Below are 143,131 nucleotides of genomic sequence, written 5' to 3'. Positions count from 1 at the left end.
TGCAAACAATAGCTATACAAGCTAATTAGCCCTGCCTGTCACTGAAAATAATACAGTGGATGGGCTGACAATCTAAAGCCTTGCTTGAACTTTCAAGGCAGGAAGTTAGTATGGGGAGATCCTGAAATAAAGCGTTCCTGTAGCCTGAGATGATTTTAGGGGTCTGTAATCCATTACCTACTTAATGGTCACACCATAAATTCCCCTTTAGAACTACAATACTCTGTTACGTATTTCATAACACCACAGATATCTACGGTTTCTAAGAACTGGTGCAACTTCTCTAATAAAGTATGTGTCATGTATTGCGCAGGGCTATAACTACGGTATAATTTACAGTTTGGTGCCAGACTACTGAAATGACCACCTACGCAGTGATGTGTTGGAACATTTCAGAGCGAAGCTGCAAGCCCTGAAACTCTGCAAATCCTCTTTCTTGGAGCTTTCATTTTTCTCTCCTTTAAATAGGACAATTTCTCCTTAATCACAGAGCCTAATTCTGCCTTTGAAAAGGACAGTGTCTACTGAATTTAGTGGGAGGACTGAAGAGCAACTCAATAAATCAATAGAGAATAAACCTAGCAAAAGCCATTCTGTACACTATCAGTTCTTAGCTCAGGGGGTCCCTGGGATGAAGATTGGTGGAGGAGTATTCTGGGAGGCAACTGCTCTGAAATGGCCTGGTTTCTAGCCCCATCCTGGGCATCAGCTGTTGGCCACTGCTGGAGGTCAAGCATGAGGGTGGCTGGACCGGTGGTCTCATTTGGTCTAGGCTTTCTCAGAAATGCATTTATGCACTTGCAGAGTAACGTGAAAAAGCCCCTGTGGCAGGTGGCGCTGTGTGGCTTCCAGCCCTGGTGACCACTGACCCCGGAGGAGGAGCAAGTGGGACCTCACCCAGTCTTGGAGGCTGCTCTGAGGGCACAGCGGGTAGAGCCGTCTCCTGGGGGCCTGAAAACAACCACATGTGTAACTTCTTCCTGGTGCTTTGGTCTTTACACCCCTAAAGTGTGTGAGTTCGGTTTTCTGGTAAATTAAAGTCAGGCCAGCAGCCTGTTTCAGATTTACGTACGTGTATCTGAGATACAGCTAGCCTAGGGAATCAAGCAGGGATGAGAAACCCATCATGTCTTGGCAGTGGCAACAGACACATGGCCTCAGGCACTCTCAAGCTCCCCGGCTCTGCTTTCCCATCAGGTTTTGTCTTTTGTTGTTGTTGTTGCTCTGAATGTTGTTGATGATTTTTTCTAGCAGGTTGCTAGCCACAGAGCCCCGCACCGGGGCGCGGGCAGATGTCCCGCAGCTGTGCAGCCGGCCAGGAATTCCCACTTTGCTTTGAAGCAAATGAGCTTGTTCCACCCAGTGGTTTTAATCCCCCACCAGACAGAGCGCAGACCCCCTGCTCTGGTTCAGGGCTGCGGCCACCATCTATTTCTGCCTCTTCATGTGCTATAGATCATACTCGGAGGTTTTGGTCATTCCCAGGAGGGGGTTTTGCCATGTCTGTCCCTAAGTATCATCGGGTCCCTGTAAGGAGGCACTTAAGCCCTTACCTTTAGGGTCCTGCAGTGTTTGGCGATGCGTTGGTGTTAGAGCAGTATAATTATTTCCAAGCTGGTGCACTGTTTGCTTTGCAGTAGGGTAGGTTGGTGTTTTTTCAGCATCTGGGGTGTGAGCGCAGTTAAAAAGCGCGTTGGGTGCTGCCTTTGCCCAGCAGCACCCCGATGGAAAGGCAGTGCATGGCATGCACCCACGCTGGGGGCGTGCCACTGTCACACAGGCAGCACCCTGCTGTCCCTCCCAACCCACAGCCCGGGGAACCCCCGAACTTACTGAAAATAAGCAGGTTTTGGGGCTGGAGGGGAGCCAAAGCTTGGCCCCTGTGGGAGGAGGAGGAGGATGATAGGGCACCCAGACCCACTGTGGCAGGCAAGGGCTCCCATCCTGGCTGGCTGTGCCGGGCGGGCACTGCACCGTGCCAAACCCCACGGGGCCCTTTTCCCCTTGGAGTCCACGCTGCTCAATGGCTACTGCAGATCTGCCTTCAGGTGGAGAGATTTTTAATAGTGACTCTTTTTAATCCTATATCATCAAATGCAGACAAGCTATCCTGAGCCTGGAAATGCAGAGCTCCACCAGCATCCCCCAGCTGGGTGATGGGGTGGCACCCTTGTGTGCCCTGCTGGCACGGGTGTCCTGTCGACCTTGCCGAGCATCATCCCAGCCTACCCCAAATGCCATGACCCCCATAGATGCCCATCTCACCACGGCTTTTAAACCTTCTGTCTCCAACCCCACCTTTGCGCACCGAGAGGCAACTCCCCCAAAGTGCTGCATCCTCAGCAGCGCAGCAAACCCCACGCTGCAGGATGGGGGTGGCAGCTGCACGGCTGGCTTTGTAGGCTCGCTTTTTGGGGTGCGTTCGTCCTGTTGCTCAGCTGTTGGGACCGAGCACCCAGCGAGCAGCCCTGCACGGTGCTGGGGCCCGCAGGGAGGCCGCCGTGCACGCACCAGGCAGGAGGGTCGTGGGGAAGAGGGTGCTTTGGCACCTGCAAACCAAATGACTGTGGGAAATTAATGCCTAGCATTTTGGCATCCGATCCAAAATGCTAGGCATTAATTGCGGTTCAAAGGACCAGACTGAAAAACAGTGTCTCTAAGAGGCACTGAGAGCAGCTAGTGGGAAGCTCTATTTCCTGTGAAGTGCTGCATGAGCTGGCAAATCTCTGTCATCAGAGAAGTTTTAATCGTCCATCCTTCTGAAGTCTCAGGGGAAAAAAAATCAGAAGGATATTTTGGAGTACTTTTTCCTTTCTAGTGGCTACCAAATGTTTGAAGCCCTTTGCAGCTTGGCTTTGCTACAGGGAGAGATTTCTATGAGTTCAGATAGCTGGTGCTGGGGTGTCTGCCTGTGTAGATGGAAGTGGACTCTGTTGAACACGTATATTAAAAGCAAAAAAAAACAAAAAACAACAACCAACCACACAACAGAAAAGACTTTCTGCCAAAGCTGTGATTGCTGTGAGTAGTAACTAGGGAGTTGCAAGAACTTCTATTCAACAGACATTTGAGCTGCAGTGATAAAACTCGGCCTCTTCTCCTTGCATGGCGGGCATGCTGATCCGTCTTTGTGGGCCAGCTTGGTCTACAGGGCAGCAAACCTGGTATTACTCCTTAATAGGGCTATTCTAGCCATAAGGAGTGTACCTGGAAGAAGAGTTTGGGCCAGCGACAGCCTTTGGGTTGGGAAGTGTAACAGGATTTGACTAACTATTAATGTGATTAGGAAAAGTGTTTCTTACAACTGCTATCACCATACTTCTGACCAGTTTTCTCCAAACAAAAGTTTTCTCCTTTTAAGATAAGCAATATATGATGCCAAAACACATTTTTAGTTTTGAAAAACGTATTTATGAAGACCTCAGCACGTCAGTGGACGCAAAACTCTATCCTTTCCGTAAATAGGTTTTCCAAAATATCTGTTCATTGATGTTAAAATATCTACAATATAAATATTTTGTAATATAAATATAACTCTGAATTAAATAACTAAACAAAACCCATGACAGGTTGTGTGAGTCACTAGTGCAGATATATGCTGTATTGATTGCCGATGCAAAGGTCTACTTTGTAGGCTGATTTTATTTATCAGAATACACGCACTGCTCCAAAACTGGAAATACTCCTACCCACAGAGTATTTAAAGGATGTTCAAAATAAAATCCCCCTCTGCAAGTATAAAACTCTGTCAAAGACTTCAGACTCCTCAAGTACACTTCAGGCTTGAAATGACAGAAAATATGGGCTCCAGACTTTTTTTTTTTTTTTTTGGCCTGGCAAACAAATGTTGTGACATCTCCCGGTGAGGTCCCTGGATCCAGCCCTCCCCTGCACAGAGCCAGGCATGCACCACAAAACAGCTTTTGCGCTTGGGATTTGGACGAGTCCAGCTCAGCTGGGATCCAGTGCTTCCTGCGCTCGCTTCCTGCAGACGCTCGGCTTTAATCCAGGCTGGGTCTATTGAGATGGGGGCACATGAGGGTCCGAGCATCTGACTGTCGTGAGCCTAGATAATTTGGGACTAGGAAAAATACCAGGACCTGGTATTTGTCCAAAAATCCCCGTCGATAATTAACTAGCGCTACTTTGTGATCACACCACCGTTGGTCTCATCCCCTCAGTCCTGCTTCCCTCCTGCTGTTTCTCTAACTCCTCGCTTTGAGGAAAGCCCAGGCTGAGGGTAGGCTGGCCCCAGGGCCGGGGTCACTGCACAAACCTGGCACCAGGGATGGGCCACCTTGTGGCAAAGCTGCTCTCCCTCCACGAGAGACCTCTGGAGAGCCCATCGCTACGGATGAAGCAGCTGTGGGACAGTTTGCAGGACATTTGGGGGGTTGGTGGTGGCTCTGTAGGTCTGTGTTTCACCAGGGGGGTAAGACCTGTTAACAGCTCCCTGGGAATGAAAAAAAAAACAAAAAACAAACAACAAACAAACAGGACAAAGCCATTTCTGGCAGACAGGATTTGTCCCAAGAAGGAGCAGCCTGGGAAGTGAACGGGAAGTCACCTTCCTGGCTTCTCGTGGCCTTGGGGAGAAGAGGCTGAGATGTGGCGTGTGGAGGCAACTAGCAGAGCAACTGGAAAGAAAAGTCAGAGAAACTAAACCCAGGGGAAGATACTGGTAGCTGGGCGGGTGTGTTTGCAGGAAGGAGAAGAATAAATGGGTGCAATGCAGCTGGCCAGAGGGGGGGTGGAAAATCCACCTTGAAATACCCCACTGAGCTGCAGGCCGGGGGATGCTGCTGAGAGCAGCAGGTTAGTGAGAGGCTGGAGGGGCCGGTGCAGATGCACGCAGAGGCCACGAGCTCGACGTGGGGATTTAGACGTGAGCAGCCTCCGCTCAGGGCTTGTTCATGCTTGCGTGCTCTCAGTGTCTGAAGCGGAGCAGCTTCGCTAATGAGCAGATGTTTTCTCTGTGTGGCTGTTACGACATCCTTCAGGGTTCCTGCTAGAGATGTGTAACCAGTCCCTCCCCACCCACGCTCCGGCTTTGAATGCAAGCCGTAGTACACAGTTGTGCAACAGCATTTGCTTCGTGCTTCTCCTGACAGTCCAAGGTTCATATAGAAACTGGAGCTTTAAAAATAATCCTGCTACTGCTATAAATGACTTGACACTTCTGATCTTCAGACATTCGGCAATCTGCCTTACCCAGAAAGCCAGGATCCCAATGTGCCAGCCACCAGCGTTGCCAGCTTTGCAGTTTCTTTGTACCTGGCTCTGGAGCTGCTTAGTAAGGTCACCCCAGTCCGTACCCGGATTGAGAACAGGGTGTATGGGGAACCAGAGCTGCAGTCCCATCTGTCTCCTCTAAACTGGCCGGCCGTTCAGCATCACACAGCAGCCAGCCCAGCTATGGTCATGCTAAGGGTGTAAGAAACCATCCAGGTAGCGTAGAGTAACAACTGAAATCCTACTCACATAACCCATGAGCGCTTGCTGCTTTGGTGAGCGCTATAATGAGATATCAAAAACTTTTCAGAGGAACCCCCCAGCCATCTGCATGCACCTAATCAGTGCAGCAATCAGTTAAAAACACTGGCAGAGATGTTGTACAAAGGACACTGTTTATGCTGCATCCAGCTGTAAAACAAAAAAGCCAGCCCCCTGGGTTTTAGGTAGTGCATACTGTAATTGATTGATTAATTATAGTCTACCTGAGGCATAAGTCTGACCTTTTCCATTTTTCTGGAAAAGTCTCATTTGGTTTCTCATTTATCACCTGAGAATTAAAATCTCCTGCAGACACTGCAGAAGGTGGAAGAATAAGTATCTCTTCAGCGCTAAAAACATTTTCACGAAAATGGAACAAATCATAACAATAAGTGCTTGTTTGTTTTTCCTAAATGATTAGCTGGCCTTTTAAAAGAGCTTCCTTTTCTTTACTAACTTTATCTCCTTTAAATATGCAGTTGTGTGCTTCTCATCTTTCCTCTCTGTGTTTGAACGGTATTTCTGAACCTCCCTAATTGCTGCTGCCATTATTTATGCCTGAGCAGGAATGGGGTGAGGAGTAAAATTCTGCTTTGATTTAAGCAGATGTGTTTGCATATCGCCTAGGTTACCATTTGCATGGAAGGGAAAAAGATCACAACCATGGCATCCTCTGTCTTTCCTGGCTGAACCGTGGTCTGTGGAAAATGCTAAATGGTGAAGAAATCATCAATAAATTGTAATGTTCTTCCCTGTTTGAGCAGTTTACCCTGGATAATCTTAAATTGCAGTTATTCTCAGAATACCGCTGTGAGGTCCGCGGCTGCTTTATGGTTGGGTAAGCTCAGCACAGAGTATTCAAAGGATTCACTCAAGATCTTGCAGCACAGTAATGGCAGAATCACCATGTCCCCTTTCTTTTCCAAATTGGCCCATCATCTTTCATTTGAAAGAAAATGAGAAAACCCTCACGTCTCCCTTCCCCATGTTGCAATGAGGAAACACAGCGTTTTCGAGGGAAGGGCCTGGTTTGGGTGCAGAGATGCTCGGCGCTGTGGTCAGGAGAGGCGAAGGCCGTGCAGGCAGCCTGACCAGCATAGGCTGAGGCTGAGCCCCCTGGGACCACCGCCACAGAGGACAGGGCAAGGGTGGCACTGCCCAGGGACCTGCCAGTACCCCAGGGGCTATCAGCAGCCATCCACCCTCTTTTCTTCTAGTCCAGCACTGCAAGGGCACACGGAATCTGGCCCTTGTTGCACCCTTGGGTCTGCAACCCCTCCGTCTCTGCCTACAGGGCAGCTGGAGCACGGTAACCTCAATTTTCTGACCCTCCTGGCATGCCAGCTGGATTTGCTCCCCTTGTGTTTGCCCCATTGGAAGTCCCCAGAGCTGAGGGGAGCGGGAGGCTTTGGGGTGCAAGAGGCACTGGGAAGGACCAGCAGGTAGTGGCAGGGCCGATGCTGGGGCAGCCTTACTCCACGGTGTAACTTCCTCGCCGCACAGGACCGTGTGTTTGTAACTCATACCGCGAGTGTGCGTACGCTCTGCCGCCTGGGATGCTTCTGTAGTCATCTCCCTCCTGACGCCAAATTAAGGTTCCCACGCAAAATGTTCAACAAGGATTATCTTTTATGCAAAGCAACAGGACCCTGTTTGCAAAGCTTGCTTCCGCCGTGGTTGCTGTTGACATTATCTTTCAAGCAGCTAAAGTTCAAATGAGAAACAAACTGTCTTGGGAGTGGGGTGGGGGAGGACCAGGGCTCAGCCAGACGGTGATGAACGGTGGTGATGGGGGTGAGGAGGGAAGCCAGCATCTTCTAGCAAGGTTACAGCCTTGCCTGACACATTGGGATTAAAAGGCTATCAGATGCCCAAATAAGACTATTGCAGTTATATTAATCACCAGTGCTTCTGAATGGCGTTAAAGCCTGGATATTTAATGATACCCAGGTTCGGGCAGGGATCCCAAATCGTGGCTGCTCAGATAAAGGGGGGATGACCGGACTATTTTTCCCCACTCTGTGTATAGTAGTGTGTTTTCCCACACAGCTATGCCATCTGTAACACTTGTGGTTATAGATGCCCACAGTGTAGAGCTGAAGCTCTGTTATTAAGGGTTTTTAACAGCAGATGCTCAGGTACCTCTCATTTGCTTTAGGAGCCTTTGGAAATGGCATTTTCTCTGTGGCTATCAGGGCTGGAAACCTTTATTCCCCTAGTAAAAGCTGAGATTTTCACATAACAACATGATTTCTGGTAACTAGAGCTTTAAGAAAAAGGTCAGATAATGTGACACTTGCAATAAAAGCTCAAGATGCGACAAAGCCATATTTAGTGCAGTTCCCAGCTGAATGGGGAATTTCCATTATGCATTCAGTTTAAAGTACACTTACATTTATTCCAGGAAAGCTCTAATGCAACCTTTTGCTATTAGCTAAATAAAAGATTAAGTTAATTTCTGTCACTTATTTTAAAATTTACTGAAAGTATCAGGGGAAAAAAAAGGCAAAGTCTTTTGTATAGTTGCTATAGAAATACGAAATGTTGGCACAACTTTGCTCAGCATCATTCATTAATATTCATAGTAGATTTCACTAATTATAGTCTGAAGCAACACTTCCACTTCCTCGTTTTATTTTTTGCCTTTTTGGTCATTTCACAGAATTTCTGATGTCATTTTATTAGTCAGCATGCATGGGTCTCTCTCCTTGAAAGCAGGGGCAGGAGAAAGAGTTTTATTAGGGCACGTACTGCTCAGAGGCAGTGAAAAGGGCGAAGGTTTTGAATGGGAACGCCTGCAAGCAGGTGCTCTTGGTCTTTATCCTACTGGGGAGTTAATATTGGGACAGGGCTCTTGTGGAAATTAAGCATCCTCCCTCCTTTCATGTGGAACAATTGCTTTATGTGGGACACCTGGCATCAGGTTTTATCCTTCCAGCACTTCCAGAACAAGCATGTGAAAAGCATGACGAAAAAGAACATGAATACAAATTTGGGCAAGGAACTTTACTTTCCAGCGTAGCCCAGCTCAGACTAGGAGATTTATTTTTTTTTTCCATACTTCCTAATGGAAGGCAGGCTTTTGTATCCACAGCACAGAGCATGCAGGGGACATAAGGGTTAAAATGGCCGAGAAATTTATTTATTTATTTAGCTAAACCATGTCCTTTGCCCCAAAAGACTTTTCAAGGGTACCTATGACTCTTTCTTTAACGAAAAGGATTCTGCTGCATGCTTTTTTTTTTTTTTTTTTGAGAAAAGCAGAGAAATATGTCAAAATTGGTCAAAAATAAGTTGTGCAAATAACATTCAATATTGTAAATGGGAACACGAAATTATTTGTGGTCAAGTTTGTATGTTTATATTCATAAATATTGTTTCAGAAAGGATGTTTTATTCCATTTTCTGTTACGTTATTACTGAACAACAAGATTTTATTGCTTCTCATACACCCATGCTTGCTTTTTACCAGCACTGCTGATGTATAACGTGATTTCACATATTCTTGCCTCTGTTTACCAAATGTCTTTAAATTATTGAATCCAGTCCTGTACTAGCCTTTCACCATGGCCTTCGTTGGGTAGGCATTGCATGCACAGGGTCTGGTTTGTAGCCCTGCTACTTCCTTTTCGCTTGTTAATGAATCTGTTTCATACCATTGATCAACTTTTGATGGCTAAAGACTGTTTTCTTGTATTCTGAAAATGCACAAAGAAATGTTGCTGTAAAGGTCTGGCATTCAGCGAAGGAGCGATTACTGGCTCCAGCGAGCATCTAGAGTAGAGTAGCATCTACTGGAAATTAAACGAAATGACAGCTCAGAAATGAAAAGTACAACAAAACCTTGGCAATACAGAGGAGGTGGCTGTTTCCACTCCTCAGACGCAAACTTTCCGCAGCTCGTGGGACGATGTGATCAGGGGAAGACCAACCTGGATAAATCCACGTAGCCAGGCTGGTTGGTGTATTCCTCAGTTAGGTTTTATCAAGGAGAAGCCCTTAAGGGGGACAAGTCAGTGCCTGGTCCCAGCTGCATACTGGTCCCATCCTCTCTCCACAGGTTTGCAGGGACCAATGTCCCAAGAGCATCTGTGGGAAGGGAAGGGATGCTGGGCATAGCTGCCCCTGCTCCCCAACTTCTGCTGGCCGGTCCGTACGTTGTACTACCCCTGGGGACTGGCAACCTCCTCTCCCAGAGCAAGGCTTTGACCAAAGACGATCTATGGGAAAGGAGGAGGAGGTTTGTCAGAGCTGAAAGCGAAATCCTTCAGGATTTTGGCCTGGGATTTCTGTACGGGGCTTACCCCCCAAAGAAGTAATGCGCAGCCAGCTCCTCTGTTAGCATCATCTCACGTAGGTAGCTTAAAGCATGTATCTAGAGTGAAAGAGGGAAGGTACTTTCACTAAGTGGGCTGCCATTGATTTTCATATGTTCATAGGTATTAGAGAGGAAAAAGATCTATTAAATCATCTAGCCAGTATAATCAGTGCAGAACTATTCCCTGCTGGACATTTACTGGTGGTTTGTCAACTCTAGTTCAGGAAATTGAGTTGTAGTGTTCAATATAATGGATTCTAAATTTCCATTTAATATCAGTTTTCTTTGGTTTCTGCTTTTACATTAATGCATTGATGTGCTTTATATTGATTGACTTTTCTTAGTGTAATGAGAACAAAATGCCACTTATCATTTAAGTAATTTAACTCAAACTAGCAAGCTATCAAGCTAGCTCCTCCCAGGGGAAAATCGTAATGGCTATAGCAGAGAGCCATGTCAATACAGAAGTGTCGGTAAGACAGATAATTCTACAAATGTTTTAATTTATTTCAAAACAATGGTAGAGAGTTATACAGCAGAACATACCATCAAAAACTACTCAAACAATGAATTAAATCCTCCGCACTAATCTTGCCAGTCCTACTCATCTGCTAGCTTCTTAGCAGTTTCATACATCTTATGTGGTCAGCTGCCTTTGCAAAAATAAAGGAAATTCTTCAAAATCATGTGAAACAGAACAAACGGAGTATTAACCTTTAAGCCAAATCCCTACTTGGTTATGACCACTATACCAAGGAGATCTGCTTGAGAAGGACTGAAAGAGGAAGAGTAGACCCATTGATTTCCCTCCCCTCCGCTAATAAAACCTGATGCTGCTAATAGCAGTTTATTCATAGACTTTAATGTAGCAGCAGACCTAGCGTGAGAATAGGTGACAGAAGAAGGTTTTGATCCTTATAAATAGGTTGCTGAAAAGATGCTGCGATTACTGTCATATATATCGTTACTTAGGATCAAAAAAAATCATACTCCTCTAGTACCAGGCTCTTACATAAACATGTTCTGAGTTTTAACACCCCAACTCTTTCGCAAATGCTGCCAAACTGTTAGTTGCTGGAAGAGAGCTCTGGGCTTTAACATCTGTAGAGCGCAGATGCGGTGCAGTGTGAAGTGTAATCTAAAACTGCTGGAAAGCAATTAAAACCTTACTGTTCTTAGTAACACATCACTGGAATTATTTATGGCATTAATTTTGAATATCCTGTAATAGCCTACCCTATATGTTGGTTAAGAAATGATCAAGCTGAAGATGTTGTACTCCTGTGATACATTCCTTGTGCCAGATTTTGATGAACTTTTAAGTTTGGGGTAAAGAAATGAGGCAGATGACACAAATTTTCCTCTTTGCAGAATGATGCATTCTTAATTATGAATTCATGTGAAGGTATGAGGAAGAAAAAACATCCTTTCTTCTCCTTTTGTTGTCTGCTATTATATTTACTGTACTGTGGTGGCCTACATCTTGCCTAGAGCATGCAATTACTGTCAGGAGTTCAGTTTTTACCAGGTATTTCTCTAAGGTTTTCCAATCCAGCCTGAGAATATAAAAGCCTTACGACCACTTCTGACTGTCAACAGATCTGTTCTCATTCCCTGCCAAAAACAGTTAATTACAAATAAACTATTTCAAGAGAATCTGAAGTGCACTTAGACCAAGCAGACTGCTGTCAGCAATTCTCTGCAGAAGGTTAAGAATCGGAAAATTTCCCATGACTTCAGGCTGTTTCCCTGGAAAGGTGTCAAAGACTAAACTGAGGAGAAGGTGGTTGGGAGCATAGCTAAGACACACTCCTCATTTCCAGAACTAATTATACTATTTACGTATGGCTGCTTTCCAAGGAAAACAAATATATCCATGCTTTCTTCATCCATCTTGCTTCACTCCAGAAGCTGCTTTCGATTCATCCTTCACAATCTTATAAACAGAGTTGGAAAGGAACATGAGGGCAGGCAGGCTGAAGGTCCCTGCAGCCCAGTAGCTCGCCTCCAGCAATGGCATGAACAAGCTATGGAGAAATAAGAACACAGCAAGTAAATATCCTCCTTCCCCTAATGGTTTCCCTGAAAATGACTTTTTGCAGATGAGGGAACTTCTTGAGCTGATACCCGCTGAGCCTCCTGTTGGCCCCACAGATGTTGCAGCCTTGGGCAGGGAGTGCCGGGGGCATTCTGCAAAGGACCATGTCTGCCTGTCTTTTTCAGCCCTGGCTCCTTCTGGATCTGTCCAATGCTTCCCAGTGCTTTGTAGTGCAAAAAACGTTGCAAACGCTTGGCCCTGCTCTGCTCCCATGACCTGGAGCCTCTGGCTTATCTCCTCAGTTACCCTCTCTCCAGGCAGAAGAGTCCTAGCCTACCAACTTGTTCCTCATAGGGAAGTTTTTGATACGTGGTCATGCTTGTTGCCCCTTTCTGACTATTCTTTCACCAGTTCTGCTATAGCTGTTTGAGACCAGAGCTGCAGACATACTGAAAACATCCAATCCATACTGACAGAATAAGCTTATAGTAGCAACATTGACCTCAGAACTGAGATAAAGCATGATTTTTCACCTCCTGTTCTTTGTAAAGTGGAGACACCAGTCACAAAATCAGAAGCAGCAGCCAGAGCTGTGTACAGCCCCCAGTGCCAAGACGCAATCACAACATGTAGTCTTGCCCGTCCATCCGCTGGGCTCCTTCTTAAAATAAAAAGGATATTCTGCTCCCGTTCTCCTGCTCTTCATCTCCATTCCTGTTGAGAAACTTGCTCACATCTTTGTTCCTCTTTTTGGGTTAGAAACCTCTTTTTTTTTTTTTTTTTTCCCCTTCATTTTTGGTCTAACTTAATTCAAACTCAGATTATGTCTCTCATTCTTGTTGTTATGGGATTTTCTTTGGCTTACAGATATTTTTTGTGTCCCCTCTCAGCTATAATTTGGCTAAGGCAAGTGAAATGGGCTCTCCTAACTGCTGCTTAGGATGAGCAAATCCTTCTGGGACACTTCAAGATAAATCATTAAAGCCAAGGGTCTCTCCATTAATCACAATACCTTTGGTTCAAGCAATTGTCCTATAGGTACAGTTTACCCTCCTTTTAATCAAAGAGAAACAGTAATAACATTTAGTATTCAACACATAAATGATACAAAATTTCAAACACATATAAGAAGAACTTGAACTAAACTTATCAAGTCCCTTAGCCCCTTTGTGTCAGGCGGGTCTGGAAGTCTTTCCCAAAGCACCTAGTTTCACTTTGTGCGATGGTGGTGAATCCTTCAGCTGTGCTTGTGGGATGGATTTGATTCAAGTGACTTCCCCTGTCATATTTATTACCACCCGTGGACCCTACTCTGTGACGATGAGGGTGGTGAGACCCTGGAACAGGTTGCTCAGGGAAGCTGTGGATGCCCCATCCCTGGAAGTGTTCAAGGTCACGCTGGATGAGGCTTTGGGCGACATGATCTAGTGAAAGACGTCCCTGCTTATTGCAGCAGTGTTGGACTAGATGACTTTTAAAGGTCCCTTCCAACCCAAAGCACTCTGTGATTCTATGACATTATTAGATGAGCAATGCAGTAGCTCTGATACACACGATCATTTGTTTATGTATTATATCCACTGGTGAGGCTACCTTAGGGGAATGAGGATCTCTCTTGGAAAATTCATTGTGAAGAAATATATTCCTATTTTGTTCCAGAGACCAATTTTTTCCTCTTCTGATATGAATTTTCATGTTTGACTTGTCCTACATCATAGCCACATATATGATGTCTCGGTAATGTTTCTCACTCTGCCAAAACTTCTTAATCCGTTGCCTTTAGTCAGGCTGGTATTTTGAACACAGCTCGGGATTTTGTTCTGCTAGCTCATCAAATCCTTACAAAGCGTCTGCAGTCATGAAAGTGTTTATAATTTGTGTACAATTTCCATATGGCTATATCTTTGTTTCTGGGGATTTTTCCTTGTAGATATGTCAAGCGCTATTTTTCTAATGTCAGTAACATCAGTTTCAGCTACGGTGCTCTTCCAAAAAGGTATTAAACTTTTTACACCCACAAGCAAATCCCAAAGTTGCCTCCTCTGAACATACTTGGATTTAATATTTTCAGTATAGAAGAATCTGCTGCCCTGTGATTTAGAAGCTGCTGTTTTTACCCCAGGAATCCTCTTTAACCCATCTGTGAGGAAACTGAATTCTACCTCTGATCAGAGATGGTCAGAGGGTGTCAGGAGTGGGGCCTCATCAGTTAATTTAATAGAAAATAATTCACTTAAGATTTGCATCACAGGAGAAATAGCCATTGTTTCGTAGTTGCCTATGGTTTGCTACCTAAAGTCCACTTTTACCGTAGCAAGGAAGGTTTGTACTGTGCCCTTGTCCTGTGGAGCAAGCCGTTCACCACCACCATCTACTCTGCTAGCTCAGTGCTTCCTCCAGGCCAGTCGCCTTCCTATAGATTTTCAAGTTCAAGTGTTTACTGCCGCTCCGTGCTCAGAGACAACGGTGTCCACACGCGTGGTCTGCTCCCGGTGCTGGGACCTGCCGGGGCTGAGGCAGGCATGCTGTGACCCCCGGCCATGCAGGAGGTATGTCGCCCTGCTTACGGACTCATTTTCATAGGTGATTCTCCCTTTTCCGGCCACTGGCACGGCATGTTCAGTACTGGAAGAAGTTTGTTGCTTCTGATGGCTGCTTGGTTAAACAGCATTTATCACACTGTATCGATGCTTTCCATGAAGCAACCCTTGAGGTGCAAATCCTACAGCTGTGCCTTGCATAAAACACAGGTGAAGCCCTTGGCGGGTGGAACATAACAGGAAAAATAAACGGAGATGACTTCCAAGCTAAAAACTTTAACCACCTCAGAAAAATCCAGTAAGTGTTTATGCTCTTTCCTTTTAAGCAATTCAATCTGCTTATTTTAAACCCAGAGTTAGTACGGACATGTCCTGTAGAGCCATAAATCAGAGCTGTCTGTCCCTTTGCCAGTACAAGATGGATGCCTGCTTCATGTTAATGACTATTCAAACTGTACTCCGGCTCTGAAAAGCAGCATGGAAGCACAGGGCTGTCAAGGCACGGTGCTGAGGGTCTATCATCTGGTTCTCTTCATCTCATGGAGCAGGAACATACCAGCAGCTGCCCCGGCCGTCTGGCCCCAGAGAGGGTCCCAGGCCGCTCCAGTGTGGATCCATAGCTTGTTTAGTGCTTCTCATCAAGCATCTGCTCGTTACTTGCCCAGTAACTATTCCTCAGTGCTTTCCATCCAATTATCTCGATTTCCTGGATCCTGTATGATTGCTCACATAAACGTTACTCTCATTACGTATATAGCCAGGGCCGTTTCTGCAGCTCCCCCGTGGAACTGGTGTGCCCCCGCTCCGCCGGCGACAGTTTCTGGTGGGTTTTTGTTGCTGTGAAGCTGGTGCACAGCTGCTGGAGGACAGAGAGAGCCTAGGCAAATGGAGAGCAGGAATGCAACCTTTTTTTTTTTTTTCCCAAAACTGAGCCTTTACTGAAACACCAGGAATGAGAGCTCAACTTTTCCTGCGGCTGTGAGAGTTCCCTGATAAGATCCTGCCCAACAACGTGGGGCAGGCTCGTCCCTCACCCCGCGAAAGGGAATTGGTGGAGGTTTCACAATGTATAAAATAACAGAGGGAACATGCCGATGGGTGGCAGTTTAGTCACTGGTTATTAAGCAACGCAGGGCAAGACAAACAAGGACTACTGACTCTTTGGGGATGCCACACCAGGTAACCATTTGGAGGCAGTGGGAGCCGTTGCCCAACATGCAGGCATCGTCACCACAGTGCTCTGGCTCAGGGCAGGGAGGCAAGAAAGGAGAGCTCCTCAAAGCCAAAATGGCTACATGCATCTCAGCAGGGTCTTGTTATTCACCTGGGGAAGGTAACAGGAAAAGACTAGAAAAGTTTATCTTAAAACAGAGCTAGAAATGCAGCTGTTTATTCCAACAAATCCTGATATTTTTTTTTTTAAATAATTTTTTACTGCACTTTCTTTAATAAAGACATATGTCTTTTATTCAGTAAAAATTAATATTGCCCTGACTTCCATCAATGTGGAAATTGTTTGGGTTTTTTAAACCTGATATTGGATACTTTACTGGAAAATTTCATTTCAGGTATTTAAAGACAATCTTTAGTATACCTTCAGCCACATTTTTTTTTTTATATTCCCTTCTGAAATACTAATATATTCAGGCATGAACAGTGGATGGCCTCAGATGTCCTCATCAGAAAACATTAAAAATTAACTTGTGCTTCGAGAACTTCCTATGAAGCTGTTGCATAAATCCAAAATTAGAGCAGCCGGAACTACTTCAGAGTTTATTTCATCACATAAATATACATCACCTATCCCGACTTTTTACTCCTGTGGACAGAAATAGTCAGAGTTTTAGCTAATATTTCTCACCTGTGGTTTTGGAATAGCATAAAGATATAGATGCTGGAAACAAACAAACAAAAAAAGAGTCCTTAGTTGCCACAGAAGCCAGGTAGCAAAAAGTCTTGCAGGGGGTGGGGGGGAAGCATATTCTGAGAATTTGCAAGTGTTGAACTTGTTAACTGTCAGGCTTCTGTGGAGAAAAGCACCAAAAAGGCTTCTAAAAATAAGCTAGAGACAATTTTAGTACAGTTTTCTTCAACCTCACACAGCCAGGCTCTGGGCTGAGTAAGAAACCGCACCTGGCTGCACTCAGTGCAAAATGGCATGTGCAGAGAAAACAGTCATGAAACGGCCATTTGAATACACAAAGGTTTACTGAGGCATCCGAGGGGCTTTAGCTGTTACTCTAAATTTAAATGCAATTAGATCACGAAAACCCGCTCTGGAAACAAAACACAGTCTTGCGACATTAGCGGCGTTTCCAGGCTCTTAAAACCTTATGGATCAAGTTAAAAAGTGCCCTCGCTTTGCAGCTCTGGAGTTTGGGGCACCCTGTACCTGGGGAACATCCACGTGTGAGTTCACATCATGCCTCCCCTGAACCCATGAGCAGTTCAACTCCACATGTACCACTCCCAGCCTTCAAAGATTTGGGAAAGCACGCCCTTAAAGTAACGTTGTCAACAGAAACACAGAGAATACAATTATGCTGCTGCCCCCCGAATGCACCACTGCATCATCAGCAATGAGAAGTGATAGCAAAATATGCATCGGGTCACCACCTCCCCTGCCCAAGCACCTGGTGTGTGGCAGGAGGGAAGAGGGCTCTTCTTGCTGAGCTTTCTCAGCAGCCTCAGCATACCATTCCTTCCTTACCTGTAAGAAACCACTTTTTTAAGCCCATAGCAATGAACACCTGCTGCTTTCTTAGAATGGCTTGGTCTCTTTGTGACAATTTGACCCATCAGCTTTTTACCAGTACCCCACACAGAGCTGAACTCCTTCCTCTGCTTCCACCTATCTGTTTCGGTTTTGTACCTTCACATGCAGCTGGTCTATTTTAACTCACTGGCTTACTGAATGCATTTTTCCTTTAAAAGAGAAATAGTTTGGAAAACACTTTGTAGGTGTGCATCTGGGGTCTAGCCAGGAATGGTAGATCAACCTTTTCATGTAAATAAGAATAAGTGCATTACTGTCCACATTTGGAGAAGGCTCCTTAGAAATATGTTTACCACTAAGTTGCTGGGCTCAAGCAAGAATTTCTAGTCGAAACAAGAGGTATAAGAAAGAGGGGAAATGATGGACCAATTCCAGAACAGGCGATAACCTCACAATTACTTTATTCACCTGGAAAGAAGTAGCTTAGAATCCTAATTTGGAATTAGGTGGGGGCTACAGATATTTGTATGACTTCTGTAAGTGGTGATACATTTACCCCTTTCTTTGTATGGAGCTATTTAATTTTGCATACATGTATCAATATACGTTGGGGCAAAGACTGCAAATTACCCCATTGTTTTCACCAAAAGAATGAAGAAATCTGTGATTATTCTCATAGTCAGTTTTGATCTGCACTGCAACAAAAGCAAGATTTAAAGTGGTAGGGGCAAATTACACAAAGGCAGTGGATGGTAGAAAATACACTAGCCCCATGACTAGTGATGTGGGACACGTGGGTTTGACTCCCTGCTTTGTACCCCATCTCCTAGGGAGCTTCCTAGCCACAAAATTCCTAGATATTCTGGAGCCTCTTTCTCTCATTCTGGCTCATCATTAAAAATTTTAAGGATCTTGGTTTCATCTTGATAGAAATGAAATTAAGTGCCAAGCCTTTTGTTTGTTTGTTTGTTTTTAAATCAAATACCAATTTTTGAGACCAAGCCTGCTCCTTTGCATTCAATTCTAAACACACCAGACTCTTGCTGGAATGCCAGGGACAGGATCTGGTTTTTCTAGTTTTTCCTCTTCTAGAAAATCCTTTACACTTGAAGCACCACAAACATTTTAATCCTTCTCTTGATGTTTGAAATGTCTTATGTAACGTTTAATAAAAGTATGGCTACAGAAATCTGCATAATACTGCCTGGACTTGTGGGTGGTAGCTTGGACTAGGACTTCTTGTTGTTCTCAGCTACCAGCACATTTTGTAAGTGAGGAGGAGTATCTCGGACTTTGGGCTCTGGTAGGATGTTCTTCACAGTTCTCTGAGCAGAAGGGATTTGCCCCAGTTGTCTTGGGAACAAGAGGACACAAAACAAGATGAAGTCTATCACGGAGTATTTGGAGCCGAGTCAGGCTCCATACTGCCTTACGGCATGCCAGAAGGTTGGTAAACCCAGCCACTGATGGGCACTTATTCCTCTCAGATTTATCCATCATCCACCCCGTAACATACTTGTGCTGTTAATGCATATGAATACTCTTTCACCCCAAGGACATCATAGAATAACATAGGGATAAAAGTATCTGTTCACTTTAAAAAGTGTGGATTCTCACTATGAGAACAAATACAAAACAATAAGTCTCACCATTATGGTTATGCTTAATATTAAAATTTCTTTCCTCTTCCAGCTAACGCATCTTTCCTGTTTTTTTTAAGCTAGAATCTCTGTAGCATCAAGACCTCTAAGCCATAATGCAAAGCACAATGCCACTGAACATTATTGAAATCTTCTTAATTAAACTTGTCCTTCTGACGAGTTCTCCTCAGGAGGAGAAACGCTTTTGAAAGAGGTCTCTTTAGGCCCTGCAAGCAACCGGCAGAAAAGGAGGACTTCTCACATCCACGCCACTGGAGTCCCTGTGAGCTTCCTAAGCACTTTCAGAGAAGCATAACATAAATAGGAAGCGAGTTTTTGTCTTTATGAGATTCCCCCATGGAAAACAGAGGAAAACTCAGTGGATAAATAAAAGGTGTCTGAATTCAAATATTCTTGCCAATTTGGCGAGATGGTTCATTGGTCAGGTTGTGACTGGGTTGTATTATAAAATAAGAAAAACTGAGTGAGTCTAGATATATATTGTCTCCAGCTGAATGTTGTAACTTAAAACCCCCTTTGCTCTAAAACCTATGCTGTCCTTTAATAGCAGGCGTTATCTTTAATGATGCAGTCCTTTTAGCTGTGGAGGGCGAGCTTAGAGCTGGCCTCAGATTTTAGCGTTCTCTATTTTTCTCATGTGGCTCAGTGTAAAATCCTTTTCTATTTCTTGCTAACCAGAAATGGCAGGGTGTGGAGAAGAGGCGGTGCGTTTGCACTCCAGAGGACAGGAGCCGGCTGTACTCCTTTTGAACCACCATAAATTACTAGGAGCACAGGAAAGAGATGAAAGCCACTCACAGTCCTCCCTGCATAGTTGAGAGATGGTTTTGTTTTATTTTATTTTATTTTATTTTATTTTATTTTGGGGCCCAAATTTGTCATCATAAAATTCACAGCACCTAAGTAGAGGGGATAAAGCCTGGATCTCATCAAGGTTTCTATATGTAAATTCAGGGTTTCTGTATGTGTACCTGCTAACACAATCTTAGGGATGTCTTCAGGTCTGAGATCCATTCAGGGTTCCAGATCTGCTGATTTTTTTTTCATTTTTATTTTCCTTTGTATTTGTAAGCGTTTTACTATTAATTGCCTCCTGATTTTAGGTATATTTACTCATATACAATGACTTTTTAGACATTTTCATAAAGTTTACTTTCTAACTGTGTGAGCCAAAACCAGACAACATGACAAGTTTGAAAGATAAATCCATTTATATTGTTCTGAAGAATAAAAAAATATTAATTTCAATGTACTCTTATATTTCAAGATCACCTGAAAAATAAGAGACATTAAAGACTACTTTAAAAAAGGGTATTTATATCATATTGGCTCACACTGATGAGACTACATGGAGAAATAAGAATTGTCAGACCATGTAAATAGCCATATAATTTGCCATAGATGGTTGCATTGTACTCTGTAGAGTGTTATAGCTAGGATTAGGTAAATGTACAACAAGCAAAGAGTAAATTCTTGGCTATTTGATGAAAAGGGTAAGACTGAATGACCCTGTATCCATTCCCTTGGAGATGTTTCTGCCTTGATGGGTGTTTCCATTCCTGTTCTGTCGTATTTTTTAATGTAGTAAAGCCGAAGTAGTTGCGGAGGAAGGTAATTCTGGGTTGTTGGAAAGCTGCTAGAACAGCTTCTCAGAGCAAGTGATGGAAACTTGCTTGAGGACACTGGGACTGAATGTTGTCATGGCAGCATAAGAGGCTCTAAAATCATAAAAAGTAGAGTTAAAATGCAGACACCAGTCCTGAGGATCTACCTGCTGGAGGCTTATGTAGCTTAAAAAGCAGATGTGTTCAACTGAAGATAAACAGTACAAGGCAGAACATGGACTTAGGTCTTCCTAAGGAGGAGAACCACTATTTTATCTACTGTCCTGCAAGGAGAAAGGGAAACTATAGTAAAAGCAAGGCTGTCGCTTATGAGCCTTGGAAGTACAATCTCTGAGGCTTTTTGTCAGAAGGGTAAGTTGCCAAAGGGTCAGCTTGCAGCAAGCTTTCTTTCCGAAGTTTGATGGGTTAAGGAAAGTGCTTACACTGAGCTGCAAGCACACGCCTGCTTTGCCATGGGAGAGGTTTCTCTCCTGTCACATCTGGCACATGGGGGAGACGGGCACAAAAGAATTCATCCTATAGAAAAAATGGATAGTGTGCTAGGTCAAGTTTGTTTTGCCAGAATTGCACTTAAGATGAAGGAAGGAAAGCACGGGATTTTGCCAGATAGGCAGGGGAAGCACTGCCACTTGCGAGTGACAGTGACATTGGGATCGCTGCTTTGGAGAGCCCAGCTGTCCTACTGTGCTACGTGCAGGGTCTAAAGCGAGGGAAAGAAATGATGCAGAACTCAGATCCCTTCAAAGGGAGGTCTTGCACCTGGGCCAGGAAATCCAGTCTCTCCGTATTTCAGAACCATGTCATGCATAACCCCCTTCAGAAATGAATTAATCTTCCTTCCAAAGGCATGGTTTGGGTTTTTTTGCCTGTTTCAGTTGCAAAGCTTCTTCAGAATCAGATTGCATTAATGGCAGCTTGTTCATAATTCCTAACTTTACTACCAGCTAACCTTATCTATTTGTTGTCATCTGTCTCTGTTGCCCGCCCTTGATCCCCAGCATATATTCCCCAGTATACTCCAAGAAAGCCATCCTCTCCTCTTCTCACCCTTCCTTGTAAGTTAGGCTCTCCCTTCATCTAATCATCTGAGCAGTCTTTCTTCCCAACTGTTATGAATCACTGGTTTCAACATGTTTAATGGGAGCAAGAGACAGTAGAGGTCGTTTTTTTTTTTTTTTTACAAAGGTTGGAGGAATCTATTTTACTTGCAGTTACAGGAACTCACATCTCAACTTCTGGTATTAGAATCTGATTTTGAAGCTTTTTCATGCTAGGACTCTTCAAATGGGTGTGCCTCAGCAGGCCAGGGATGTCATGCAGAAATATTTTTACTGAACGGCAAGGTTAAAACCTATGGGGTGTGCATCACCGAAACCACAGGACAAACAGGACCTAGGGAACACAGGCCCAGTCTGTAAACACTAATGCACCACTCTGATTAAAGTATTTATGTTGAGAGGTGCATAAACTCATACTAAAACGTTAGTAGAATAGAAGTGCCTAAGTTGCAAAATCTCACTGTTTTGCAGCTGGACTTAGGTTTTTCCGTCATTTATTTGCTTTTGGTATTACCTGAAGTTCTAAATTTCATGAATTTACAAGCTGGCATGGAGATTCACTTTGTCATAGGCTGAAAATAAGTAGCAGTTGCATGTACTCATAAACCCCTTTTATTGCCTTCCTACACAAATTTAATTCCAGTTCTTTGACTTAAATGTAAAACACAAGGAAGCGCACTTTAAGAAAACTAAAACCCCATGTTTCTGGAACGTGCAAATACAAACGAATGTGTTTCAAATTTCATACTATACTGATCACTAAAATATAGCCCAACAAATCACATTATGAATTGAATTGCTTCTTCCACTTTTTAGCAAAAAAAAAAATAAATTAAAATGTCAAATCAGTTGCAGTCCTTTATTCTTTGAGCACAGAGAACACTCTTATCATCAAACTGCCAAACATTTTCCTATGTGCATCATGCTCCCCATATGTGTAACTACAAAACACATCAGAAGGAAACAAGAAAAGATAAAATCAGACAAATGAGATGTATTTCTCCCTTCAAAATACAATCCTAAATGCAGAATCTGGAATAATTAGCAGCCTTTTACACTCAGAAACAATTTTAATATAAATGATATTGTAACCTGGGGCCCAAGCCTGCAAACATTAAAGAATATGAGGTTATTTTATGCATGTGAGTAATTCCTCTTGAGAATATTTGCAAGATTAGAAACCAGAGTAATGTGATGAAATAGTATGGAAGGAGATTGTATTACATCAGTACAGGCTGTACCAGTTAGGTACCACTAACACAGCCTATTTAATATTAGTCAAACTCACTGGTTTCATAAAGATGACAAGATCAGATGTTTTAACAAAACAAAATTAATCTGTCTCTAGCACCATCAGGTTGACGAGGAGAGGAAAGTCTAGCTAAAGACTTCGTTTTGGGAAACAATCACTATATACCCTTTGATATACAGAAAGTAAGCTCTGAAAATCCTTATTGATGTGGAGAAAATATATCAATGGTCTATACTGCACCATACACACGAAGAGGTAGCATACCTACTTGTTACCTGTTCAGTTTGCAGCTAACAGCAAAACTCCTGGGACTGTAGGAACCAAACCCTGCCTATATTGTCATTGCAGCTATGAGATGCCAGTGACTTAGAGGCGGCAGGGTGGCTTGCATCTGCATCAGCAAGTGATCTGACTCTACGCAAGTCCACAGGAAGATAATGTTAATTTTTTATTATTCAAATATTTTAAAAGGAAATTTTACACATACACTTTAAACGCTTTTCCACGAGTTTTAAACGAGCAGTGATGTGCGACAGAACAATTCCGGAGCTCCTGAGACTTCAGTGATATCACTAAAACCACAGTCAATGTCTTTGAAACTTACATTCCTTCCTGTACGAGAGGATCTTATTATGCGGAGATGAAGAATCTGTTGGGGACCCTAAATGGTGGGTGCATTCTTGTACGCAGAGACAGTTTGACAGTAATTTCATGTTAATGTTACGTTAGCAGTTTGTATCTGTTCTGTTACAATTAGACCTTTGAGAAATGGTATTTACAAATCATTTTTGGCCAAAAACACTGGAGAAAAAAAAAAAAGTCTCTTTACAGAGCCAGAAATGTGTTACCCATCACACAGCTAAGTCCATCTGCTCTTCAGTCCTAAATGCTAAATACATATCTTAATCGTATTCAAATTTTCTCACTTGCACCAGAGGAGAGCAAGAACCACCTTACTGAACTTGAATGGCCTTCTGGGGTTTAGTCCAACCCCCGCTTAGGTCAATGGCATACATTTAACGACTTAAGCAGAGCTTAAACAGAACAATTTCAGATCTTAGGAGTCAAACCAGTGTTTTGGAGACTTTTCTGATCCCAGTGAGCTTTCTTCTGAGATAGCTCATCTAAAGGTACACAGAGAAATGGTTCATTGCAGAAGGACTGGCCAAGGAACACTGGAGTCAGTGAAAGACTCAAATGCAGCCTGAGACAGCAGAGAAATTACCACAATGCAGGGAAATAAGCCAAAAGGTGAAATTATATTCCAGTCGAAACACTCACAAGGTCCTGAACAGCACAGATGCTTATTCTGTACTGTGACTCTTGCTGATCATAACAGCTCATCTGCTCAGGGTAGCTATTCTCAAAAGATGTGAAATAGCAAACTTTGCCTTGCCTGATGAAGACATACAATGTAAGATTTCGTATAACTCTGATGAGTTTTGGTTCCTGCTCAGTTGGTTTCTCCTGTAAAGAGGAAAATCTCTCACATGTGCTGTAGAAAGACTATATTAAGTCTGGCTAACATAAAGTCTACTCTGTGTTATAAAACACTGAAATCATTACATGTAGCCAGTGGTTGTCTAATATGCAGTAAAACTATTTTTCCTGCAATTTTTTTTTGTAAGTGTGATTTTTTGTGTGTGTGTGGTAGTCAAGATCTTGAAAGCTTTCCATAAATCTGTTTATGGGGATATTTGCATTATATTTTAGGGGGAAACATTCTCTCCTTATGAACCACTCACAATGCAGTCTAAATTCAATAACAGCTCATCTTTGGAATTCACTGCTAACTGGCACCTGTATTGGTGCAGGACACGCACTGAATTTGCAGCTTCCACCCCTTTCCTACTCAGAACGCTCTGCCAAGTTAAAGTGTGAAGAAGGGCAAACTGCAGAAGCCGAGTTTCTTCTTTTGACCACCCCTCCCAGAGGCTGAGGCCACACGTTGCTTCCAGTGATGAAATCAGATGGAGACTCAGCACGTTTATGCTCTTCTACCAAAAGGCTGTTCTGCCAAATCTGTTTTGGGTAGCTTCAGTTCAACGCTAGTTCTTTTTCAAACCTTTAAGAGTTCAAATTACTTTTCATAAAAAGTAAAATGAGATTTTTCTTTAATTGTTGTCATTTGTTTGCCCACTGCTTTATCTTGTAAGCTACTTTAACGGGACACTAAGCAAAGCACTTAAAGGCAGGCAAAGGCTGATAATGCAATCTTAACTTATCTCTGTGACTGTACAGAAAGACCCAACTTAACAGCAGTCTTTTAAAAAACATTCCTGTCCCATTCAAGGTGAATTTAAACATCCTGTGTTTCTTCTGCAATTCACCAATTAACACAATTTCATGCCCCGAATTATTTCAATTGTGTACCAAGGAAAATGTGCTTATAGGTGAGAACGGTGCCAGCTTAATGATTGTATTATGGCCACTTGCATACGGGAAGTGGCAAATTCTGTCAAATTAGTGTTGGAAAGGAGGTTTGGGTTCTGTATAGAATACTATACTATATAATAATTCTATTAATATATAATAATATATTAATATAATACTATTAATATACTATAGTACTATTCTGTTTTGCAAACAGAATTTTCCTGTCCTTCAAAACTTAATGTTGAAGGGGTTCCTGTGAAGCTGTGCTACAGAGTGTATGCTCACTACATCTTACAGTAAGGTGAGTCTGTCTCATCACTATGAGGCCTGTCATAGTGTACCTTTTATTAAAAAAGAGCATTTGCAAGATGAAGTATTTTACTCTGAAAAAACCAAACAGATGCATTCCATTATTTCTGAGTATTAATTGTAATTGGCATTTAGATGCATCGCTGACTTTCCGGTTTGACTTGGCTTCCTCTGTCAGCCTTGTCACCAGTAAACAGCATTTTCATCTCTAGCAAAGGCCGGGGAGCACGGGATGATAACGACAAGATTTCCAGAAAAACCTGAGTAACAGGCAGGTCTTTCTAGATATCTGCTACGCGCTCCCACATTTGTCGGAGTGACTAGAAAAATTCAGGGACAACTCACATAGTCCAATTTTATGTGGAAAAAATAATTAGGTGGCACATACCAAAATGCTGGACTCTTTCTACATGTGAATCAAAGAGTGTGTGAGAGATTAATCAAAATGCATATTCTGTAACACATAGCAAAGTGAAAATCTCTTCTGTCGTATGAAGACAGAAAAAATTGCTAGTATGTGCATGACCAAAAAGGTACCAAGTTCTTCAATAGGTATAAAGCCTGAACTTTGACAGGGGCAATAGCAATTAATCACAGTGTGTGGCAGACCATGAAACTCGCTCTGGACTAGCCCAATGAATCAAAGTATTGCTGAAATTGCAAATACTAATGGAACTGTCAAACACTTAAAGTGATTAAATTCAGAAGTATTAAAGCAATAAAATTCTACCAACATGGTAGTCCTGAGGCAAAGGGATGTCTTAATAACCTAAAAATTGAATTTGCACTCTCTTCTCTGCCCTGAATCATAAATAAAAGTCCTATCATGGTTAATTTGGCCTTTCAGGTTTCCCAGACAGGTACTGTTCTTTGTGGACAGCAGAGATTCCTCTGCAATTTTTATAAGCATATATTGTGTCCTGATACCCATACTAGCCAAATTTTTTTTTCCCCACTTTGGTGTACCGTGTTACACAATCACCATTTCCTCCTTAAAGGCAACCGGATGCATACATACATTCTACAGCAATTAGCTACGTAATTATTTAGTAAAATTCCTTTTCCTTTGGAATTAACATTTGCCTAATAATGTTAAAAGCACTTTGAGATCATTCTTGAGCATATGCATGTGAAAACACGTACACAAATATATGCTGTGGGTGTGTGATTTGTACTATCTGTGCATTAAAACAATGGACTAATTAGCACTGTTACACTTCTAAAGATGTTACGGGGACAATGACATTTTAGAAAACTGTGTTCCAATGTTTTCTGTAGCATCTACAGAATCTTATAGACCCTCCTTGTGACTAAATTCATGTTAGCTGGATGTGAAGGAAAATGGTCCTGTTAGCACAAGAACATGTATAGGTCCACATGCAGGGAAAGTCATTTTCCAATAGGACTAAGACATAAGTTTACACACTGATGGAGTTGTACAGAGACAAAGCTAGCCACAGTCCATGTGCATTTTGTTATTCTTCTGATGGCTTTTTGGGTTTAGCATGTCCAGTAATGAAGTATTTAAGCCAAACCAAATCAAGCTATTCTTGTGAAGAAAAAAAAACCCAAAAAGCCCAGGTGAGAGAGGTCCATGAGAAGCCCTGCTTGTACAGTTGTAAACAGCGTCTCTTTCTCATGAGAAGCTTGAGCCCAAACCTTGCACCCGAGCAGAAGCCTGAACGAAAGTGAACAAAGTTCCTTGAACCCCTCTTCTTGCTGCATTTTGCCTAGCTAACCCTATATCCAGGCATATTTGCATTCCCTCCACCTGTGCCTAACGTCTAGAATTGAAGGGCCCCATGTTTGGCTGCCTGTTAAGAAACTATCACAACAATATTAAGACCTTACTAATTTATAAAGAAAGCTCATCCTCTTCCTCAGTTGCAGATAAACTTCTTACACACTAAGACCTGTCACCTAAAACCAACCGTGCTTTCATTTTAAGTCAGCTTGCACTAGAGAGAGGTTTCCGTTTTCTCTTGGACTGGTAACGCAATTATTTTCCAATGAAGACACAGAGTGCATCACTTGATTATTGAAAATCCTTCAAAAATACCTCTAGAGTGTCGCTGCACACACAAAAGCCTGCAGGATGTGCTTGCTCCCAGAAGTCCTGCTGCCATACAGTACAGCATAAAGCACCAATACATGTGGCATTGAAGTGCAGCTGGTAACACCCAGGCTAGTTCATCCATGAAGATATAAGTAAAGTAACTCTGGTAAAAATGTCACAAGTTTGTGTGACACAGACAGTGGGTCTGAATTAATAATTTCATTCTAGTTAGCAAAACACATCAATTGAAGTTTAATGCTTAGACCTTTCATGCTTCTCAGCCACTGCTGTATAAATACATATACCTAGGCATTCAGGAGGAGCACCCCCCGCTCTTTGGAGTCGCTTCTGGGACATGTTTTTCCTCCAAACGCTTACCAGGATAGGGATTTCCTGACTATGATGGCACAGTCTCTCATCCTAATACTGAATCTGTCAGTATCCACCTATGCTTTGACTTTTTCTTGAGAAAAATATAGCTCGGCAGTTCATTCCCTTCTAGTGGGATTAGACTTCTGACTTACACAGTGGCTATTTCTTTCATTCAAATACATTTCTTGGTTTTGAAGACAAAAAGCGTACTAAAATACCTCTGCCGTAGCAATGCTTGGCTTTGTAACTTAAGACACCACTGCAAAAATCTGGCTGTCCTGAAAAAATACAGCAGCGCGCTTCCATGTCACCTCAGAAAGGAAAACGCAAATGGGTGTCAGAGAATCACAGAATGGCAGGGGTTGGAAGGGACCTCTGGAGATCATCTACTCCAGCCCCCCGCTAAAGCAGCTTCCCCTACAGCAGGTCACACAGGAAACCTGCGTGCTTTTTCTTCTTCTATATAACCTGTAGTCTTATTTTCCTTCCCTCTATTGTGGTCCTGGACTGGCATTCCACTTCTTCCCCTGGAATATCAAGCCTGTCATTCTTTGGATCTTCTGGAGGACGCAGAAAAGGCGTGCAGGCCAACTTTCAGGTTTTTTATTAAAATGGACAGCAATGTCAAATTTTATACCAAAGTCTTCTCTCTCTCAGATAGTTGGTTGAGTTCCATAGGTGCTACAAAAAAGCAAACCCCAGAGTAAGTGGTCGCTTTGCTGCTTCTTTTCCATTCTTTTCTAAGATTATAACCCCACTAGTGTTTCTGCTACCCACAGAACTTCTGGTGTAAAAAACCCTAGCTTTCTCAAATAAAAGATAATCAGAGAAAGTAAGTTCCCTTTTGGAAACAAAGAACAAACAGAACCGAATAACTATTACGTTATCACCACTCTTCACAGATCACAAATTAGAAACCCAAATTCTGTTGTTGCGCTTTTTTCTGCAGTTACAAATCAGTGCAAATACTTGGAGCAATACGGTTTAAATTGGACAGTGCTATGAAGTAGACAGTGGAAGCACTACATAAAAATTGGTTTTCAGATTTTCTTATTTTCATAATGTCACTGTCCAATTCACTGGGTCTACAGGAAAGTTAAAGCAGCTGCTTTAACTTCTGAATCTTGAGGCTTTACTGAAGTCAGAATAATGCTACTCTAAAGGTATGTTTAAACACGTATTTTTATTACACATCTTTTGGAAAAATCTTAAGATTTATTAAATATTGCTGAACACTCATTTTTCTCCATAGGCTCATCTGTCCAAAGTCAGAGGAGGCTATTTAAAGTTTCAATCACTTGTAAGTGAATGGTAGTTCCTGCACCACTATGATAGAAACATCTGGATTTTATTCCAGAAACATTCTACAGTTCCAGCTGCTAAAACACTTTTTCTTGCTGGAAACTAGTCTGTGAGGATTTAATTTGGTTCACCTGCAAAATTCCATTCATATGACCTTTTCGTTGCAGCGCACACGCAGCATCCTTCAAACTGAGAGGAACTGGCATTCAAATGAATCACAGAAAGGAGGGAGTACATCACTGTCACGTTAGGCGACACTATGAGACCTGCGGAGAACTATTCTCTTTCAAGGCAAAACATACCCATCGCAGACAAAATCAAAGCTGAACATGGCGGGTTATACCCTCAGAATAAATTCAGAATGTAGAAATACATGCCCTGAAGTAGTCTCCTTTTCCAGAAAAAGCCTCCCAGGGCACGTCATACCTACACCGATTTGATACGGTAGCCAAGTGCAGTACGTTCACACCACACAGATTAAATTTATACCAAACAAGAAATGTAAAGCACATGCTTCACATTTCAGACAGGCAGAACAACAACATTGATGCATACATTCCATCTCCAGGGGCACTCAGGGTGAACGGAAAGTTACCCGCTCCCTGTGTTGTGTTTTTACCGTGTGAAGAGCCCTCGGTAATGTTGAGGGGGGGGGGAGGGAACACAAAAAAAAAAGAAAAAAAGTAGAGTGCATCTTCCAGCGAACCTGCCATCATTTTGGCCGGGAGCTGGGGGGGCACGGAGCCGACAGGAACCACGTCCCGGGACACCGAGGGGCGGGAACCACGTCCCGGGACACCGAGGGGCGGGAGGCGGATGGCGCCTCCGCACGGGCCCGCTGCGGCTCCGCGCCGCCCGCGCTCCTTCGCACGCCCGAGGGCGCACTGCAACGGCCCCCGCGCCACCCACGCGGGAGCCGCACGCCGTGACTGCGCCCGCAACCCCGCGCCCCACCGGCGCCGCCATGTCGCCCCCGCGGGCACGGCCCCCGCCGTCGGCACCGGCACCGGCACCGCCCCCCCCCCCCCCCCCCCCCCCCGCGGCTTTTCCGGTAGCGCGCGTCACTTCCCGTCCGGGCCGCAGCGAGGAGAAGATGGCGGCGCTGGGCGAGCCGGTGCGGCTGGAGCGAGGTGAGCGCGACTGCGGCCGAGGGACGGGCGCTGCCGCCCGGGCCGGGCCGGGCTGGGCCCCGGAGCGCGTTGCCGCGGGTCTGGCCCGAGCCCCTGGGGCGGCCTTCGCCGTCCCGGCGGCCTGAGGCCTCGGGGAGCGCCGTGCCGCGGCGGCGGAGGAGGCGAGAGCGGGCAGCGGCGGCGGTACCGCCCTCTCCGGGCCGCCGCAGGGCACCGAGCGGCTCCTCTCCCCCCGGGGACAGCCGGAGGGCAGCCGTGCGGTACCTGCTGAGAAAATGTTTTCCTTCGCTTCTGGTGCTTTCCGTGTGCCGGTGGCCTTGCTTCTTCGGCTGGTCCTTGTGCAGCCCGCGGCGGTTTGCCTCGCGTTTCAGCCCGTGGCTGGGTTTCCGTGGGTGCGCTCGCCCCGGACCTTCTGTAGACGTGTCTGCTGGGCCTTCACTCGGGTCAGCGCTTCTGCCAGCTCTTTATTCGATCTGCGAACTCCTTATTTCTGTTTCTTTCCTGGGAAGACGTAACTCTTGAACGCAACTGAATTCTTAGCTTTCCGTTCAATCTGTTAGGCTGTTTCTTAGCAGTAATAATTTAGTGGGTTTTTATAGAAGGCAACCGACACGTGCAGGGGTCCCTCTACACTTGTTCATGGCTCTGCTCAACTCTGTCACCCTTTTACATCTATGTTTTCATACCGATTTTCCAGTTGATAGGCTTAATTTGTATCGTTAATACTGTACAGTGCATTTCTAGAATTAGTAGAGAAACAGATAAAATACAAAACCCAGTCGGGTATTTTTTCCTTAGTACGTTTGTGTCTTTTATCCAGGGCTTTTGAGAAAGCTTCGTGATAAACTTCTTTCAGGGTGGTTCTTCAGAGCAGTGAAAGGTCCACAATAGCTCGCTGAACACTTACTTCTATAACAATATATATTGTTGGTTTATTAGTGTGTATTTGGGAAAATGGGGATTGGAAAATGCAATTTGAATGGGAAAATAATACTGAGAATGAGACATCCTGGTTTGAAAAGGAAAACAATTCGGTGGAGTGTTGGTGGTTGGAGGAGCTGACTGGTTTCCTGCTGCCATTCCCATGGGACCGCCACCTTTGCTCATAGTGCTAGGTGCTTTTTTGTAGATGCATAAGACACTGTCTGTACCCCCTTTATTGTGGTCGGTGCTACCGCGTGTTACCTCCCACAGAATTCATTTTTTCAATTGGCCTTACTCCTTCCCATTCCACAAGTGAACCACTTGTAATGGGTGAGAGAAGGCCTGTAAATAGTGACTTACGTAAGGATTTCACTTCCCACTCCTCAGCTCATCTACTCTCCCTACTCCAAAGCTTGTTAACTAGGGCAGCTGCTTTGGCAGTGGATTAGTTGCTCTCGGTAGGTCTGTGGAGTTAAACCTCAGTCGGCGTCCTTCTCCACCTCATTACCCTGCCACTATGCTCTAACCATTAAACAAACAAATCTGCAGGGTTATTTAGGGATCAGTGGGACAAAGGAGCTATTTAGTCTTCCCACATATTGGTCTTTTTAAGAAAAGACGAAAAAGGGAGCACAGTATAATGGACCTACAAAAGCAAGATCTTTATTTACAGAAATAAATAACCTTTGTTGATTGAATGGGGTTGACTGCAGATAACCTGATGGTGAATCATCAGCTTGAAAGTGAACATCATTAATGTTGGCATATAGCATAAGAAAAGAGAGAATAGTGTAGAAAAGGGGCTGATTTGAAATGGTTACCATATGCTTACCATCAGGGCAACTGAAACTTCTCCCCGTCTGTTCTCTCCTCCAAGCTGCATTGCAAACACCACCACCCAGATTCACTGGATGGCAGGGATTTAACGTTTTGAAGTTATTCATATGGTTTGGTGGTGGTGTGTGATGAGTCTACATACACCTTGGGAATCCAGGCTGTTTGAACATAAGCAGCAGAGGTGGTTAATGAGGAGTATCTATGAGGATGCTGCATTTTTCCTCTTTCTGTGATTTGTTCACACATATGCTTGGAGTGGTGGCATCTTGCTGGCTTTTTTTCCACATTCTTTTAGTTTCAGTGTATCTTTCTGGACTTCAATCTAGTATGTTATGGTCACAAAAGGTGACTTTTGAAGAACAGGCAACTGATATACAAAGGATGAAAAGGTTTAAAGAAAATCCATATTAGTTATGTGTGGATTCCATTTTACAATGGGTTTTATGGGTTTTTTTAATCACCTACCTCTGGAGTTTTTCTACATTGATCCTTGTTGAAATACATCACTGAAACAGTTCTGTTATTTCAGTCTCTGGTGCTGACCAGTTGGCTAAACCGTAGTGTTAATATTGTGAGGAAGACAGCTTTCAGCTGAGCATATCCCGAGCAGTAGTTCAGGAGGAAGCGAACTACATCAGCAGAGCAGCTGACAATCTTTTCTTGCAAATGAAAGGTGCATGTTTTGGCACTTATTCCCAGCCAAACTGGTTCCTTTCCAGAGCAGTATTGCCGGGGAGACATTGAATCTTCAGCTTTTGACTAATTGTGCCTAATGCGGTTCAGCAGGGGAAAGTTACGCTTAGTTCCTTTCTGGACTGGTATAACAGGGTCCTGTCAGCAGGGTAAAACAAAACCCTGTTGGGGAAAAAGTGCCCTGGTAGTGGGGTCTATAGCTGGTATCTACGTGAGCAAGGGGCGCAGTGCGGTAAAAGGAGATCTGTAGAGCGCTGAGGACCCAGCTTTCACGTTGTGTTGGTCTGCTTTGGGTTTTTACCTTGCAGCAGCAGCTTGGTCCTTTGATCCGAAAGCCCTTTTTTATTAAAGGGCATCTTCTGCTTTAGTTTCATCTAAAAGGAATCCAGTTCAGTGTATCCCAGTCACTTTTTGACAAGCTGATTCTGTGCTCTAAACCTGTGCTTTATGAAAGACGCAGCTGGTTCTCGAACTAGCCAGTTTTACCTTAGGGTATAAAATGCGACGTGGTTGAACAACTTGTCTGTTAGGAGATCCGGGTAGGGAATATATCTAGTTTACTGATGAAACACGGAGGTCAAAAAAGAGGAGAAATGGATTTCTGGAGTCTTCATTTTTGCAGCTACTCTTTGGATCGGTAGATGGCTGTCACCCTTTAAAATTTCCTGCGGTGTCCTCCTCAGACTGTTAGATAACAGGGTCGTGCGCCCTACGGCTTAACACGGTTCATGGACCACAGGCTTGAGAACGGCCGTGTAGAACTGTACCCTTCATGTGCGTGACAGTCGTTGTCTGCAAACATCTGCAAGTGTTTACATGATAGCTGTATTGTAGTTTACGTACTTATTAGGCTTTTAATGAATATATGGAGTGTTGGAGGATTGGAAGTGCTGCTATTGCCGTCTGCTGATCATTGTACTTCGAGCTGTGCAGTGCAAGACTTCATGAAATTAGGATAATTTGTACTGCTGTTGCTGAACCCAAGGATTACTAAGAATGCTGGTGATTTTGCTTCATAAAAAGATTGAAAGATTAATAAACAATCACATCTAGAATCTCTTTAATTTACCAGCTATTTCGTATGTTAAATGAAGTACAAAATGTGTGTTAGGAAATTAAAAGCTGTAGAAGCATTTTTTCATTTTCTAACTGTACAAATAGCAAATATGCATGCCTGTGTGAAATGAGTTCTCTGTAGGCTTGGGATTAGTAATAGCTAAAATTTAGGTTTTGATATTTCTTTCCTTTAGATAAGTGGTGCTTGTAAAGCTTGGAAATGCTTGCCAAAACCCACCAAGTTCTCATGGCATGTAGAAACCTTAACTCTCATCTGAAATAATTCATGTCTTGTGGCTGTAGTCATAATACCTGGATGATGCTCTGTGAAGGATTTGTTTCCACTCCATGGATGACCAGTCTGTGAGGTTAAGTTGTACCTTGTTTAGTTGACTGCACCACCTGATCTCAGTGGAGTAGTCGGTAAGATGTGTGTGTCTGATAATTCGCAGAAGTGGACAGAACATCACTGTGAGTTGTCTCTCTTGTCAGTGCACTTCACCTTAATGTCAGAACATACACCCCACTGTGTTTTCATCTTGTTACGTAAATTCTCTCTTCTTACACTTGGCCTTTAGGAGAAGTTTGTGGCTATTGCACATCTTCTGTGCTGACATGATGCCATTGAGTAGATGTGCCTTGACATGAAAAACGATTGCCTAAAGGTTAATTACAGAAAAAAGGAAGTAATGTATCTGGGATGTAGCAGTGTCCCAGACTTCATCCTTTTCTAAAATAATCTGTGCCTTATTTATGTAGAAGATTAATCACTGCTTCTTTGCCTTTGTGGTAATGAAGGTAATCCTTTCTATCTGCTTTTCTGAGAGACTGTTCTGTTCAAGGACTTGCGTGATTCAGAATCATCACTAATGTAACACTCTTAAAATACAAATGAGGGCTATGAACGTGTTCTGCTCTTGTAGAGCTGCCAGGAGCATGTCACGCAGCGTTTGATGTCATGTTTGCTGCCTGTCTTGGGTCATACTGGTCTGGAATCAAATCCTTCACAGGGAGTTCAGTTTCACAAAGTAGCATCTGCGTTTCTGAGAACATGGACAACTTGAATTCTTAGGAACACATTTCTATGAGCTTGGAGCAAAGAGGTTTGGGGTTCAGGATTCTAGACTGCAGAGATGTTCTTTCTCAGTTGAGAATATCAAAAGGTGTTTGGTTGTTTTTCTAAGCAGTTGGGGGGGGGAGGCCAGTTCTCAGCCCTGTTGTAGGGAAAGTACTGAGCATAATCTCGCTGAACTAATTTTTTGAACGTGAAAGGAATGTTAGCGTATTTGATGATATTCTAGCTGGTTTTAGCAAAATGTTATCCATGCAGTAGATAAATTACGAAGCATAAGTATGAGATGTTGACAGTGTATGTATCAGTGAAATATTTCAGTCCGACTTAAGCTTTAAGGAAAAATCAGATTGTCTTTGTACTATCCGTATGGCAGTGATACCTCCAGATATTTTACAGGGTTGAGTCACCCTAAAAATAGTCTGCAAGTACACTGTTTTATTGTCATGTTTTCTAGATACCTAGTTTTATGGGGGAAATTAAACTAATACATAATTTTAAGGTGTATAAAGTGCACACACATGCACACAGACTACTCCCTTAATTTAAAAAAAAAAAAAAAAAACCAAACCAAACTTGAGTTTCCTCAGGCATTCTTTATTACTAATGCTTTATTTTTCTATAGACATCTGCAGAGCAATTGAATTGCTGGAAAAATTACAGAGAAGTGGAGAAGTGCCACCACAAAAGCTACAGGCTTTGCAAAGGGTCCTTCAAAGTGAATTCTGTAATGCTGTAAGGGAGGTAAGTTAATGTGACGTAAGCAGTTGCCTTGAGTTAAAAACCAGTATGCTTTACTCCTTTGTTTTTGTGTTCGGTGCAAAACTCTGAGGTTTTTTTTCTTTCTAAAAGCTGGATTTGACTTACAGAGCTTAATAGGACAGGACTTATTTTTTAAAGTACAAAAGAAAATATTTGGGATAGCATAGGTGTATCGAATAATGGCTCAGGAGCAAATCACCTTTTAGAGGTTGTTTACTGGCAGCTAGCAGGCTGTTATCCTCTTGAAATGTGAGAATGGACAGAGTACTAATTACCTCTGTTTCTTTTAAGCCAAATCCACAGCACCTTGAGGTGGAGCCTTGCACCACCTCATCTTCATTCCAGATACTGCTTTGGAGATTTTGGGGTGATTGAATGTGCCCTGCTATTGCTGTTGGTGCTACTACTAACAATAACACCTGGAGTGAGTTAAAAGATCTGTTTGTAGCTCTTAATGACGTCTTTGTCTCTAAATTGGAGAGACATGGATTTGACGGATGGACCACTCGGTAGATAAGGAAGTGGCTGGATGGTCACACTCAAAGAGTCACAGTCAACGGCTCCATGTCCAAGTGGAGACCAGTGACAAGTGGTGTTCCCCAGGGTATCAGGACCAGCACTGTTTGACGTCTTTGTCAGAGACATGGACAGTGGGACTGAGTGCGCCCTCAGCAAGTTTGGCAATGACACCAAGCTGGGTGGTGCGGCTGACACGCTGGAGGGGAGGGAGGCCATCCAGAGGGACCCTGACAGGCTGGAGAGGTGGGTCCGTGCAAACCTCATGCAGTTCAGCAAGGCCCAGTGTGAGGTCCTGCACCTGGGTTGGGGCAATCCCAAGCACAGATACAGGCTGGGGGATGAGTGGATGGAGAGCAGCCCTGGGGAGAAGGACTTGGGGGTGTTGGTTGACAAGAAGCTCAACATGACCCAGCAATGTGTGCTTGCAGCTCAGAAAGCCAACTGCATCCTGGGCTGCATCCAAAGCAGCGTGGCCAGCAGGTTGAGGGAGGGGATTCTTCCCCTGTGCTCTGCTCTGGTGAGGCCCCCCCTGCAGGGCTGCGTCCAGCTTTGGGGCCCCCAGCACAAGACAGACACAGACCTGCTCAGGTGAGTCCAGAGGAGGCCACAAAGATGTTCAGGGGGCTGGAGCACCTCCCCTGGGAGAACAGGCTGAGAGAATTGGGGTTGTACTTTTTAATTTACACATTTTTGAGTCGTACCTGATATTTTGTTATATTATCTACGCAGAAAAATATCATTTTTCCCCATACTTAAACTGTTTTGTCTCTAAAGGTGTATGAACATGTATACGAAACTGTGGATATCAGCAGTAGCCCAGAAGTTAGAGCTAATGCAACAGCAAAGGTAAAAGCCAAACTGTAACTTGTGTAAAGTACGGTAGTTTGTTGCTCTAGAAGCAGAAGATTATTTAAAATGCAGAAGGATATTATCTAGATGTCTGATAAAATGGATATGCTTAATAGGTTATTAAAATGTGTAACAAAAGACTTGTTATTTTTAAGTTTCTTCCGTTTTATTCATGGAGTTCTAAATTGTTCATGCTAGTGTTCGTATCTAGGGAATTAATCTCATTTCTCTTAATATTTAAGTACTTTGAGATAAAAATACTTTTTCAGGCTGCTCACTTTGTCTAGCTAAGGGGTCTATATTTAATTTCTTATAAATAGGAAAATCTTGTTTCTTACAGGCCACCGTAGCTGCCTTTGCTGCTAGTGAAGGTCATTCCCATCCCAGAGTGGTTGAACTTCCCAAAACGGAAGAAGGTCTTGGATTCAACATTATGGGAGGCAAAGAACAAAATTCTCCAATCTATATCTCTCGAATTATCCCTGGCGGTATAGCTGATAGACATGGAGGCCTGAAACGTGGAGACCAGCTGCTTTCTGTAAACGGAGTGGTAGGAATTCTTTTCACTTGATGTAGCAGTAACTGCTTGTTTCCACTTGGGGGCATACGGAGAATATACATGGCACAAGCTCGGTGTTGTGTTTTAATCTTGGCAAAAAAGTTTCTTTTTGTCTGTGCAAGAACAACTTGGAACCACTTGCCTAGGTTTCTACAGAGTTGTGTGCGTTGAGAGCTCTAGGGTTATGCTTTGGTTATCTGTCTCAGCTGGGAACTGTACTATTTATGTCAGCATTTCAGATTCTGAGGGGTTGTATAAAGCTAGTCAAAGTGTTATTTTGTGAAGTAATAAATGCCATTACGGCTTCCTTCTTCATCCAAGTTTCATGGTGCAGATTTTAACTTCTATAGTCTTCTGCACCTTCTAAGGTAAGTAGTAAATTATGGTATGGTGCGTTAGACTGACCTGATTCTCCTTATCCGAACAAAAATGCTACTGCATAATGGAAGTTATGATAAGATGGAACTACAAGGTGGTGTTATCTTCAGTTGTATGGTATTTTTTTTGCTTCCACTTACGTGTACTGAGCTTCAAAAACAGAGGCCTTTTAGCGTATTTTAAGGAGTGTATGTATAAAGTGCTGTTGTGGATATTTATTTTTAATAAGTATCTTCTTCTGAAGAGTTACAACACAAAAAGCAAAACACAGGGTGACTGAAAAGAGGGGGCTACGGACGGGCTTTGACTTAAGGCAGCTGCTAGTCAAATGCATGTAAATGCTCTATAACCCTTGCTTTTGTTTATGGAGAAGCTGTACGCTAGCTTAAAAATAATGTTGTCATCATTAGATCTGCAAATCCAATTTTATTTTAAGTCCGAGGGTCAAACTGAATCCTGTGCTCTTTAACCTGAGTGGGTTTTTTTGACACATGAAAGGAAGAGAGACCTACTCGGTGTCTGTACTCTGGGAAGTCCCTGCTAGCACAGGTCTCTGACATATTTGGCTCCTAACTATTACGTGGCAGTCCAGCTGTCCTTTTCAGGAGATGTAGGAGGAATCATGGCCGTAGTGACACAACTGTCCTTGGCCTAGCCTTCCTGTTATTTTGAAGCATTGAAGGACAATTGTGGGACTGTCTTCAGATGAGGCCTTCCTCACCCACAGACCCTCTTAAAGAAAACAAAACCACCACTCCACCCAAAGCTGCACCTGATCATCAGGCGGTTGGTGCAACTAACGCTGACTGGGGGTGTGCGCGTGCACACGTGTGACTAGAGCGAGCCGTTAAGGGTACAGTTGAGAATGCCAGCGTGGCCTCAGAGTCATCACCTTCTCTGCAGATGGAATCCTGTCATCAATATATATGACAGGCATTTTCTTGTAGTTGTAATTTCTAACTTAATAATTAAAATAAAAAATGGCCACTGCCAAGACTGCAGTGAACGTGCCTTAAAATGAGTTTGTTTTTTTTTTTTTCCAGCTGGGAGATTTTGAGTGTGCTCCAGAATTTTGATAGAGTTAAACATACAACTTTACAAACCTTTTATTACCAGTTTTAAACAGAACAGCCTACACATCCACTTGAATAACACAGATGAAAACATTCAAATGTATGTGTTGTCTTAAGTCTGATAGAAGAGAAATAACTTGGGTTTTTTTAACTGTTGTCTTTCTTTCTGTAAGTAACTTTATAGTAACGGGGAAACCCTCCAATCAACAGGTACATCACCTGCCTTCTAGCTTCTAATAGCACCAGTGGGAGGTAGGCTTGGGGTAGTCCCATTGTTGTGTTTGATAAGTTTGGGAGAAATAAGTTTTGCTGATAAAATGTATGCTGTCCAGGAATGTATATTTGGATGCAGTTGTTGAGAATTGTTGCTTAAAATCTGTAATTAGATGAATCCAATATAACCCTGATAAATTCTGAGAGCTGTTTTAAAGGGAAGTGTTTTTATTCTGTTCTTACTGAGTTGGATTAGGCTGTTCTTAATCGGTTTAGAGGAAATGAACTTGAATACTTTGCATTTCCTGAGACGTGTGGAGCCCGAAGAAGCGGCACGCTGCATGTTAGCTGCTGTATTGCAGGTGCCCCGTGTGCACTGCTTTGCCTTGTCATCGCACAGGGTCACAGCAAGGCGGCAGCTATCTTGCAGTTGTCTGTGGCAACTTCTTAGGCAAATTGAGGGTGACTACTGAATTTAAAATGCATGCTGAAAGAAGAAAAACAATCTTGAATTTTAAATAAGCATCCTCCTGAAGGTGTTGATTTTTAAGTGTAGTTTCATAATTGCCCAATGTTATCCTTGTTTTACTTACTGTATGTAAATACAGAATTTAATTGTTCAGCATAAACCTAACCAAAAGTTTTGCTCTACTCTTGTTAATGCTAATTAGTATGTTTATCATCACCTCTTATTGATTTGCTGAAGAATAAATCCTGAACTTGGGTGATGTCCTTGTGCAGTCTTCAAACTAGAATACTTCAATATTTTATTACATAGAATTTGTACAAAAAATGGAAAAAAAAATGTTTTCAGTGTGTAGCTTTACTAATACTATACTTAATGCTTTATGCTTTGCAGAGTGTCGAAGGTGAACACCATGAAAAAGCAGTAGAACTGCTGAAGGCAGCTCAAGGAAAGGTTAAATTAGTTGTGCGATACACACCAAAGGTCCTGGAAGAAATGGAGTCGAGATTTGAAAAAATGAGATCGGCAAAACGCAGGCAGCAAAATTAACGTTGTATGCAATAACTTAAAGAGAAAATATATTCCATTTGCGTTTTATAGTTTGCTTTGTGACTCAGTTGATCCAATGCCTGGGCTACAAAAGACCCTGTCCTTTTCATAGAATCACAGAATGACTGACGTTGGAGGGACTCCTGGAGACCATCTAACCCAAGACCATCTAAACCCTGCTTAGAGGAGGGTTAGCTAGAGCAGGTTGCTCAGGACTGACAGGCTGGGTCTTTGAGCATCTCCAAGGATGGAGACTCCAGAAGATCTCTGGGCAACCTGTTCTAGTGTTTCGATCTCCCTCACACTACAAAGGTCCATTCTTATGTTTAAACAGAACTTTCTGTATTTCCATTTGTGCCCGTTGCCTCTTGTCCGGTCACTGGATGCTCCTGAGAAGAGTCTGGCTCTTTTTGTACTCCTCCCTATCAGGCATTTACAGGTGTTGGTAGGATCACCCCTGAGGCTTCTCTTCTCCAGGCTAGACAATCCCAGTTCTCTCAGCTTCTTGTCTGTCTGTCATGCTCCAATCACTTAATCACCTTTGTGGCCCTTCACTGGACTCGCTCTTGTACGTCCGTGTCTGTATTGAACTGGGGAGCCCAAAACTGGACCCAGCACTTGAGCTGTGTCTCACCGGGGCTGAGCAGAGGGGAAGAATCATCTCCCTCAACTTGCTGGCAGTTCCCTCCTAATGCAGCCCAGGAGGCTGCTGGGGCACGTGGTGGCTTGTGGTCAGCTCGGTGTCGCTCCCAGCAAGGCTGCCTTGCAGCTGGTTGGCCCCCAGCCTGTACTGGTGCAGGGGCTTATTCCTCCCCAGGTGTAGGGCTTTGCACTTCCCTTTGCTGAACTTGATGAGATTCTTCTTTGCCCATTTCTCCTGCCTCCCGGGGTCCCTTTGAATGGGTCGCTGAGGGTGCTCTGGCCCGTCACCCGTGTTAAGGAAAACGTTGAACAGTTGGGACCCCAGCGCAGACCCCTGGGGTGCATCAGTAGTGACTGGCACCCAGCAGGACTTTGTGCCACTGATCACAACAGCCCTCGGCGGTCCAGCCATTTTTAGAATGTTTTCGTCTCCCTGTGGCTCACAGTTTGAGGAATGTGTACTTTTAAAATGGCCTAAGATACCCTGAAAAAGTGTATATGTTGATATTTCTATTGATTATTTTTTTAAATAAGTCTCGTGTCAGACATTTAAGCATGAAAGTGAATTTACAAATTTTTCAAAAGCATTTAATAAGACATACTTGTACCATTGGTGTCCCTTTTTTCCTGGTGATTTTTTTTTTTGTCATTGTTTAACTTAGAATCAACAGGGTTTTTTGCTGAATTTTGGAAAAAAAGATTCTTATGTAGCAGTATTTTGGCACTTTTCTTAAGAATATGTTCTATATCAGCTACAAAACCTAATCATGATCTACTGTGTAGCTGATAATAATACCAGATTTTTTAATGTTTTGGTGAGTACATTATTTTTACACTTCTACTAAATTGCAATTCATTACTCTGGAAATTAATTACCTCACTTGTAAATAATTTACGGTTGGTGTTCTCATATAATGATTTTGTAATAGCCAACACTTACAAATTTGCAGCAATCATTCCTGTGACTTATATTATTTTGTACTAATTTTAGAGCAGTTAAGGAGAAAAATGTAATGGTGTATGCAGTTCTGGCTTGACTCTAGATGTATTTTTATATTCAGAAACAGAAGATATATTAATGTAGTGCAAAAGAATTCCAGATGTTTCCCTGACTTTCTGCCTGTTTAAAAGAAATATTCACCTTAATTGTCATACCTGTTGTGGTTTTAGTATGTTCGGTTGTAGTCTTATCTACCGACTGGCTGTATTGGTCTTGGAATAGTTAGTACCTAAATTATTGATTATTGCATTTATAAGAGCAGAATGTTCTGAGGCCAGGTTGCCGTGACATGTGAACTTGTCCGGGGTTTTATTACTGACTGCTGCTGACTGGGAGGATTCTTGTTGGTACTACAGAACAACTCCATCACCGTTGCTATAAAACTTCATGTGGAACGGTGCTGTGGTGGTGATAAGGAATCTCCAGCTGTAAGCGATTCGTGTCTTATCTCAAGGGCAGTTGATGGTGGCACAGTTCTTGTGAGCTGTTCTGAAAGGAAATTTCTGGACAGCAGTCTGCTGCTTGGAATCTACCAGGTTTGAGGCTGTACTTGTGTAGTTTAGGTTTTAGGGTTGTTTTTCGTTTAGTTTTTTAAGCTTCACCTTTTGGTATATATCTAGAATTTAACTTGATTGTCTACTGGATGTCTGTTCCCTTGTATGGCAGCTACGAGTGCATCCCAATGGACTGTTAGTAATCTGATTCTTAGAAGCTTAAACTGAAAAGTGCAGTTCTTGCTCTGTGGCTAATCCCTGCTCTTTTCACGTGGGGCGGTATGATCCGTTGTGAAATAGTTCGGTATGTGAAAGAAAGGAAAAGGTTAGCGGTCTAGAAGTGACAGCATGAAGCTTGTGCTTTGTCAGTTGATCTATTGGAAAAGAAAAAATGTGGTTGCTATAGGCAAGTGAGAAATGTGGTTGCTTCCTGCATGTCCGTAAGCATGGTAAGCCTGCAAAGAGAAACGTGGATTTTAAAGATACTGATAGTTTGAAAATGCAGTATAAATGTTTATCAGTTAGATGATGTTGAGCACTGAATTGCGTGGTTGATGGGTGTCATAGGCCTCCTTCAAAAGGCCTCATGTTACTGGTACAACCATGTTGTTGAACTGTTTATTTTTATGGAGCAACTAATGTTTAAAGTATTGAGACCAAAATCACTAGTTAGACCAGTTGTGGATGTGTTTTAATTTAATTGTAAAATAGTAGAGGTTTGGTTTAGAGCTATATATAAATATATATATATATTCATTCAAGAAAGGTCTGGATACAAGATAGAAATGTGCATTTTAAACCTGTCTCCCTTGTGTTACTGAACAAAGAGGTGTGTTTTGTTACTCTACGGAAATATTTACTCTAGTGCAGCTAGAGCTGCTAAATGGAGTCACATTTTCGTTCTGAATTGTAGCATTTCGGTACGGTTTATCAGCTACTACAAAGTGTGGGGAGGTACATCTGGGCATATAAATTGTACGTGTAGAATTTAATAAAGTTTTTTAAATTGCAACAACAAAAATTGCCAATAAACAGACAACTTGTTAATAAGTCATCTTTAATACTATGAAAACCCTGTAAGGAACGGATGGATTAAAATATTCCAGGGAACTTGATCTCTGTTACTACTGAGCAGTGCCTGTACTGTGTTATATGCAGTCCCTACACACTTGGCATATCGGGTGTGCAAACGGATTAAGAGGAGGTATCGTTTCTGCAGGTAACTTCCGCATCTGCTGCTGCTGTGAGGGATCTTTGGGTTTTATCAACAGAAAAATAAAAGTTAAATTTCATGTGTGTTGTGTTTGTGCATTTTTCTTCTGACTTTCCATTTTGAGTCCTGTTTTCAGACTGCTCTGGTTGGGTGTTTATAATCTCTAGGGCGTAACATAAACACCCTGCATGTGTGCGGGCATCCGAAGAGACAAACTTTAAATCTGTTATTAGTTTGCTCTCCTGATTGCTTAAGGGTCTTCCCTTTCCTACCCCGATGTTTTGTGATTTGTTGGAGAAGAAAATCAGTGCTATAAAGGATTTATAATACCTTGGACCTCCTGAGTTTTTGAGACCTCCTCAGTCTCAGCTGCGTAAACTCAAATGATGCATATTGTTCTGAGTCAGGTATTATCTTTTAATTGTTTGAAGCCAGTATCTCAAGTAAGGAGATGCTGAATTTCTGCAATTCCTTGTTTAAAGTCCTTGCAAAGTTGTCAGCCTTTCAGAAAAATATGCCTGGAGTTATGAACTGAGCTCAAGGTATGAGAAAGTGCTTCAGTTGTGAATGTAAAAGGACTTGGTTTATAATGTAGGTGGGCTGGACTGCAAATTGGAAATATACTCACAAATATTTATGTGAATATTTTCATTTGATGTAGAGGCTTGGTAACATTAATGGAAAATAACATTGTCAATTTTATTTTAAAATCAAATAATTTTCATGATCTGGCTTACACAGTGGCGATCTCTGTTCTGCTAAATGTGGTTTAGAGAGAAACTGAATTTCAATATAAGGCTTATAGCAAGGAACAAAAGATCGACTGAAGGTAATGTAATTTCATAACTTAAAAAGCAGTAGTTTATCTACCTCCTGTTTTTCATTGCAATTACGGGCTTAACTGATTTTAAAACAACTGGAGAAGTTGGTGAAAGACACTTTATTTCTGACTTCAACTGTGACCTAGCAGTCAGTGTCCAAACAAGCTGGAAAAGTATTTTGGCCAAGCTGGTGTCCCACCTTAAACATGCGCACCTGAGCAGAACCAAACTTAACCTAAGTAAAAGAAACAACTTCATAGTTTTACTGCAAAATTATTTTCTTCTCTTCTGATCATTTCTTCTGGAGGCTGGTGCTGGATGCAAAAGTGTTTCATCTTAATTTAAAACCTGAAACGCTAATTTGAAAAAGCAAAACCTCTGTGTATCTGTGGCTGCCTGCATATTGGCATAGACTGATGAAACTCGGCGGTCCCATCACCTCGTCCTCAGTTACGAGTACTCGCTTGTGCTGGCGTTTGCTGGGGTTTTGACACCTATGGAGCCATTTCAGACCAGTAAAGAAGCGGAAAGCAGTGAATTGTGTTGTCAGGCTTTTTGAGTCTGTTTCCATTGACGTAAGTGTCTTCAAAAAGCGGAGTGCCTGGTCGAAGGAGTCGTGGTGATGCACGGAAAGGCTGAGACCATGGCAGGCAGACAAACCGACTGGGATCGCAGGGAAGCCCAAGACACGGAGCAGTCTGGGTTTCTGGTGTTCTTTGTCTTGTAAAATCCTGATTAGAAGCTGGTTTTAGAGAAGAGCCTGCACTCGCTTCTGTAGGGAAGTTGTCCTTTGCCTGCAGAGTCTGAGGCCAAGACAGGACGCTCAACAGAAGACATCTGAAATCAGAAGTGTGCTTCAGGATGGAATTCGTTGCTGAAAACAAACCAAGAAAACTGCCACAAAAGTTCCAGAGAAGCCTTTTAAAATTAGGTTGGGGTTGAAGTTTTGATGGGCGGCTGTTTCTCGTTGTTCAGAGACCCATCTGCATCCCACGCCTTTTTTCGTTGTGTTTTCTTGGGGTGGGTTGGTTGGTTGAAGTGAATTGGGTATTTTATTGGTAACAAAAGCTTAAAAGGTTTAAAATAAAGTCTTCAGCTTAGACACGTGCTAATCATCTTCCCCACTCCTCAAAGAAAAATGAAGGAGCCTTGTCACACACTGCAGGACTTGGGAAACTGGGTCTGTTCATTCCAAACTGAACAATCCTCAGATACCTCTATGACCTTTGTATCTGTTTAATGGTGTAGTTTGATGTATCGATAAATCTTGCCTATACAGAAAGGCTTCTGTTAATGTAAAAGCTGGAGGAAGATGGATACATTCCGGTATTACTGGGTGTTCATGTTCATTCTTATAAAACCTTACACTGAAATGATGTGTCCTGGTGAGAAATGGTGATATTTAAACAGTTGTTTTCTCCCTCCCTTCCTGCCCTGCTCACTGCTCCTTGTCATAATTTTTTTTTTAAATAGTACATTTTCCTGGCTGGTTAATCTGATCCGATAGCCATGTTTGCCTTCTGTGCTATCTAAGAGTTAACCAGGTTTTTGTATGAAGTTACAGGATTTTTTTCCCATCATATACTCTGTTTCAGGCACTCAGACATATTCCTTCTTTCATGTTTCTCTCTGATTTCTCTTTGGCTATCTAGAAAATAGATTTGTAGAGGGGGGAAAAAACCCCAAACACACCACCACGACCAAAAAGTTGTCTTCCCGAAGAGTGGGAGCCTGTACTGTGTACTTCCAAAGGTGAGTACAACCACCTGTACCTGGTTCTTATCTAATCACGGCTCCACTTCTCCGCCCAAGCAGTACAGTAGCATTGTCTGAATAAAATCTAATCTGTGCTGGAGACTGGATGGCTAACAGCAGGGAAATAAGTCATCGGGCCTTTCACCTGCTTCAAGGGGCTGTAAGTAAAAGGCAAAAGTTAGTGATTTATTGTATTACTGGCATTGCAGTAGCGCCTAGAAGTCCCAGGTTGGAATAGGGTTTCTATTGTATTTTGCAGCATACAAACATGGAACAAATGGTTTGGCTCCAGAAAGCCTCAATCTGCTGCTAAGCAATTGTAGGTTTTGTGGCTGCTGCTGTAAGGTAAGTGCTTCTGAGAGGCATGAAAAAACACACACAAAAAAAACCCAAAACAAAAACAAAAAACACCCAGTAGAAAACAAAGTAAGACTTTTTGCAGTTTCCTCTGCAATTTCATTTGGGGCAAATTTTATTTTATTTTTTCCTCCAAGGAGTACAAAAATGAGCCTGTCCCTCGGCGCAAGCAGACGGCTTGAGGTGAAAATACCTGCTCTGGTATACGTATTAAAACTTGCTATTTTTTTTGGCAGGCTCCTATGATCTTGCCGAAGATGAGAGCCTGCGGTAGCCATGCTTTTTTTTTTTTTTTCCCCTGATCATTTCCATGATAAATGTGGAGTCCATAAGATATTGTATTTGTTGCTGTTTTGTCAAAGTAGTAAATGCGTGTGACGTGTCTGAGCTGCCGCTGGCGTTAGACGCCGCAGTGTAACCGTGTACAGCAACAGCTTTAGATAAATGTGAGGACATACACAAATGAAATAGCAAAAGTAATTCTAATTAGACAAGTAGGATGCAACGAAGTAAAAAAAAAATAAAAATATCATGATAATAAAGGACTGCAGCTACTTACCAAAAGTGATGGTTGCGTCTTTGAAGTTTCTGTCATCTGTTAAGCATTGCCAAATAGGTTTTTGCTTCGTCCTAGGTGTCCCCCAAAGCTTTCATATGAATTTCTAGGTCTTGTCTGCGTGCTAGTCATTAATATCATGGTGTTAGGCCATTCTTGGTGTGCTGGCCAGTGGATACGTGTCCCAGGTAGCGATTTATCAGTGGCTGGTACGTTCACGTCCCTCCGCCCATCTTTGAAAATGGCCTGGCCCCCTTGGGGAGCAGCGGTGTTGGCGTGTGTCAGTTCTTGAATCAGCGCCAGCCCCTCCGCAGTGAAATACATGCTGTGACCTTTAGCCTTGGTTGTGATTTCAAAACTTGAAGAATTTGTTTCCACTTTTATACATCTTCCCAGTATTTGACGACAGAGAAGACCTCAAAAATATTTCCAAAGATGAGTTGGCTGCCTCAAAACAAGCCATCCCCAAAGTGGAAAAACGCTTATGGCTTCTAAAGGATTTATTTGTCTGGAATTTGTTCTGCAGCACACATCCAATCTGCAAATGCTGAAGGCAAGCTTTGGGTTAAGCCTGGCTCGGCCAGGCGTGCCACCTGGCAGAAGAACCATAACCATCCATCTCCTGCGAGTTAAAGAGAGTTCTGTGGGCGAACAATGCCGCTCTGGCTTTTGCAGCTTTTTGGTTTGTTTTGCAGGTGCCGTCATTTTTGCGTTAGCCTTGTGCTGCAGAACAAACCTTGAACGTCTCTGCGTGGCAAGCCAGACAGAAACTGTGGGAAGTGACTTAGCGGTGAGCCAAAAAACAAGGATAAAAAATGGGCAGGAAGGATAAAATAGGCCCAAAATGACTAGTGTAGGCTTATGCCCCAAATTTTGAAGCTAGCTTGGTATCTGATACCTTAACTTGATGATAAATCTTAATTAGTCAGCGGTTCACTTCGCATCCTTCACTCAAGAGACCAGCTACTTAGAATAAATCTGAGATTCCTCAGTTGCTCTGGTAGTAAGGACTCTGCCAAAGCCATTGAGTCACTTGCCTTTTCGAAAAGGCAATCTAAAGTCCATCTTACAGAAACGAAGGCACCTGCAGGTTAGTAATGTTTATACTGCTTCAAAATAGAAATAAAAGTAAACTTGCTGTTCCACTGCAGCGTTCAAGTGAGAGACAAAGTACAACAGAGACAAAGCGTTAGAGAGCAATGAGGAGTCGTGTGCTGTAACAAACCCAAACCAACACTTCTGGTCATCTTCAAGGCTCCACATACAGGAAGAAAGCAGCCCCGTGCAGTCACCTAGTCATTTCAGAGAACAGGCCAAAATAAGGTATCTGGCGTTTGTGCAGCACAATTTAAATCTGTAACATTGCATCTGGGAATCTTGCTGGGTTAATTTATACCGATAGAAAATTAAATTTATACTAATAGAAAATTCAGTTCAAAACCTATGGGGAGTGTATCCCCTCAGTCTTCACCAGGGATATTCTCATATCCATGACTTAAATCATTTGTTATCACTGGACTGAAAATCGTTTGTTCCCAAATGATTACTTTATGATTAATTGTTCCCTTATAAGATCCCATGTATTTCTCCATGTGTATTTTTTTTTTCCAGAGCATTTGGGTTATTCTGTGGTGATGATAAGTAATATATCAATTCAAGTTTTCTTTGATAAAGAATTTAAACAAAAGGATTTTATTCACTGCGACACAGGAGCTTTAATAATATTTTGCTAAACAGCTTAGGGTCGCAGGCATGTTCTGGGAGTAATTTATCATCGAAGTTAAGTTTACTCATTTACACTACTTGGGCTCCACTGTAATTCTTCAAAATTGGGTTTAAGTAGGATTTAAAGCTACATAATCCTTAAGCTGGTCCCCTGCAAAGGCAGATTTCAACCTTAAAGCACAGCTTTGTTTAGGTTTTTTAATTCCTAATATGATGTATTGCCTTAAATTTTATACTGGTCAGCGCTCCAGTGGCTTATAAAAAAAGTTAAAAATAGGCTATGTGTCTTACCAAATAAAATTCTTGTGGTTCCCTATGGAGGCTTTTGGGGAAAGGGGTCCCAGGGGCTGCTGCCTGTGTGGTGGGGCAGGCTGGGCGAGCGCTCGCCCCTGCTAGACGCTGCCGGAGAGCTGCCGCCGGGGCTGGCTGCCGCCCCTGCCCGCCCTGCCTGCCTTCGCACCTCCAGTGCTCCTCTCGCTACTTCTCCTTTGGCCACGTGTTGTGAAATTTGCCAAAATGCTTAAAGTACATATCAGTGGGTACGGACGTTGCCTTTCCAGCAGCTGAACTAGCGGGTAGGCTTGGCTCTGAGCTATTGGGCTTTGTTCTTGCAGGTTGTTTCTCTACTCAGCTGTGGCTCTGTCCTCACTGAATTACATGTACTTCTTTGTAACCCCTTCCCTGGGAAGGATTTGCTCATCATATATAAACCGTCTGGTCATGAGCTGATTTCACTTTGGCTGTAATTTGTTTTGTCGTAATGTTAAAATTATTTCGTGCTAGCAGATCTGTAGACAATCTTGATCACACTGTGCTTGTAATGAACATTTTATAGAAGAAAATTAACCTTCAAAACTAGAACCACCTGCGTTTTAGCACCAATCATCCCCCTTTCTTTAAAACAGGCGATGGTCCGTTAGCTCAGCCTGACTTAGAAACTGCTGAATTGCCACAAAGTGCAAAGTTAAGGGGTGCTCAGACCTAAACCAGTGTATCAGGGAGGAGGTGAGTGGTCAGACAGAGAGAAGAGGTGCGCAGCGTCTGGCCCCATCGGAGAGTTCTGCTCAAGGCCTGCAGTTTGGGGGGGATTCACCTGAAAGCAGGAGAAGCTGGGGTCCTGCCTGGGAGATCAGACTGCCCAGCGCTACCCTAGGTTGGGTGGGAGTGGGCTGGAGGGGAAGGTGCCCAAGGGACAGGTACTTGATGCCTCCTACCTTACGCCTGCTTTCGTACAGTAAGACAAAGCTGTGCTGTACTTCTGCTTACAGTGGAACATCACACTCCGTTTAAAAGAAGATGCACAATTCTTATTGAAGCCTGTTTTAGCATCTTTTATTACAACTTTCTAGATGGAATATAGATCGACGTGAATATTGGGCTAAACCCTAACCTTACTTCCCAGTTATTTTGTCCTAAATTGCTTTTTCATTCCCGTAGTTACCTATTTTCAGCTGATCATTGGGTTAGAATGCTAAGATAAAATTAATTTACGTCATGATGTTATTACATTATAGCAGGAACTGTTCCCCCTTTTCTTTCAAGGGCAATCCATAGTACTGGAGAATCTCCAGAGCTAATTCTAGACAGCAGAGGAGCTGAGACACTTCTATGCTAAAAAGGCCACTCCAAACAAAAAGCCACCACTCACCACTTCTCTGGGCTGTCCTCTCTGTTGGTTTTGCTCTACCCTGTTTACTGAAGGTGCTGGAATAAGCTGCTTGCTGTTGTTCCCTTGCCTATTCACAGCCCAGCTCGCTGCATTCCAGAGGCAGCTTTTGGGACAAGGGAGCAAGGATAGATTCACCAGGCCAGACTGCAAATCACATTGTGCTCCAGACCATCTACGCAGTCCATATACAGAAATAGTGTCAGAGACACCGTACCATTGGAAGTTGTGATGTTTATGTATAAAGGTAGTATTTAATTGTGAGCATTTTTAAAATCAATATTCTTTCCTGGGATTATTCAATATTTAATTTGTGTATTTCTTTCCTTTACTCTCCATGCATTGTTTTTAAACTACGGATCTTGGTGGTTTTGCTTGTCTTCATCAGTTTTTCCTGTCACAGAGGTGTAAAGCAGATATTGACAAAGTAATTTTCTGAGCAAGCTTTTGGTCCTACCAAACTAATTCTCAATTTTTTTCAGTCCAACCATTTTTCTGAAGTCTTAAATTGTTTCTGCTATATACGGTTTGGATCTTTACCTTGATTTTCTTAACAAAACTCTGGACTCGGTTGAGCCTCTCTCTCTCTCGTTTGACACTTGTTTCCTGAAGCAATTTTCAGATTTGCTTCAATCGAGTAAAAGTTTCAGCCTATTTTCCAGGAAGGAATATGCTTAAATTTTTAAGAGAATTTGGTTTGTCAGTGCAGGTATTCCAGGCTTTGTTCTTTTTCTACTCACAGCAGCGCTATGTGATGCTCTTCAGCATACCATTAACTTCCTTGGAACTGGAATCAAAGTGTTAATTGAATTTCCTGGGAGTATGGGGCTCCAGTAGCATCAACAGCAGCTTTTGCCACTGATGCTTTGGTACAGCAAGCTTTGGTTAAATCCTTCAGGTCCATCTCTAGCCTATTGGAGTGTAAACCTTACTTCTATCACTGAAAAGAGATAAATGAAAATTTAAAGCTGTTCTAAACTGCATACACCTCTGTGTTCACACAGGGCCAGTGTCAGTCCTTACCTCCCTTTACCAGACCGCTCACCCCCTTTGGACCAGTATCACATTAACCATTTGCACAATTCCATCTTAAATCACTGTGGTTTTATGGCATCAGTTGGCAAAAGCAGTGTTGGAGAAGAAAAATCTGAGGATGACGTTGCTGGTCCGATAGCGGTGAGCTATCTATCTTATAAAGTCTAATAATTTCTTAAAGCAAAACAAAGCGTTTATTGTAGCTGTGAGCTTTACATTCTCATTCACATGCCGTCCTCCTGGGGCACAGCTCCAGCCTCGAGGAGTTCTGCTGCTCCAGTCAAACTTCAAATTGTATTTATTTTTGTGTCTGTGCTTCGAGTCTTAACCTACGTGCTCTTTCACATCAAACTCCCATCGAATCCAAATGAATTCCTGTCTTTGAAACGGGATTTTTGTCAGAATTTTGTCAAAAGCAGTTATGTTGCTATGCAGTTTCGTGGCAATAGCAGAAAAAATCCAATGTCTAGATTTTTTGGTATTTTTTCCCTGTGTCTTTCAAGCTTTCCTAATGACTTTTCAGCAAATGCCTGACAAAAGTTTCACAAACACCTGCCAATACATTGGGCTCTAAACCCTGAAGATCTTACGCAGCAATAGACAAGTTTATGATTCTTTCTAGTTTCCCTGAAGAAGCACAGATTCTCTGCAGCTCAACCAAAGTTCATTTTTTTTTTTTAATTGACTTGGTTGTTAGATCCTCATCTTCTTTGCCTGAGTTAAAGCACACCTTGGGATTTTTGTCTCCTTTGTAGGTTTTTGGGGGTTTTTGGGTTTTTTTTGTTTGTTTGTTTGTTTGTTTTTTTAATTAAACAAGCTGATTGCTGATTTATGCTGTAGTCTGGAGGATGCTTCTTGGGATTTGTGGCATTGAGGATTGTTTCAGGATTTTTAAACTAGGATAATTTCAAAGTCCAGGGGTACAATTTGTAGTTAAATAAGTCATTTAATAAAATGTATTTGTTATTTTTTTAACTTAAAAAAACCTTAGCGTGTAGATCTTCATTACATAAACAAACCAGCTTTACGATCAACATTAGGGTTTTCCTTATGAAGGAAAATAAAACCAATAAATGCCTGCAAACAGGCAGCTGCGTGAGAAGAGAGAGAGAAACGCGGGCTGTTGATGGAGAGGAGTGAGCAATGTTCCACAGTGGTAGCAAGGGAGCGGCAGAGGTTGAAAAAATAAGGAAAGTATGGAAGTTAATTTGCCAGAACGAGTTATGGACTAACTGGAAGCATCAAAGCAGTATCGCCTGAATGGAAAGGACAAGCGGATTGCTCCTAGGACAGGAGCTTGGGAGACGGAGACTTGAGATAGCTCCACTAAGTAAAAACCACCTGAAGTGATGCTGGGAAAAGAAATCGAAAGATTGAAACCCGGTAAGGACTGAGAGAAAAAGCTATGAACTATTCCAGTGTTTCAAAGGATGAACAACAACAACAAGCGCTTGGTTATTCTGCTTTTACTAGAAAGCTTTTGTCCTTTTTTTCCAGAAGTTCTGTGGGCGTTGCAGGTCGCCACTGCTGCAGTACAAAGTATGCGCCGCGCTACTGCTGGTCTTCTGGACGCCATGCAGGCACCAAGGGCCACTTCTGCTCCCATTATCTTTGGTTAGTGAAGCGAGACTATTGGCGCTTTGCTATTTTTCTTTGCAGTTGGGGAAGAAGAGGTTACTTATTCTTATCTGGATTGTTTTGAGCCTGTTTTGTGGAAGTATGTTTGGAAAAGAATTCCTTTTAGGTTTTCTGCCCAACTATTCTGGTTGTCCCTGAGCACAGGCACAGAGACAGTGGCATGAATGTGCAGTGTCTTTGGCCCCGACAGTCGTTAGAACACGATTTTGACTTAATGCATTTCCCCTGCTAAGATCAGCCAGGGAGAAGGACAAGAGATAACTGTATGTGTCTATATATGTATGGCAAAGCTTTATCATACGTTGATAAATGTAACTTTGGTGAGAACTTTGTACTGCTCACAAGGTGTAGGACAAGAGCACAGCGAGTTATCAAAATGACCTTATTTTTGCAGTGATGAATGATGATCATACCAAATCAGTGCCTCAGGAACAGGATTCCCAGTATGGAAGAGAATAGTATTTTTAGTAACTGGGTAATATAGTATTAACATTTTTAGAAGGGAATTAACAGCTGAAAAAACAATGGGGAGAAATGTGGGAGGTGGTGGCTGGCAGATCTATATTTCTGGGGTCCTCAGTGTGTACTCTACCTTCTTGAGCACAGATGATGTTAAATCTTCAGGTGTCCATGCCTGATGTTTAAATGTCACAAAATGACCACTTTTAGGCTGACACTTTTCTTCTTTCCCTACCCCCCTCAGCCAGCACAAGGAAGGCAGGATTAGCCCAGACCTCAGCCCGGCGTGGATGGTGTCCTCTGTGATGTCCGTGTCGGTAAGGGCAGCCACTGGTAAGGTAAAGTGTAAGGCATGGGCCCCTCAACTCCTGACCCCCCTGCACGTGCATTGGAGCCCCGGTGCCAGGCCAGGGTTGCTGTGAATGCTGCCTCGTTGCTGCCCGTCTGCGGGGAGCAAGCGTGCCTCGTCCCCGACGCGTTTGACTTGCCGTGTGTGCGCGGGGACTCGGGACTTTTCAGACACGATTGCAGCAACTTGAAGGAAGCGCCACCGCGCCGTGTGAAACCCTTGCACGGTTGCTCTTGCTTTGGACTGAGGGTTCAATCACCATTGCAAATCAGCTCCTGGCTTCGGGGAAGTCGGCGGAGCTCGGTGTGCGCACGGCGGCATGGTTCGTCCCATTTCCCTGCTACAGCGGAGGCAGGTTGTCAGTCACTTGTTTCTGTGCTCCTCCATCATCTATCCATGACATGAACAGAACGACACCTACCTCCATAGCCGCAGAAGGGCTTCGGAAAGCTGCAGTCGTGAGTGGGCTCTCTGGATATTGGCACTGTTTGGGTTGGGCTGCGCAGGCACCTGCCTGGGTGTGATTCAGGCTGCAGCTGCGGGCTGTGCTGGCGGCGGAGCTGGGCAGGCAACTCCCCAGGCAGGTTCAGAGCATCCAAAGGAGACATGTAAAGTAGCTGGTGTGAGTGTTTGCCACCGGGGCAGGCTCCGGTGCCTTCACAGTGCTTGCTTCAGCCAGGTCTCTTGGCTCAGAGCTCGTTATGGGGTCTGGACTAGGAGGAGGCAACGGTGAGAGCTCCCAACTGGTGTTACCCAAGTGCTGCTGTGACATTCCCAGTAAGACTGCATGGAACAGCACGGTATGGGGGTGAGCTGAGCTGAATGCATAGCAGGCTCATTCCTGGTGGTGGCTGCAGTTTAGAAGTGTCCGAAAGAAAGCATTAAAAAAAAAAATAATAAATTGGTAAAAGACAAAAGCAGCACACACAGAGTGACGGAGGGTCCTAACCACAAGGAAAGATGGGTTTTCAGTTTTGTTTTTGTTTCTTTTGTAAGGCAGTAAGGAAAAGAGGACAAAGGCTGGCTGCAGCACGAGTTTGGTTACGATGTAGAGGTCTTAACAAAAGCCAGGTGCCACCGGTGGTGTTTTGTGTGCCAGTTCTTCAGAAGCAAAAGGGTTGTGAGGAGAATCTGTGCCGCAGTCGCTCCTGCTTTGGCAACAGGAGCGTGAAAAACTTGATGTCTCTGAGGAAGAGGGGCTCGTGCCAGTTGGGGTCCTCTTGCACTGGACCCCGCAAGGGGCACGGGGCTGCTGCCTGTGTCCCCTCTCCCTGCCACTCCGGGAGGGTAGCTCCTACCGGCGCTTGAGGGCTGTGGGGCTGGGAGCGGGCAGCGGTCCCGCCGCGGGGAGGGTCGCGCTGGAAATGGTGTCCCGGGGTGGCAGGGTCCGGCGCTGCTCTCGTTCGCAGGGCCAGCCTGGCCCCGGCCCCGCGGCTGCCCCGGTCCCCCAGCCGCGTCCCGGTAACCAGGAGCACCCGACGGGCACCGGGCCGGGGTGGTCCCGGCGGCGCCTGGGGAGCGGCCCCGGCGGCGCGGCGGGAGCGCGGGGCGGGGTCGGCCCCCGCCGCCGGGCAGCCCCGCCCCCCGCGCCCGTTGGCTGCGGCCGAGCTGGGCTTTGCATATTCACCAGCCCCGCGCCCGCTCTGCGCCAATAGGGGCGCGGGGGCGGCCGCCTCATTAGCATATGCACCTCGGCGCTGGGCGCAGAGCAGCCGCCGCGGCTCGCAGCGACCGAGGGCCGGGAGGGGCGGGCGGGCGCCGAGGGCAGCCCCGCCGCAGGCAGCCGCAGGGGCCGGGGCGCACGGCCGCCGGCCCGCTCCCTGGGGACCGCCACCCGCCGGCAGCGGCGCGGGCGAGCCGGCTATGGCCGCCCCCGCGCGGTACCTGCTGGGCTGAGATGAGCGGCGGCGACGGGCGCTGCGGGCGTTGGATGGGGCGGGCAGGCGGCGGAGGGCAGGCTTCCCGGGCGCGCCGCTGAGGCAGCCCCAGGGCCGCGCCGCGCCGGCCAGAGACGCCTTTTTATTTTTTTTTTTTTGTTGTTGTTATTCTTTTTTTTTTGAAAATATTTTTTTCTGCCAGCCGGTGAAGGGGGGGGGGGCGGGGGGGCTCGGTGCGCGGAGGGCGCCGGCGGAGAGCGGCAGGCCGAGCCGAGCCGGGGGAGGCTGGCCGGCGGTCGGCGGGGGCCGGCGATGCGGTGCCTCGCTCTGCTCGGCCTTGTCGCCTGGGGCCTGGGGAGCTGGGCCGGGCCCAGCGGCGGAGCGTCCCCCCCGCCCTGCCCGGCCTCCTGCAGCTGCGACGGCGACCGCGGCGTGGACTGCTCCGGGCGGGGGCTGGCCGCCGTGCCCCCGGGACTCAGCGCCTTCACGCACGCCCTGTGAGTCGGGGCGGGGGACGGGGCCGGGGCGGGCAGGTAGCTGCGGTGGGGACGGGTGCTTTGTCCTTCTTTTATTTAAAAAACCCCGTAATAATTCCGTGTTTATGTATTTGTTGTCGTCGCTGCTGCGGGTGTAACGCGGCCGTCCCGTCCTGTCCCGCGGGGGGCGGCCTGTGGGCAGCGGCGGGGCCCGCCGGGCCGCACGCCGGGCCCGGCCCCGGCGGGGCAGGTGAGGGCGGCGAGGGCCTGAGGCGGCACCTGGCCCTGGCCGCCGCCCCGCTCCTGGGAGCCCCGCGGGGGGCCCGGCCTGGCCCGGCGGGCGCCCCTGGGCTCTGGCGGGCGGAGGTGAGCCGGCTAAGCAGAGCCCTCCGAAACCCCCAGGGGATGGGCCTCGGGGGTTGGAAAGGCCGGGAGGGTTAGCGGAGTGAGGCGAGGGGAGCTGCTCGGGGCGACCACGGTGGGGTTTGGTGGAGTCTGGGTGAGTTCGGGCCCCGTCCTGAGGCGAGGGGAACCGCTGCCTGCACATGTGTGTGTCTACGGGATGTCCTCGCACCGAAGCGCCTCTCAGGTTTTCTCCAGAAACCAGTACCCAGGCTAGTCGGTCCTCTCCCCGAAGTCAAGGCATTTTCAGTCCTCAGCATGCGTAAATCCAGTTGAATAAGGGTGCCTTCCCTTCTACAAAATCTGAGTATGGGATACACAGCTGAACCTTGAAAAAAAAAACCAGCGTGAACAAGCCTCGGGAGCTCTATCAGGTTTTGCTTCTGGATGGTGAAAAATACAAACTCTTAAACCATTTTCTCTGGTATCCTGTGATGATATTGTAAAGCAGGCACAAACTGGTGGATCTTGCATTGAGTTTTGGTAACTTTAATAATAAAATTTTAATTGAGGAGTGAACACTCTGTTCTGTAGAGACATGACCGGAGAGGGATTTGCAGCTTTCAATATGGTAGTTTTGCTAATCCACAAACCTGTTAAGTTTCACAATAAAACCTGTCAGTCTTGCCCCACTTCTCAGCAAAGATTTCACAGGCTGAAGTGAGGTCTTGTATGGGCCAGTGGTCAGGTCTGCTATTACTAAAGCTTCGCTGCGTTTACAACATAATACAGAGAGCGCTACAGCAAATCGCGGTGCCTGGTTTGAGATCGATACTGAACGGCTGCATTGTCAAAATACAGCAGTGGTGTATGCCTTCAAAAATGTCACTCCCCCCCCCCCCCCCCCTTTGTTTGCCTACATGTAGTTAATATGCAAAGAGAATCTGATTCTTACTTGCTGGAGGTTTTGTTTACTGAGCAGGTTTCCAGTTTCTCCTACCTGTTTGGATTTTTTTTTTTCTTTTAATTGTTCAAGCTGGGTGGAGAAAGATTACTGGGCCTTTTGCTTGTGTAGTACTTGATGAATGGCAAAAGTTACACGTCTGAGTTGTTACCAGTGCTTAAATACTTTGTTCCTTTTTGTGCTCATAGGGTGTTCGTGGGAGCTGACTTTGTGGTGGTTTTTCTGTGGCAGAAACGGTGTTTTGTGAGTGTTTGGGGTAGGGAGTCAGGAGCTGCCCTTGTGAAGCCATGGACTCGCTGGTAAACTGTCTTCTCTTTCTTCCACAGATAAAACAGGGAAGTCACCCAATTTCACAAAGTACTTGAAGCCTATCTGGTAGAAGCCGCATTTAAGTGCAAGGTTTTATGGCTACTACGTTGTCGGGCTGTCTTGTAAAATGGGCTCGGTACATCCCTGCATGGCTGCGACATGGCATTCGTTGTCTAATGGGTACAAGCCGTCGCAGCCAACACCCATTAGAGATAAGGTTGCCAAAGAGTTTCAGTTTCTAAGTTCCTCCTCACTGTGCAGGCAAATTTCCAGAAGCCAACTTAATGCTTATGGCAAAAATAAGAGGAGACCTGGATGCACTTCAGCGTGTTTTGGGATGAGATCTTGTTGCCGTTGGTTTTGCATTCTTTAAGCTTGAGCAGAAACATTTAGCTCTCTCGTTCTGTGGCAGTGAAGGATACTCTTGCTCCCCATTTGTGTTTAGTTCCTGTTTCCTTATTTACAGAAGGAAAAAAAACAGGTGACTTTTTGGCCCTTCTGCGCTTGAATAGTCTTGGTTGTAGCAAGGCCACTGGAAGTTTAGGCTATGTAGAAAACAGTTTTGTAGGAAACAGAAGACTCATTTCTGACCTGCTTGGGCTGGGCAATGCGTAGTTTTGCCAGAGAAACTGAGTTGGCTTGTGTGGAGGAAAAAAAAGAAAATAGAATCACACCCCCTAGCTGGCATGTTTGTGTCATGGCAAAGCATCTTAGGCTACGTGAAGAGAAGAAAGCTTTTCTATGCGTTGTGTCAGGCAGCCTAACGATGCCAGGAAGTCCCCTTGGCGTTGCTACGGGGCTTGTTTTGATGATAGCCATAGAAGCAGAGAGTCCATAGCGCAGAGATGGCTGAAAGAGTTTTGCAGACGATGTTCTGTGATACTAAGGCAAAGTTGTGCCTGTGTTTTTGCTTTGGCCAGGAGAAAGCAACTGAGGAAAAGTTGTTCGCAATTAACCCAAGTTGGCAGTGAATGAGTTTCAAGGCAGTTGAGAACCGTGCAAGGGGGCTGGTATTTAATTTTTACTGCTTCTGTTTTCCTGCAGTCTTAATTTCTTTGCATTAATTTTAATAACATAACTTCCAGTGTGTATTTTTAAAATACAGCCACGTGGCTTGGGCTGCCACGAATGGTCACGCAGTGATTTCTTTAGAGCCTCAAAAGTATATCCTTTCAGATTCTCCTTCTGTTTCCTTATTTCTCTTTCTTCGGCTCTTGACTGATGCGCAGCTCATTCCTTGCTTACTGTGGTGGTTAGAGAGCTCATCCAAACACAGCAGATTTATTTTTTTTTGTGGCCCATGTGTTGAGTAGACGTTCCACCATTCATACCTGGCTAAACATGTTATAACTGTAGCGCTGGCGTTCAGGGAGAGCAGGACTGGGGTCATAGCAGGGGGGTTATATGGTTACCACGGTACGGTGTGGTCATGTGAGAGTAGTTGCATCAGACTGAGTAGCTTGGAAAGACAGAGTATCTGCTCATTACTTTTGAGTCATCAGTGTGCTTTGAGAGATGGAATTTGAATAAAGAAAGGTGAGCACGTTGTCCCAACCGCAGTCATCTTGGGGAAGAGATTTTTGGGAGATATAAGAGTGCTTGGAAAAGAGAGAGGTGGCAGCACTAGATCCAGGCTTTCTGAGGGGCTGGAGGGGCGGGAATGGGATGGGATGGATGGGAAGGAATGCAGAGGGAGTCAGGAGGACACGGCCAGGGATAATTGCTTGATACTTTTACTGTAGGCGGCCATTTGTTCTGTATAATTTAGGTAGGTGTTTATGTAACTCTTAATTACCAGCTGCCTGTTTTTCTGTTTATGAAGGTTGTGATTTTGCTTTGTTGCAAAATATCTGTTGTCTAGCAAGTTGAGATGCCTATGCAAGAATGTGAAAGTGTTGTTTGTTTGGGTTTTTCAATCAGTGCAGTGTGCTCCTGAGCTTTGCTATGGTATTTCATGTGCTGGAAAACATCCGCGTTAGTCGAAGAAAGTTATGGTAGGACATACATGTACTTGTGTTTCTCATGGGTGTCGGTTTGAGAACTCAAATTCCAGTTTTGGGGGTTTAATACTTGTGTGAGTCTTGTGCAGGAGATGAAAAAAGGATAATTCTAAATAATGACTTTAGAGACATCTTATATGGGCCTGGCTGTTTTAGGGGCTTGCCTGACAACCATGAGGAGTGTAGTCCCTTCTCAGTGCCTGCTATTATGTTTTGGACGCTTGAAATACAAAAACAGTACAGATAATTTTCCTTCTAGTACTTCTTGCTTGTATTTTCAGGGAATGGCAGGGTCCCTTGCTTTAATTTTAATTTCTTCCATTTGTGAAAGGAGGGCTTGCAAGCCCTGGCTGCCCTAGAGGATAGATATTCGGGATGAAATGGTCATCGCGGTCTTTTGGTTTTTATTACTTATTTAACCTAATACTGGCAGTCTTTCTGTGTGCTATGTTAATGCACTAACTTTATAAGATCGAGGTGTGGCCGTTGAGAAGGTTCCTTTTTTAACTTATTTCATACCACAGGTTGCTTCAGCAATTACAGAGAGTTATCTTCTTTTCAGTATGCAGACTATCTGGAGGGACCTACACTGTCTCCTGTTTCTCTTTGAGTTAGATGTGGTGCTCCGTTTATGTGTAAATGGCAAAACGATAGGGTTCTGCTTGGATTCAGCAGACCCTGCACTTTTTTTTGTCTTTTCATTTGGCACTTTTATTTTTTGTAGAACGGTGATGAAACACAGCAGGAGATGTGAGAAGTCTTCTTCTAACGCATCTGGTACGAACACGCAGGTACTTAGCGTCCTGCTATGGTCAGATAAGCACAGTAAGGACCTGGCTGAGGTTTTGTGAATGCTGTCTAGCAGAGTTGTTATGGTAAAAAGTAAAGATGTCCAGACATGACCCTGAGTCTGGAAAATGTAGCATAATTGCAGTCCTTCTGAGATAGAAAAGCCTTATCTAATTAGGGGTTTGAAGGTTTTACAGTTACACCGTTTAGTTTTTCACTTGCCTGTGCCACATGCTGGTGGTGTGATGGCAAGTAATAAAAGGTTTATTCTGACTTTTTAGCATGCTTTCTGTGCGTCTTTTGGAAAGACGTGGCCATGTCATTTTAATATGAATGTTCCTATTAGTTGGCAGAAATGTTGTTACATTTGTCTAGGCTTGTGAAATCCCATGGACAGGAGGGGTACTTGAGTTTGGTGCAGTCTGCAGTGCCTGGCGACTGGACCAGAGCCCAGTGGCAGTCTTTCCAGCGGATTTCACGCAAGGATTGGAGTCTTTGTGATTCATTTTAAACTGTCTGATTTGTCTATTGGTCTTGTAAAAAAAAAAAAGTAGGCTCTTTTAGTAGCGCACAGAAAAATGAAGTTGTTGTTTCAAAGTTTCTTAAATATTTTTTACCCTTTTTATGTTCTCTGATTGCAACAAATTTGATGTTTTCCTCCCCAAAACCCCCAGTGCCCTGCCATAGCACGTAATTTGTCAGGCATTTGGCGTTTATTTTGTATGTTGAGCTCATTTGTATCAGCAATATGTCATTTCTTCTTTGATGCTTACTGACAGGGTCTCCTAAGTGTGACTTTGGGGAATAAATACTAAGATAAGTCTGCAGCATGGAAAAAAGGTTGGACTTTAGTGTAAGCAAGTTTATGCTAGTAAATAATTACCTTTTCAGTTCTTGAGAGGCATTTACTAGTAACTATCTGCTTGAGGTGGAAAATATGGAAGCTGTAATATAAGGACTGAAAAACAAAACAAAACCCGAAGAAACCTCCTCCGCAAGGATCTTTATTTGTTTTGTATTCTACATCTAAGCCAGCAATTTTTGCAGAACACAAGCTCTTATTTACCCAGAGAAAATTACTGGCCTAGATTTTAGAAGGGCTGAGCACCCATATCTCATTTTAGAGAGCATGGGAGCTGTGGAGCTCCAGGAGCGTCGCTGAATGTCAGAGACCCTCCTCTTGGACACCCTTGCGCTTTTTGTAAAATCTCGTTCCTAAAGATGGGCCTCTTGTTGGGAATGGGCAGGAGTTGATGTGGTGTTTATGCTCTGGAGGACTTGCCAACAACTCAGGTTTGCCTGCTAGTTGTTTTGCAAACAAGCAAGGGAGTGAAATGGATGGGGCTGGTTAGCTTCAGCATGGCCACATGGGACTTCATGGCCAGCAGTTATTCTATTAAGGGATGAATGTGTTTCAGGCAGCAGCTCTGTGCTGCCAAGTTGTGGTTTTGGGGTTCTTTACAGAAGAAGCAGAAAGTAAAAAATAACTTGGGGAAGAATTAGAGATCTGTATGATGCTGGAAGTAGGAGACAAAGGTGGGAGAGGGTACATAAGAGAGGATAAGAGAAGGAGGAGCCATCCCTATTTGAAGAAACCCGTAACTTGAGGCAACAGAGATTTAAGTGCTATGAGACCTTTGCTAGCAGAGGTGTCGACGACATTTCGTGGGTTAGAGGTCCCTGGCCACGCTCGCTATCTGCTGCAGCAGTGACCTAGGATTTTACTCCATGGAAATACTCTTCCGTAGTTTTTCAGGCTTGTCTTTCAGGTACTGCTGCAGTTTTCTGATAAGATGTTCTCAAACTTTGATCTGAAAAGAGATTTCTGGTCATGTGATGTTAGTTCTTAATGCTCTCCCACCACCAACTTGCCCTGCACAACCTCTTTGGAAATGTGGAGGTGGCTATTGGTTTTTCCTTTGCTGAGAGATGGGCAACCAGTTCAGTTGATGTAGAATTGCACGCAGCGACGGGTGTCACAGTGGCTCCCACAGAGGAGAGGAAAGTCTTGGCATTACGATGTAAATACCGACCTCACTATAAACATGTGTGAAAGCCTTTGTTTTAGATTTGGGCCCAAATTTATTCAGTTTTGTGTTCCAAATAAAGCCGCTATGTCCAAATCGGAAACATCTAGCATTGGATGTATGGGTGCCTGGAAAGTGTAATTAAATCATGCAGAAACAGCATGTGATCTACCTGGCAAAACAGTTGACCTTTTTTGCCTCTTTTTTTTTTTTTTTTTGAGTGCAGAGTTACTGCAGCTGTCAGTGAGTTTCACTGAAGTTGAAAGTTTCCAATATTTTCAAATTGTATGTCATTTATTTTAAAATACATAGTTGAAATAGCAGAATGCATTGTATTTTACTGTTGAATGATTTAACTGTTACAGGGTTGTGACAAGGTCAGAACTTTCCACTTCCCAGAAACATACTGCTGTCGCTGAGAGATTAGGGGAAATCTCTGTTTCAGCTTCACCCTGAATTTGAAAGCACTTTCTGCATACAGCCAGTCAAGTTACATTATTAATGATATACATCTTTTACGAAACAAGGAAGGACTGTAATGATCTCAAAAATAAAAGTTTAAAGCACATATAACAGCTAACTGATGGCATTATGCATAATGTCGGTCAGTATGATAACATGTTTTAAGACATGCAGATAGCTATTTTTGAACAGGTGATATCGATATATATTCCATGGTGGACTGGGGTCTGACATCTGTGAGGGATAGGTTTGTTTTTGAGAAGTAAGAATATCACTTTAACTTTTGTCAGCCTTGTTTTCCTGGAGTGTTTTACATTTGCTATTTATACTTACTGAGTTATAGGTAGGTCATATTTTTCTTATGCGACTTGTTTCCGTCATACAGTGTGTTTTGGAGTTAGTAAAACTTTGCGGGCTAAGCTTTGGACATTAATTTTTTAAAAACCTATTAAAAATCATACTGTTCAATTTATCATGTTCAATTCGATGTCTTCTCAAAGGAATAACAGTCTTCATGGCATGGCAGAAATAAAAATGAATTCCTTAGGCTTCCTCTGTATGCTTTTTGCATTTCTATTTGACAAATACAATTCAGTAAGGACACCCGTAATGTGAGAAAAGTGCAATACACTTTTTACTATTGAAAAAAGTTTCTCGTGTTTCTCAAGTGATAGCAGTTCTAAATGTAGCCAGATGTTTGGTGGTATGACATGAGATAACTCTAAAACATGTAAGGTCTGTTTCTGAAATTTGATGCTCAATGTGCATAAGCGTTGTTTTTGTTGTTGTTGTTGTTGTTGTTGAAATCTAATATTGATAAATACACATGTAATTGAAAATCTTGGTTGATAACTTTGTTACCTGTAGGAAATTCAGACAATGGTTGGTAATTTTTGACAACTCAACCTCAAGATTTTGGCACAGTGAAGCTATAATTGAAGTAATTTTTGAGTCTTACATTTTTTTTAACTTCAGATCAAAAAATACCAACAAAAATGTCGAAGTTACAAATTATTACAAAGTTTAAGAACTCTGTAACTTTTTTTAAAATGCATTAACTTAATTCCTGTAAGTTTTGCATTAAAAATGCGGGAGGAGCCTCCAACCATGAATGTGGTCTGGAAGAAGAGATAGAAGATAAACAGAAGGTGCTGTCTTTGGGCCAGAAAAAAAAAAAAAAAGACTTTTTTCTCTTCAAGAGAGCAAGTGCTGATTCTTTATCTTGAGGAAAAGATGAAGAAAAATCCAAAGTCAAGTGAAGTAGTTGAGAACACTCTGAAGAGCACCCTGAGAAGTCAGGCCCTCTGAGAGTAAGCAGCCGTCTTTGCAGCTCTCAGTTGAGCATTTTCTTACTAAAATAGAAAGACTTTTTTTCAAAGTGGTGTACCTCTTCGTGGAGGAATGCTGGGTCTTGCAAAGACTTTTTTTGCCCTAAAATTTTTGAGCAAATGTGTTTGGACTTTTGAATGGTGCACAATTAGCAGTGAATCATAAATGGATGTGCAATTTCAGAGGTATGCAGGGGAGGCCTAAACCTGTTTAATTTAGCTTAATAATGCTGCAAATGCAGTTGTGTATTTTATAACCATGTTCTGTGAAAATGTGTTTTTGTTTGGGAGTTTTCCCATTACCTTCTTGACATCTGCATGGTTACAGATGAATAGCGTGACCCGGTGCCCCAGCGGGGAGAGCGGTGTGGCTGCGCTTTCAATAGGCATGTCACTGACAAAGGAAACATATGGAATATTTCATTCCCATCTTTGCAAGTGGTGTACGGGTCTGTAAGGGCAGATGGTAAGGTAGCCATGAGGTTTGCCGTGAGCCATCAAAGTGCTCTTGCCGAAGGCGTTGTGCTTTGTGTGGTGCAGTGCTTTGCTGTGGGACCAGAACCCCAGATGTAGAGCAAAGTAATTTTGGCATTGCAATATTGATAACGTGACCATGCGGTAGAGTTCACAGTGGTCATGTTTCGTTCTTCCTGATGTGTGATACTAAGGGATGCTTCTTCTCAATCATCTGGGCACTGTGGTGGTTGGTATTTGGTGTTCACTTAGTGAGGAAGCTGTGAGCGCAGATGCGAGGGTCCTGCTGGAGCATACCTCGGGGTCTGTCTCCCCCTGTGCCCATTATGCTTCTCCTTTCGGAGCACAGAATGGGACCAACTGTTCTCTGTCATCCAAACAGGACACCACAGTGTGTTAGCTTGTAAAGTGAGTTTGGTTTTCCTGCACTCAGGGCTTTGGAGTGGCGTCAGGAAAGCAGGGACGGTTTGCTCCTGTTGCAGCGCCACCTTGGAAGGAGAAGGTGGTGTGAGTCGGGAGAGTACATTTGGGGAAGCTTGCTGCTCCATGTCTGTTAAAAGCACTTGGTTGTGTCTAGCTTCAATCCTTCCTTTGCTACTAAAATTTCAGGTAAGGGATGTCCTGGCTGTCCTTTTTAAAATTCTGTTTCATACGTTTTTAAACATGACTGACTGACTTCTGAAGTTTCCTTGCTGTTTTTCTAAATGCTGATCCGGAACAGTAGAGGATATAATGTTGGTTCATTTGGAAAAGCGAAGGGACTCTGAATAGTCTGAAAGACTATGACTTTGGTGTACAGGTCTCTCTCTCTGGGGCAGCAGGTGGAAACCTGCCTGGTGTTTGTCACTTGGCAGAACTGACCTTCACTCCATTTATGCACAGAAAAGCTGTGGAAGAGCCATCTTCTTTTTCGGATGCTATGGTTGAAGGCCCTAGATACGTGTTGGGTTTTTAACTAAGGGAAACCTTGCCCAGACTGGGAAATATGCTTGTAGCGCTCTCAGCGGTTCTCTGAGCTGCTTCTGCAATTAGGAGCCCCTGAACCTGCCGAAGGGAGCCCTGCACTGTTTGGAATATTGGTGCATTTGGGCCTGGACTTACGTGTTCTTTAAGGGAATTTTGCAAAGCTGCCACCAGCCGCAATCTACAAACTCCTCGTTCGTTTTAGTTTAGTTGCAGTTTTACTCCAGTGGCTGCCCTCCTGAGGCACTAAGTGCTCACCCTGCTGTATTTCCTCTGGTATTGGTCTTCATGGAATTAGTGGGGGCAATTAGCTGAGCTGGAGAGAGAGAAAAAGATATAGTCCTGTGTAAGGGGCTCTACTCTGAGAACGTAGTTGCTGGTGGTTTGGACCTGGACAGGCTTCTGCATTTTGGTACTTTTTTACTGATGTTGGTTTTAACACTTTGGTTTAAAAAAAAAAAAAAAAAAATAGAAAAAAGAATTTTTTTTTAAAAAAAGTATGTGCTAATATTGACCAAACTGTTAATATTTTACAGAACTAATGTGAGTCTTGCTAGGTGTAGAAAATCCATGTATTTTCCAAGGGCACATCTGCTGGCTCTGAGCTAAGTGCTTAGTGGAGGCATTAAATCTCTTCAATATCCAGGCCAATTAATCATTTATTTAGAATTGACTTGCTCTTGCTTGACATATCATTTTCAGAAATTGCAACTAGTTTGTTTACACGTTGTGTTTTTTAACCTGCTTCCTGCAAAGACAGGTGTCTAGTTTCCATACCACAAATATACGTTATATTGATGTTTCGGAGTTTTAAGCAGGGTTTTGATTTGTTTTGAGGATAATAAATGGCAGTCATTTATTTCTTCAGCAGAAGTCTCTGCAATTGTGCAGCAAGGCTAGTTTTTCCTTTTAAAAAAAACCTCCACCTTTTTCAACTCTCTAAGTAATTGTGCCGGTAAAATAAATCTACAAGGTGCTCAAAAGAGAAGGCTGTTGTTTCAACAGTAATATATCAGAAATCCTGCTTAAGAGTAGGACTGCTTGCATGGTTGTTGTCTCTTACATAAGATAAATTTGTCCTAATAGCTAACTGTGTCGATGGGAGAAATTCTGTAACATACATCAGATTGATGTATATTTCCAAATACCCTGGATATTGATCTTGCCGAATATATCTCCCATTTCCTTCAGGCAAAGTGCATCACCTGGTCTCAGTTGATTCATTGCCATCAGGAACAGAGAATGGTAGAATAATAACATAAACATTAAAAAAAGTCCTTCTTAATGCCTTTTTTCAGTGAATTTGCCTCAGTGAATTTGGTGTCTGGTCTGATTTATTTTACCATAAAAGGGTCAGATGGATATTGTTGGCCGCTTTGCTGCACAAGTTGCTCCACCCACCGGTTTGTCATTTGGCATTTTCAATGGGAATAGACAGCTTCTGTTTCATCTCTGTCCTGCGAGTGACCAGCAGGAGATACAGCTCGGGGCTTGCTCCTTGCTCCCAGTTTGTATGAAGCTGCTGAGACCCTTTGGGCTTTTCTGTATAAGGTGTTTGGGAGGGCTGGGGGAGCTTTGTACAGCGATCCTTGACTGCTTGCTGTCTTAACGTCCGTGTCAGACCAATAGTATTTTGCCCATGTAAGCTTTGTTGCTGTAATAAACATAGAAACAAATGCTTCGGACCATAAGGAGTGTAATGTGCAAGTAATCACCAAGTTGAGAAATTCTGCTGTACCATGGCAATATGAGACCTACCTCCATGAAATGCAGTTGTGCCAAGGGGACAACACGTAGCTATAAATGTCCCAGAATATGGAAGGGCAGTGTTTAGTTGATGTGCTTTGTTTCCTGGTGCCTGCGAGTTGTGTACTTGACCACTTGGGACTTGGACATCGTGCCTGTACTGTCCACCGCCTGCTTGGCCAGAATACACGTACAGCCATAGGTTCCCATTGCCCTTCTGGTGTGGGGCTGTTCTATAGAATACTGTGCAGATTGGCAAACATTTGTGGATGTCTCTGCTCTCCCATGTCTGATAAAGCCATGCTAACTTGCTGGAGTCCCCCCCATGTGTTGAGAGTACAGCTGGACTTTGATCTTTTTTTCTACAGTCTTGGAGTAGTAAATATTAGTCATTGCAAAAATGGTTATGGAGGCACCTACGTGGAGCTGGATCTGTTGAATGGCTAAACAAGTAACTGGTACTATTCTGACCTTCAGCTGGCTTTTTAAAATAAGAGCTTGTGCCTTTTTTTCCTGCCCAGTTTGTGTATTGCAGCATTGAGGAATGACAGCATCACTGAAGAGTTATCCCTGTTCCAGAGCGCGCTCCAGCAGGCACTAGTTGAACATAGCAGTTTCACTGATAGCTCCTGCGCAACCAGTCCCTGCTCGTTTTTTCGCACCTTGGAGGTACTGGGGAAACTGAGGATTTTCCACGGTGTTTATGATATATGTACATTTTTCAGAAAAACCTGCTTCTATCAAAAGATGATACATGAGTTGCATTGTGCTGTTACAGAGGAAAAGGACAAGTGTGTAGTGCCTACAATCACTCATCCCATGTGCTAACTAAGTTTTAATTGTTGGTGCCCTTCTTAAACTATGTCAAATTGAAAAGTAGCTTCTGATTTTAAGAAACGGGTGAACCACAGTGTGACTCAACAATGAAAATGCAGAGGTATTTTTACGTATGACCATGTTTCATGTTACAAAAATCCTTTGCATCTCTGATTTAAAGAAAGAAAAACTGTTTAGTAGTTGCACCCTGCTTCAGGATTTGAGCCGTGCCCGTTATGCTTGCATTGCAGTGCAAGCCTTATGTGTGATTGTGGTGAGGTTCCCTGCCCAGACATTGTTCTGTTGAGTTCTGTTGTCCATTGATGGAAATCTCTTGGTGTGTGGAGATACCCAGCTTTGAAAGCTAATCTAAGGGCGATGCTGAAAGTGTTAAGAGGCAGTTGCAAAGTTTGGTAATGGAGGCAGAAAGGTTCTCACAGCGGAACAGGCTAGCAGACACTTCTTTTGAGGATGATAGCAGATCTCTTAACAATTCATATCTGCAAGATTATTGGGAAAGCCTTAAGGTCTGTCTACGTTATACATTTTGCTTCTCTCCTTTTGGAGCTCAAGCACACAGGCATGGCCTTAAATGGAATTGCTTCTGAACCTGTCATTACAAAGTAGTCTCTTTTTGGTTCAGATCTCCCTGCAGTGCAGAGTATGTTAGAAGTAGAGAGTATTGCTCCGTATTTGCTTTGTATTTTAAATGCGGTGAGCACATAGTATATTTTCAGAGGATATACGCAGATCATCCAAGAAGCTTCAGCAGATAACAACCAAGAGCCTGGGTGATTAAAACCACAAACAACCCCGATTCTGCTGCCATCTTGTCGGCAGCAACAGCGCATTGCTGATGTCTTAGAAAGGCCGTTTTCCCCAGATACGCAACTCAGAAGGAGGAGATTCTGTTACAGCTTTTCTTCAGCAGCTTTTCAGGGTTGTGCAAATGACTTCCATTAAGTTTTCACACAATAGCCCAAGGCTTTTGAGGAAGGACTAGACTAGAAACTCATCGCACTTGTTCCCTTATGTTGCATTCATTTAGACAAGGCAGTTTCCAAAACACCGTGGTGGTCAAAGCTTGACAAGAGGCATCTTAAACATTCAAAATCTTGGTCATATTTTAAGCATTTTTAACTGTTAAAAAGATATTATCTGTGGAGAGATTAATGAGCAATAGGTAAACTATGTTGGATCCAGGCTTGCAGAATGCAGTTTAACTGCTTTGGGTTTCAGCACACTCATTTAATTACTGGGTTACTGAACGTGTTCTCTGCTGGGGGGGGGCGTGTTTGTGTGTGTGTGTGTGCAGGGGAAACTTGTACATTTATACAAAGACCCATGGATGAAGTTTGGGGATACTGCCTTCGTGTTGCCTAAACAATCCTGCTTTAGCTTACCCACTGCCTTCATTTCCTTTCAAGAAGGTTGTAGATGGGTCTTGCTGTCGCTTATGTGCAGTTACTTCAGTGTTCGCTTCCCCATGTGATTTAACATGCACAAGCTTAATTATTCTTTTCTGGCCTACAGAGAGATTTCCTTCCAATAATTACCTTCACTGCCCTTTACCCTTCTGCACACTAGTTTGTTTGGAGCAACATAGTTGCTCGGTAAGCAACTCCAAACAAGGCAGTGCCTGGAGCTGTCTTGGAAACGTAATTTATACCTTTTACAGAGCATGTTAAGCTTCAGTTTGCTGAAACTCAACTACTAGATGTACTGAATTAGCAAGCTCTAAATGTTTGTTCCTTAACTAAAGGTGGTACGAGTTCAGCAGAAAAGCATCAGTTTACACCCTACTTTGATACTGTAGTGGGGTGATACAGGTAAAAGGGAAAGAACATTTAAGTTAGCAAATAACATCTATTAATTAAGCCATTTCTTTCTACTAGCTGCCGTTCTTTAGTCATACACTATTTAAATGTCAAAAGAGAATGACTCCTTATGAGATGAATGTGATGCATTGCTGCCAGACTGATTGCTCCTGTGATAGCAAAGAAATGCATATTTAATCTTGTGGAAATTTCTCAGGATTATATCCTTCTGATTGTTCCTCATGCTGTCCTTCCTAATACATAGTATGGAGGAGTGAAAGGAAAATAAGAATAGTAAAGACCAACAGGAATGAAGTGCATACATTCTTTGTTAAAATATGGGTTTTTTAATTTAGGTCGGTGGTAGTTAGAGGAGGTATGGCATCGTTTCTTGTAATGCGTGGCACAGAATTGGTTCAAAAAGCTTTGTCTTCTGCAGCTTACGTTAATCTGTATGCTATACAAAATACAATCTGATATGTCAAAGGGATGGGGATGCTTCCTTCTCTACCATGTTTACTGTAAATAGTCCTTACATTATTATAACTATTTTGTGGTAAATATAATGAAAAGTAGCAAAAGGTTCCATTTCTCTTGGATATCTGAATATTTAGTGCTCTTATTAAGATGAAATAATTATTTAACTCTAGTATTAATTACACAGTAAGTAAATACAATTGTAAAATTGACCGTCTTCATGTATGTGGAAAAAATAAATTGTTTTGAACATGACAAAGCTATGTATGTTTTAAAATTACACTGCCACCTTCTTATCCTGGTGTTTGTTTAAACATAGACAAAAAGTGATCATGTTTTGAATGTTTTCTCACCTTTTATTTTAAGGAAGTCTCTTAAAGCTCTAATCTTTGATCCTTTGTGGCATTACTTGTCCCTCTACTAAAACTAAATTACAGGTGTAGTAAACTACACCTGCTTTATAGTTTTCAGATTTGATAGTGAATATAACATGTGTTGGTATTTATTGTGGGATCTGACGCCATAATTGCGGAGCACTACTTCATTTCTGGTAGCTTAACTGTTGACGTTAATGGGTGTATTGTTATTAAAAACGAAAAGAGGATATGGTTTGCCAGTTTCAATAAAAACCTTTTCACCTTCTCAACTTTCAGGGGGTTAATTTATTTTTTTTTTTTAATAGCATCTTCCAAGTTTTGCTGTGATAGAGTGGAAGGATTGATGTGTTGATGGTAGTAAATGATGAAATTGGTAATGGGGAAAACAGTGTCCATAGCACTGAGGTGTCTGTGTTAGGTTCTGAGCTGCATGGCAAGTTTTACTGGCCCTGATTTACTGATTCAGTAAAACCCAGTCTTTCAAGGCAGAAGAAACCGGACTTCTTTGAAACAAGTGAGAACAAGAAAAACCAGTTCTTTTTATTAATGGAGCTTGGGAGGGGTATTCTTTGTCCACCTTGCATGCATTATAGTTGTCTTCACTGCAGCATAGGTTTATACATCAAAAAGGCATTTACATTGACTGGGTGGCCTTTAGGGAAGAGCTGGAGTGTTTCCTTGCCTGTAGGATAGCTATGATGAAGTGAAAATATGCCCATGTTTGTTTTGTGGAGATAGCCAAGGAGACAGGGGTTCGCAAGGCCAGTTTTCTTCTTGGAGTTCATCCGTAAAATGCGTATTGTCGAAAAGATGCATGTGCTTTTTCTGCCTACAAGCAGGCTAGAAGTACAGGTGGATTACTTGATTGCCTTTTGTGGGTCGCTTGCTTTTCCATCACACATGCATTAGATGTGTTTCTGTAAAGAATTGATCCTAGGTACGTGATTAAACTTGACAAGCCTTAATCTCTGTTGCTGAGTGTGGGCTGGATAGCTAACGTGGTAGCTCTTTGTTTTTCGTGTAAATACTTGTAATGTTCTGTTTGCATTAAGCATGCTGGTATTTTCTTGACAGCTTAGTGATTAAAATCTACTCAGTTTTAAATAGGCGTACTCATGTAAATACTGAGAATAGAGTTAAACTGAAGAGGGAACTTAATCTTTTCAAGAAAATTACTAGTAATAAGTGTTTCTTTGACCTTTTTTAATTTATAATGGCAAGTGGTGTCTATTACGTTTTTTTGGCTGAGAGTTTCTGTAGAAGATTTCATTTGCTTGTACATATTTTTCTTAAAAATCAGAAAGTATGCTCATTTTTTATTGCTTTATATTCTTGGGTCAGCAATGGTAAGTATTATTATTTTTATTCGTGTTAGGGCAGAATCTAGAAGTCCAGAGCTATACTGCTAAATTTGGTTAGCACAACTATCCAGTTTGGCATGTGATTCCTAACGAACCAAGTCATGCTGGCGAGTGCTTCTGCTGTCCGGACAGTTTTTTGGGGGTGGTGTTTGTTTTTTTTGTTGGGGTTTTTTGTTTGTTTGTTGTGTTGTGGGTTATTTTTAAGACAGTAGCAGCTTAGGTACTGAGATCCCCCTGTCCTGGCTGCTGAGCCATGCAACTAGTGAGAGGCAAGCCTTACTCTTTGTAAGAGTGCTGCTAACTGGTGCTTTGTGGGGGGCTTCTTGAGGCATGGGAGGGGCTGGGTCTTGTTTGGCTTTTTTACATTATATTGCAGTGGCATAATTTCACATTATATTGCAGTTTTATCAGATATTATCAGATGCTCTTGTGAGATTTTTCTTAGTGCGATATGAATTTGGGTTGTAGCTGATGCATTGGATGCATGTAGAATGACATTTCATGTTCGTTTTCAGAATTTTAATTACTTTTCTTGCTCTTTGCTGCTAGAGAGGAGTCTCTGGTGAACTGCTGTGGTAAATAATCACAGAAATTGTCAGTAATACAACAGAACTTTAGAGCAAACTCCTGCTTGATCGATGTTGAAGCTCTGTCAAGGTCAGTGATACAACATGTTCTCATAAAGGCTTGTGAACAGGCTTTCCAAAAATGTGTACTTGGACTTAGGCCTTCAAAACGAAGTCATGCAGACATTGTCTTTTCTTTTTTGTTGTTTTTATCTTTTAGTACAGTTACATCATATTTTCTTGTAGTAGTAGGAAACAGGAACACCAGGTAGGACAGGTGATAGTCATGTATTATTTGTTGGGGTCTTCATTCAGTGGTCTAAGGTAAGGCTAGAAGGTATTTTGGTGTATAACAGCTAAATAGGCAGTCTGGTTTTTTAAAAAAGCAAAATCACAGAGTACTGCTGCTAGATTACCATTCCTGAAAGGCATTCCTTGACTATGTGAGTACAGATACAAGCAGCTAACTTTCTGGTATATTTAAAAAAAAAAACAAACCAAAAAAAAACAACAACAAAAAAAGGACTTAGCTGGTTTATACCCAGTTGCATTTTGCTGAGACGCATGCAGTCTTTATAGCAAGTGGTGCTTGTTGAAGAATGCCTACTGGATACGTAGGTAGTGTAGAGAGGAGGATTTTAAGGCAGTGCTTTTTGTGTTCGCTCAGATTGATGTTAGTAATAAAAACGTCTTTGTTCTGTTCTCTCTTCTTGTTGCGTGGGGTTTCTGTCAGTCATAAAAAGGCTATTCCCATTTTCTTGCAGGGGAGGGAGCGTTTTAGAGATTACCAGAGCCTCAGCCTGGGGTTCTTTGACGTGAAAAATACCCTCTGCTAATGATTTTGGTAGTTTTTGGCTGGACCTTCTATTGCTGGGCCGGTCTCCTGCGAGGAAGCTGCCCATATGCTGCCTTTCACAGGATAAGGACATTTACAAGACAATGGAGAGAGACGGCAGCACACTGGAGGGGTTGGACCATCACTGGCCGGGTGATGGCTTTGTTAGGTGATGGTTGTACCTGGTGCTCCCCACCCGCCCCGCGTCCCTTGCCGCACACCGTGGGTGCCCCACAAAAACCAGCCGCCGTGTTAGCCTGCCGCTTGGGCTGGTTTGGAGTGGGAAGGGACTCGATGACTGGGTTTCCCCAAACTAGTCTGCACCTATGAGGGTGATATTTCAATGATGTTTTAAAACGGTTCTATTCCTGGTTTGTGTCTGGGGGAGGAGTCCTTCAAGAAGAGAGCTGCCGTTGTTTGCTCAAATACTGCAAGTTTCTGTAGCGTTTCTGTTATGCAGAGGCTGCCTGTGCTGCCAGAATGCAGAGGTGGCCCTCAAATGTTCCCTTTAGTATACAAAGGTATTGCATCAGCTCGGTCCTAGATAATGGAGCACAGATTACCTTCACATATATTAAGTGCAAGCAGATATTTAATTGTACGTGAGGCCACTAAACCCAGCAGGGTACGTACCTTAGCCTACACAAGCTCTGATTTTCAGACAATGCCAGTGCGTCATGTGCAGTCTCAACAAATTAGTTCCCTGTGTCACCCGGTCCTTTCTCAGCTGTCTGCTTCAGGATGCCCAGGGATGTTTCATCAACATGCGTTGTTCCACTTGCCTTCATTTTGGGAGCTCCTGGCTTGCGATGGATTTGGGGGAGCTGTTGCAGTTATGCCAGATTTATGACCACCTGTATTTATTTTTTTTCTTACGGTAGGAAGGGATGTATAGCAAAGAGCGGGCACAGTAATCTTGGACTTCTTTTTATTGACGGTAATATTTAAAAGCTAAAATGTAACAGTATTTCAGTTGTGAATACATGGAAATTGTGTGTACTGCTTAATGTGTTTCAGAAATCCCTGTTACTTTTCTTCCTTAAATACAAGAAAACAGGCGTGTAATGCCTCATTGAAAGAAGCCTGTAGGGGTGCTTTGTGAGGGTCTTAATTAAGGGCTTTGAAAGACTAAACAAAAGGAAAAAGAAAATGCTACAGGGTTATTGTTATTCCAGCCCATTGGCTCAGCGAGCTGACCATCCATTGGTGCCTTCTGTCCATTTGGGAGCTGAATGACACTTTTGTTCGTGGTTAACAGAGGTGAAAGAAGCCAATTATTGGCTGTCTTTTCCACAGGGCAGCTGCAGACGGATTTCACTGCAGGCAAATATGGACTTTTCTGCCACAAGGATGGTTGTGATGACAGTTATTTTTGTGGAATTGTATGAAAGAAAACAGAATTTTTTTTTTCTCCTCCAATGACTTGTGTAGATGTTTATTGAAAACTACTGTGAATATCCTGGTGTGGAATGGGAATGTGTAAAGGGCTGGATTCCCTGTGCTAACAGTGTGCTTGGCTTTTTCTCTGGACCTGTGAGAGAGTGAGGTTTTTTTGGGTTTCTTTTTTTCCCTCTTATTTTCTTTGCAATTGCAGTTAATTTTAACTATAGGGTTTTTCTAATTGGTGTGCAGTGTACATTAACCCTCTTACGGCTGCCAGCTCAGACTGTGCTGGCTGCTTTGTGTGCTGTCGTGACAGAGGGACAACCTCTGCAGGTTAGCAGGAAGTCCTATGACGGCAAAATGCGTGCCTGCATGCCATTAGGGACCTCAGAAAGAGTCTCTGTGCCTGAAACTTGCCACCCCTTCTCCCATATCTCTATTGGTTCATCCAGTACATTATAATATCTATTCCCACAACTCTCGCTTTTGTAATTCAAAATTTATTCCTTTCCTCCCCCAAATTTCTTTGTTTGGGCCTCTAATTGTAGTTTAAATGTGTGAAAAGACTCAGTTGATGAAGAACCAGGTTCACCAACTATTTTGATTCTGGAAAAGTCTCCTCCAGTTTGGGGCAAATTTTGAGTAAGGACACGTGTCTCAGTTGATCTGTCTTTCTTTGTTACGCTGAAAGACTTCTTGGCATGTTAGCTGCTCAGGAGGCCTGTCTGTGGTTGTGATAGGTTGTTTGTGATAGGTAGTTTGTGGTGGCCTCTTTGCGTAGCCATCTAAAAATCTGCATTTCCGCATAGTTCATAATAATAGTATAAAAAAGGAAAAGGTGGTGTTCCTCATCTTACGTGGCTTTCTGCTGCAGGTGGAAGGAGAGGCTGCCTTTTGTCCTCTGACCTTCGGAGGTGGAAGCTCTACAAGGACATTCCTCCTTCTCTTGCTGCATAAAGAGGAGGTTATGTGCTTTCAGTTGGTTTCTCTTCGTCCAGACTGATTATTTTCCTGCACATATTTTTTTGCTATATGGCTTGTTGCCTACAGATGTGACTGCTCCTGCCAGTCTCCACTATATCACCAACCCACATTGATTGAAAGTTAGTCATGCCCCTCATGAGCTTAGCGTGGTGCAGGCAGCCTTGCTTGAGGCTCTCAGACTGTCAGGGGATGTGCCTCTGTGGGCACTTGTCATCTGCTGGCTGGTGTCAGCGGTGGGGCCGTACCTTTGCCAAGCTCCCCCGAACACGAGATGCGTACAGGCGTGGTGCTGCGGAGCTGCCTGGGCAGCGCTGGCAGCGAGGGCCGTGCACACGGGTGCCTTGACAACGATAAGGGCGACTGTCTCCTGGGTGCAGGGGCTTGGCTTGCCTGTCGGAGGGAGTGAGCGAGCAGCCCTGCTCTTGGGGAAGCAACCTCCCCCATCTGATGTTCCACCAAAGTGCAAGACCCTGCTCTGTCTGGTGGGAGGCTGGGGAGGAAGTAGAACAAGTCTGTCCGTCTTCTGGGAGAGAGGACCAGTTGGTGGCCAAATTTGGAAAGCAATGGAGTAGTAACTTGTGTATTTTTTTTTCCCCTTCCCCAAATGTTAGTAACACTAGCTAGTTTTTTTACTGCGGACTTTGGGGGAGAAGACCCACTGTTACGTATAGGCAAGCCCTAGGTGCTGCTGTCACTGCAGAGCCTGAACTTTGATGTGTATTATGTAGCTTGAGGATGACAGCAAATGCAGGGGGCAGGATAAATAAAAGCTACACAACTTTGGCCTCCAAGGAAAGAATAGTGTGTTTTCACAAGGCAAAGCATACATGAAGTTTTGCTTCTTGAAATTAAATAGATAGCTCTGTGATAAGTCAGATAAGAACGGGATAATTCCTGACACTCTCATTATACAAGCAGAAATAAAATTGGTTTTGGATGCGTCCTCGACATCCCTTGTTCAGTCCTGTACTGTTGAAGTAGAAGCTGAACCTGTAGCTCTTCTCTAAGAGAGTCCTGGCAGACATTTTGGGCAGCTTTCATTTCAATTCCCGTCTAAGGTTCACTGAAGGGTGGGGTGGATGCTCAGCATGTAGGGAACATGGCCATCCAGCTCAAATAAATCAAAAAGACTGAAACCAGTATAATTCAAAAGGTCAGGAAGCTCGTACAAAGCCAACAAGGCTGTTTGGATTCTTGTATTTAGCTACATGTCCTGTCGATAGGCAGCAACCCTCGCTTTACTGTGTGTTGGAGGTACGGTTCCCCGAGTGAAACACAAGGGTTGTGTCTTAGCACGCATGAACGCTAACATGCAGGAGACTTCAGAAGACTTCAGGCAGATTTTAATCCTTCAAGTGTCATGAAGTGGGAATTGCTTTTCTGTTAAAGTACTGTGCAATAATTGATGATCAAGAATTTCCAAAACCTAAGTTTTACATCTTATCAAAACTGCTCATGCTTCGTCAGCTACTTTAAGATGCCTTGAAAATTGCTATGTAAAAGCATGTTTGGTTCTATAAAGGCCATGCCAGGTGCTGCCATGAAATCTATTTTGACACTAGAAAGCTGTACTGTGTGCTTTTAGTTTTCCCACAGTATATGGATAATTATAGTGCTGTATTGCGGGAAGAGATTTTTTTTTTTTGCCAGAAATAATTTTTAGTTACATCCAAGTTGCATGCTACATGTAAGTGAAAAAAATTCTTAAATTCTAAAGCTGTTGTATATACGTTTGGACTGATGGAGATGTTTACATTTTTTCTTCATCATATCAGTGACTGTGCTAGTACAACAATTTTGTTTTGCTTTTTTGCTTTTAGCCTTCTAAAAATGTAGGGCTTACCCAGACTTTTGAGGCTCAGGTTGCTTTCTAAACATTGGGTGGGACAGACTAGGAGACAAAAATAAACCAGAAGAAAATGAATAAAATTCAAAGTACTTAGAGTTACTAAAGTTGGCATTTTTATGAAATTGGGTTTGTAGCTGTTTGTGTTCCCTTTTTGCAACAGAGCAAAAACACAGTGTGAAAATGTAACAGAAGATTTTTTTTTTATGAATATGTGTGTGTAATGATAGCACTGCTTTTCTATCAGTGTAAACAGATTTAAGTGCTGGGCTCTGTCTGGACAGCTCAGAAACATCGGTAGCTTTATCCTCCCCCTTCCTCGCAGAGATGCAGTAAAGATTATTCTCCTTTGAACCTGGGGTTTGGGAAGGGGAAGCAACCTGTCCAAACCCACAAAATGAGTCTCTGCTGGGGCAAGGAACTGAACCTCAGCAGGTCTGTGTCCGGAGTTGTAACGGGGAGCTTTTGGTGTGAAACGTTTGTTGTCGTAAATACTGTGTTGCTAGGTGGAGAGAGATGTGGTGTCCTTGAGTGTCCAAAGGCTGAGTATGGCTCCCTACGCTCCTGTTGAGGCAGTTTAAGTTTTATGGAATTGCCCTTGAAGCTGTTAAATGGAACAAAAAGTGCCTTGTAGGTGTTTGTGCTGGTGGCAGCAGGGACTCGAGACTGGGGGGGGGGGGGGGGGGGGCGCGGTGGGGATTCAGATCTCATTAAACTGGTTAGATTACATAGTTTGGTGATGTTCCTAGTGTTTCAGCAATGGTTATTCACGGAAGTTTTCGATAAGGAAAAAATGCTTGAGAACTTCCTCAATAGTAATGAACAAAACCTTGGCTTAGTCATGTGCGAAGTGACTCTGTCGGGTTTAGCAATATGTGCTTTAAATTAAAACTCGGATATCTGTGTCTAACCTGGGGCTGACAATGCGTTAAAGAAAATTCAAAGTTAGAGTCATTTAAAAATGACGTGGTTGTCGTGGTGGTTGATGGTTCAGTTTGGCTCTGAGATGGTAAGGACAATTGTGCAACTGGCAAAGCTGCCCTATTTTAACTTGGTTGTGAACACAGTGTTAAACTTCATTTAGTTAAAACATGATGAATACCTTTCTGTAAAACTCCTTTAGGGAATCTGGTGTTGATTTCGTTGCAGGTGTAGCTACGTGTTTCGTTTTTTTTTTTTTTTTTTTTAGTGCAAAGTTCCCACTGTATCCTTCAGTACCTTTCCTCTTGCCTACTACCATAGGAGTCTGCTGCTTCATAGTGCTGCTAAGAGCTTTCTCTGAGGCCATGCTATACAGAAAACAGATAATCCCATCTGATATGTATATAAAAAAAAAAGGCCAAACCCCAGAAATCTGTTTAAATCCAGATTATTATAATAATAATCTGATTACAGAATGCTGCCCATAAACAGTTCCACTGTGGAGGTGGAAACCAGTAGGAATATAAGCCAATTTCCTTCATCAGAAAGAAAACACAGCTACACTCTGGGATGTAGTAGGTTGGAGCCTTAAGCATGTAACCCGTTGCTGCATTCTCCTTTTCACTTTATGTGTGGAGACCTATGGATTAAAAAAAAAAAAATAAAATTCTTCTGCTTACCTTTACTGGCTTTTACACAGAATCTCAAGTCTTGCCAAAGACGATGGTCGTGATGAATGGTTCAGACGCACGTGTTTTGGACTGAGATGGTCGCAGGTCCAGGCCCCCTTACCTGGAGAGCTGTTATTCTAGGCGGTTTGCTGGGACTATTGTTAAATGCGATGAAGGCGTTAAAGTATTCCTCATAGTTTCCTATATCTGGAAGACATGTCAGTGAAATGCAAAAAGTATCACTAATAGGAGGACACCATTTTGAATGTTTGCACCCAAAGGCTCCACCGCCAGGTTTACAGCTTGCCTTTCCTTCACGTGTAGCCCGAGCATTGCTGTCAGGAGAGACAGGAGACAAGCTGGATAAAGTGCAGAAAACACGCGATCAGCATAACATAATTACATCACTTAGACCTGATCCCCTTCATCTGCTGTGCTAGTTGCAGGGCGTGATGAGTCGGCCTGGCAAGGATGCTTTGCAGTGGTCCTCTGAAAAATGTTGGTCTTTGCACATTTTGACTGCTGTGCTGCTCTCCTGAAGTCCCCCTGTAGTCTCTGTTACCTCAAGTGGCTGTGAATCTGAGAGGATTATCAACAAATACTTACAATGGTTTTTTTTGATATTTTAATTTGTAGTTGGTCTTGGAGTCTTTGATAACCAAGTTAAGTTTTATCAATGGTTTTTTAAAACTTTCAAGTTGTGATGTAACCATGCTGAGAGCTTCCCTACCAGGAGTTTGGGTGGTAGCAGGACACGTGAGGTTGGTTACAGATCAGGGACATGGATGATCTGAGTCCCCACTCTGTCTCTGGGCTTCATGGTCTTGCACATGTTGGTTATTTGCATTTTGCGATGGATACTCATAGGTATAGGAGGAGTATCTCAGCATCAGCTTGCCCTCAGACGTCTTGATTAACGTGCCTGTCGCACTCATGGCCTGATTTATTTATTTTTTTTACTCAATTCCATGGCGTTTCTGTATTCTGGAGAGTAAATAATTATGAACTGTGAATAATGCATGTTTTTACTCTCTGTTATAAATAATCTCTAACTGTGTAAGGGAAATACTCTTGCACCGAAAGACATTTTGTTTCCTCCTCCAGTTTACAGTAAGCCCTTCCTTCAGCTCGTAATCTGCACCAAACGTGTGGCTCTTAAAAATTAACCAAAGAGCGTGTTAACTGGCGCTATATTCCTATTCCAGGATACGATCTCTTTCATAATAATGCAGTGGAATTTTTTTTCTGGGTTAATTCCCCACCATGTGTCAACAGAGGCCATTAACCGTATGTGTGATTGCTTAATGGCTGGCCTGCAGTGACTCAAATACCAGTTCAAAATAGGTCTTTGCATACAAGTATTGTTCTCTCTAAGATCTTGATGATGGCTTGATTGGCACATGAATAGGGTACATTAGAGCTAGTTACTGTGTCTGAAAGAAAGCTAAGACACCATGTTGGAAGAAAAAAAAAGTCCCAACAGGTTGATGTGACATGGGAAGGAGGAGGCAGGAGAAATAACTTACAAATATGGTGGGGGAAAGAGGGGGATGTTGCTTCTCTTGCAGGAACAGACCTGTCTGAAATTTTTCAGCCTTTCTGTGGCTGTCAGTGAAAATGTTGTAGGTCTTGCTTCAGCAGAATGCCAAAAGCTTACTGGAATCAACAGGATTTATATGCTTTTTTTTTTTTCCTATTTGTACTGAAAAAGGACTCCATGTACCCCTATTTTCTAAAACTTCTGAATATCTCAATCCCCTCTAATAGCCAGGGTTGGTGGGTAGTCTGAAGTTTGGTTTCTTCCATGAAAAAGCATGTTAAGTGCTTCATCCCCAAGTGAGTGGTCACACAAACGTTCCGGTTAGTTTGAGCCACAGAAAAGTGGATGGAAACATTGCATGTTAGCTGCTTGCATAGCTATTAGAGTGTAATTTCTTTCCGCTGCTACCAAATGGAGTGAACCTAGCGTATGAGAAACTGTCAGAGCAGTCTCCTGTCTTGTTTTTCTGCTTAAAAAAAAATATATATATAAAAGAAAGGTAATTAATTTGTTTTGAAAAGGACATGGTGGGTAGTAGCTGAGCATAGCACATGAAAGCAGCATTGGGCAACCTGGGGGCTCCATGCTCTGCTGGGGACTTTGGGCAGGTTGCTTCACCTCTACATGCCTGTTTTCCCTCCCATGCTGTTTGTCTTGTCCATTTAAACAGCAAACTCTTCCAGGTGAGGAGTGTCTCCAACTGTGTATTTGTACAGTGCCAATCACGCTGACATGTTGAACTAGGGCCCTTAGCTTCTTGTTGCAGTACAAACAACAGATGATAAGACGTTGTGCTCATTAGAGAGATAGCATGGGTGCTTAGGAAATGGCAAGTGTATTTGCTGGGTGGGAATGCAACCTGTGTCTTATTTAGCCAGTCACAGCAGATGTTGACTAAGGCTTTAACTATTTGGATATTTCCTTTCTTACAAGAATGTTTCCTAGAAGAAGTGGAAAAGGAAGCATGCTCATAAATGAAAAAATGATATGGCTGATAGGCTTTTTGTGACTGGACAATGGGCTGTGAATATAGAACATGTTAACTGTGCTTTTTTGTGCTTTTTAAGTGTTAAAGGTCTCTGTGATACGTCAGAGGCAGTAGGACCATTGGGGGGAGAGAGAATCACAAGGAGAAAAATGTACGTGAATGCAAAAATTCAAGTCTTCCATTTTGTTTTATCATTAACATCTTCATCCATGTTAAAAGGAACAGTAGAGGAGGATCAGATAGAGAAAAATGTGTTGGAGCATGGCAGTAAGGATTGGAGGGTATGGGATATTTAATACTGCAGAGTCCTGGCTGTTGGCATCCCCAGAGATTGAGCTGGGCCCTTCATGCTGGATCTGAGAGGGGCACTGGTAGATGTTCAGACCTTGTCAGAAATTGGGAGAAGGTAAATTTTAAATACAATACCAGTTGAATGTATTGAGGCATCAGCGTGCTATTACCGTATAAATGTTAGCTAGTATAGGCTGAGGTAGCCAAACCTTGTAGTATTAGATGTAGGTACTCTATAAAAGGTAAGAAATTAATTACTCAGTGTTTTACTTTAACTTTTTAAAAACTCAAAACACCATTGCAAGCTCAAACACTTTCCAAGTGTAGGCTCCTCTGTAAACAGCATCTTTTCTTTGCCTGATACTTGTTTGGCCCCTGCTCATGATTTCTAGCTGTTGGGGTTGACATGTCTGCATGTAATATTTATCCTTGAATTTTAGCTGCATTCAATGGATTCACAGTGCAGGCAGTTACTGTTCAAAGCAGTAGTTGTGAGGTGGTCTTCTGGAAGAGAATTGTTTGCTTCTTGTTATCCGGAAGATACAGTAAAACAAACAAACAAAAACCCTGAACTTTTTAATTGAATGAGTTTAATTAGAATTCCCTTGCTGGTCCTCTAGGCTTTCTATGCTTTCATCACATACGGAATATGATTAAGACATGGGACAGTATTAATGCACACTCATTTACTCCATCCCTTCAGTGGTTTTATGTTCATCCTGAAGGAGCTGGCTAAATGGGAAAGTAGGTCTAAAGCAGGGGTGTAATTCAGCTCCTGGTCTCCCCTGGGACTCGCTGTTGAGGTGTGTGATTTGAAAATTACATTGATTTTCATTGTGTGAGCATGTTCCTACAAGGAGTTCAGCACCGAATGCGTTTCATCAAGACTGTAGCGCTGCAGTACAACTTAGATGGGTCTAACCTTGAGTTTCCCTGATTTCTTGTCTCCCCCGGCAACCCTTCACTCCAGCTCCTCTGCCCCTCCTTGCTGCCCCACCACCAGGCAGTTCTCCTGGTTACTGCAGATGTGACCTGGACTGAATTGGAAGCACTGACCATCACCGTACAGCTACGTATACTTCTGTCCCTTTTTTTTTTTTGGGTAATCGGCGGAGAATTGTTGGTCTGGTGTACTAAGAAAAATATCTGCTCCTTTGTCCTGTTGATCTTCACCAGTGTTAATGTAGGCAGGACATTATCCACATATCAGTGGTCCCAGTGGTAATGGGTGGCTAATTGCTGCTGAGTGTTTTCCAGTGTCATGTTGACCTGCCTTTGCAATAACCTGGCTTATTTAACGTAGTTTCTAAAAATACTAACAGCTTTTCCTAGTACTACTGAAGCTGGATCAGGGTACTACCTCGGGAATTTTACATAAGATTGAGACCTTTTACCTAATGGTTTTGTACAAGTAGGTAGGAGGGCTTTATTCAAATATAGATAGCTCTGCCTAAATCATTTTGTAAGTGTTATAATTAAATAACTCGGTGGCAGAGGGCCCAGACCTTGGAAAAGACTGAATGGAGCCTACAGTATTACATGCTATTATCTATCAGCAAACAGGTTAAGCTTGCTCAGAGGGAGTATTTCATAGGATTTTAAAGGTGCCTTGTTGAAACATGATCTTCTTTCCTTCAACAAACACTCCTCTCTTGCTCTCCCTCTCCCCCTTCCCTTCTAAACTTCACAAAAGGTAGAGGCTAGGTGGAGAATCAGAAAGAAGTTGGCTATTGCTGAAATGCAGGGGAGTACAGGGGAGTATTTTGATTTACTTTTTAAGCAGCCAATCTCAATTGGGTTTGGCCGAGATCTAATTTTCCTTTTCTGTAGGTAGACATTTCATGTTTTTCTGGCTTAAGGCCTTTTTTACAAAGTGGAGTATTTTAGGTCGCTAGCGTGCCTTGGGATGCACTGCACAAACGTGGTGGAAAGGTCTGTAAGCCCCCAGTTCGGTGCAGACCCGAGTGTGGGTAGCTGAGGCTGCAACACAGCTAGAAAGTGTACCATTGGCATCTCCTGTGAGTTTTAGGAGACATGCCAGCACACCAGAGCTGGGTAGCAAGGGAGGTTTCTTTGCCTAAAACATGCACGCCTTTTGGCCTGGGAGACGCAGTGAAGAGCAGTAGGTATTGTTGCAGCTCCATGTCCCTCAGTCCTGAGACGCTGGCGTTGGTTTTGTTTCGATAACTGATAGTGGCTTTCATTCTCTGCCTGTGTCTTGGGCTAATTTAGTCATCATTTTTGCCTGTGCTTTCTGTAGCCTCTACAGGAATTCTGTGTTTCCATTTTTGTGGTCCCTCTTTGTTGTTGCAGCTTTTCTTCTAGCGCAAGAATTACTGTCCCTCTCCTCTGTTTCCGACATCTCTAGTCAGCTGTCCTTTCCAGCCAGAGTCCTGCTCTGGCAATCGGTAAGAAAGATGTTTAGGATAAATCTAACAAGGGTCAGGCTACTTTGTGGTAGAGGCACTACTTTAAAATGAGAGAGAAAGCTCTCTGTGCCCTGCGGGGGATGCTATGACATGCTGTGCATCTTAACTGTCCTGTGTGATACCACTGGAGAAAGCTGTGACTGAAGCTACTTTCTAAAGATAAATAAGAGTTTATTTTTTTTAAATGTGAGAGAATTAGTAAGTTGCCATTCAAGATATGAAGTATTTCTGCTCGTCCTAAAATCTGGGGAAGTTTGGCTTTGGTTAGTGGTACAATAAAGAACCCTTAAAAAAACCCAACAAACCAACCCAACCAAAACTTTCCATCAGGAACTGGAATTCTTGCACAGGAGTATAATAAAAACAAGTTTAAGTTAGTTCAGGTTTCTGAAATCTCCACTGCTGGTTGCTTTAAGAGTAGTTTAATCTCCTGCTTTATGCAGAGAGGAGATGTGGTGCTTTGTGTTTTTACTGTGAAGGTGCTTTCCTCTCCCAAGTTAATTTCTCTCATTTGATGTCTCTTTTCGAAAGAGGGAGGTTTTCATAGCTTTTCGTGTCCTTGCTGCTTAGTATACGTACAAGTATTTTTAAAGACTTTGAAGTGTTTCCGTGTTAGATGAAAGCAGGGGACTTTGCTAAACTACGCTGGAAATAAAGATTGAAGTAATTGTCAGGGTAACCTGAAGGGTTCTACTGAAGCAGGGTGAAGACAGCAAATGACTGCTGGAGTACCATGGCTTGATTTTTCACCTTTAGCCTGTAAAAATTACTCTCTGCAGTACCTGGGATGGTAAAGTAACATTTTCAATAGGTTTCTTTAAGCTGCTTGTTTTAGTTGTGTGGGTTTTGTCTTTTTCTTTTTCTTTTTTTTTTTTTTTTTTGGTCTTTTCTGTAGTACCTTCCTGGAAGAAGGACAAAACTTCTGACCGAGTGCATGAGCCTTATTTATCGTGGAAAACTGCAGCTGGGGCAGCAGTAGCACTGTAGGAGGAAGCACAGTTGTGTTTATGTTCTGGTGTTACATCCCTCCTACCTGAAATGGCGAAACTAATTGTGACTATAAGGCTGTGATTCATGTTATCCCTGAGATGCAGCCTCCTCTTGCTAAAGAGGTTGCCACCTTCGGCTGCTCATCGTTTTAGTTTCGATGCCAGCTCCTTGCCTGATCATGCCCTGACCTGCCTCAGTTAGCGAGAGAAGGTTTAGCCTGGCTGCTTAGTACAGATAAGCCCGGTTAATGGCCAACTGCTGAAAGGTGCAGGTCTGCCCCCGACTTCTTCATTTTCCTGACAAATCTACAGTGTAAAACCATGGCGTCGCTGTCCTGTCTTTCCCTCTTAAAGCTGTTGTGTCAGTTTTGCACTTCACAGGGAAAATGTCCCAGATACAAGCGTGGGGCTGAGTTTAATTGCAAGACGGAGCTGTAGGTTGCTGGGGCTGACGGATCATACTGCAAAGTGATGAAAGAAGAAGAAATTTAAGATCAGCCTTTCAGTTACTGAGTCTGAACTCCAGTGTACCAGTAAAATTTAGGGCAAGTGTAGGGGGTTTTGGGTGTCTTGTTTGTAGGTTTTTGGAGTATTTTTCTGGTGGCAGTCAAAAGGTTTCTTTGTCTGGTGCTGTTTTTAGGGGACTTGTGTCTGAATGTAATAACCCAATCCAGAATGGGTCCTTCAGCGTAGTCCTGCTGAAATGGGGCATTAGGCAACTGCTGACATGATCCTTCTGTTGTGATCAGGTCGTTATAGCTCTGGAAGCTTCAAGGCCATTGCTTTCAGGTGAATGTGATTCCTTACTACTTCTGTCCTGAAGAGCTATCATGTAGTGCAACAACTGTGGTTGCAGTCACCTTGACAAAGCGATGTATAGTCATCCATAAAGTGCTTCCTGATGATATGTACTGTTGACTTATTTTTACTACCATGACTTAATATGGTATATATAATAACAGGGTTTTATATCACCTGGAGAGTTGTGATTTTCTTTCACAGGTCACTTACTTAGGATTCATGTAGGGTCTCCCCTCCCTTCTTACCCTTCTGCCCTATTCATGCATGATTCCCTGATGACACTGGATGGGGATGTGTAGTCCACTGGAAAGGAGAGGACTAGCCTGGATGTGTGAAATGTGTGTATTCATGACAATTTGAAAAATGTTTGGGGGGGGGGGGGGGGTAGGGAGAATGAAAGTTGCAAACTCCTGTGGAGCAGACAGCTGACGATTCGTGTATCTGATGCTTGTATTTACTTTCCTGCACAAGAAGAAAAACATCCCCCGCAGCAACTGCAGCATCTTATGGTACCCAAGCTGCTGCTGAGACACAAAGCACTCTTAAAGCACACAGGCTGTAGAGTTCAGAAACAAATCATCTCCAGTCCAACTCCTTCTGGAGCTTAGTGAAGGAGTCTGTTGTGCCATAGTGGATTTTCTTGCTCTTTTCTCACAATTGGGTTTGTTTTGGATGTGCTGAACCTTATTTTGATCTCCATTGCTCTTGAGTTATGTTAGTATACACTTAACAGCTGCTGAGGAGTAACTCTCTTGGTTTACACTGGGGTATGAGGAATGAAGTTTTGGCCTGCTTTTTAATAAACATTGAGTTTAAAGAAACAATTGCATCTAGATTGAATATAAGAGTGCAGTGTTCGCGTTGGTGGCGGCTGGGGGCCTGTGCTGCTCGGTCAGGGGCAGCAGACTAGTTGCCAGTTACTTGTTAATCTCAGCATAAATTCACTGACATCAGTTGACATTGTCAACTGCTGTGGGGAAAAAAATATTTTTTTTTCCCAGTAACTATGGGGGTGTTTTTTTTTATATAGTGCATTCTGTTGTCAGTATAAATAAGGAAACTTTTTTTAATGAGCTATGTTAGACATTATGGTCTGGCAACTGGAGGAATAACATGGGCACTCCTTGCAAAAAGTGGTTTAATTAGCTGCTGCCGCATTTTTGGTCGGTTATGTGGTACTGACATGGCATTCAGTTAGTCACAGCATGAAAGAAGGCACAAATGTCCCAAGACGCTATTTGCTCAGAAGCAGCCCCAACCCCTCTGCGTGCTCCTTGCTCCTCTTAGGAGCCTGACTCTGAACCTCCTAAAGTCAGCACCAGGTCCTGTCATGGGTGGGAGCCATGGAAGATATCCTGAACGTGAACGGGGGTTGTTTTGCTGATACGAAATAGTTCTTCAGGGATTTGCGCCCTCCAGTATAGCAGGAAGAGTCTAAATAGACCTTTCTTTGCCTTATCAGAAGAAATAGTAATTCCAGTTGAGGCAGAAGTTTTAAAAATAGTGGTGGCTATGGTTGGGCTTAAGAATATCTGCCTTGGCAGTAGGCAAGGGCTGGTACTTTATTCTCAGGTTGAGCTTTTTAGGTGGCAAACAAAATCTGCTGTCCTGCAGGCAGTCGCTGGCCCTTCAGGTGTTCATGCAGGAGCTTCAGTGGTACATGCTGGCTATCAGTGAGATGGAAGGGGTGGTTTGTTTTTTTGTTTGTTTGCTTTTTACCTGAAATACGTGGGGAGGTGGCGCACAGATGCTGGAGAACAACGTGTGGAAGACAGCAAGCAGAAGGAAGCTGGGAGGGCCGCAATAATGAGTCTTGCTGAATTGCTTGTTAAACTACATATGAAAAAAACAAAGCAACAAAAAAAGCAGTAACCAAGTGGAGAGTAAGAACTTGGGTTATGTCATGAATTGTTAGGCAGTTATTAGTTTAATTATCAAACTGAATTGTTTTTGTGCTACTTTTACTCACATTGAGTAACAACTTGCTTTAGGACTGGATTATCTGTGATGGTTCTGTAGGTGTGAACTGAGGTGATGGCACCAAGTTTGCCACTTATTGCTCCTTCGGAAAGAAAAAAGCTGAACAGGTCTGCATACCTATCATGTAAGCACTTGCTGCTGGCCTGTCTCTGCTCATGGACTGAGAATGAAATCTGCTTAAAACTATTACCTCGAGGACTTCTATAGGTTTTGTAGGGGGGAAAAAAAAAGTACTGTGGTAGAGCTAGGACATGTTTCTGCTATTCTTGTCAGTTGTTCCAGAAGCCGTGTTTGCCAGAAGCTCTTTATTAAGTCCCAATGCATGTATTCAATTTTTTTAAAGACATTGTGGGATGAAAATTTGCGTGGTGGGTGGTCACAATCTTTTTTTTCTTTTTTTTTTTCATATGCTGTGGTTTTGGAGCAGTCTTAATCATCCGTGTTAAAATTGTATGCATATGTAAGGTGGTAAAAATTAGTACTGGGGATAACAGTACCATAGAGCCTCTTCCATGCATGCATACCTTGTCGTTTCATGGTAATTATTTTGCTTAGAGATGTCAGAAAACGTTTTTATCAACTTTCCATTATATCAGTCTCTGCAACTGGATTCTCAAATTACCGTGCGTTGAAATTTGCAAGCCAAACTTTCTAGAAAGAGGTACTACTGTGTGATGCTAGAGTATTTTTTTTTCTGTTATCATAGCATCTGATTAGGCTTTCTTTTTCTCCTCCTTTTCCTAGAGTGTAAAACTCCCTTCCTGTTTATTAATTAATAAATCTGTATTTCTTCTTCTGCAGAGATATCAGTATGAATAACATCACAAGGCTACCAGAGGATGCGTTCAAGAACTTTCCCTATTTGGAAGAGCTGTAAGTATTTCACACACGTTAAAGTTTTGCTACAACATCAGATATCTGCGTAAAGTGGAAAGTGGGTGGGGAAACAGCGTTGAGTTGAGCTGTGAACAGAGAAAGCAATTACACTCTTAAAAAAAAAAATAAAAAAAATAAAATCCTGTACATGTTTGGAAACCGGAACAGTAAATGCTACTTACAAGGGACTTTTTACGGTAATTATTTTAATCATGGCTAGAGTGATGACACATACTAATTACAGTGTTATCCAAAGATAACACAAGAGGTGTGCAATTACCCTTGTTTCCAAAGGAGCTACAGTATAGCTTTTGTGTAAGGTCTGTAAGATATATGTTGTTTCATTTACTGAGCAGCTTGCTCCCATTGCCCCTGTAGGTTGCAGATGCGGCGCTCACAAGCCCACCCTGACCTGCATCAGAAATTGAAGTTCTGTGGTACAGGGCTTCTTGTTCTTGATTTCTCTGGCAGAAATTCTCTCTCCAGTTCTCCAGTTCCCACCTCCCTCCTGTCCTGCTCTCTCTTTTTTTTTTTTCTTTTTTTTTTTTTTTTTTTAGCTTAGGTGATACTTGCACTTCTGAATCCTCCAGCTGCTCTAAGGCTCATAGGCCCAGGGTTTTGCTGAATTGCAAGTCTCAACTGAGATGTTTTTGCAAAGCTGAAGAACCCTTTCACAGCATAGCCTCAAATTAGGTTGGGTTTCACAGTCAATAAACAGGGAAAAGGCTTTGACTTTCAATTACTACTTCAGTAAGTACTGTTATGTTACAAGTGTCTTGTGTGCCTTAGTTTCCTTATCTATGAAGAGAGGGTAATGGCTCAACCTTTGCCAGAGAGCGTTGAGAACTTTCAGTAATAAGCAATAGATAAGACAAAACCGCTGCAATTTGCTTTGCTTCTCTTGCATTTTCAGTGTCAAAGTAGCATTTCTCATATCAAAGAGCATTTAAAATAGAAAATAAGGCTGTCCTTATTTGTGACTTTGGCTAGACTGGAACTATGAATGCTGTGTTGAAAGATTTTTCAATAAATACGCCTTAGGGAAAGAACAGCTCATTTCCCCAAAGAGACAAACCCTTATGAAGTAGGGTACAGCCGCTGCACCTCACTGGAACAAAGATACAGAGAAATTGCTAAGAGATGGATCACTTGTTCCTGAAGAAAGGCTTGTGTTCCTGAAAGCTTCTCTGTTTTTCTTCCTTGCACCCCAGCTATACTGGTTGGTCTAATAAGGTGTCCTACGTCTCCTTACAATTTTGATCTCTCTTCTATCCTTATAATGTAGCAGCTACCGTTACTAATACACTTAAGTAACTCCATTTTCCTTGGTTCTTAAGTAGTTTTGATTCAGGTCAGTACAATTATGAAGCGCAGTTGAGCTTATTTATGTCAGATGAATTGTGTGTGATATCTTATTTCATGCTTAACAGGTTCTGGTTTATTCCCTGTGATTTTAGGTATTGCTACATTTCCTATATAGTTGAGAATACCTCTTGAAGGAAAACAGATTTACCAGGATTTCAGATGGGGTGTGTGTGTGATTGACACAATTTAAGAAAGGCTCTGTGGCACAAGTAGTAAATTTAAATTTTTAAAAAATTAGAAGCCTGGGAAGGCTTGCTTGGCTCAGAATATATGCTCGCTGACATTCCCTATGTGCTTTGTAACATGCGCTGCTATGTGTCTGTATGGACTACAAATGCAGTCTAAATAAAACAGGTTTTTTCCAAATTTTTTATAGTCCAAAAGTTGAAAAACCCAAACAATTCTCTTTTCCCAACTTGAGATGGCTGTGGGAGACTTCATTTTTTTCCCCTATAAGTAATTAAGCAATAAAACCTAGCTGGTGGGTGTGCATATTGTGTAACTTCCATAAACCCTGGGGTGTGTCAGGAAGTAAAGAGAAAAGGCAGAGCCTTCAGCCATCATCTGTTGTGCTTGTTGCCTAAGAGCCATTTGCTACATGTACCTCGTTGTCCCCCTAAATTCCAGCATTTCAGTTTGCAAAAAAAAAAAAAAAAAGGCTAGCATTAACCTCAGAATTATATGTGAACACCCAGAAGCTTTAAGTCATTCCGTGCATGTGTACTTGATGTGTTAAAGTACGCTTCAAACCGAAAACCAGCTCTACAGTAAGTATGATAGTTGCCAAATGTTTGCACCTATTTGAATCAATCATAATTCCTTAGTACAATAGAAAAAAAAAATACAGGTTTTTTTTATGTTTGAGTTACCTCCTACAGCTGCAGAGGTAGGAGAATCTCCAGAAAGATGAAAAAGAAAAACTCTCTCCAATTCAGCAGCTATCACAGATGCTGAAAGACAGGAAAACGACTGTGAGAGCAGAGCCATAAGTAGACAACATCTATTGACAGTACTTCAGTTGAAAACCATTAGCCAAGATAAGTTTAGTAATGCTTTGCAGCAGCCTGCTTTGAATTTGAAGCCTATTTACAGAGGCACGAGCAGTAAAATGAGGAAGGTTTTTCCCTTTTCTTTAAAACTTGGTTATGGTCATCTGTGCCCAAGTCAACTCCAGGTTCACTTGCTTCGGTTCACGTTCTTCCTGGGGGGAATGTAATGGAGTAAAGTAGATTCAAACAAAAGCAGCTTCCCTCCTTAATAGAAGCGACTGGCACCAGACATGACACGTTTTTGGTTTGTTCTGACTGTTCCTTTTTCTCTACGGGACAGAGTACAGAATATTTTTTTTTGTTTTTATTTTTGCTGGCTGTGGACAGAAAAAATCAAACCGTCGTGCTTCCCACTGTACAACCGCAATTTTCCTTCTCCACTCTCAGATGATTTTAAGACTTTCTTCCTGGCTTTTATTTATGGTTGAACAGATCCAAATTCTGACTGCCAGGCGCTAGCAAAGTTGCTTTTGCAGCACAGAAACTTGGGTGTGAGTCTCCACGCCAAAGAAAGAGGAGAGTTAAAGCAAAAAGGTGTTGAAATCTGTGCTAGAAGTGACTTTTCCATCTAGAACTTTTCCTAAGAATTACACTTCTAAAGCAAATGAAAATCCCACGTACTAATGGGAATGAAATAAGTACCCATACCACCACTGTAGTAGCTCTTCATCCTGGAGACAGCCCCAGACACCTTTCTCTTTATACCATGCTTTAGCCTTGCTGTTTGTCAGATGCTCCGGGAGATTAGCACCTGACAGGGTTAGTTAATTACTATTGCAAAACAGTATCGTGGAATTTAATTGCATGTAAATGGGGGGCAATTACATGTATTATGTAGGAAACTGAGTTTTACATAGTGCACATATGAAGAGGATGGGATTGAAAAATGCAGTAGGAGCTATTTAAAATGGGGATTGTCATTTCCTCAATGCAGTGAGTTAGTCTGGAGAGACTTCAGAAGATCATTTTCTGACTCCTAAACTGAAAACTAGCAAATAAAAGTGAAAGATGCAGCATACCAGACTTGTAAAAGCTGGTTGCTCAATTAGAAGGTGCCTTCTACGTCACCGAAGGGGGAACGACCTGGGTGCTTCGATGTATGTGTCCCATGCTGTTTTTAGATGTGCTGGATTATCTGAGACACCCGCGCGAGACTGGCACATCTGATGCTGATGGGAGACTGATGGCTGCTTGGAATGGCGGTGGGGGCCAGGTGGAAGAGGACTTCTGAAATGACATTAAATGGCCGTGTTTAGGGAACTGACTCCCTCGCAAAGTATAAAATTTGTAGGTACAATCTGAGTTTTCGTACTTTGGAGATAGTGTCCTACCTGAGTGCTACTCGCAGGTATGAGCAAAGGGATTCCAGCTTGTCCGTGGGCAGAATGTGCCTGTTGGGTTATGTGTTCCACGTGCCCCTGTTCACAGCCTGGTTGTGTGTGTCACTGCATAGCACGCTTATCATATGTCTGTAGGATTCTTGCACTATTTATAAATGTTGTAAAAATTCTCCATCTCTGTGTAACTGATACCCATCTGGAAGTAATTTACAAATGATTGAAACAGCAATGGTCAGAGTCAGCGAGGAGCAGACCACCAAGGGTTTTGCCACAGCAGTTAATGAAGTGTATTCTCCAGAAAATGTTAACGTAAATATGCTGCAGCCCTGAACTTGATATGGAAACTAAAAATCCTTGAAGAACTTGGCCACAGTTTTCTAACCACACCTTAAAGTATTTATAGAAAGCTAGAAGAGGGAAATAGAGTTAGATAATGCAGTGTTTTTTAGAAAGCATAAACTATTTTCCAGTGTAAATTTTTAACTAGAAGAGCCTGGCTGTGCCATGTTTTGATGCTCTTCTAAACCGTTGCAGTTCCTTCTAATATTGAAAGCTATCTAAAGTAGTCTGAAGGATTTTAACTATATGATTTCCATTCACTGTATTTGTGAATGATCTGCTGGATTGATCAAAAAGGCACTGTCTCATCAGGGAAGGCAAAGCAAAACGGTTTTTATTCTTGGCCAGTTTTCCAGTCTGACTTCAGAAACTTGAACCACTCCACTAAAGGAAAAGTCTCCTTGACTTGACCTTTTAACCTTGTTTTGATTTCCACTCTTAACCCTTTAAAATGTTGTCATCTTATTTGCCCTGTGCTGGTGGGTAAGGTTTAGATGATAAGGTTTTGGCTGTCTGGCTGCTGATCCGTGTGGGAGGGGGTAGGGAGGCAGAGGACAGCAAGCTGTCCTGCTGTCTGTCTGTAGGTTGCCTGTGACACAAGTGCGTGGTTGTTCGAAGGGGAGCACTGGTCACCTCCCAGCAAGTCAGCCTTGGGGCAGGGCTCTGACCTTCTCCAGCAAGGGTTAGGGAGGATGCTCTCTGCTCTCTGACTGTTGTGGTTTTGAAGACCATATTGTGCTCAGGCCTACTGCAAGGAAAATAATCCCTCCTGAAAGCACCAACAGACAGCAGTGCTCGATTACATCCTGGGTGTATGCGGATGCCAAGGACTGTTTTGTTTCTGGTTTTTGTTCATGTGTGATATGAAACAGTCTCTCTTCTGTGACACTTACCTTCAGGGTTTTTTTTTTTTTCTATCGGTCAAGGGCAAAACTTTATTAAGGTTTTTATTTAATGGCTGGTGGAAATGATTAGGGAAATAAAGTGATAAAAGGAAGATTTAGATCAATAAAAGTTTTCTCTTTTCTGAAAGACAACGCTAATCTGCTTTTTGAGAGATTAATAAAGAGCAAGAGACAGCACATGTGCAACTCTTAATTTTTCAGGAGAAGAAATAGTACAGCTGAGCATTTGCTTGACTATTTAATTATATCCATGCTGATTACAGCATTAAGAGATCTTGCTTAAACATCTCAAACCCCTCTCCCCAACTCAGCCAGAGTCTCTGAACTTGGCTTTTAATTGACAAAAGTATATTTTAAGAACATAAGGATTAATTAAAATGCATACTGGCAGTGAAAATGAGGTATTTTTGCCATAAGGTTGTAATCAGGAAGTATCTGCAAGGGAAATGTCTAGTGTTATTTTTCCTCTTGACTGCAGCTGAAGATGACCACCTGGCTGAAATGTCACAGCTGCTTGCTTTTGTAGTATCTGTTTCAGTGTGTAATTTAGATGGTCCCCTTCCTTCTAATTTCTGCATCAGCACCAAGTTGTATTATCCTTGGGGAGGGAGGGGGAGTGTGTCTTTTTTATTACTTTGGTTTTATGAATAAGGCATGTCTTGGAGTGCAGCCAAGGCCACCAAAGCTGAGCTGTTAGTTTGTGATGCAGTGTCTTTCCTCACCTGGCTGTGGAGCATGTGGTGGAAGGAGGTTGTTTTTTGTCCTTCAGTACTAGGTCTTTTAAAGTAGTATTTTCCAGGTAGTATGCAAACACTGATGAGATCGCAATTCCTCTCCCTTTCATAAACACGAGTAGTCCCAGGATTTGTAGTGAGAGACTGGAGGCAAGAGGCTTGTTTCTAGTAGGAAAGATAAAGGTGAATCGTCACAACAAAAGTTGTCCTAATGCCTTGTGTTAGCTGACATGTGGTAACTGAGGCTGTGGTTAAACATCCTCTTGTGGAGTTAACTGATACGACTGAAGACTTTACTACCCCGTATCTGCCCATTCAGCCCCGCTAGCAGAGACTGAGGAACAAGCCGAGAGCTCCTTTCAGCTGCTTTGTTACAAAGGCAGCCAACGTAGACTTCCTCTGTTGGTGTTTCAAAAATAGCCAGTTGATGTTGGGGTGGAAGCCGGTGAGTGCTCTTCATCCATCTGCCAGCTCTGAATATTTGAACAGCTGGAGGAGGTAATCTCCTCAGTTGCTCCAGCTTGAATTCCGAGAGGTAAAGTTCTAATGAAGAAAATGCAAGGTGTAGGTTTCACGTGTGGTAGCAAGTTAAGAGCCTAAGCTTCGACTTGACCAGCTAGCATACATTAGAAACATTTGCTGCCTTGTGTGCACTGGAGCTTTAGAAAGTGTGTCGGCATGTTGTAACTTGCACCTTCAAATTCTAGTCAAGACAAACCTTTAGGCAAAGACTCCCAAGTAGAATTAACCACAGTCAGCTAAGATATTTTTAAACATCACCTACTTGGTCTGCGCTAGATACTAAATGATGTTTAAAAACATGTTGGCCAACCTGTGTTTAATTAATGTTTTCTTATCTACGCGAGTCCTGAATTGGTTTGATTCTGGATGAGTTTCAATCCTGCTGATACAAGAATAATATTTCTCTAGTTTAGGAGGTTCTTGCTGTGCTTCACAGTTGCGTATTTTCTTGTTTGTGGGGACAGATGCTAGTAGGTTGAGTAAATGCCATTGTTTTTAGATGATGAGGAAGTTTCTTTCCAGTTTCTGTTTCTACATGTTAATTTCGAAAGTTGGCATGGTTGTGTATAAGGATCCCAAGACTGATTATTCTGCTGCAAGTACCTTAAGAGGGAAAGGAAACTTTTTCCTTACCTGTCGTCTTCAAGTTTCAGCATTCAGCATTGTTTTCACGTGCGCACGCACACAGAGGCTGGCTTAGCTAAAGGGCCTGGAGGCTGAACTTTGCTGTGTTACGCTTCAAGATCTGTCTTACGAGCCTGAATTTATTATTCTGCCTGACTTGTCATGTTGGGGCTGTCTGAATGTATGAACCAGATAAGAAACTTCTGGGGGCCGAGTGGTGGCCTCAGAAGCTCTCTGGCTGGGTCTCGCCCGGTAGAGTCCCCCAAACAATGCTCGTACCATGCAGTCCACCGCCTTTTGGTTTCAGGAATTGGAGCGTGGGACAAAAGCTGTATATGTGCAAGCGAGCAGGTAGTTAGTTCCAGGCTCAAGCCTCAAGAAGAGTCGTATGTAGCTCTGCAAAAACCTTAGCTAGTCAGACAGAAAATCAAAAAAACCCCAAATCCTTTCTGTTGGTCATAAATGCATTATCCCCGTACTCTGAGAAAGTAATTGAGTGCATTCTGTCATCATAGTGTTGTGGTGTGACACTGTATGTTACCGTAAGAAGACATGGTGAGGAATTAAGTCTTTTTTAACCTCCTTTCCTCCCCTCCTCTTGGGTGGTTGTTTTTTGGTATATTTTTTGTGAGTACTGAGGTACTCTTGTCTAATTAGCATTGCCAGTTCTTACCCTGGCACAGAATAGTAACCAGTACTCATGTAAAGTTCTTTTCCTGCCCTTCCTGTATAAAAGTAAATTTCTAGGTGATTCTGATGAAATATTTGCTCTTTTTTTTTTTTTTTCAGCTGGGAGAAAGTTAACAGTTGACCTAAATCTGAAACAAAGAATCATATTGAAAATTATTCCCAGTTTCCTAAGGTCAGTCATTGTGGAGGTGAAGTGGTTAGAAAACTGGTAACAGAGGTTTAATTGCCAAATATATGTAGATTTAATCCACTTCCACATTTTGCAGTGCCACTTGCTAGATGCTTAGTCATTCAAAAGGTTCTGTGCCTGGAAAGCCAATAGATGCCAGGGCAAGAGACAGGCTGTATGGACAGATTGAAGCAACTTTGAGGATTTACTATCTCAACAGTGATTTTTTTTTTCACCCTCTCATGTCTAACCATCAACGTATTTCATGATCTTGGAAAACTTCTGAGCATCCAAATAGCACTATCTGCTAAAAGCACAAATCTGTAGTTGATTCCGTTGTTGCATCCCAGTTGATCAAAACCGAGCTTGGTTATTTTCATCTCTGTGTCTCTGCTTTACGGAGTGGGTAAGTGAAATGCATTTACAGCTAGGGAGGAGCACGTCGATGCTAGAGTTGCTCCTGGCAGTTCAGTGTAGCAGCCCATCTGCTGATCTGCATGGACATCAGAGAGCCCGTCTCCCTTGTGTGCCGCTCTCAGCACTGCCCTGCCATGAAGTGGTATCAAATCCACAGATCCCTCTCATAGCGTTGGAGTCCTCCGAGCTGGAGCTGTCAACCATAGATCCCCTCCTGCTTTCTCAGCAGCTGGCCCACTGCTATACAAGTCATTCCCATAGCACAGCTAGGTGCTCCCGATCTCTCAGCATCCACAGTGAAAAGGAGAAGTTAATGTTAGACGTGACTTTTTGAGGGTACAGGAATAAAACCCTGAACACCACCCAGCTTCCCTCTACTCTGCCACTGAAGCATTTGAATTTGGGTGTCACAGGGAGAAATGTGTCTGTGTTAGAAGGTTTGTGCAAACCTGTGGTTTTTTGCTGATGAATACTAGTTGGCACTACAAAGACAGCTTGCTTCAACAGCTCATATTGTGTAATAATTGTTTTAGGTTATACGTGTTTCCTTCAGCGCGTATGCGTTGTAGCCTGTGGGCTCTACTTCAAGAAGGTCTTGCCCAAATACAGATACTGCTTGCAAATTGAATGCTAGAGGATATTTTTGCATGGATGGGAATGCTTGTTTTCTTCAAAATCCATTATAATTTACTTTCCTGTTAACAAGAAAAAAAAAATACTATAAACATTCTTTGATAGTCCGTGAAAAGCAATATCATAGAGCCATACTTTATTTTGCAGTGGGTGCTGGTGACTCTTGCTGTCAATTTTAACAGTAGAACATATGGACAGACTTCAGACTTCTGGTCAATCGGTTTGATTTATTTAGACATTGTAGATTTTAGGCCAGGAATGCGTTTTGAAAACAAGCTATTACTGTGAAGTTCAGTATAACTTTGAGAAAGCTGTAAATGCTAGAAAGGAAAGGTTCAGTGTGAGAAGCGCCTGCTCAGCTGGCTAGAGATGGTGCAGTTTCAGCGCTAGTTGCAGTTACAGGCTTCCTTTTTCAGTCCTGCTGTGTCTTGGCTTACATCCTCACAATTTTATAGTAGTGGTTGAGGTTGTATAATACTGAAACTACTGCAAGAAAAGGAGAAGGGGACAAATGCGTTTTTCCATTAGCAGCAGCAGAATAAAGTATCCGTTTAGTTGTGCTAACTTGGCATGGAAGAATTGGGAGTGCTCTGTAGGTTATTGATTGGCTTCACAGCAGTGCAGCAGGCTGCAGCTGACAAAAGTCCCAAAGGGGCTGTTTGCTCATCAGAGATAAGCAAGGGAAGGTTTAGCCCAGTGATAACGGCTTCCATTGACCATCCTGTCCCCTTCTGCAGCTGCCCAGCTTGGGTAGAGGCTGTCTGCACAGGCGCCAGGCAGGGGCGCTCTGCACGGGGGAAGCAGCGAGCCCCTGGTACTGCCCTGCAAATGTCTGTACCTCTTGTCTAAAGGTTCGAACTTTGAATAAATTGTAGCACGTGACTCTGTGTCATCTGTTAAGAAAACTGAATTATGTTCCAAAGTGGCTGCTTTTCTGGAATAAGTGGAACCCGAAGCTCTTTTCTTAAGTTTGAGAAAATTTAATCCGTGATACCCAGCAAGTTTGTCTGTAAGGCATTTTCAAAGGTTACTTCTGTGGCAGGAGAACATGAAGTAAAATTCAAGTTTGTGTGGGAAACACAAGGAACCCTGAAAAAGTTGATGTTAGGGACAGGCATGTGAGGATGGCAGAACAGTTTGATGTAGGACAGCAAAAAAGTAAAGAAATTGCAGAAGTGCAAGTGGGGAAACAGTGGAGTATTTTCCAGTGGGATGAAAATAGTTAAGTAAAAGTTGGAGAGCTAAAAGGAGATGTTGAGTGGGCAGAGGGGCAGTGATGGGTGGTCTGTAAGGGAAGTGGAAGGTTCAGCCTTGACTAGATCTTGAATTAGGAGTCTTGGGTCTTATCAGAAAGCAGCTAATGTAGAAATAAAAATAATAAATCAGGTCATTTATTATGACATGTCAGGATTGCAGTCTGTGTGAATTTTCAGTGAGGAACTAAGATTACAGTTGATCCATGGAAAATGTAGCTGATGTATTGTTATCAGAGACAAGATGGACAGGTAAGGTTAGGAGGATCCCCGAATACCACCAACAGGAGAGAGGAAAAAAACCCCAAAACCCCACATCACAGCAAAACACACTTTGTGTATTTGCATGAGATCTTCAGAAGGACAGAAGGAGACCTAATTATTTGTTCAAGTAACCTGAGGTTCACCACCATCTGGGATACAAGACAAGCAGAAAGGTTTCCAAGAAGCTTACATTGCATCCTGTCAAAATGAGAGTGATGGTTTTAATCGTTAGAGACAAAAATGTATCCCTGGGACATCCTCCCTGATTTTGGAGTGACACCAGTGATTAACTTGGCGTGGTTGACATACGGCCGAGTTGCCAGACTCATAATTGCAGAAGTTTTAATTTCCCAAAAGAGAGAAAACAGTCTTTGCTGCTTTCAGAAGAGTCTCAGTGCAAGAAGCTATGCTTGCTCTGTACTCTGGGAATGAGATACCGTGGAAGGTTTTTCCCCAGCCAGATTGTGTCCTGATTTCTGTAGTAACAACAAGGTGTCCTCTACATCTGGAGATCATTTACTGTGTCACTTAAAATAATGATTAGAGGGTATTGCTCACCTGTGTATGACAGGATAGCAGAAGTATTTTGTCCTTCAAATGTCCTACCCTGTTATACTGCTGTGCTGAAATTGACTTTGTCTGTTTGAATTTGTTCAAATTGGCAGAAATTTTGTCCCATTAAAACACTTGATTATAATTTGTATTTTTTAATGTAGAAATAGAGGACTACAGTGTGGCCTGTAGCACAGCAGGGCACTTTAAAATCATCCATTAAATTACATCTTTATTGTCTTCGTGGACGAATCTGGTTTGCAGTCCTCTGCCTTTTGGAGGAAGAGCTCTAATGGTGATGTGCCTTGACTCAGTAACAACAGGTGGACTTTCAGACCAAGCCTCTCAGATGCTTCCCGCCTGAAGGGAAGGATGGGTGCTACGCTCTCGATAGGGTAAATGTCAGGCTGCCTTCAGGTACTGCTTCATGGCAGTGTGACGTTGTGCCACTGTAGAGAAGGTTCCAGGGGTGGTCCCAAGCCAGTTTATTGACTCTTGCTGGAGGTAGATGAAGGTTGCTTCATTTCTGTTGTGTTAGAGTTTGGGGCTTGGTAAAGTTGGGATTTTACTTAGCCCATTTACTGTGTGGTTGAGAGAAAATAAAACAGAGGTGCTTTCTAAATATTTAGTTGTTTTAAACATTATATTTGAAAATCTGAACGTTGTTTTTGGGACATGCTGGAAGGATATAGTATGTGGAAAACCTGACTGGATGATTTCAGTCATGTCTTAATTTATATGCTGTACGTGTGCTGTATTTTATGCTATTAATTTTTTGTTTCTCTTTACAATTAACCTGATTATGTAAAGAGAAATCTTTCCACCCTCCCAGCTGCTGCATGCTGCAGCAGAGGGAAGCGTGTTGAGAGCGGTGTATGATATGTGGTCTTTGCCTGCTGGAGAGCTGCAGCTGAAACCTCCTAACGAGCAGCAACGCTCCCCAAGGCTAGGACGTGAATGATAAATGTATATTTGGCAATCTGATTAGTAGAGCCTTGCACACTTGGCTAGTTGTATCCTGTTTCCTGGAAGATCGCCAGATGGAGGAGAAACGGAAATGTAATGAATTGCGAGGTTTTTTTTCTGTTGGTTGCAAAAAGGCTGAATAAACAGGAGTTGCCTTGAGGTAGGCGAAGTCTTGCTATTTGAAGTCGTGCAAGCCTTGCTCTGGCTCAGCTGTATTTTGTTTCTAGTGCTATGTAGGGTGTGTTAGTGACACTCAGTGAGATCGGGGGAGGCTGTTCAACTGGCTTGGTTTTAGCTTTTTTAGAACAAATCGTAATTCCCCAACCTCTTCGGGGTGGGGGGAGAAGTTACAGCTCATGCCTGAAGAGCTGCACACCAGCCCAATTAACGGGGAACCTCTGCAGAGCTGCAGCCAGACCTGCCTGACACACATTGACCAGGGCTGCTGCTTCTTGAAGCGTGTGGTAGGTAATCAACGTCAACCAGTAGTGTTTGAGTGCCAAAACAATTTGGTGCCGTAGCCTCAATTAAAGTTCGCTTGATTTAAGGATTTATATTTTGATGTTTTGAACACTTTTTAAAATAAACATGAACATATGTTTTGCAGATCACTGGCTCTCTGGTGTGGAGACCCAGCATGTTTCATCAATATTTCTTTCTGTTTACAGTGAACTTAGGAAATTGTTAAAAAGCAAGCCATGAAATATTGCAAACCTCCCTCCGTGTCCCACCAGATAAAGTTAATACTGTTGATTTGGGCAGGTACTGACAACAAAATGAATTTTAGAGGAGTGTTTAGCTCCATCTGGAATTTTTCATTTGTGTTAAAAATTCAAAGTATTTGAAAAATCGCGTCACCTCTGAAATACTGAGGTTGTTTGGAGACAGGAGATTTCAAAAATAAGTATACTTTCATTCTTTTCACTTTTCTTCTTGTTTCAGAGTTGTCTGGCTATATACAAGCCAGGCAGACAAACTTTTCTCAGCACTCAAGAGATGTCGTTTGTTAGGGGTTTTTTTAAGATGGAAGAGCCTGAGATTTAAGCATGCTTGTAGTGATGTCAGAGCCGTGGCTATGACAGTTGGGGTGTGCATGAGAATACAAGGACTGAATACCAAGGTCTACTTTAACAAATGATACTAACACAGTTTTCTAAAATCGGGCAGTATCTGCTGCTGCTGTCACATTCCTGTTCATGAGAAGCTATCCCCTTCTCCCTTGGTCTATAAATAAAACCATCTACCTTTGACAAATGGACTTGGTAAGCATAACTAGGATCCTCTCTATCAGACAGCATTTACTAAGTCATTAATTCTGTTGCAAGCGGATTTATGTAGGCATCAGATGCTTTGGATCATCTCTTTCATATAGCAGAAGTAGAGACTAAGATAAAAATGTAATAAAGTTGCTATACTCTGGCAAGCTGATACTTAGGTGATGCTCTGATTTCCTTCATTTGCCTCTTTGAAATGCTATTTTCCCCTTAGTGTGGCTGGCTTGCTTCACAGTGCGCTGTAACAGCGGAGGTGGGTTTTGACGGTCTGTAACCCTTGTTAAAGCACATTGACTGTTCTTTTATTATTAACACTTACTGCATTGTACATAGCATTTCCACCCTATAATTTCATTGTACAACCTCCAGGATTGCTTTTGCTTAGCTTGGATAGGAAACCAAGTCTGAAAGCAAATACTTTGGCTGAAATGAAGGCAGCTATGGATTACCAGGTGTTCTGCATTACTGTCTTTTCCCCTTAATAAAATACCTCGTGTCACAACTATTAGCAGCTCCGCAAAGGTTGGACCACACAGGGTCTGCTGGTCAGGATAGAGTAAAAAGGTTGAAGAAAACAAGGAGTGGGGGGAAGGGGGAGTGAGCTATCTGAAAGCAGCTGTTTTGGCTGTTGTTTCTGCTTTCCTGCTTTGTGTTCTGCCGCGTCTCCTGTATTTAGTACTTTTAATATCACGGTGGTTTTCACAATTTACTTTGTGTTAGTGTCTAGCAGTCCAAGTTTGAAACTGGCCACATCTTGAGAGAGAGTGAGTACAGCTGAGGATCCTGTTCCCTTTCTCCCTCCCCAAAACAGTTTTCTTTCCTGAAAAGTTTGTCCAAATAACTGACCAAAAAGATGAAGTATTACCGAGATTACATCTCTGTAATGTCAGCAGGCATCCTGTCAGTGTCAGCACTGTGAACGTACTGCCTGCTCGCAAATACCACCTTCACATTTGGGATTCTCATAGAAACTTTTCTCTGCCTTGCACTAGTATCTAGCTATTTGTACTGAACTGCATAGTTTCTTTAGAAACTGCTGTATAGATTAAAAACATATGGATACCAGAGCATGTGTTTCAGCAAAGGCATGCTGGAAGCTGGAGGATCATGCTAATAGCTGGTAAATGCACTTTTCAAACCTAGTGCCCTAAGAAGATAGATTCTTTATCGTTCTGGGGTGTGGTTTTTTCCCCTAGCGTGTTTGCAAAAGTGTATCCGTGAGGCTGAGCAATGCATTCTTGTCATTGGAAATGTGCAGTGACTAAACGAACTGTTGGGAACTTGGAAGATCATGAATATGGCATAATGGAATGTAAAATGCATAATTGCTTGCAAGATTTGATGTATTGGTGATTTTCCTTGTTAGATGGTTGTAGAAGTACTGTATTTTGTGACTGAAATTATTATTGCAATTTTTTTCCAGGCGACTGGCTGGCAATGACCTTTCTTTTATCCATCCAAAGGCCTTGTCTGGGTTGAAAGAACTCAAAGTTCTGTAAGTAATCAGGTTTTAGAGCTTCATGACTAGCTGTATGCTTTCTTCGTGCACAGCCAGCCTGTTTACTGGTAGGCTGGAGGGAATTTTTTTTGTCCCCATCCCACCCCCCCCACCCCCCCCCCTCCCAAGATCATAGCTCTCCTACTTTTTTACTACTTTTTTTTTTTTAACAAAGCCTGCTGTAACTGGTGAAGATGAGCAGTGAACTTGACTGAACTCTAATGGCTGCATTTGATTAGAACACTACTTGCTTCTGAAGTATATCATGTAGCAAAGAATGCTAAGGAAAAATCCTAAAAAGGACACAAAGCTTTTTGTTCTTCTCTACCCCCTCAGCTTACTCTGTCAGGTGCCCTGGCATTGTCAGGTAGTATTAGGACTTACAGAGATTTAAAATGCTGTTTGACCTTTGAATAGTCTCCTGCCACTGACAGAAATAATTTCTATAGTTTGGTGCTTCTTTAGGTGAAAATCACTTACTAGTAGAAAAAAAGTTTTATTAAAAAAAAAAATAGAATCATGTCCCCTGTTTCCCATATCTTGTTTTCCTTTCTGACATAAGAATATTAATTTCAATTGCCTTTTCCATAGCTAAGGATAAAAAGAGCTTTCTGTTGTTTACATTTTTAAAAACCTATATCCAGAAATTGTAGCGTTTATGCTGATGTAAATATTTCCAATTGCTAGTAGGTTAATAGATAGTTAATTAAACAGATATTTAGAAAAAAAATGGTGGAAAAGGACCCTGAGTTTGTAAAGAAAGAGGCATAAACAGCATAAGCAGGGTACAGTTTAGGAAACTGTCCATCTGCAATACCACTTAATATGATGTTTTGTAAACTGAATGCAGAGTGTCAAGGCTCTTGAAGGTATCTCCATCAGGATACTCAGCACTGGAGGTGCTGTTCTTGAAAAAATTGGGACTTGGATTTTAATTAACAATTAACTTGTCCACTTGCGTTTTACCCCAGTGTGCACCAAAATCTAGTAAGACTTTATAATGTGTGAAATCTCAGTTATTTACATTCTCCTTATAAAAGAACTTGTGCGATAATACGTTGTCCCATAAGAGAAGTTCTTAAAAAAACCCCAGTATAACTTAATTCAGCTTGGCTCTACTTTCGTTCTGTGTCTCTTTAATGTTGTGCCCAGAGGTGCTTTGTTGTGAACACACTTTGTAAATTAGATTGTTAATGCACTGTGTATTGATGCGGCTTTAGGAAAAATTAGAGGTTTGTGTATTTTGTAGTATGTATAGGATGGTTTCACAAGAAATAATAAAATATCATTCATTGTAGCAAATTTGTACTAGTGTTAAGTTGTTCAGCCTCTCCAGTGAGCTCCCAGGGGACTTTCAGTGTATTATGTCAGAGGCTTGTTCTCTGCAAATTAATGCAGTTAATTAATATGTTGTAAATAAAACTGAAATGGACCTGAACCGAAATTCTTGTCTCATCTTTGCCTTTGGGTATCTGGTCTTGATAATTCCACGTGCATTTATGTGTCACTGGAGACCTGTGAAACAGTAACAGGACCGTGGGCTCTTTTGTCACCTCTACTGTTGGTAAAGGTTATTGTCAAAATTCTGCTTTACTAACACAGTGGATTTTTACAGAACCCTCCAGAACAACCAGCTGAAGACTGTACCTAATGAGGCCATCAGAGGATTAAGCGGTTTACAGTCCTTGTAAGTTGCTTTTGTTCTTGTGTTGTTCCACTTTCAGTTACTTCGTACACATTTGCTTCATTCTGTAGAGTTTTGAAGTATAGTCATGTATGTGTAATAACGTACCTGGACTTTCTGATACTGCAATTTCAACCGGAGCAAAGTTTCCCAAGTAAAGTTCATGGGGAATTTTGTCATCTGTGGTGGGGTGACCCCAAACTCTTTCAAAATCCAAACGCAGGTACAAGACTGCTGTATAAATGCAGTGGTGGTGGAGTTAAACATTTGTCATCCTTCTTGTATGTCCCGAGGTGTTTAAGCAATTTTAAAATGTTGTGCAAAAATGAATCATGCCCAAGTCTTTTGTATCCGGAGGAGGAAAAGGGGTTTCTGGGAAGGAGTATTGCTTGAGACACGCATAGTATTGGTTTTACTGGAAGGTGTTGAAATCACACAGACAGTTATGAACACCTCAGCCATTATTGCTTGTTGCTCATAAGATATTTCATAGGTGCTTATACTACCTCATGGCTTATTATGTTTTATAAAGCATCTTAATCAGACCTTAATAGTTAGTTACAGCTCTCTAGGTGGTAGATGCTTATCGCTGGTGAGGAGGCGGTGGGGGGAAGGGCTTCAGAATTTTTCCTGCTTTCTGCTTACCTACGGAGAGAGGGGGCAGGTAATCTATTTCTTCTGTGCCAAAATTCAGGTTTCTGGCCTAAGATCCTGTTTCTTTCAGTATTGCATCAGATTATGGAATAATTTTGCAAAAAAAAAAAAAATTAGTTTTGCAAAATATCTTTGCAAACTAGTGCTCAACTTCTGCAGAGGTGCTTTCTGCATTCCCTAAACTGGGATCTTGGCCGCTTACCTTCTCCCAGCTGCTCAGGTATTCCCGCCTTTTCCTCCTGAAGAAAGCACGGTGCGCAGCACCGGGCGGAATAAGGCTGGCGGCCGATGATCCCGCCGGGGAGCAGGAGCCTGGGCCGGGCAGGGCTGTGCCACCTCCCAGCGCAGCCACGGACCCGCTGCGGCGGGGCGGCGTGCCAGCGAGGGTCTGCTGCGCCCGACGGCGAGCGCGGGGGGCCCGCGGCTCACAGCGGGAGCGAGCAGCGAGTTCGGGTGCCGTGGGTTGGCCCGGGCTTTGCCAGGCGCTGGGATCCGCGAGTGGGACAGATCCAGGTTCCCGTGGGCAGGCATTTTGTGACCTCGGTGGCCGTGTTTGCCTCTTGTTTTAGTTGCGCGTGTGGGAGAGAGGACACGTCGGTCTGAGGGCCGCAGGCTGCTTTGTGCGGATACTACGCGTCGTAGAAAGTCCTGCAAATTATGTGATGTGAATAACCCTTTAGTAATTATTAAAAAAAAAAAAACCAAACCCAAAACGGAACTCCTTCCTGGCTTCCAGCATTTCTGTGATGCAGAAAAAAACAAACAAACAAACAAAAAAACCCAAAAAAACCCCTACTTTAGTAAATACTTTTGTTGTTTACAAATCATCCATGTAATTTTTGATGACCGTGCTTTTTTTCTCTACTTACTTACAGTAATGTTTGTTCTCTAATTAATGTATAATAATAATGAATGTATAAATTAAGCCAACATCTCTATTTTTAAAATTTACATTTTTTTATATGATTGGAAAGATGATGAAGTTAGAGCCATTAAAAAAAACCCCAGACATTTTAGTTGAAAAAATCATGGAATGATTATGTAATATTGTATAATGTAACCAGCATAATCGCTTGACATAACATCATGGTAATTAAAATATAATAGTAGCATTTAAAGTGTGGTGAGGTTTTGCTTTCTGGGAGCTTCATTGTTCATGGGCACATGATAAACTGTATCAATTTTAGGAAAGTGAAAAAGGAGGAAATTGAGTTAATAAGTAGCAAGCTACTTGTTACTTATTTTTCTGCGGAAAACCAAATGGGAGACTTCAGCATAGCTGTTAGAAATACGGTGGGCAATCACTGTCTGGAAGTCTGTGTCAGAAGCTTAGGAGGGTACTTATTATTATTTTTTTTCTTCTGTTGATGTGGATCAGGCTTTGGGTTGTCCCCCTCTCTGTTCCTGAGAAGGTTATCTGTCTGCTTTGCAAGATCACCGTAATTTGTTAGAATTGGCAGCAATTTGAGAATAGATTGGTTTTTGAGACAAGTGTGGTAAGAAATGTAAAGCATTTTTTCTATCTAATTTGTTTACTTCACCAGAATGCACTTCGGTCACTTCAATGAATTTCAGGAAAACTTTTAGTTTATTGTATCACTCATAAAATTGCAGTGTAATTATGCATATCCCCTACTAATGTGAGGAACACCTTCTGGCAAAGGAATGTAGAACTGGTCCTCTGAATTTTGTGTGTGAGCATGGAAGCGTAAGTGTCAGCATGCTGCTTTATTAATTTAAAAAAAAAAAAAAGAAAGAAAAATTATTCCCCCCTAAGGAATTTGTGTCAAAAATGGATTTAAAGCTCCTGAGCTGCTGTGACCTTTTTCTAAAACAAATAACTCTTTGCAGAATATATGTTAGAAAAGCTGCTTCTACCTTTTTAATGTATAATTTCCATCCAAAACCTGCAAGTTTAAACATCACTTAACTGACTCTCTTTTGGCAGTTTCCCAGTTTGCTCTGAAGTAGGCTTTAGGGGGATTTTTTTTTTCTTGGTGAAGACACAAATTACTTGCTCATAAAACTTTATAGTATATTGATAATCGCTTGGTTTGCAACGCCTGTAGAACTATGCAATTTCTCTCTTAATGTGTTCCAATTTCTAGCTGCGTAGGAAGACTGTTGCCACACTGTATGTATTAACAAGCCCAGTAAACATACCTGGGTGGAAATAAAGATGATGGTTACAGGAGCTTCATGATCTCTAATGTTTATATTATAGGTGGCAAGTAGCCAGCCTGGTTCAGAATTCTAAAGGACAGCTCTTTATTTTCTGTTTATGTTGGGTATTTTTCCAGCTCCGGCCTCTGAAAAAGAGTTAAATAAAGTACTTATTTATGGAGGTGAAATTTAGCAAAATAAGAGTTTTACTGAGTGGAAACTCGCTGTCTAGCACCCCAGAAAAGTTTATCTGGCAGAATGTATTCTCACATTGCAAGACACAGTGATATCTAGGACCATGGGACTGCACTACTGAAACAGAAGGCATTAGTTGCCCAGCTTGTGCCCGTGGCTTCTGGTAGCAGAAAAACCTGACTGATAAGGAGCTTCAGAAATATGGTCTTGACACCTTTTAATTACTGCAAAGCATCAACAGTGTATTTTTGTTATCACAAGGTAATGGAGTGGTGTACTTTGTACTTTAGATCTGGAAATGGGGTTGGTGAGGTTTATTGGCGATCCAAGGGTCCTATGGAGAGCCAGAGGTAGTAAAGGGGTGTGCTGCTCCAGCAGTGTGTGCAGAGCCTGAAAGGGCTGGGAAGCCACTTCAGAGGGTCACTTCTTTAAGTGCCTTAGCGTGTTCGATTGCAATGACTTCTGTTGGTAACACTGCTTATTCTGAGCTTTGACCAGAATGTGGGGATTTGTAAAATGGTGCTGTCAACTACAGCAACTTCTAGGATTGCTCTAATTCAGCCCAGAAACCCAGCTAGCACAGAATATTCTAGTAGAGTCCTCAGTGTGTGATGAATCCTGGAACTATGTCATTTACACAAAGACTTTCAGATGCTTTGGAAAGAACTGTGTTCTGTTTAAACTCTTAAAAAACCAAACCAAACACAAAACCCCACCCAATTGCTGCTAATTTTACTGGGCATTTGCCATCAAATCCAGGAGTCATTTTTGAAAGCTTGTCAGTAGGTGCTAACGTATCGGAGGTGATTTATTGTAATTGTAGTTCAGGAATGGCCACGTTACTGTCCCCACACGTGTGCGCACATGCCCACTTGCAGGCAATATTAGAGCGTTCTGCAGCAGTAGTTCAAAGCACTGCAGCTATGCTGTGATGCCAGATTCCCAAATTGTGGTTGTTGGGATTGTGCCAGTGTGGTACTGATAGCTCCTGCGCTCTTTAGGTGGGTGTTGACCTGAGCTGCAGGGTAAGTGTCTTCGTGTGTGTGGTCAGCAGTAAGATTCTGCAGTACCCAGCAGCAGTTCTGGCTCCCTAGCCTGGTCTGCGTGCAGGATCATAACCAGTTTTGCAGTCTGCCTTCCTATCTCAGAGGGCTGGAGCAGGCTTGAGGCAGGAGGCATGAACATGGCAAACTGGAATGTGGTTGTGTTTTCTGGGAGAGGGAATCAGCTTGGCCCAGGCAGGAAAGACTGGGGTCCTACTGCGGGATCGGAAGAAATGAGAGCAGGATCTTGCTTTGCAGGGTAAAGGTGTGCGGTAAAGGGGTGGGGACAGAGCCTGGAGGTGTATTTCAGTCAGTCAGGACACCTTTAAAATGTCAGACACATATCTGCTACAGCCTTGCACCTCTAGCTTTTTCTTATTTTAGGAAGATTCTTTATACCGATGAAATTACATGTGTATTTATCAAAAAACCCAACACTCAAATCAAATCTAGAAACGTTCTGCTGGTACCATGGTGAAACCACACAGCTTTAAGCGGTAGTTCATGTTGGTGACAGTTTTGGTAACATAAACATAGGACAGGGGCATCCGTAAGGAAAGTCTTGTCTGGGAGGCTGTGGAAGATCATAGAATCATTTTGGTTGGAAAAGACCTTTAGGATCATCAGGTCCAACCATTATTCTAACACTACCAAGCCCACCACTAAACTATGTCCCTGAGCACCACGTCGATACGTCTTTTGGTTAACAACAATGATTAGATGAAGTTAAGAAGCATTATCTGGTCTTACAGGTAGTATGCACCTTTAACAGTGGCAGGTGGTTTTTCAACTAACCAACTTCTAATGAGTTGTCTTCAGAGGTTTTTTAGTTTCCTGCTTTGCTGTTATTAAAGGGTTGAAGGGGACCGACCTTCAAATAAGTCTGGATTAAGCTATGGCCATCAGAATGGGAAAGGAAGAAATTCACACACATTTTCTTTTTAACCTCAAAACCGATACAAACTTAAATAATGCTGAACGTGCCTTTCTCCTTTGAGGTTTTTTTTTAGCATGAAGAATGTGTGAGAGCTCTCCTGAGCTTGTTTGATTGTGCTGAAAAATCTTTAAATATGCAGCAGTTTAAATACACTGCTTCGTGAACTTTACATACTCACTGAATGACAAGAGTCTCATTTTTCTATACCACGCTCACCTTTAGAAGCTGTTCTGGTTTTCTTGAAAGTGAGGTATGGGTATTTCTTGTGAGCTTCAGGAATCTCTGGGATTTTTGTAGCCTTATGTTCTTTTTTAACTGTTTGGGCTTGCTTAAGGAATTGCTGATGTTTAAGTAAAAATCAGAGAATTATTTAGAAGCGGAATGATTAGAAACTTAACAGGGATAGTGGAAGTTACCCAGTGTGCAGGTAAAGATCAGCTGAATCCTCAGTGGGTAATTTGCAGCAAATTTTACATGATCTCTGACTGGTACCATCTTAAACATTTAAATGGAAGAAGTAGATGTGCTGGCACATCAGCACTGGTGGCCAAAATAGCTTTGGCATGTATCATTAGTTTTTGAGAGCTGTTGTAGATTTGTCTTTGAATAAAGCAAATCCTTGTATTGATGTTTTCAACACATAAGGTGCAGAGAGCTGCTACTTGATACAGTGAGCAAACGTGCTGAGTATTTTAAAGTACCTCTGTTAACATGGTGGGTTTATTGCCTTGCATTGTGGCAGAATTTCCTAGGTACCAGGCTTATCAGTACTCAACTTGAAAACCTAAAAATCTACTCCAGTGTTATTTGAGTGATTTCTTTGTGGTTTTTGAAGGAGCACTTTAAAGAGCAAAGTTCTTAAACCACTTCTGCTCAATGGCAATCATTGAATGTAAGAGTTGCGAGTGACTTTCCTTTTATTAACGTCAATGTTAAACTCCTGCTATTAGTACAAGGCTGTTAAAATTTCCTAGTCGCTGAGGCCTGGAATGCCAAGTGTGGTCACAGGAGAGAGCTAGCAAGGCTGGGAGAGTAGCTGTGAACAAATCTGCGATGATCTGCTCTTCCCAGGCAAATAGCACTAACAAAATGCGCGGCAGTACATTCGTGATGGCGGTTATTTCTAAGATGATGTTTATGAGATGTATCTCACATCCACAACACCCAGGTGGGCTTCACAGCAAGGAGCGTGACCAGCCCCTCGGGCAGCAGGTACAGTGCTGGCCACGGGCATGCTGTTGGTGGTTTGTTCCAGGAGAGCAAGAGTTGACCGTAACGTGCCTGGAGAGACTACAGGATGAGAGTAAAACGGGGAGATTTTTTTTTCTCCTCCTGCTGAGCTTCGTGCCTCGCTCTGCCCATCACATTTCTGATCCCCCCGGACTGGCTGGGGTCACACCAAGGTGCGCATTTCGCAGCCTGGCTGCGGCGTGACCCTACTTGCGCGGCTGAGGGATGCTCTGCCTTGCCGTCCGCTGGTCCAGCGGGGGGGCAGCCTCGCTGCCTGGCACCTGGTGTCTCTCGGGGGGGTGGGAACAGAATAAACCTGAGAAGCAGCCCCGGAGGGGCTGGGCAGCTGGAGGAGATGTGCGAGCATGATGCTGGAGGCCTCCCCAGCGCTACCCACGAGGGATGCAGGCTGTAGGGCACCTGCCCTGCGCGGCGTGCTGGCCAGCCCAAACGGGGTGTCCTTCCCTCGATGCTACGCTGGCCTTTTAGCCGTTTTAACCCTGTAAGCAGACGCTGCACCCAGTAACAGCGCTGTGGTTTGGTGTGGTGCAGGGGCCCTTCGGAGACCAGGGCAGGAGGGGGCTTGGCTGGCTTCTGGGGCATCCTGAGAAAACACTGAGGAGATTTGGTGACTTTTTTTTTTCTTAAGCTCCCAGTGCTCCAGAAATGAATAAATTTATCAACTTTTTTTCCTGCCTGGTTTTTTCCCTCCCCCCACTGTAATGTATTAAAAAAGCTGGCTGCCATGCCGTGCCACCTCCCAGGTATCTGCTCTCCATACACTAGTGTACTCCTGGTAGGCATGGCCTAAGATTTGTAGTGAAAAGCTGTATGAAAATTTGAAATATACTGGAGTCAGAATGGTATTTTTGTGTGTGTGTTTATTTTACTATGTAAATATAAAAAATTCATATACGTCTATGTGTGTTAGACTTCAGAACTGTTAGTCATTTGAATCGAGGTAGTTTATATTAGTTTTACAGGTTCCTTAAAGCTGAGTTAATTGTTTGAAGACCTTAAGTTGCTATGTTCTGTACTTGTTTTAACAATACTGATATAAGAGCAGCTGAATATATAGGTTTCTATCATCCTCCTGCTCTTTCTCCTTGTGGAGTTGGAGTTCATGTGAGGAGGGAACCTGACAGGTCATAAAAGTGAAGATGACAGCTCTGCGAGCAAACTCTGAATTTATAGACTGAAATGTAAATGTTTCTCACAAGCCAGTGCCTATAGGGAAGCTGGAATTGGAGTAGCTTCTGAAAGATTAAGGAATTTAAGTACATGCTGTGAGCTCTGATTTGAAGAACATAGTCATATCTTTAACACTTTAATGGAAAAGTACAGTCTTTGTAAAAGTTCAGTCCAAGCGAAGAATATTACTTGTACTTTGCTAGTTGTTGGAGCTAGTGAATACTCCCTTATCCCATCTTAAAGAAAAGGTGTCGTCCTTAGTTGTAATATTTTGTGGAAGTTGTCGAATATTTAAGGTTTGTTTTTCTGTTGTTTCACAAAGTACTCAATTACGTGCGTGTCACACTGAATAGAAGCATTTCAGCTGTGTTTTGTGCGTTGTATGTAATGTGGATAAGCTTTGACTGTTGGGAAGAAGAAAAAAGAAAAAATAACTGTGGCGCATCAGGCTTACACTAAGAGGCATGGAGGAACACAGAAAATATGGATGAGACAGAAATGGCCAAATTAGTTAAAAGTAAGTCTTGAGGTATGACAACTAATAACAGAAATCCAGCACATTTAAAAAAAAATAGTATTTTGTGTGTAATCATAATGATACCCACTTTTGGTTTTTTGATGCCGTGCTTGTTGCTATAACATTTGTAAATCACATATTTTCCCTTTGAAACTGTAAATGCAGGTCAATGAAAACTCTGAGCAAAGTCTGTTTTCAACTATTTTGTTGATATATCCGTTGGCCTCTGGGAAAACCTTGGACTAGCACAGTGATCTTCAGACGCAGAGATCGGGAAGTCGCGATGTAAATGGAGAGTGGGAGACACACAACTAATCACAGCGTGACGTCCTGTCTTTCTGCTTGACTTTGGCTTTATGATTTGGCATCGCTAATTACTTTCAGCTCTATTCAGACACTGCATTTGCTAAGATGATGCCAAAAGTTTCCAAGGAAGTGAGAGAGAGCCAGAAAAGCTCCCTCCGTCACCTTCCAAACCTCCCTGCTCAATGGGAAGTGGGTGCTGTTCTTCTTTCCTCCCCCTGCTCAGTGTTACTGCTGTGGGCAGGAGAACACCACAATAGACTGGGTGGCTGTGGAGAGCCCTCAGTTTAAGATGCAGAGTTACTTGGGTACTCGGTCTGTCTGTGCTGGGGGACAGAGGTCTTGGCAAAGCAAACTTGGGATGAAGGGTCTGTCATCTTCTCCGTGACACTCTTTGTTCTCCCTGCCTGAGAGTTTGACTCCCTCGTTGTGTGCGTGTCCATCCTTCTTCTGGTCATCTTCTGCTTGAACGGTGGGAGAGCAGGAGCAGGGCCTGGGGCTTCATTGTGTGTTTTTGTTTTCCAAAGTCTGCTAGAGTTAAACGGAATTCAGCAAGGAGCACAGTGAAAGTACAAACATAGGTGTAGACAAGTAGTCACAAGGACTGAGGCCTGCCTCTTGAGTATGCTGCTTCTCTTAGAAAAAATGAAGGGGGGGGGGAGCCCAGGGAGATTAGTTGGAGAAGACTCGGATATGTTTATTCCACTGGAAAATAATTCTTTTGATCTTCAGGGAGGTGTGTGAATTTAGGAGAGAGAAGAGAGACAGGTAATTTCTAGCTTTGTGTGGGTTTTTTTTTTTTTTTCTGAAGCAGAGCCGCAGGCTTTTTTCATCTCCACCCCCCTCCATTTTTTTTCTTTATTATCATCAGACATTTAATTTCTCTGAAACGTTCCAGTCTCAGTGCAGCCTAAAAGCATTCAAACAGAACAGTGTACACACCTGTCAGACCATGGGGCAAATGATAAGGGGATGCCAGTATACGAACCATAGGAATTAGCTCTTTGATGTATATAGCTTCAGAGCTAATGGCACCTCACTCATCTTAGGAGACGGCCTTTGACTGCAGACAGTTTTGTAAGTTCCCACTTGTATTGGTGTATTTGTTGCTTAATTTGATATATTTCTTGACTTTTTATTATATGGAAATTCAGCTGCTGATGTTTTTTTCCTAATAATTTGGAATATGTAAACCACGTACATCACAGCAACAAAAATCTCTTACGGAAATAATTAAGTGCATTAATTCTTGACCAAGCTTGTCTTCTCACTTTGAGTTCAGCAAGTCCTTTAAGTGTTGGGCTGCAGAAGCCCTTTGACTACTATTTAAGCTGTTGTGACTGAGCCTGGTGACAAACACAGCACAGTCACTTGGTCCACTCTGCCAGCCCGGAGAGGGATGGGTTGAATGGCTGGAGGTGATGACTTCTTAAACTAACCCAGCTAGACTTTCAAGAGCATGTCTGGTCATGGCTTTAGAAACACAGCGACTGCTTAACTCAAAACCTGTGCTGATTTGTATCGTAATGAACATCGATGCTAACGAGGAGGGTATACATGTGTCGTCTCCCCGGACAGCAGCGCACGTACCGTGGCTGGGACAGGAATCATTTCGAAGCAGTTACGCAAGGTGTTTTCTTCGTCGTTTGCAGTGAAGTCAGCACAGTTCAGCCGTGTGTTGATCTAGAGAAGACAGCCTCTAGGTCAGAGGACAGTCAAACATTGCGTGTTGCTCTCAGCCGTACGCTGGCTCGGGTCCGTTACAGTCTGTTTTTTTCCCATCTCGTGGGCTGTCACTGCTGACCTTTCCTCATCCCTGTGTGAAGGGCAGCACTTTATTAATGTTGTGCTTCTTCCTGGGCCGTCACTTGCCATTGCCCATTCCTGGGCTTCCATCTGTGTAGATCCAAGCTTAAGCTTTTAGTATGGGTAATCTTCCACTTGTGTGCCTGACACATCTGGTTACACAGTGTAGTGTAGACACACCTGAACCGGTCCCTGTCTGTGTCATCTGCCTGCCCGGTTGCCAGTGATGCTATCCAGGTAACTACACTGCTGGTGTAGGAAGATGAGAAAACAAATTGGTTCAGAGCATATTGTATGAGAAAAAAAGCACATGTCATTTGTCGTGAGAGTTTCTGTTGTTGCTGCCAAAGCCATCAGACAAGGAGTTGCAGTATCAGATTTGTCAGTTGTCACGGATCAGGATTCTGGATGAGACTCTGACGGTAACACCTGCACCTCCCCTTGTGAGGGCTTCACGTCTGGAGCTGAGGATGCATTTTAGCCTCGTAGGTTTCCAGGTGTAGAGTTCTGGTTTTGATGCTTTGAAACCTGAAGAAGCAGTGAGACCCCATAGCATAGGTGAGCCGGTAACTGTAGCAGAACTAATTGTCATACTTGTTTGGTTATTTTTTTTCTTTGTATGAAAGATAGTTAAGTCACTTTCCACATGTGTCACTACCAGTAATATTGGTGTCTGGAGTTCATTCGGGGAAAAAGTGTGATGGCAAATCCCATAATGTACAATAGTCAACAGTGCTAACGTGCTATTTTGCATTGTGTTGTGGAGCGTGTTAGGAAGGATCAGATACAAGAGTGAAAGAAATGTCTCAGTTTTAGTTGATGATATAATGTTTAGTTTGTCAGGATGATTCACAACTCTGACTTTATTCAAGAGCTGCTTTTAATAATCTCGTTTTCTAAAGTAGTCACTGAAGGTGTATTGCAGTACCACAAATGAAAGCGTGTAACAGTATACAGTGCTATTGACGATGTAGCTAGAGGGATAATCAGCTCAAATGAGTAAATGCCTCTGCAATCGTTGATAGGCTATCAAGCTACCATTTAAAGACTTGTTCCAGTATCAGCAGCTGGGGGGTTTGTAGGGGGAGATGTCCGTAGAGTTACCAGTTCAGTTAAGCTGATCATAAGCATATGAATTTGTTAAAATGTTTTACTAAAATCATCTGGGAAGAAGTTTTTTGTGAAGCTTTCTTTTATGGGCTCTCCCTTTGCCTTGAAAGGATCTTCATGCCTTGTTCAGTAAACCTTCAAACTTTCTGATATGAAATTATTTCAGGAAAGCATATTTAAGCTGAAAAAAACCATTCAGGAGTAATAGGACTTTAATCGGTACTTTTACTTATCTGTAGTTTGTGAGTTTACTGTGTGAATTCTTTCTGTTTTAATGTAGGCGTTTAGATGCGAACCATATTACTGCCATACCAGAAGACAGTTTTGAGGGTCTGGTGCAGTTGCGTCACCTTTGGTTGGATGACAACAGTTTGACAGAAGTCCCCATCTATCCGCTCAGCAATCTCCCCTCTCTGCAGGCGTTAACGCTGGCTCTCAACAAAATAACGCACATTCCTGACTATGCATTTACAAATCTTTCAAGTCTTGTTGTTCTGTGAGTATTTGTAACTGTATTTCATAGGTCACTGATTCTTTCCTGAGTTACAGTTTTGATGAATCTGGGATGGCACTGAAAATGGTGCTTTAGCTCAGTGATCTAGTAACAGCTTGTACTGCCAACATGAGATGATACTTTGTACTAGACAAGCTGCTGAAGGTTTGCTGAAGACTTTTTCTGCTAAACAGAAAGTCAGTGGGCTATGAGTAGTGAGATTGACTTATATTTTCCTGACATCTCGTTTTATCAATGAATACTTCAATCCAATGGTTGACAGAGAAAGCTTTCAGAGATGTTAAAATAAGAAAATATTATCTGCCACAGACCTGCATCTGTGTAGTCTTGAATATATCCAAGGATGAATATGAAAAATTAGTTGATTTATATGTTTAAATCCTGTTTTTATGATACTTCTGGATAACGAGTAAAGGTTTAAAATAGGTTGTCTTGATTGCGGGCGATCTGTTCTCTTCCCCTATGAGGAGGAAATATTTCTGTCTGGAAGCAAAAGACATTCTTCTGCATAATCCACCCCATGCAATGTTTTTGCTAAACCGTTTGACTGTCTTGATTCCACAGAAATATCTGCGAATTTGTTAGTTTATATGAAATCATTCACTTGTTCTCATACTTGTTTTGGTTTTGCTTTTTAGACATCTTCATAATAATAAAATAAAAACTATAGGAAAACACTGTTTTGATGGATTAGACAACCTTGAAACCTTGTAAGTATGCTCCTTAAAGTAATTTATTGTTCAGTGTTTGTCTCATTCCCAGCTTAGTCAAGGTTACCTTGCTGGTACAGTGAAGATTTTGCAAATAAGGCATGTGTGCACCGTGCAACATGCCACCAACGACTAGGTCCAGCTCAGGTTTTGGAACTGAAGGCTAGTATTAGTGCAGTGCTCCACCAAAACTAATTAACTATGTTGAGAGCCAGGTAAATATTAGCCTGGGTGAAATGTCACCCTGGATGATGTGACTGTAATGTTCCTAACCCTGATCTAGCTGGTGTGTCTTTGCATAGCACTCCACTGAGTCAGGTGGATGTATCGGAAGTGTTTGAGTGGCCTGTGGGTGATAAGGGACAAATATTTGTTTCTCAGATTTACCGTGGGATTAAACGTATTTAATATACCCTGCCAGAACTGTCGTGTGACGATAAGAGGTTTCTCAGAGGGCCCCGGTGGGCTGTTTCTCCACGGCCTCCTCCCGTACTCGGTGGGCACCGCTGCCTGCCAAGGGGACTGTTGCTCACACATCCCCACAGCTCCTGAACCGCTCCTCTGCAGGCCGGTAGAAAACAGCCCAGCTCCTGGTTCCCTGCCTCTTGTACAACAGATTCACCTGCCTTCACTCCAAATACTGACACATGTTAAGATGATGGTCTGGTTTATCTGAAACAGCGAGCCTTACGTTCCTTTGGACAGAAACAGGGGATGGGGGTGGGAAGCATCACCTCCCCTCGCTATAGTTAGTTATTCTATGGTTTAGTTAAAGATGTTTTGAGAACTTTTTATTTTCATTGAATTGTGTTAAAAACTTATTTTGACAATTCCTGACCACTATGAAGAATTTTATCCTTTTCCTGCTTTGTTTCTTCTAGGGATTTAAATTATAATAGCATGGTAGAGTTCCCTGAAGCCATAAAAGCACTCCCGAGTCTAAAGGAGTTGTGAGTATTACTTATTTTCCCTTTTTACCAGCTTGTTTTCTTCTTTCCATAAATAAAAAGAGAAAAGAAATTCCTGGATTTGTGAATGCTTGTCTTATTATGCAGCAACCTAAATCAGATTCAGTTATGCTAAGTTAATTAAAAGAAAATATAATCATCAGCTAGAGAGGGAACCTATTGAAAATGCTTTTGGAGTTATATAAGCAACCAATTTATTCAGGAGAACCATTAGCATAGATCTTAATCACGAGCTGGTTTTGGCCTCCAGTGGCAGAATTAAGTATTCACTGATCACACATGTTTGCCTTGTCCCCTCCTTAAGAGAGGAAGAAGAAGAGAGAAAGCACAGGATCGTGTTTTGGACAGAATAGTTTCTTTCTAATGAAATATTTTTAGTTTAGCTGATGTGCAGTTGACAGAAATCATACCTTTGAAGTTATTCCTACAGTTTGACTTGTTCCTATTTAACTGCAATCCTATTTTTGGCAGGATTGGGAACTGAGTAGGTGTGAAGAAAATTGCTATTGGTTGCTTCTACTGGCAGTATATTTTTAAATGTTGGTTTTCTTCTTTGCTAATATCTTTAGGGGATTTCACAGTAACTACATTTCCATAATTCCTGATGGTGCATTTGCCGGAAACCCCCTTCTAAGAACGATGTAAGTAATTTTCATGCATCTATTTATAGTCTTTAGCAGACAGCGACTGCAAGAACAATGATTGAAACATGTTTTTCATTTCCCAGACACTTGTATGATAATCCTTTGTCTTTCGTGGGGAACTCAGCATTTCAGAATCTGTCAGATCTGCATTCCCTGTAAGTATCCTCTCAACTGTATAGTACAATAAATGGACAAGAAAAAACGTGGCTAATAATTCAAAATAACTAAATTTTCTGACTGCCTCTTATCTTATAATGTTTTTTGCAGTAAGCTTTAATAAACATTGTCACTGTTGGGAATATCCAGTTTAAGAGCTCTAGTAAATATGCTCTACGACCTTTTTTCTTTTTTTTTTTTAAATCTTCATTATCTTGCATAAGACACATAACCTCAGGCCAAATGCTCAGGTTCTTACTTAAACAAACTGCAATATGTCCTAGGTGGTTTTTGAACAGGGATGTACATTGTGAGAATGTTTTGCAGGTTAGTGCATGCATACTCTCAAAAGATACCAGCTCTGGGGGTGACGAGTAAGCAAAATGGAGTGAGACTTCAAACTTTGACCTACAAACTACCTACGAGTTTACGCTCTTTTCATACATACGTTGATACGACTCTTTCCAGCTTGGTGAATTCTGGTTGTTTGCTAATGGAGGAATAATTTATTAAGCAAATTACTAGTATAAGAAGCAATGAAAAGACTGTCTTTTACAGACTATTCTGTGTAAAATCTAAACAAAGCAATGAGAATGTTAGAATGTCTCCTTAGCAAAAACATGTACCTGGTAGCAGGATTGAATGTCACAATTCATTTGCATAATAATTTACAGCTAATTTTTGTGGGGATTTTTTTAGGGTCATTCGGGGTGCCAGCATGGTGCAGTGGTTTCCTAATTTGACAGGAACTGTTAATCTGGAGAGCTTGTAAGTATCTTCTACAGAAATAATTTCCAATAATTTCTTGATTTTGCCTCTTGTGAAGTGATTGAAATATAATTAGTGGGTCTGGAGAGCAATTGGCTATGTGTTCTCTTCCTGTCAATAAACGTAATTATGTCGCTTTCCGTACTGTGATACCTGGCTGCCTCTTCATTATTTTTTTTTAATAGGGTACGCTGACAACAGCTTATGAAAAGGCCATTGATACTAACCCCCCTCTCACAGCACTGAAAAACAGAAAACTTGGCCTCTTCCAAAAAACCATACCAAAAAAAAAAAAAATGTGGTGGGTGATTCAAACGCCCCAATAGCTGAGACACTGTCCTTATTCTGCTCTCACATACGCTTGTTATGCTAGCTACCATCAACAATGCAAACCTTCATATACGGGTGGGTTTTGGGTTTTTTTTTTCAGAACTCTAACAGGGACCAAGATAAACAGTATTCCTGTTAATTTATGCCAAGAGCAAAAGGTGCTACGAACTTTGTAAGTATGCGCATTGTGCCTCTATTTTCATCTGCAGCAAAATGTTTTAAAAGAAACTGAAATCTAATTTAAAGCAGAAGTATTGCTTAGAATTGCTCGTCCTAGTAGTTCTACCAAAGCTGGAAATGTGATTCTGGTTTCTTGATTCTTCCAAGTCGAGACTCACGGCAGAGTTGATGTAGTGCCATGTGTTCCTGCAACAGGGTCCCCTTTATAGGGATGCGCTGTATTTCTTTTGTACGTTATAAAAGCTCTGTAAGGTGGTGCTGCAGAACAGCATTTGCATCTTCAGGTTCTCTCTGCCACCATTCATTCTGAACACAGCAGCAGCCATCTACATTCACACGTTGAGGAAGAGTTTAGTTCTGGTGCTTTGCTTTTCTGTGTTCAGGACCACAGGAGAGAGCTTCAAGAGAAATGGAGATGAGGATCAGGAACAGGATAGTAATACAAAGGCAAAACAGAAAAAGCAGTAATGATGTGTTAAAATAAATGCAAAACCCCCCAAACTGGTAAATGAAACTGTTGGGAGGGAAGAGGCAAAGCCATGTTTAGAAAGGATACATGCAGGAAAACTTGGAACAAAAGCAAGCACTGAAAATGGAGGAGAAAAATATGTTCTGTTTTATGGAAGAAAAACTGGGGAAAAAGAATGACGAGGTAGGATTTATTGTCAAATGGCAGTTTATCTTTTGAACAGAAATTTGAAGACTGTTTGCAAGTTTCTATTCTCCTTTTTTTTTGCTGCATAGCTTCATAGAAAATTCTGAGCTTGCCTAGCTCTGCTCAGGGAGGTGTCTGAGTGCACTAAATCAAACTTTGTACCAAGTTCCTGCACTGCATACCATCTATCCAGTTTATTCTGAAAAAGCAGATTATCAATAAACCTTAGATTACAACTCTCAGAATTCAAGGAATTTGTACAGTATGGTTTTGGGGTACAGGTATATCCAGGTGCAGAGCTGAAAGCAGTAAAATAGAATATAGAATAATCATAGCAATAGAATATAGAATCAAAAATACTGTCAGGGAGGGATCTGATGAGCTGTTGAAGCCACTACAAAGGCATGGCCTGTTTCTCCATTACATTTCAACTACAGAGCACTAGTTTCAGTTGTTAAAGTTTGTCAAGTAGAGGGGTTTTGGCTGCATTTTTTTAATGCTTGCTTTACATCACTGAATATTTCAGGAAAATAAAAAAAAATAAAATTGTTCACTGAATTCAGAGGCAAAAAGGGAGAGAAACGTAGCTTTTAGAAAGGTTACACGAATAGGGTGAATGTAAGGCAATGAATCAAGATTTTACAGAGTTATATAGACAACCTTACTTGTGCTATTTGCTGACTGTTGCAAACTTGACCTAGCAGTTATGTCTTTCTGCATCTTTGGCTGCATATGTGTATAATCAAGGTGCATAGTGGTGCCGGTCAGGACAACTGCGGAGAGGTCATACTTGTGATCCCCTTCCTGATTTTCTCTAAACTCTAAACTTAGTTTTTCTGCAGAGTGTTAGTAATGGGAAGATTTTTCTTCCAATGCATTTAATGGCTACAAATGATGAGATGTTTCAAGTAGAAAAGAGTTCAGCTAAGCCCTTTCTCCTGTTTTCTGTTTGGAAGGGACTTGTCTTACAACAATATAAAGGACCTCCCAAGTTTTAAAGGCTGCCACTCCTTGGAAGAAATGTAAGTAGAAGTACATGTTGTTTGTCTTATATTACCTCCTTAGTGTGCTGAGTCCAAGTGTCTAGAAACTTTTTTGTTTCATGTTTGATCATAAGATTAAGGACAGAGGAAGATAATACGACCATCTCATGTCCATAATACGACCAGGAGTGTGCTGGACAGAATTCAACCACTTGAGTTTTCCTCAATTAGCTAAGGTTTAACTGTTCCTGTGGCACAAAAAAGAACGAAGGACACCTTAACCTTGCATTTCATAGTAGCATTGCTGTATGCATAAATGGAATGAGCATTTATGTGTTTTCCTTCCTGCCTTTTATCTCTTCCACGCTTCTTCAGTTCCCTCCAACCATCAGCTTGTTTTTCTCTAGTCCCTGTGAGACACATCCAGAACCTATCCTTGCTTTTCTTTGCTTCGTTGCTTTAAAGCTTCTTAAGCTTTATTTCCAGACCCTACGTATGTTCCTACTTCTCCTTCTTTCCCATTAACCGGAGTGGGGCTGATAGACGTCTCACAGGCCTTTGCTGTTATACTCTTGACATCTTCGGGCTTGTTGTACAAACGGTTCATTGTAAAGGAAGCTAGTGAACTGGAAGTATAATTTGCCCATTAGCTCTTGAGGCATTTCTCAACATTTTCCATTCATAAATCCGTATTTTGAGAAATGAAAGTGCCTCCAGGGTTAGAATACGCCTAAAGATTCCCTGCAGAATAAAGTAGATTTGTTTTAAACCTCAGTGTGAGTCTTCGAAGTTCACAGTGTGTAACTTTTAGCTTGGAAATAATTCAGCTCACGCTTAACAGTCTCTTCTAAATTAAATGAGTTGTGAATTGGGATTGGGCAGAGATGCCACGAAAGAGCTTCATGGTTGTATTAACATGGCTAATGTGAAATACTTAAACAGTTTGCCTACGAGGGGGAACGAGAAAAATCTTGCCATTGGTAAGGCTGAAGCTATGTATTAGCAGGCACCGAGCTCTCCCTTGGTTTGAAGTCAGCCAATAAAGTTCTGTTTCTACTTCTTCACTTCACAGTTCCTTACAGCATAATCAGATCCATGAAATCACAGAGGATACCTTTCAAGGACTGTCCTCCCTTCGTATCCTGTAAGTGCCCAGAGCTGCATACTGAGTAAAACAAGATAATGTTTTGGATTCCCATGTAAACTGACGTCAGGGTTTGGTGTTACAAATCTGATTGATGGCAAAGGGCCAGGTATGCTGGATCTGAAAGTGAAGCAAACCATGTAGAAGAGATGCTAGCAGCAGCAAGTTTCAGTCCCGTTCTTTCTGTTCTCTATTTTGTTTTTCTAGCCTATAAAGGTGATTTTTAAAAAAAAATATATGTGTATGGAGATAAAATTAGGTCTTTTTGCTAGTCCACTATTTTGCATTATATTATTACTATATTATTCCATTATATAGTATTTATTGAAGAGACTCTGACTGTTTTCTGCAAGAGGAGCAGATCAGTAAACAAAATTATCCCCTCCCCTTGCATCTGTAGCCATATGAAGATTATATAGGAACATTGAAATGATCAGAAACAAAAAATCCCCAAATTGACAGGTTTTTTTTTTTAAAAGGAGTGTCATAATATTAGTCATGGTGGTCCAGCGGGAGCTGGAGCTGGATTTTGAAATACAGCAAAGCCAATGCCCTTCTGCTTCTTCTGTTGTCTTCCCCCACCCCTGCAGACGTGCCCTGCTGAAGGTGCAGTTGTCACCGAAGGGATCCTCCTGGCACCTTCAGCCTGGGCATGGGTGGTGCCAGAGCCAGCCTCTGCCTTGGGAGTGCAGGCTGAGCTGCTAGGGCCAGGAAGGAAGGGAAAGGGGGCGGGAATGGGAGATGGATTCCGCTTTGGGGATGCGGTGGAGCAGGATACAGCTGCCTTACCAAGGGATACTGCACCTGGGCAGAGAGGGGAAATGGGACGTTTTTTCAGCTTTTCGAACAATGGCATAATGTATTTGTCACCTTAGCTTTTTTTCTCAATACGGTGGCTGTTACAGAGTTTTGATGAAACTGCTAAAATAATCTCATTTGGCATTAATTGCAGTGACCTCAGTAGAAATCAGATCCATCAGATCCACAAGGAAGCTTTCAGCACCGTTGGAGCTATTGTTAACCTGTAAGTAGACTGTTGTGTGCAGTGACCTCCTCTCTCTCTGGTTAAACGGCTGAGATAGTAAATATTTTTAGCTTAAAATTGATACGTGCCCATTGTGCATTTCATCTGTGTGAATCATGAAACCTCTTACTAGCTGAATGTATGCAGGGCACGCTGCTTTAGAGTGCCTGTTGCACTGGCAGGCATTTGCCAGACCACAGCCTCGGTATGGGACTTCAAAAAGCCTTCCTACTTGAATGAAATGTGTGCTGTAGGATCTTCAACCTTACTTTGTTGTAACACTGTCTTAATATTCACGTTTCAGAGACCTAAGTTTCAATGAACTCACTTCAGTTCCAGCTGAAGGATTGAGTGGACTGAACCAGCTTAAACTTGCAGGCAATTCTGAGTTGAAGGAAGCTTTGGCAGCCAAGAACTTTGCAAAGCTCCGGTATGTTGGTAAATAACACCACGAAGTGCCTCAGTTATTTTGACAGTAACAAGCAATGTGACAATAAATGAAGGCGGTTTAGGTAACACTCAAGAAAAATGATCAGGCCCTTTGCTGAGTCCTGTAGTGCCTTAACGTTGACATATACTAAAGGGCATCTGACTGCTCTGGTATAGAAGCCATTTGCAGACATCTTTCTTGGAACCTTTTATATTTTTCCTCCACCACTTTTCAGGCAGATACCATCTGGCTTTGGAGTAGTGCTTGGGGTGGATTCCATTTGTTATTGAACGGAGCACATCTGTCTTTCAGAGTGTGGAGAAGGGGAGCAGACGCGCAGGTGTCTGATTCCATGATCACCACCCTTTATACATACTCTGTTTATTCTTGGAAGTGAATTATAAGGGTAACAGTAATAATTCAAATGGAAACCTGGTGCTGATTTCAGTGGGAGGTGGATCAGGCAGCGATTAACTGCTTTGCATTTTCAAAGATCTTTCTGCGCATTAAGAAGAATCAGTTAGAAACGTTCACATACTGTCTGACGGAAAAGTTTGAGATGAAGATACTGTAGAACAAGTAGCACAGAGAGCTAAACACTACAGAATTTTCTTTGTACTCCTTGCGTCAGCCGAGACTTAAAGGACAGGTGATGCATCCATCTCAGTACAAAGGTTCATCAGAAATGGGTACAACTGATCTGATTTGAAATAGTTTTTATTAGCAACCGTGACAAAAAGATGCTTCAGTTTTAGCACTGACATGTACCACTTAAATATTCATTTTTAATAGATGGTAATCTTAACTTTGATGACAGTGTTGTTCTGCCTGTATTTCAGGTCACTCTCTGTACCATATGCTTACCAGTGCTGTGCATTTTGGGGTTGTGATTCTTATTTAAACTCTAACGCTGAAGATTCCAGTCACCAAGATCAAGGTGCCCTGATGGATCGGGAGAAGGGTAAGTGTTCCATTGTACTAAACCAGCAATATTGTTTTGGGCCAGGCTAGACTGCATAATGGTGTGCATTGCCTTCAAATAAGGAAATGTGGAACATGTGAATCTTTATAGGGATACAAAAGATGTCTCTGGAAGTGCTTAGCAATTGCTTACAGATCAGCAGTGCCATGTTCCTTCTAACTGTGTGAAATGGATTTATCTGATAGTGTAAGACTTGCCTGTCTTGAAAAAAAAAACGTAAAAAAAACCAATTTTTTAAAAAAATTCCTAAACTGCCAGTATTGTTTCTGTCATTTTCTGCTCTGGCAGAAAATGTTTTATGGTTCCCAGTATTTCAGCCTTCCTGTTCAGAAAGGGCTTGTCCTTCCACTGTCTACTTCAAGGCCTATAGATCTTTCCCCGGTGATGAAAGATGTTGCTGCTTTGTTCTAAAGCATTGTGAGTAGCTGGGACAGGCGGCAGTAACTCAAACTGCTGCAGCGATTTCTGCACTGAGCATTCGACCTTCTGTGGCAAACCAGAACAGCTCCGCTTGTTAAAGGCTTGAACGTTGGTGAAGTGTTAGGCCTTTGATCTTTCAAAGGACTACTTCCATCCCAGGCAGCTTCACTGCATTTCACTTTTTTTTTCCCCCCCCTTCCTACAACTAACCTGTTTTTCATTTTTACTTGGATACAGCTGATGCAGATGCTCTAAAAAATGAGGAAAATGAGGAACTGGGACAGACTATTATTCACTGTACACCAGCAACAGGTAAATCTTATAATGTGCTTTAGCCACATTGTGAACTTCAGGCGTGGTGTTACGCAAATAGCTGTCTGCAGAATTACATGTTTCATTCCTCGTAGTCATTCTGTGCACAGAAGATTAAATTCTACATATGCTTGGGTGAAACTTCATTTGATGTCAGTGTTGTTTTGGATGAGCAGTCACAAAGATTTGGCTTGGCTTTAGACACATAGTACTATATTGGAGAACTATGCTAGGAAAAAACCAGAGGTTTGTTTCCATAAGCAGAACAATCAAGACTAATACTTCTGTTTGGAGCCTGCTGTGTTTAATGCACTGCCCCCTAATTCTGCGTTAGTCTTGCCAAAGATACGTCTGTGGAGCAGACTGTATGAATGCTCATCTGTTGCAGTGAGAAGTCAGCCTCTGCTTTAAAAGCTTAACTCAAACCGCTGTCATTGGTGGTTTTAACTAAGCTTGATGTCTTTGCAGGAGAGAGGATGAGGAATGCTTACGTGATCTGTGTCCCTAGCCCTGCTATAGCCATGTTAACTGACAGCAGAGGGCCATTAAAAGTAGCTGGAGGAAGCAATAGCATCTTAAACTGCTGCAGATATTTGTGCACTGAGTAGTCTTGTTGGCATACCGGACCTGCTCCAATTCGGGCTAGAACAGTCCAGGAGTATTGAAAGTCTTTGATGTTGCAAACGAATATTTCCATTCTAGGCAGCTTTGCTGCTGCCCTTCTGCTTATCTTCCTCAAACTGCAAACTTCCACACGTGGTTCCACTCGGCTCCTAAAGCACCTGCTGTGGTGCCTCCTGCTTCCTTGCCTTTGCCGTGGGTTCTCCAGAGGATTCCTTCTATACCTCTTGTTACCCTCCTGTTTGCATAAACAAGAACACATAGATGGGGGAACAGTATGCTTCCAGTGAAGTTACTTCTGCATGAGCAGGGGGGTTCCAAGTCTTGTTTCCTTCTCTTTGCCTAAAACCGGTATTTTACATCCATTGTGAAAATCTGCTCGCTCTTCATCTTTTGGGCCAGCTCCAGCTTCAGTATACGGAATATCACACGGATTTCTTGATCACAGTCAAAAAAAATTGTGGTCAGAAAGTCAAATACATTATTAATGTAACTGTACGTGAACTGAGAATTAATTTGACCGCTGCTGCTTGTTTGCTTTTGATCTCCTGTTCACAGAATGAGAATTCAGATGGTGTGTTACATGGGTTAAATCTTTAAAGCCTTTAGCTCTCTCTTTTTGCCCATGCCAGAGATGCTGTAGCTCTAAAAGGAATGAAAAGCTTGTTTTACGAGTTCACAATTTGCCTTGTTTTTCACCAGTCCCTCCCATACTAACAACTTGTTTTCCATGCCATGCTGTCGTCTGGTCATAAGTAGGACACTCCACCCACCGTGTAAGTTCTGAATCATCACTCATCTCGTAGATCCACTTTCTGCTTTGCCTAATGGCAGGAAGGGATTGCTGAACAGTGGCGCTCGAGTAGCAGAGCACTGAAAGCCGTGAAACTCATCCTTCTGAGCATGAATTTCACCTGGTGGGCTGGGAGTATTAGTGAGACAGGAGGATAACTTAACTCTGAGGACAGTTACACCTTGGGAGAAGGACAGGGAAGTGTGGTGGGTTTTGTTTGTCTAAAGATACCTCGCTGTACAGCTACTAGAAAACAGACTTCAAATCGATTTTGGAAGCACAGCGTTGACATTTTTAAATTTCCTAAGTAGGAAAGTGGTTTTATTTTTAAGTAGACTCAGCTTAAGAGGTATTGTTGTGTCATGTGAATGTACTGTAAAAATGTTCTGGTGAGGATGTTTTACAGGAATACTTGCAAAAAAAAAAAAAGGGATTTTACTGCTGATTTTACTGGTCTGATAATCCAGTTAGCATCATTATTTCTTGCCCAGAAATGACGTTTGCTCGTTTAAACAAACAAAAAAGATTCTTTTTTGACTTGTCTGTTCAGTAATTGCTGGAAGTTACTTCAAGCCCTGGGAGATTTTTGCACCGACATTCGCTCATTGTCCGCAGTTGCCGCTCCAGCCCGCATTAGGGATGGGTTGTACTTGCCTTCCACCTGCCTAAAGGGAGGGCATGAGCTGTGCAGAGCTGGGAGTCACGGGCTGAATGCGGCTCAGAAGCTCCAGCCCGAGGTGGCAGCGCAGTTCGGCATTTCTCTGCTCTGCCTTCAGCTCCCAGAGTGCCCAACTGCAGGGAGAGATCCCCAGCTATTGTGCTTCGGACAATTAGCAGTGCCTAATGGGGATGTAGGAGAGGTTAAACTCTTCTAATTGTTACTTAAAATCAGTAGGATTTCCCTATGGAATAAATAGCAATTAGAAGGATTAGAAGGGTAAGCAGTAGTAGTGACCTTTTTTTTCCTTGTCTCACCTTGTATTATTTTGCTTGTTGGACGTTTTTTATTATTTAAGCTTTTTTAAGTGGCAAAAGAAGAAGAAAAAAAATCATTTTCCTTATTTGACTTTCCAAGCTCACAGTGCCTTTCAGTGACGAGGGTGGGGGAGAGTGCTTGTGGTGAATTCCTGTCCCTATTAAAGCTGATTAAATTGAATTTGTTGGCTGTTTTACAGATGTTTCCTTGTGACCAAAAGTTACTCCAGAAGGCATGTTTGTGAATCAGTTTTTGAGAGAACATGTTACTTCTAAAAAATTCCTTCCCCTTAAAGTCAGTTGTGAACATTTCCTTTTATTTTGTTACCAACTGTTTTTATGAAGTATGAAATCCAAAGAAAATTAAAAGTATTTAGGTGGCACTAATAAAAGCTATTTTGAGTAGCTAACAGGTAATTAAGTTTGTTTAGCGTGCTTGTTTATACAGAGTATTCTCAAGTGACCATTCATCACAGTAATTATTATTTCAGGCATAATTAATTAGTAAATAGCTTCAGCAGAATAGCTTACTTTCAACTGACCTATTTAGCAGTTCAGCTGTGTACTCTATTCAGGAATTAATGAGGAGTGCTCTGGTAATACCTTTTGAAAATCTTGCTTATTAAGGCACGATTTTTTTCCCTAAATCGATTATCCTTCTGTTTTTGTTTTTTTTTTCTCTTCTAGGTGCTTTTAAGCCGTGTGAATATTTATTGGGCAGCTGGATGATTCGACTTACTGTCTGGTTTATTTTTTTGGTTGCTTTGTTCTTCAACCTGCTTGTCCTGTTAACAGTATTTGCATCCTGTACTCCGTTGCCATCTTCCAAACTGTTTATAGGCCTGATTTCTCTCTCTAACTTATTTATGGGAGTCTATACTGGTATTTTAACTTTCTTGGATGCTGTCTCTTGGGGAAGATTTGCTGAATTTGGCATATGGTGGGAGACTGGCAGTGGTTGCAGAGTTGCTGGGTTTCTTGCAGTTTTTTCGTCAGAAAGTGCCATTTTTTTCCTGATGTTGGCAGCTGTTGAACGGAGCTTCTCTGCGAAGGAGATCATTAAAAAGGGGAAAAGCAATCGCCAAAAACAATTCCAAATTGCGGCAGTTTTTGCTTTCCTGTGTGCTGTGGTAGCAGGATGCTTACCACTTTTTTATAAAGCGGAGTACTCGGCGTCACCCCTTTGCTTGCCCTTCCCCACTGGAGAAACACCTTCGTTAGGTTTCACAGTGACTTTAGTGCTCCTGAATTCATTAGCGTTTTTGCTAATGGCTATTATCTACACTAAACTGTATTGCAACTTGGAAAAAGAGGACCTCTCCGAAAACTCGCAGTCCAGCATGATTAAGCATGTCGCTTGGCTAATCTTCACAAACTGCATCTTTTTCTGCCCTGTTGCATTTTTCTCATTTGCACCGTTGATCACGGCAATTTCTATCAGCCCTGAAATCATGAAGTCTGTTACTTTGATATTTTTCCCGTTACCTGCTTGCCTGAACCCAGTCCTGTACGTATTCTTCAACCCAAAGTTCAAGGAAGACTGGAAGTTGCTCAGGCACCGTATGACCAGGAAGAAGGGAGCGGTAGCGATTGCCGTCAACGCTCAAGGGGGCTGCGTGACGCAGGACTTCTACTACGACTGCGGCGTGTACACCCATTTGCAGGGCGGCGTCGCCGTGTGCGAATGTTGCGAATCGCTCCTGTTGTCCAAGCCCGTGCCCTGTAAACACTTGATCAAATCACACAGCTGCCCCGCGCTGGCAGTGGTGCCTTGCCAAAGGCCCGATGGCTACTGGTCGGACTGCGGCACCCAGTCAGCCCACTCCGACTACGCGGATGAGGACGACTCCTTCGTGTCGGACAGCTCGGACCAAGTGCAGGCCTGCGGCCGGGCGTGTTTCTACCAAAGCCGGGGATTCCCTTTGGTTCGTTATGCCTACAACATCCCGAGAATTAAAGACTGAAAGGCTTCTTGCCCTCAGCTGCTCTAATAAAGAGCTATAATGCTTCGGAGACTGTTGCCTGTTTTGACCTTTCAAGCAGGAAGCACTTTTGTAATCGTTTTGTGTCGTTTGTAAAGAAGGGAAGCGGGCAGTAACTTCTTGAGCCATACATTTAAAAATAATTAAACGAATAAATCAATTGCCCTGACTGTAAATAATTGGTAAACCGAATTTGTTACCCAATATTTTTACTCTTTCCACGCGATAGTGGTTTCTTTTATACAGTTTTTTACATGCTAATGGTGTGTTTCCACATTGTACTCCAGTTGTACTTTGCTTCTGCTGTTGGCAAGGTAAGTTCTGTTGATTTTTTTTTTCTCTGCCAAAGCACAATATAAAGGACAGCTGTTTAATATTAAAGAAATTATTTTTAAATGTGATTTTTCTATAATTAAGCAAAAAAAAACTCTCTTGCTAGCTTTGTGTAGTGTATTCAGCATTGAATCTCAGGATGAATTTTACTGCAGGGCCAAAAAAGGGATTAATTCTCCCATATGTAACTGTGACAGCAATATAGGAATACCGTGTTTGTTTTGTATTTCAAGCCAACGTTCAGTTTTTAAAAGTGGTTTTGTTGTAATAAAGCACTTGTAATCCACAATATCTGTAGACTATGAAATAAGAATTAACAGCTGTCAGGAATAATAGGGTTGAACACAGTTTTCCAGTGATGATGCGTTACTTCAGGTGAACCACAGCAACTTTCTTCAGTATTATGCAGTCGGGTCACACTGTTGGAAGGAATATCCGTGCATCAGGGGGTTGTTAGCAGTGCTGTCAATGTATACAGCTCATGTCTTTGCAGAAAGACTGGCTAGTACTCTGCAGCCTGTTGAATGTTACAGCACTCCAATAATATCTATGAATAGGCTGAGATTTTAGCTAATGGCAGGAAATCAGAAAGCGGTTTTGCAATAAAGAAAAACATTTTTTCCAGTTATTTTCTTGAAAGTGAAGTACACTGTGCAAAGTCACTGATTTTCTTGTAAATCGGTGCGATGTTTTTAAACCATTCAAGTCCTGAGACCCAAATGATTTAAATACAATCAGCGATCCATTTATCTATATTTAGTTTGAAATCTGATTGATAGAAAGTTATGAATGCATGATTAAGTAATTTTGTATGTTTCTTGAACAATACGCTAAATCAAGAGCAAATCCACTGCCATCCCAGTTACTCCGGAGACATTCTCGTCAAGATTTAAAGCTAGATTGCTGTTTTGAGAATTAAACTGTATATACTGTTCATACAATGAATTTTTATCTTTGTATTGTAAATTATTTGATAGAACACATGATGGGAAATGTGGCTTCAGTTCGTTTTGTTAATTAAAGCTACCTCCTAAACAATAGTGTCTGCCAGTAGCAGAATGTTTAAAATGTGGTTTATATACTTTTTGCATTGTAAATAGACATGGTTGTATATTGTCACTGTAATAAAAACAGAATCCTTGTATATCAAAATCATGTAGTTTGTACAAAGTATGGGAGGATTATTTACTGTATGCTGTTAATTTTGTAAGCCAAAATATTCACATGTAAAAACGAAAGAGGAGAAAACCAGCCCAGAGTTGTTAACTCTTATATTTACACTCATGAATATTACATCTGCAATTAGCATGGAATGTTACACTGAAAGCAAATAAAGGGTACCTGAATATTGACTGTTATTTATCTCTGTTTTTCAAAAGTGAAAGCTGAAAATGCTGCACATGTAAAATTATTGAGCATAAATAACATGTCATGTGGTGAGAGTTTAGGGAGAGAATTGCCAGCGAAGTAGAAAGTTGCCAGTTTCCAAGTGGATGAATGATCTCGGTCTAATGCTGACTCTCAGCATACAAAAGGTTAAAACCTTCAGGGAAGTGTTTGCCCTCTTATAAAGCAGTCTCTTTATTAAAGACTTTATTACGCGTTGTATTTGAGTTGAAATGTTTTTAAGTATGGCTTGGGAAATCATACACATGATGAGTTTGGTTTTGATACTATTTCTATGCTGAGAGTCGTGGGGGGGGGGGTTTAGCCATAGTTTTGTAAGAGTCCCAGTCTGTTCCACGCTCCCTCTGTTGGCCAACCGGTCACCGGTAACGCGAATGCTTCTGACGAGTACTTCTCAACAAGGACAGTAAGTGTCAGCTGCCATGTCATCATCGGTAGGGAAGGAAATCCTACTGTCAATTTCAAATAATGTTCTTGAGTATGGATTTATTTCTTCTGTTTTACGAACGAGCCTTCACTGAAATGCCATTAAAACGGTCAGATGCGATCCGTTTGGAGGTATAGTGTTCAACTTGTACATCGATGCGTTGTTGAAGTTACAGTTCCGCTAAGGGTTAACTTTTAGTGCAGCCAGCCCGCTGTCTTCCACCACACTCTGGTTTTATCTGCTGGTACAGGTGACAGCATACAGGCGTGGGCTACTCAGATCAACCCGTGAAGAAGCAGCGCTGCAAAGCGTACCTGTCTTGACCCCGACACCTATGGATGGTCGCGTGAGGAGAACCCAGAGAAATCCAGCCAGCAGGTCCTTAATGCCTTCTTTGTCATCTCTCTGCTGGACCAGCTGGTCTTGGGAGCAGGGCGTAACGTTCAGATGCTCACAGCCCCGAGAGGAAAGGCCCCCGCTGAGAGCTCGCCCCCTCTCCTCCCCGCTGCAGAAGCGGTATCACGCCTGGAGGCCTCGCGGTGTTCCGGTTACCTCTGTACAGGTGGCTTTCGGAGCTGTCACCCAGGCAGCCATCTCCTCAGCTAGGCCAGGCTTCCTAGTTTCACTTTTGATGCTCAAACAACTGAAACTTCCCATGTTTTGCTCTTCGGGGTGTCTGAGGAAATAAATCCTGCGATCTCCTAGAGTCTAAAGCTAGCTGAGACTGTTCTTACAGTGGCAGTGTCACATACCTTGCTTCTAAACCCCTCTGAACCACCGATGTGCTGAGCTCCAACACTGGGTTTAGCAGACAAAAAGAAAATGCTGTTGACTTTAAGGAAAACTCACGGCAAGGAGAACTTTTGTTTTCCTTCCCCGTCCTCTGCTGGCGTGAGGGAGCAGCTTTCTGCAGGGGGACAGTCACAAATAAAATTGCTGAAGTCGCTAAGATGTTCCCTACCTTTCCCCCATTAAAAGTAATTTCTTCTGGCAGCTATTAGCAAGCTCTGTGGCAGTATGCTGGTGAGATCTCTTAGTCTGAAATGGAGCCTTTCTATTCTTTTACAAGAAGAATGCAGCTACTTAGCAACTTTTTGGTCTAGATCCCTTTTGCCCTTTTTCATTTCTTTCCAGTAGAATTTCCTGTGTTTCATCATGAATTTACTCAGAAGTTTCAAAGTTATACAAAGATACTTTTCTCCAATAATTCTTTTGACCTTGATCACTATTTTTAAGCCTTCAGTTTTAATTTACAGGGTAATATTTTAATTAAAAGTGTAATGCGGAGTTTGTTTCATATGTACTCTCAATTTAATAATTTTTAATTACATAGATGCTTTTGATCTTTTACTGCTAGCATAATAAGTTTATTTTTAGCAGGAGATTTTTTTAATATTACCTTTCGCATATCGTACAGTAGAATCTGACCAATTTACTCTTAGCACTGGAGTTGAAGGTAATTCAGTAAATAAGGAAATGAATTAAATCTGAAACGGGATACTGCATCACAAATTACTGTTTTCTTTACTGCTGTGTACTGTAAGAACTTGGGAGGGTGAATGGACACGTTCCCTATGTTGCATTCATGGCATTACACTAAAATAACGTCATTTAGGTTTTACCTAAGAAATTCTGGTTAATGGCCACTGTGGTATTTACTATAGGGAAATTATTTAGATTGGAGGGTAACAAAATATGAAGGGTCTCGCTGGTTTCCAGTAACAAAAGCATAACCTGTCAGCATCTTGAAAATCCCAGCCCAGAAATGAGCAAGTAAATCTGTTACCAAGTGGTGCTTCAAAAGAGGCAAAGACGCCGTGCAGAAGCTGAAGAAGCGAAGGCTGTTCAAAAGCTGGAGGGCTGTGGTCTCCAACTAAGGTAAAACGAGTTGAGTGGGCATCCTGCTATTGCTTCAAAAAGATGGGGTTTTACTCTAAATGTGTTTCATAGAGTTCTTGCACATTCCCCTAACCAGGAGAGAAATTCTCACCTCCTGGAGGCCGCGCTCCTTGAAAGCAGATGGCGCCGCGCCTGCAGTGCACAGAATCTGGGCTGGGACGCGCGTGGGTGCAGTGTGTCGCACAGACAGGGTACGCTGCCCTGTGAAGGAGAGCTGAAGCGATCCAAGACCTCTCCGATATCACATCCTCTAGCTGAGCAGAGCTACACCTGCAGGCACAAAACCAGCCAGCAGACAGTGCTTGTTCAGCTCTGACACCGAGCATGGAGCCGAGTAGCTTTCTTCCTCACCCCTGTGCCTGCTGTACTCTTCTTCCCCATGCTGGAAAATCTGAAGACTTGGGCCGACTTCTTAAGTTCCACTAGATTTAGTTCGAATTTTATGTATTTTTTTTCCAGGTTGCAAATAGACTCAAGATACACATTCTCTAAGTTGAAGGCATGTTGTCCAAGTCTTAGTTTGTGCCTAAATTTTGTAAGGTTTTTTTTTTTAGTAGGATTATTTTTATGCTTTTTCTGTGTTCCTGAATGCGAGCGTGGAACTAGATATTACATCTCAAAGCAATCTTACCTGATTCTTTTAATTAAATCTGGCTAGTATTGATTTAGTTGAACCAAGAGATTTCTTTCTGGTGACTCTTTAAGTTTTTGGAGACAGAGTTGATCAGATTACAGTTGGATTTCTAAAATGCAGCTATTTCATGAAGAAGAGTTGGCAAGGTCAAATATTCCAGAGTTGTTCAAATCAGGCTGGTTAGTGATTCAGGGTAGTTGACTAATGCCTAGAATTTAATACATTTCTATGTTTGTTACCTCTAAAATTGCTTTCTCGACCTCATTTTCTGTGTAAAATGGTTTTTCAAGTTCTGTGGCTGGGAATTAGGGATTACTTGTGAGCAGTTTGTCAGGAACGTTTGGATGTTCAGACAGGCGGATTGGCACGACTGAACAGACAGAAGGTGTCGGTCTGTGAATGTATCACTGTTTACTCTGAGTTTAGCTCCGTGTTGCTGGATAGCTCACGTACGTACTCCGTGATGGCGTTGGTTCAGCTAGCACTGAAAGACTGAATGCACTTTCTGTCTTTTCTTTGGTGAGAAATTAGGCTGATTTTTCACGATGGTAACAGCTATGGGGGGGGGGTGTATCTATATTTATTCGCGACAGTCGGTTGTTTGCAGCAACTTTTGTGCTTCATTGTGTCTGATTTTGCCCGTAGGCTATAGCAGTGTTGGCGCTTAATTCCTGCCAGGGCAGATGGTTTTTAGTTGCAGTCTTTCCTACTGAGGCGCTAAGTTCACAGAATTAAGCTTTTGCCACGAAGCGTGTCCTTGTAACGTGCCGTTGATCTGCTTGTCGGTCCTCCTATGGCTGTGGGAGCTGCGTACCCGAACCTGCAGGATTGTTTCACAGACAACACCTTGTGTGTTTTACAAAATGACGTTTGGGCTCTTACCTTGCCTGTGCGAACTAGGGCACAGTGGCTGTGGAGGTGGCTTGACAAGTTGGGCAGAACAGTAAGAACAGGGATAACAATAATATTCTTTTGTACTTTCATTTGTCTTCAAAGTTGGACGCTTCTGCCATTCCGGTAACAACTCTTTAAATCCCCGAAAGGTGAACTGGCTCTTGCCGCCCTCTGCATGGGCAGTCTTGATGCACAAACTCTGCTGCCTTGTCACAGTACTAAGGTTTGTTAATATAAGCTATTTGCCCAATTCCTGTTCTTGAATCCCCAAGGAATTCTCTTATTCTGTATAATAACATAGGGAGGGAAGAGAAAGACTCAAATGTTTGTGTCTTTGGCGAGATTGCAGCTGGCTGCTGCCTTGCCTTGAGACACCCGTTTCCTGGTTTCCCCCCAGCTGTGGGGCTTCATCAGAAGCAAGAGATGCCCAGTGCAGTGAGCTCCAGAATTCCTCAATTCATTGATACGGGATGGGGTTTTTTATTTTTTTCTATTCATTTAAGACTGTTGCCAGTCTTCACTGAGGCAGACTTTAAGGCCTTCCGAAGATCTTTTGAAGTTGCCTTGGTCTGCTGCCTGTTGAAACGCTTTAAGTTTTCCTGTCCCCGCCATGACGCAGAGCTTTGCTCACAGTGCTTGTTTAGCCAATGTAGTAAACAACTTTTATACCTCTTTTACTTCTTAGCTGCATACAGCGCACACACAGACATTCCTGTAAAGTCATAGACTGTTTGTGTTTTCACAAAGCTGAGGCGTTGCATTGTGCACCTTCGTATCCCACAAATTCAGCCTGATTTGAAATTTTCTTGGCATGGAATTTAGGTTTGAGTGATAGTCTGTTGTGTCCAATACTTGAATCATCAGCTAAAATTATTTTAACAGGTGTAGTTCATTGTCTGTTAGACAGTGTAGCTAGTAATACTTGAATCTTTATTTGGTGACAATCAGCTCAGCAATCTGCCTCAAGTGGCTCGAGTTTTCACATCATGAATATCCATTTGCTGCATAGTGATGGAGTCGATACTATAGGAGTGCCTGGATCAGAGATGCGTTCAGGCCTTCTTTGTATTTTTCAGCTTGCTGGAAAACCATTCCAGATGATCAGCTGGTTATCGGCACATACTATCAGCAATACGATAACATTTGGGTTTTTTCCTTACGGGAACCATGATGGTGTTTCTCCGAGCTGCCAAAGGTGCAGTTCCCATGAGAAGGTAAGCCAAATTAAGAAGTGCCACCACTGAAAGGGAGAAATCCCTCCCAGCTCTGCCTCTCCCTCCCTTCCCCTTTGTGGCCATGCGCTCCTGGCGCTCCCCTTGTTTTGGCCTCAGCGCCTGTCAGACGTCTCCCTGAGCTTTACTTCGCTCACGCTGCAACTTGCTGGGCTGAAGAGTGGGATGGTTTTCTCCTACCTTAGTACATCAGTAGGGTAGTGTGGGTCGGTGAAGGGTCCGGGGAGCAAGAGGGAGAGAGACTGATATGCTCTCCAGAGAGAGAGGAGAGATGCAGTCCTTTCGGTAGAGAAATGATGGACGCAGGTGCCCGTGAATCTGCAGCCCCAGCGCTGAACGGCCCATCTCAAAATTCCCCAAGTGTGATCATTTGGACATTCTTTAGGACTGTTAATGATGGTGTCGAAATGTCTCCCTGCTCTTGGCACTCATTTTTGGTGGCGTCTAGGCACAGATGATGGCTGTGGAGGGTTGCTGGCCTCCTTGTATCGTTGAGCCAGTGAACTTCCGTTTTATGGCAAGTGAATTGCCTCAAACGTCACAAATTACTTTCCCATTTTAGACAAGGCATTTTTAGTACCATTGCTTATTTTTCAACTTGCCTATCCAACTAAAAATGTATTTCTTGTTAAACTGCCCTACCTGGAGAATCTTGGCAAGAATAGTTATATCAATATAGCAATGAAATTTGCAGTCACTTTCAAACTGCTGGATCTCGTGTTCAGTGATGCTTCTGCTTAGTCAGCCACAGCACAATGACTCCGTGAAGTTATAAAATGCTACCCACTGCGAGCCAGCGCTTGTCTCCTTGCTAGATGAGACTGGAAGGCAACGAAAAGCTTTGGTGATACATGTGCTTGTGGCTGATCCTACTTCAGGATTTGGCTAAAAAGGTGGTGAAGGTGGCCAAACATCAGCGGTGAAGAGGGACTGTGTTTCTGGGGTTTGGAACCATGGTGGAATATCGACGAAGTCTCTCGTGACAAACAAGAAAGGATAGGAATGTATTGAAGAAATTTTTTGGTTTGTTTTAATTTTTAACAAATAGTTGTAGACTCAGTGGAGAATTAACTGAGAGGAGGGACGGGAAAGGACGCCGTTAGCCTAGCAGAGGTGTATGGAAACCAGAAGTCTGTAGAACTTCAAATCAGAAACAAGATTCTGAGAGCGAGGGCTGCAGCGGGGCATTGCCGTTCGATCTAAGGGCGGGTTACAGACGGATTTGGCTGTCAGAAAACGCTGAGCTACCTTCTTCTGGCGTACTGGAATCATGGCCGGCGGCGGAGGTTGCTGCTTCTGTTTATTGAACTGGTAACCGTGCCAAACGTCATCCAGTGCGAAGGAGCAGCTGCAGAGAGTTCACGTCAACGGGCACAGGGGAGGGTCGGTGCCCGTCGTGGAGGCGATCAGAGCCCGGCAGGCAGCCGGGAGGACGTCGCTGGTGAAGACAAACCGCGCGGCCGCCGGTTCCAAGCCCGTACTTACCCGGTATCTCTTCCCAGGCGCTGCCTCGGCCCTCGCCGCGCGGGGGAGGCGGCCCCGGGGGGGGGGGGGGAGGCGGCCCCGGGGGGGGGGGGGGGAGGCGGCCCCGGGGGGGGGGGGGGGGGGAGGCGGCCCCGGGGGGGGGGGGGGGGGAGGCGGCCCCGGGGGGGGGGGGGAGGCGGCCCCGGGGGGGGGGGGGAGGCGGCGACGAGGCAGGCGCGGAGGGGGGGGCCGTCGGGCGGCGGGAGGCGGGGCGCGTGCTGCGAGAGGGCGAGGCGATTGGCGGCGCGGCGTCCCGGTTGCCGTGGCGGCGGCGGCGGCGGCGGCGGAGGTGGGGGGAGGGGGGGGAAGCCGCGGGGGCCGCCGGGAGCGCGGGTCGTGCCGCGCTGTCTGCGCGTGCTGCTGGCCGGCGGTGGCGGCTGGCGGCCGTTAGCCGCCGTTAGCCGCCGTTAGCCGCCGTTGGCCGCCGCCCGCTCCCTCAGGTGCCGCCCGCTCCTTCAGGTGCCACCCGCCGGCATGAGCAGTGGCGCCCGAGCCCGCGGCGGGAGGAGGAGGGCCGCCCGCCTCAGCCCGCCGTCCTCCGCCAGCTCCGAGGGCGAGGAGCCCCTCAGTCTCTCCGGCTGCTCCCCGCTCTCCCCCGCGTCCCGCCCCAGTTCCCCGAGCGGCGAGGAGGAGGAGGAGGAGGAGAAGGAGGAGGAGGAGGAGCGGGCGGCGGCCTCCCGGAGCCGGCGAGGCCATAGGTAACCCCTGCGTCTGGGCCCAGGTTCGAGCAGGGAGCTCGGGGCCGCCCCTTGCGTGAGGAGCCGGACTCGCACCCGCCGCCCTCCGCTTGGGGCCTTTGTTGGGGAAGGAAGGTTATTTCACAGGAATATCCATTTGCTTGCGTAGACGAGCGCTTGAGGCCCCTCCTTCCCTTGGGAGGTCGTGGGTGACGGCAGTCTTTTGTACGGGCAGTTGCTTTTTTTCGTGGGTTTGAAAAATAGGTAAGCTGTTGTCCTGAGCCTCGGGGGCGTTGCAAGTTAAAAAGGTACAGCCGTTCCAGTTCAGCCTTTTAAACGCTCTTAGAGACTAAAGGGCTATTTTCCCTAGCGTGTATAGCTGTATCCGGAGTCAGTTTCATGTGTGTACATCGCACAGTTCTTGTTCCTGGGGCTTCATTCCCTTTTAATTATATGCAAACCTAATACTTTTTTTTTTTTTTTCCCCCCCTTGGGATCTTCTCAGTTTGACAGGACAATAAATAAACCTTATTCTTCCTTTTAGAATGGAAGGGGGAAGAGCAGGGAGTGCCTGGAGTATGGCCTTCGCTATGGAAACCTCACAGATGTGTGGGTGACTGGTGGTGGATGTAGCTAGCAGACTGAACTGAGCTAAAAGTGCCGGTGGGGTAAGGGAAGGACAGCTGAGCCTCACGGGGGTGCAGGGTTCCGGTGTGGTTCTCAAACTTCTGTAGAGAGCAGCGAAGGAATATGGATCATGCTGAACTTTTCTTACAAGCATTTCTTGAAAAAGGTGCTAAAAGTCCAGGGAAAGCATTCAAATGTAGTCAGAAATAGAAGCTTCAAAGTGAAAAGGATATTAGCCAGTTTGTGGTCCCTCCTGTTTCAGGTTTTCTGTTACATCTCCTTCCCAATAAGCAATTTTGTTGGTGTACCTTGAAGTTCTCTAGCACGCAGTTCGAACTGCTACACGTCTGCAGCTTGAGATGCTCCTTGAAGCAGCTCTCAAGGTTTTGGGCCTCTTGCTGCAGTATTCCCTGACAGCGGTACGATGCGACTGAAGATGACCTCTGTTAGGGCCTGAGTTGGAACAATCTCGTTAAACTCTGAGGGCACAATGTGTACTTGACTCACACAGACACTGCATCTGAATAATACTGCTGCTGTGTCGTAATAAGTGTCTACCAAATGTTCATATAGCAGCTTCCGTGTATAACTGCCAAGATCTCAAAAGTGTAATAATGAAAAACACTTCTTACATAGCCACTACCCCCCCACGTATGCACATGCTCTCTCAAAGAGTCTTTTTGTTGTTGTTGTCCTCTTAAAGCTACGCAAAAATTAGCTGGAGGCAACATTTCATATGGGAAGTGCGATATTTGCAAAAGAGAAAGGCTGAAACAAGGCCTTGTGAAATGGTGTTAGGCGTTTTCATGCTTTCATTATGGATCAGTGTTATGTTTGATGGTGTGACTTAAGTGAATATATGGTAGATTATAATCACAGTGTTTTCTGTTAATCAGACTTCGGTTCTAATACCAAATGTATCTGATTTGTTTTAAGATACTTACTTAAAAACAAACGTGCACTTGAGAATGTGGTACTTTGAGAAATCTTATTTTAATTATTCTGAGGAAGGTCATAGCTGTGAACATGCTGGCATTTCAGAAAATGGTCCCATGAAATTCAAGGTCTGTGTGGCTCAAAATACATAATCAGTGTGCCAGGGAGAGTGTGACCGGTGACTGGGATGCACACTGAGAAGGATTGGGTTCCAGTCCGTGCGCTGGTGCAGTCTGAGACCTTTAGACACAGTACTGCGGAAGAGGAGAAATGTTTCTCCTAACATTTCTTCATATTGAGCTTGTGTTAGCCTCTGTTTAAACTTCATTTTCTGTTATTTGTTACTTGTATACAATAAGTTTTTAATTTATTACTGCAAATTCTTTTTTGAGAGGTTAACAGCTTGAACTTGATAATTACTGATATGAGAAAACATAGTAAATATTATTTTTCTTAATTCATTCCTCCTACTAGTACTTTTTCTCAAGTTGGTCTAATATGTCAGCATTATTCTAGTACAAGGTGCCATAATGCAAATCGTGCAGAGCAAAGGAATGTATTGAGGAAGTATCCCTGCCCAAAATTTCAAGTCTGGACAAAGTTGCATTGGTTTCCTGAATTTGAATGCGTAATACTTTTATCCTTATCTTTGATAATCTTTCAGAGAGTTATTTTCTAACAAAATGTGGTGTTATGCATTCTTAAGCTGCATCCCTTGTTACACGTACCTGTTTAAAAACGGTCTCTGTTCAATTTTTGGTCTTTGTTAACGCTGCAGCACAGAAGCCCGAGGGTGCAGCAGAACGTGTTGGACAGCACTGGGCTCGGGCGTGCTTGGCCTGTGCTGCTGCTGTCCCTGCCTGTCTGTGGGTCAGGCTGTCCTGGCAGTTCCCTTCTACTCCATCTCTGTGG

The 143,131-nt window shown here is 42.9% G+C and overlaps 3 protein-coding genes across 4 annotated transcripts in view; all 3 read left to right on the top strand.

Moving 5' to 3' along the window:
- Nucleotides 1-30,204: 30,204 nt before the first annotated feature.
- On the top strand, nucleotides 30,205-43,624 carry LIN7C (lin-7 cell polarity scaffold C). 2 transcript variants are annotated; one of them, XM_086472152.1, is made up of 6 exons: nucleotides 30,205-30,246; nucleotides 35,454-35,572; nucleotides 36,884-36,955; nucleotides 37,299-37,508; nucleotides 38,939-38,965; nucleotides 40,035-43,624. In XM_086472152.1, the coding sequence occupies exons 1-6, from the start codon at nucleotides 30,210-30,212 to the stop codon at nucleotides 40,194-40,196; spliced, it is 627 nt and encodes a 208-aa protein (XP_086328278.1). In that variant the 5' UTR covers nucleotides 30,205-30,209; the 3' UTR covers nucleotides 40,197-43,624. The 2 variants fall into 2 exon arrangements, with proteins under 2 accessions (XP_086328278.1, XP_086328277.1); XM_086472151.1 differs by lacking the exon at nucleotides 38,939-38,965 and having other exon boundaries at nucleotides 40,041-43,624.
- Nucleotides 43,625-56,095: 12,471 nt separating this feature from the next.
- On the top strand, nucleotides 56,096-133,314 carry LGR4 (leucine rich repeat containing G protein-coupled receptor 4). Its single transcript, XM_086472035.1, has 18 exons — nucleotides 56,096-56,280; nucleotides 89,537-89,608; nucleotides 104,131-104,202; nucleotides 105,821-105,892; nucleotides 117,319-117,534; nucleotides 118,191-118,262; nucleotides 119,144-119,212; nucleotides 119,800-119,871; nucleotides 119,958-120,029; nucleotides 120,730-120,798; nucleotides 121,229-121,300; nucleotides 122,920-122,985; nucleotides 124,019-124,090; nucleotides 125,043-125,114; nucleotides 125,419-125,544; nucleotides 126,384-126,505; nucleotides 127,184-127,258; nucleotides 130,335-133,314. Exons 1-18 carry the CDS (start codon nucleotides 56,096-56,098, stop codon nucleotides 131,609-131,611), a joined length of 2,853 nt encoding a protein of 950 aa, XP_086328161.1. The 3' UTR covers nucleotides 131,612-133,314.
- A 7,139-nt stretch (nucleotides 133,315-140,453) lies between these two features.
- The window catches only part of CCDC34 (coiled-coil domain containing 34), a 20,063-nt gene continuing 17,385 nt past the window's right edge, over nucleotides 140,454-143,131 (top strand). The window contains exon 1 of the mRNA XM_086472339.1: nucleotides 140,454-140,677. Coding sequence (XP_086328465.1) covers nucleotides 140,454-140,677 — 224 coding nt within the window. The remainder of the gene's footprint in view (nucleotides 140,678-143,131) is intronic.

Source organism: Leptosomus discolor, chromosome 12 (assembly GCF_034619465.1).
Source record: "Leptosomus discolor isolate bLepDis1 chromosome 12, bLepDis1.hap2, whole genome shotgun sequence".
In the NCBI taxonomy this organism is placed as follows: Eukaryota; Metazoa; Chordata; class Aves; order Leptosomiformes; family Leptosomidae; genus Leptosomus; species Leptosomus discolor.
Note: the sequence above shows the minus strand (reverse complement) of the source record. Positions and strands in the feature narration are given on the sequence as shown.

What these genes read in the sequence shown, in the direction of transcription:
- LIN7C (XM_086472152.1), top strand. Translation starts at nt 30,210, where the DNA reads ATGGCGGCGCTGGGCGAGCCGGTGCGGCTGGAGCGAG. An exon ending in GCCGGTGCGGCTGGAGCGAG is followed by an intron (nt 30,247 to 35,453) that starts GTGAGCGCGACT and finishes ATTTTTCTATAG; the next exon opens with ACATCTGCAGAGCAATTGAA. An exon ending in TCTGTAATGCTGTAAGGGAG is followed by an intron (nt 35,573 to 36,883) that starts GTAAGTTAATGT and finishes TTGTCTCTAAAG; the next exon opens with GTGTATGAACATGTATACGA.
- LGR4 (XM_086472035.1), top strand. Translation starts at nt 56,096, where the DNA reads ATGCGGTGCCTCGCTCTGCTCGGCCTTGTCGCCTGGGGCCTGGGGAGC. An exon ending in TTAAGCGGTTTACAGTCCTT is followed by an intron (nt 105,893 to 117,318) that starts GTAAGTTGCTTT and finishes GTTTTAATGTAG; the next exon opens with GCGTTTAGATGCGAACCATA. An exon ending in CTGTCAGATCTGCATTCCCT is followed by an intron (nt 120,030 to 120,729) that starts GTAAGTATCCTC and finishes GGATTTTTTTAG; the next exon opens with GGTCATTCGGGGTGCCAGCA.